The sequence below is a fragment of the Argiope bruennichi genome, chromosome 3 (assembly GCF_947563725.1).
Source record: "Argiope bruennichi chromosome 3, qqArgBrue1.1, whole genome shotgun sequence".
Classification (NCBI taxonomy): domain Eukaryota; kingdom Metazoa; phylum Arthropoda; class Arachnida; order Araneae; family Araneidae; genus Argiope; species Argiope bruennichi.
The window spans coordinates 112,072,194-112,194,089 of NC_079153.1; the positions used below are offsets into that span (position 1 = coordinate 112,072,194).

The 121,896-nt window shown below is 27.2% G+C and overlaps 3 protein-coding genes across 13 annotated transcripts; 1 reads left to right on the plus strand and 2 right to left on the minus strand.

The window, feature by feature from the left end:
• Positions 1–50,712: 50,712 nt before the first annotated feature.
• On the minus strand, positions 50,713–87,660 carry LOC129962577 (C-Jun-amino-terminal kinase-interacting protein 4-like). 9 transcript variants are annotated; one of them, XM_056076364.1, is made up of 31 exons: positions 86,986–87,660; positions 86,786–86,906; positions 85,218–85,288; positions 85,018–85,103; positions 84,849–84,935; positions 84,578–84,731; positions 84,390–84,441; positions 83,460–83,583; positions 82,465–82,553; positions 81,944–81,961; positions 81,614–81,671; positions 80,448–80,504; positions 79,407–79,548; positions 76,192–76,382; positions 74,775–74,906; positions 73,658–73,895; positions 71,218–71,370; positions 69,735–69,918; positions 68,398–68,580; positions 66,796–66,840; positions 65,168–65,360; positions 64,857–64,937; positions 63,740–63,807; positions 62,539–62,687; positions 61,654–61,825; positions 60,395–60,508; positions 60,006–60,221; positions 57,334–57,462; positions 57,118–57,144; positions 55,184–55,324; positions 50,713–52,083 (listed from the first exon to the last, which is right to left on the minus strand). In XM_056076364.1, the coding sequence occupies exons 1-31, from the start codon at positions 87,298–87,300 to the stop codon at positions 51,956–51,958; spliced, it is 3,918 nt and encodes a 1,305-aa protein (XP_055932339.1). In that variant the 5' UTR covers positions 87,301–87,660; the 3' UTR covers positions 50,713–51,955. The 9 variants fall into 9 exon arrangements, with proteins under 9 accessions (XP_055932339.1, XP_055932338.1, XP_055932335.1 ...); XM_056076363.1 differs by having other exon boundaries at positions 60,051–60,221; positions 74,730–74,906; XM_056076359.1 differs by having other exon boundaries at positions 50,716–52,083; positions 74,730–74,906.
• A 403-nt stretch (positions 87,661–88,063) lies between these two features.
• On the plus strand, positions 88,064–105,349 carry LOC129962739 (uncharacterized). Its single transcript, XM_056076717.1, has 18 exons — positions 88,064–88,321; positions 88,439–88,539; positions 92,677–92,877; positions 94,305–94,393; positions 95,373–95,472; positions 95,556–95,599; positions 97,832–97,909; positions 98,509–98,705; positions 99,330–99,385; positions 101,498–101,604; positions 101,687–101,789; positions 102,215–102,314; positions 103,052–103,091; positions 103,176–103,227; positions 103,306–103,483; positions 104,100–104,214; positions 104,977–105,067; positions 105,191–105,349. The coding sequence occupies exons 1-18, from the start codon at positions 88,186–88,188 to the stop codon at positions 105,263–105,265; spliced, it is 1,863 nt and encodes a 620-aa protein (XP_055932692.1). The 5' UTR covers positions 88,064–88,185; the 3' UTR covers positions 105,266–105,349.
• Positions 104,634–116,807, minus strand: LOC129962740 (ribose-phosphate pyrophosphokinase 1-like). 3 transcript variants are annotated; one of them, XM_056076720.1, is made up of 8 exons: positions 116,478–116,807; positions 113,468–113,646; positions 113,224–113,238; positions 108,416–108,514; positions 107,835–107,959; positions 107,094–107,267; positions 106,788–106,947; positions 104,634–106,406 (listed from the first exon to the last, which is right to left on the minus strand). In XM_056076720.1, exons 2-8 carry the CDS (start codon positions 113,570–113,572, stop codon positions 106,314–106,316), a joined length of 771 nt encoding a protein of 256 aa, XP_055932695.1. In that variant the 5' UTR covers positions 113,573–113,646; positions 116,478–116,807; the 3' UTR covers positions 104,634–106,313. The 3 variants fall into 3 exon arrangements, with proteins under 3 accessions (XP_055932695.1, XP_055932693.1, XP_055932694.1); XM_056076718.1 differs by having other exon boundaries at positions 113,468–113,651; XM_056076719.1 differs by lacking the exon at positions 113,224–113,238 and having other exon boundaries at positions 113,468–113,651.
• Between the last annotated feature and the right edge of the window lie 5,089 nt (positions 116,808–121,896).

Here is a 121,896-nt window from a genome sequence, read left to right on the forward strand (position 1 = left end):
ATATTCCTATAATTATGATACGTTTTAGTCTATGAAATAAATTGACTGTATATTCTCCACATCATATATGATTTCGTAATAAAAAATCAAACAACTGATTGGTAGCTTCTGAATTTCAGAAGTTACCAATGACAAAAATTATAAACTTCAAAATTAATTGTTATATCTTCCCCATCAAAAAACTCGCTGTCACATTCAATAATTTCAGAAAACTGTTCGATTTTATTTTTCTGACAAAATGACATTTATTGGATTGAGCAACTTACTCGATGTTCAACTTTGACAAGATGAGATGTGGAGAGAAAATAAATAGGTAAAAATAAAAAAAAAACACCATTTCTTTTTGGAAAAGAAAAGAGACTTCTCTAGTATTGCAACATCTAATCTAATAAAAATAATCTAAGATTATAGTCTAATAAGCTCTGCAGGAAAAAAAATCAATGACATTTGATAGATTCAATATTTTAGTCAACTGAACATTCATGACAAAATTATTTAAATATTGTAAAATAAACTGTTATCTTTTTACATTGTACTAGTACTTGATATCTTAAACAAATAATATCAAAGATTCTCTGTTAAACAAATATTGAGGCTTCAAAACGGTGTTTCCAAAATTGGACTCTCGCTTGGAAGATTTCGTAGAAAAATTGAAATTGCGTCTTTTATCATTTCAAAATGCATGAAATTTCATTCCTTCTCTTGAATAGTTTTGCCTGTTTTTATGCCTCAATATTTTTTCCATGCTGTTCCATTGTACTGCCAATGTGTTTCAATAGTGCCACTCTGTTCCATCCAGTATTGTGGTACGATTTAACCTTACCACTATATTGGGTAAACCTTTTTTTCTAAGCTTTTTTTTTTAATTTTTAAACGAAATTTTGAATTATACGTTAGTGCTACAGTTTAGTTTGGGAAGCAATGGATGTTAAACAAAATTGTGATGTTTCATTTCCAAATTTTATGTTTGCACCACTAAACGTCATAAAGAAAAGCACTGTTTCTTTCCATACGACGATATGCAGAATAATAATAATAATAAAAACGTCTTCTTTTATCATTAAATGTAAAATATTCTTTCCTTTTTTCCTGTTAAATAATTTTTTTCATATTGAAAAAAAAAATGTAATATTTTACAGTTAAGTACAGTATTTAAGAATAAATAATTTTGGTAATAAGTTTCTGTTTTGGGAAGTTTAAATTCTGTCTTGTTTATTTTCCTCAAGATTAGCAGTAAATTTTTAGCAAAATTTTATAAGAGACCATGCCTCCATTTATTTATTATTATTATGAGATGTTAATTATCCTTTAATCGTGCCATTACTTGAAACATATCATGCTATTTTGTTATTGATGCATTCAAGAAGTGTCTCGCTGACATCTCAGTTCGAAAGCCTGTTTCAGTTCCTTATGCAGTTAGATTTAATTTGTCTAGTGTTAGAATAAAGCAACTAATTATTCCGAAATGTAGCAACTGTTTTTCAAAAACTATCTAAATATTTATTCAGAATACTTATGAAAGCCACAAAAATAGATATTGTAGCATATTTTATTAAAGAAAAATATATAATTGAGGTTTTATTCACATTTTTTCCTTTGGTATGGCCTCTTTAATTCATTCTTCTCTTGAGACCTTCACATATTAAAATAATACCTTCCCAAAAATTTATTCTGTTTAGTTATTCTGCATGTTAGTGAATTATGTAATTAAACATCGCTAACACTCATAATAAATAAACAGGAAAATTGCCAAAAATAGGTTGTATTTAACAAATTTTAAATAAGGCACTTTTAAATGAAAATGAATACTTTTAAATAAAAAAAAGAATGTATAATTCCTGCGCAAATCTTTCCTTATTCATAAATTCGCCAAAATAATAATAAAAAAGATACACTTTCTTGTCAAGCCGAAATCATGCCCAAACCAAAACTCTCAACTATTTGTGTTAACGAATGCAGTTAAACAATGTATCCTACCATTCGCTTATGACCTCTAAATTCTAATTCACGTAACTGGGCGGAAATACTCTCTCCCTTCAACTCTCCAAGGCTCGCCCTTGACATCCCGAATGATTAGCATTCTGGACTTGGAAAATATTTTGCATAAATTAAGTCACTCTCTTTGCTCAAGAGATGACTCTTCTAAAACAAAAGATCCGCGCACACCTGAAACCAGTACCGCCAGTAAGTTCTCCAAACGCAAACGATAGCGTGATCCTAGCTGTAGGTCAACCCCAGCCTCTGCCCGGGGCCAGCACGGGTCAAATGAAGTAAAATCGCTTATGTCGAGGTGAGACAATTCTAGAAGTCAAAGCGAAAGGGGGGGGAGCGCCATGAACCACAACCCAAATTGTGACCTCTATTTATTGAAGTGTCGTCATATCTGCAAATTAAGTGAGGTAAGGTCAGCCAGCGGGTGTTGGATCAAATTACATTTCGACTCCAAGAATGCACACGATTTGTTGATTAAAATTCTAATCTGCAGTGTTAATTGATTATCTTTTGTTCCATTTAAAAACAGGCCAGAATTTTTTTAAATTCTTTGAATGCCTTGATATTTGTTGTTTATTTAGAATGTTTTAACAGTTTAATAGAAATAGAATGAAATTCGTAAATAATTTTAAATGAAACTAGAAGTTCTTCGATTTTTTTTAACCGCCAAATGTCAAATTTACTATATATTTCAATTTCATTTTTATTCAGCAATTTAATTAAAATATACATCGAGTACTAATCAATACAGAAGAATTTAGCTAAGTGGAACGGTTGCAATTTGAATTTTTCTTTCTCTCGTTCCTTTAATTTCTTTTTAAGGTGGTGTTAAAAAAGTATTTACAATTCGAATTTATTTTATTTATAAGAGTTTAAAAAAATTGTTTTCATTAGCTAAATTATTCGCATTTTGTGTCCTTGATGATCTAAGTGAATAATTTTATAAAGCTTTTAATTCCTTTGGAATAAATTTAATCAAAAGAGCAATTAAAAAAATTCGAATTTATGAAGCATTTGGAACCAATTAGATGTGGATTATAGATTAAAATTTAAAATAAATATTATAATTGGATTCGAAATCAGAATAATACTGGTACTGAAATACAGAATACTAAGTAAATTAATACAACTTATTTAACTTACTTTTTGTTGGTGAATAATTTTTTATTATAATAATCATTATATTATTTATTAGAATTATTTAATAGTTATTAATTATATTTATCCATTAAAATTTAGAAAAATTAACAATGCTTTTTTTCTGTTATTTTCAGTTTAAAAATTATCGATTGTTCTTGCTGTGTACATTTTATATTGTAAGGTTTTTTTCCCCCTTTTGAATTTTTATTTTAATTCCATCAGTTTCGATTTAATCAATGTTTTACTCTATCATTATACAGTTCCTTTTTAAAGGTTGGGAAGGGGTATTTTCTTGCTGTAAACAGTAAACTTCGCTGCATCTCAAAACGTTGTATATAAGAAGCTACATTATATCTAGCATAAAAATTTTTAATATAATTGCTATAACCACAAGTGATGTGGTACAATTTGTAACACATGCACTAATTCGACAGCAAATATAACTAATCTATACAAATAGATACGACATTTTAAAATAAGAAATAACTGTGACAAAATGGCAAACTTTGAAAATATTGTTCAATAATTACTTCAATAAACCCTCAGTTTATCTGTTGTCCTTAAATGCTTACATTTCCTTATTTACTTCCTTACTGTGGAGTTTAATTTAGTTATATTAACGTCTCGTTTTTTAAGCAACACTAGGGCTGTTTTGGGACGGATCTCGTAATTTCGAACCGAGGTCAGATGATGAGGACGACACCTGAGTTAACACTCCCCCCCCCAACCTTTCGCACCACACCAGCGAGAGAATGCTTGGCCCCGACTGATCTAACCCGCACCAGGCCCTCTTATACGATGGTTCTTCGGTGGAATTGGGTCTCGAACTCGATACTTTGCCACCAGGCCACCGCGGCCTTTCTTATTGTGGAGTAATGAAACAAAAGAAGTGCCCCCCCCCCTAAAAAAATTCTCGAATAGTTTCCAAAAATGGTCTTATCTCCTCCTCTCGATGAAATTGTGGCCTCTGAGTATGCGCAAAGTCTTGCATAGCATTGGCGGAAAAACAGTTACGAAATGTAGATATTTTCTTAAGTGAATTTACTTAATCTTTCGCATAAATATATATTTTGGACACCTTTTTTCAATCCTTTTTTTGACGATAACAATACTTTCTCTATACTTCTTATGCAAGAAAGTAAAATAATAATAATAATCCTTTTCAGTATTACAGATTTTACATTTACAAGACGTTATGGATTGGATTCAGTGATTATACGGTGAGAATCATATATGAAAGATCCACTAAAGTTCCATAAAATCTTTTATTCTTGATGTGCAAGTTTTCAGTACTGAAAAACTTTAATTTGCATTATTAAAAAGCAAAATTTAAAATAATATTATTTTAGGACATCGTAAAAAACATATACTGGCACAAGTATGATGCTTATATCTTCAGATTAAAAAAAAATAATTATTATTTCTCCACTATTTCTTTTTTACAAAGCGTAGTTCCAACGGCAAAATATTAACAGCTGAAATTTAAATTTATAATCGAAACAAATATGAATAACAATAAGAAGAAGAAAAGCAATTTTCGAATGAAAGGAAATCCATTCATGCTAGTTCATTCTCCCCTGTGTACTTTTGTCCCATTTCCAACAGTAGTATCATACCATTTTGCGTAGATAGTAAAAAAATAAACGGCAAAGTTCGTTTACATAGAAATGAAAAAAAAAAAAAGCAAAACAAATTCTTTTGAGAAACTTTTACTCAATTAAATTTCATTGAGCAAGAAAAATTGTCAAATGCCTTCTTCTTACCAATAGATTCATTTCCATATGTCAAAGGTCTCCTATTACATATTTCGTACCTGCCATAATCATAAGGCGTATGGATGGAACTTTATTGTTTGGCGTGAAATCTCGATTCAATGCAGAATCCACTGGGTCGCCCTGATTTTCTGATAACATTTTAGAAAGATTTGATTTATGAATCGCTTTGTAGCATTTTTGATTTGAAATTCATTAATCATGTTCACAAAACAAAAACTAAATCTAGAATTGTGTTCTGGATTGAGCTATTCGGCTGCGAATAGATATATAGAATGATAAAATGAAGATTTCCCGAAGATTCGTCCCTCCACCATTAAGAAAGCTGAAAAACTAGAACATGAAATATAATAAATTATGTGCAGAGTGAAATTATTTCCCTTTTCTACTTCTGTTTGCTTGAAAAACTTATTTGTCTTTCAGACGATAAAGAAACAGTTTCTGTTCAAATGATGAGTGATAGTCAAAGGAAATATGTGATGAGTATATTTATATCTCCTTGGTACTTAACATCTATACTTATATAAAGCTCAATGTGTGTGTGTGTATGTTGGCGCTCTACAGGCCAAACCGTTTGATCTGCAGTTACCAAATTTGGTACATGTATACCTTGGAGGTCGGGAATGTGCACCTGGGGTCCCATTTTTGAATTTTTACTTAGAATTTTAATTATTAATTAAAAACTAACTTTCCCGCCAAAAAGATCTTTTCATTTTCCCCACCGATAAAATGAGTAAGGTTTCAGTTTTTTCCCCAAGCTAATGAGGCTAGGCTTAACATTTTTCGACCGATTATTTCAAACGATTCTGCTTATTTTCTTAATGTTTGATGTATTTAAGATTAAATATTGTTAATTATTCGACCTTCAGATTCATTCTGAAGTACTTTTGAATTAAAATAAAACAGAATAAAGGAAATAAAAAAATTTCTAATCTGCGTAGCGTTACCCCAACTGGCGTATAAAAATTCACGTATTTGCGTTACCAACTGACGTTGAAACTATGCGCATTGTGTTCTGATTGTTGACAACTATTATCAACGGATGCGGACTTATTTAAATTATTTTTAGGTTAGTTGTATTCTTTTGTAATTAAATTGTATTTAAGTTAGTTATATATTTTTGTATATGCTTATAGTTTTAAGTACATCGTTTTTTAAGTAGTTTTTTAACCTGTTTTCGACCGATTATTTAAAACGATTCTGTTTATTTTCTTAGTGTTTGATGCATTTAAAATGAAACATTGTTAATGAATCGATCTATTCATGATGAATCTGAGAAAATTTAGTTGACAAATTCTTGAGATATTACATAAATTAAGAAAGATATTCTTTAGTGCCCATAAAGTTTAAACTCTCAGTGACTCTGTTATCAGTAATCATATTATAAAAAAAATGCTTTGTTTCAGTAAAAAATATTATTATATTAATTGTAGATAAATCCTTTCCACTTTAATTTAAAGCATAAATTCTACGGGAGCTAATAGAAAATAAGAGAGATGCATATTACGTTATGACTGAAGGCCTTTATAATGAGTGAATTATATGTCTATCAAAATTTGAAGTTTTAAAATATTTTGATGAAGAAGCTATTAAAGTAGGAATATTATAAAGTATTTAATTATTAAAATTTTAACGAACATTAAGATTGGCGAACCGGCTGGTCGCCAAAGGCGGCTAGTATATAATAAAACTAGCGGAAAAAAGAGAAAATGTTTTATTTTGCAAGAAGCATCAACGATCTCTGTTCCATCAGAATGTTATAGCGCAAGAAGCGCGTTGTCACGAATAAAGCTATTTACGGATGTTACCATTTCGTTCTGAGAAAGTTCGACGAATTATTTCTCTCCACCTTGATTTATTTCTAGGGAAATGACCAATAGAATTGGGGAAACAATTATTTTCCCATCGCATCTTAATTGGCGAATCTTTCTATACCATCGCAACCAGAAATCAGCTTTACAATGGAGGTTCGTTTCACATCTATCGAGGGTGGGTTTTTTTCTTGAAGTAGGATCGCGTCACCTTTTCGTATTTCAGATTGCTTATTCGTACCTCATGGTAATTTCTTAAATCAAGTAGATATTCTTTTGACCATTGACACCGAACAAAATCCAGAAGTGATTTTTTAAAAATCTCTTCAATGGGATGGTTTTTTTTTTCCCCCACTAATTCTTGGATTCGTATGAAAATACGTATGAGGAAATAAGCTGGATTTAAGACTAATCATCCATGTCACTAATCCTTCCATAATTTTGCTGTTGTGACTTGTTGCACTTTACAAGCCGGTTATCTGTCAGCGATTTAAGTCGAGTAAGCGTCTCTTGTTTTTCAGTAGCGCCAACTAGGGTCAAGAGTACGACTTAGCTACTTCATGCGTCACATTTGTTTGCACAATCCCTTTTTACAGGGGGGCACATTCACACACCTCACAGATAGAACACAGAGGAAGAACAACCATGCCCTAACCTTGGACTCGAACCCGAGATGCCCAGATCACGGGAAAGACGCGCTATCCTTATGTTAGGATGCCGGCCCATAATTTTGTACAATTGGACAGCCAATTTTCTCCACAATAAGAGAAGAAAATGCACAATAAGTTTAAAATTTTTGATCAGGGAAACAAAATTGTTTAATCGATTTTGATCAGGGAAACAAAAATATTTCGATAATAATCGAAATAATCGATATTGCTTTGTACCCAAACATTAATATTTTGATTCTTTGAGTGCCTTGATTCTTTAAGTTTGAAAGTAACTAAAAATCTGGCGTTTTGAGATCAAGCAAATGAATGGAATTTTTATACGATAATGTTTGTAGTCTGGCTTACCATCATTAAATTACATGATGTGCATAATAAATGTTCATAAGACTCTCTATAGGGCAGATGATTGAACCTAAAGCTACCAAATTTGGTATGTAGTTCTTTCTTGGTTTAAAAAAAGAAGCTCTGTAAAAAAATATCTTTCGTAACTTTTTTTTTGATTTTTAAATGAAAATTAAATATTCTTCTACCCAATTACATTATAATATTAATAATATTATTGCAAAAAAAAATCTTTTAAACAAATTTCGCTTTTTGATGAGTCCAAATTTCTGTCCGTAATATTTTTTCCTCTGGTTTTATTGCCAAATTGTTAGAAATAATTTTATATATATTTTACAATGACACTTTTTTCTATTTTCGTTTTTTATGTTTATTTGCATATGTGCTGTGATGATATTAAATATATTTTTTGAATTCACATTAACGTTGCTATAATCAAAAACCAATTTCAAAAGTAAAATTTAAATAGACTAAAGTATATTTTGCATCTCCTAAGCGAATTCTATAATAAATAATATATTTCTATATCAAAATTACGATATATTTATATCTAGAGTCTTGCTCTGCTTAACTCATGAACTCATCAGTCAGGGTCTTGTCAAGAGGTGTTGTTGAGGTCAGTTCAACCAGTGGGCCGTGCCTTTTCTAACAGAAAATACTTATATTTTTGTAGGTGGAGGACATTGAGAAAGTTACTAGGTATAATTTGAACAGGTGGGGCTGAAATAGCTCTCAGTGCATGAGTTTAGCCAGCAAACAAGTAATCTTATAATTTGGATGCATTTAAAAATTTTTTTGCTTTGAACAACGGTTTTTATTATTGTTATTATAATATTCAAAATGTAAAAATTAAACAAATGTGTAAGCTCGACGCAAACTTCTCCGATATTGCACGTATTTAGCTTTGTAGTATTACAGAAAAAAAGGAAATGAAACAGAATTTGCAATGAAGCCTATTTTTATAATTTTTATTTTAAAAATTGTCATTTGTATTTTTGAGAACAAAATCACCATGCGAAGGATCCTGTTAATTTAATACATCAATAATTATTTTTGTTTCAAAATTATATTGCACTGTCTTCTTGCATCGAAATAAATGAATTTTGAAAACAAACATTTTAAGTCATATGATAAGACCTGTCATCTAAAGAAAGAAGATTAACAGAATACTGTTTCACGTTGCTCTGTTAAAAGTGCAATAGACTCCAAAATTAAATTTACGTAGCAAATTTAGTGTGTTTCATATTTGTTACTCAGCATATTCATTTGATGCATCAGTTGTTTAGTTTTAGATACATTTCTTCTTGGTTACATATCAAATCTGAAGCATTTTACTAATAAGAAGTGTTAATTACTGTAGAAGGAAATATGTTATTTTTGCTTATTCTTCAACAACTATTCGATTTCTTCAATAATTTTTGATCACGTATATATTTTTCAACAAAGAGAAAAATAACCTCTCTACATGCCTGATGTGCATAGAGAGCAAGCAGCCGGCACTCTCGAAGCTCTACCTTGTTCTCGCACCTCGCCATTACCTAGGTATTTTAGAATATGCTTTTGATGCCACGTTGCTCAAAACATGTGAAGACCTAAAATATTGTCTTAAACCTACATAATAAACAAAATGCATTGTGACTAGATAGCTTTTCTTGCAAAATGGCAAAATTAATTGGTGATATCGGTCCTGTTGTTAAAATTGGGACCAAGATTTTATTTTGCAATATCTCTCTCTAAACCGGAAAATTATTGGAGGCAGTTGACCACTGATGGCATAAGGTTTCATATAAAATAAAAATTAGTAAAATTCATTTAATGACCGGGGCTGAGACAGTGTTTCCTTTTTCGCAATTATTTTGAATATTCAGATAGTTGATTTTTTACAGTTCTTTAAAATAACACCCCATGGTTTAAGATTTTTTTTTTTTTTTTTGAGATAGAGATAAAATATAATTTTTCCCCTTAACTTTCTATATTTAGCTTTTTTCATTCTTATGTCGAATCTGACTCACAATTCTGTAGGATATATCATTTCCACATTCTTGTGAAAATATAATACCAAATAATATAATTAATTTTTAGGAATTGTAGCAAACTTATAAAAGTTTTTGAACTTTCTAAGCACTAAAAGGAATCTTTACATTCGCATATGCATAATTATGAATCTTATAAATCTTTAAAAAACAATCCAGTCATATTAGATAATTAATAAACTGATTTTAATTTGATTGAGTTGATTGTTAATTTAAATCAATTAATAAATTAATTTTAATTAACTCTGATAATGCTAACACTCACTGGTGATACTAATCGTAAATCGAAAACGATGTTAAACAAATTTGAGAGCTAATAAAAAAAAGTCGAAAAATGGTTTTAAAAAAATTCTTTTGTAAAAACCAAGAATTAATTTACGAAAGAAAGCATAAAGAAAAATAATTATTTAAAATAACGAAAAAAAAATTTATTAATGCAAAGCAAATATGAAAGAGCAACAAATTCCAAAATTATTTACACATTGCGCCATGTACATAACATACATCACAGGAACTCCATCAGAATGTTAAGAATTCATTTGTTCAAAGAGATAAAGCGATTCAATATATACAATCTCAAATAAAGCAATCAAATTAAAATCAATTTATTCTGACATAGTATTGCAGAGTAACCAATTTCTTCAGTTTAAACGATTTAAATCTGATATGCTCTGAAGAAAAAAGATCTTTAACCGAAAAAAATATAATGCATCTATTATTAAAATTAAATTAATGAGATAAGAATTATAACCGTTTCTCCTTTTATCTAATTGCTATTAAATATGTCATTTTTTTGTCATATTCCGGCATTTCATGATAAATGATCGTAGAATTCTGCGTAACTCTGAACGAATCATTTGCGTAAAGCTGACACCCTTTGCGATGGCAATTATCGATGAACATAATCTTACAGTTCCAGATTGTTTTGCTTTTTGCTTCTTTCTTTTTCTAGAAGATACGGGACATAAACGCTCCCATTCATAAGCAACTGAATTCTCTTGCATACTGGTGATAATTAGTGAATATTATCACGTTTTACAAATGCTGTAGAGAATTATTTAAGAATTTTTTCTATATATTAAAATGGGTTTGGGATTGTCGAAAGACTAGTAAATAAAAAGCATTTATAAATTGTGTGGCATTTTAGCTAATTCGAAGGTGAAAGTAATATAATAAAAATTCGATTTGTCGCAGAATACGAATCAAGTTAATGGTTTAAAACTAGTAACAAAGAGAGAGTGACATTTTTTATCCAAAAAAATAGCAATATAAATTTATTTTAAAAAAATATTAGGAAGCCAATAAATAAAGTAAATTTGAACCCCAAACTGAAAATAATTAGAATTTTTTTTTTAATTTCGTGGTTTGAAATAATAAAAGATTAATAAATAAATTGTATACATAATTTAGAACAATTCAAAGTTTTTTAAAAAAGTTCTTTTTTTTATTTACTACATTGATATACAAAAAAAAAAGATTTAGGTACATGTATATGCTTTTATTTAAAGAAAACAATTCTTAAATAAAGAAAATCATCACAATTCTGTTGCTTAGAGTTTGAAATGATGAAAAAGTATTCTAATTACAGACGATATTTTAACATACTATTGAGAACAAATCAAGGAATCAGAGAAAAAACTCGAATTACCGAAGAATCCATATTAAAAAATATTTTTATTAACCCAAACTCTACTATATATGAATAACAAGATGGCAGTCATATTATAAATAAAAATACACAAGAAATTGTTTTCTTTTCTTTTTATTGTAGGACAAGATATATCACCTGATCCCATCAAAAAAATAATGTTCATTTTAAGCTTTAGCTTAATGTTTTTAATATTGAAATTTTTTAACCACTGTTGTTGTTTCTATTTCTGTCTATAAATTATTTAATTTGACATTCGAATGTATCTAACAAATATGCAAATTTTCAGTACGACTTCATCTTTGACTACTTTATTTTTTCTTTATTGGCATCTTTGTGGCCTTCTATTTTTAATCCTGTTTTCATTGTTCACATCCAATTCAGTACCGGTAGATTTATAATAACTGAATGTATCTAGCATGTTAAGATAACGTTATATTCATATAAAAGCAGTGGAAGTAGTCTCCCTATAACTCTCCTACATTCTTTCTAATAACAATGCTACCTCTCTCGCCTAAAATTGTGGACCTTTGTTAAGACTGACATGACATTGGCGAACAAAAGCTGCAAAATGTTAATATTTGGCTTGAATTTAGTATATTTGTTGAATCTGCCGTATGGTCTTTGGCGATTTTTTTTGACTATTTATTTAGCAACAGATAGCCTGATATTTAGCCCTGATATTTAGCAACAGATATCCGAAAATCAAATTTGTATTTCAGATGTGATATTTTAAACGAATTGAAACAAAAATTACAATTGCATTCACAAAATCACCTATCAAATTTTATATATTCAAGTCACTGCATTTTTAAGTTGTCGCATTTACATGCTTGTGAAAGTGCAACCAATAGAGGAACTTGACGACTTTAATTTCAAATTTAATGAGCATCTCTACTTCAGATGTTAAGTCTGTGTTACAAATTTTATCCGTCCAGCTCTCTTCGTCTTATTCTTATCATATTAATTTATATTAGGCTATCCCGGAGAGATAGATTTCCTCTGAATAGATTTCTCTCAAAATTTGATAGAAATCTACACATTTGGTGTAAAGACCATATACCAAATTTCATTTGTCTAGCTCAAAGTTTTTGAACTATATTTGTCAGAGACAGATAGACTGAAAAACAGACATAATGCCAAAATTGTATTTTTCGAATTCGGGGTGTTCGAAAATGTCTTCTATTTATCGTCAACATCTCCAGTTCAAATGTTTTTGACGATTACAATGCTTTCTCTAGACTTCGTGTACTAGAAAGTGAAATTTTGTCAGTCTTCTTCTACCAACTTATAATCAATGACAGTCAAATATATTTTTTAATTTATGAGTACAGTATATAGATAGAATGAGTCTAAACTTAGCAAAATTTAATGGTGTTCAAGGGATGTGCAATATTGAACTACTATTATTTTCTAAAACAGAGAAATCGTATGCATCATATAAGTTTATGTATGAGATTGTTTTGAAGCAAATTTTTTCTAATGAATCTATCGTATCTTTTATTTGAAATGTTTATTTATAAGTAAATCTATGTAGATATTCTCCATCGAATGCCTCGTACTTTAACTAGCAACGGACATTTTCTCTTTAGTTTCATGGCATAGTAAAAGAAATTTATTTACTTACATACCAAGTTTCAAAAGATTATTTTGAAATAAACCTAATAATTTTTTGCTGTGGACAGATGGCAAGAACGATATCTGTGCCGATACTTCTCTCTCCAAATTTCTGTAATACACCAGTAGAAGGGCAATAAAGTTCGAAGAATTTTGCCTACCTCAGTCTCGTTCATACGGTGGTCCTTCAAAAGAGTTGGATTTCGAATCAAGAACCCTCTGGTCTCCAACCTAGGACCTTACAATTCAAACGCTGCTTAGTAGTAGACTAAGACTTAGTAGTAAACGCTCTTAGTAGAGTAAAAAAAATTAAAATATGTACTTTTGGACCTCTTCATGAAATTTAAAATTTGAAGGATTTGTTATTTTGATATGAAATTCACGTACTAAATCTTATTCATTTAGCTGTTCGCGTTTTTGTGTTATAGTGGGCTGCAAGTTTTCTGAACAAAAAGGTTTTGTGAAGATGGATTTCATCTTAAATTTAGCAGGATCCTACAATTCTGATATAATTACCGCATACCAGATTTCAATTCTGATATAATTACCGCATACCAGATTTCAATTTTGATATAATTACCGCATACCAGATTTCAATTCTGATATAACCGCATACCAGATTTCAATTCTGATATAATTACCGCATACCAGATTTCAATTCCGATATAATTACCGCATACCAGATTTCAATTCTGATATAATTACCGCATAAAAGATTTTTCTCCGTCCGAATTGCTGCGTTTTTTTAGTTATCAGGTTCACAGCAAGACAAAAAATCACCAAATTTTTCAGATCGAATTTTTTTTAACGATTGCAATATTTTCAAATTTGCATATTTCATATATAAGAAAGTAATAAAGAAAATATTTTTGCTAGAACAAGAGTAGGAAACCGAAGTTGTCTCATTATTTCGTAAAATAATAGCTGTTTTCCGTTTTGCTAGTGGTCCCATTTTCTAAATACGATGTCATTTATTTTCTTTGCAGTATCTATTACGGCTTTCTCTGCCTATGTGTTGCCCTGAGAAAATATTTACTTCTTGTTTATACTGATGCATTAGTAACTAAACAGGTTTTTCCCATTTAAATCATCACTGAATGATGTAGTCAACACTAAGTCGTTAACCTCCTCTGTCTTTTCAAAAAAGTCACTCGCTCTTTTTTTTTCAGAGGTTAATTGCGAATCCTAGGCGCCGAAAATTCACATTATTAATTACAGAATTTTTAAAGTCTGAATAGGAAAGCTATTTTTTCAGCTATGTTTTAAACTATTTAGCTTATTTTCAGCTATTTTACTTCAAGCTAAACATAGACTTAGAATGGATCATTTTTTTCCGCAAAGGAATACTTCAGGAAATATTTCATAAAGTAAATTTATTTCCAAGAATATGTTTGCTATTTTTAACAAAATATTACTTCCACACTGAAGTAGACAGAGAAAATCTAAATTATTGGGTCATCACTCTATGCCACAGAAAAATTGTGAACTCGTAAAAAGTGAAATAAGGGAGGGGGGTAATAAAAATATATTTATATCTCCAATATTCCTTAAAAATCCTAAAAATTGCAAATATTCATTAATTTTTAAAACTTTAAAATTTTTTCCAACATATTTCTTAAAGCATTAATTATTAAGAAATAGAAAACATTTAAGAATAATAAAGAATATTAGGAATAAAGAATAGATTAATAATAAAAATAAGAATAATATAAATAAAGAAAATAAACATTTAGGAATAATAAATATTTTAAGAATAATAGAATTTATTTATCAAAACGGGTATATAATTTCCGGTCGCTCATTCCCTCTAAGGTAGACAAAAAAAAATTATTAATATGTGAGATTATTTCATTTACTTGCTTCATTTTGTGGGTTAATTCATAAATTCAATGTATATGCATAGGAAAAATAAATAAATATCAACTTCATTTATTTTCTTTGTTTGTGAGAGCATACTGTCAAACTGAAGTCCAAAAATTGAATATCATTTTTTAGCAAAGATCGGACCAAAAGAATTCATTCATACAGAAATGCCTCTGTCGAAAATTCTCTCACGTAATACCTTCCTACAGCGTTGACGAATTAATTCTCTTTTAAATAAGACAAATTTCTAGATTATTCGCAATCGGATTTAAAAAAGCGAAGCCAATTAGACAATTTCCTTCCGCTAAGTAAGAAAACAAATAAAAGCTTTTCCCATCAATCTGTCACAGCGATTTCCTGCCCAAGATTTATAAGATCGCTCTTCCACAGCAACCAGTTGCCATTCATTTTCTTACTGGCTTGATTTTTAGAACGCGCCCATCCATAAACATGAGCCACTTGAGTAAATGATGATCCATTCCGCCTATATTAAAGCCTCCGTTTACGCAGCTGAAGGAAAAATATGGTGAAGACATCGTAAATTTTGATGGCGGCGTTGCAACAGCCCCGGCGACACATTTTAAAAGATAAACCCGCTGAAATATGCGTATATAAATGTGCAATTTCAGTATACTATTAGTGAGATGTCATCGGTTGATTGTCCAGATCACCAGGAAGTGAAGATCGTTAATCAGGTTAGAGTTCAGTTTGGAGCGGAAAACGAGTAAGAAGAAAATATGCCGAGATTAACCTAGTTTTTAAACTATTGCTTCACTTTTTTTTTTTTTTTTTTTTTTTTTTTTGCGAATTTTTCCAGAAAGAACGATCGAAGCGCCGTAAAATGCAAGAAACGTGACTCAAGTAATAAAACGTTTAATTTGATTCAGAAACCGAAGCTAACTAACTTTGCCGAAAAGTAAAAAAAGTAGTCTGTCGATACAAGAGAAAGTTTCGTCATGTTTTGATGGAAAATGAATTGCAACGATGACAGAGATGTCTGGAAATGTGTTATCTCCTATCTCATTTATTAATTCATTAATGTTAGTAATTTTGTAATCTACATTTAGTAGGCTCGATTGTCCATTCTTCATACTTATCGGCGTAGGCAAAAATACTTTTTTAATCATAAAATAAGGAATAATTTACTTTACCACGACATTGGACTTTCATAAAAATTTAAAAAATTCAGGGTTTTTTTTTTCTGCTATTGTTTTACACCTATCTTTTCCGGTTTAGCAGTGAACAGTAGAAAAGTTTTCAAAGTATTAAACCTACGTTTTACATTAATACTTTGATTATTTTAAAGGTATATATTTTATATGGTACAATGCACAGTAGGAGATTCCCAAACTTTTAAACGTTACAAGCCACTTTTGAGAACACATATTTATAGAAATCCACTTCATTCTCGGTTCAATGACTTTTCTAAGAGAGACCAACTCTTTACCAGAGATTTAATGGTCCAAAAAAGAATTTTTGATAAGTAAATTGATTATTATTAAATGCAATGAACGTTAAAAGAAATAACAATGAACAGTGTTGACATTTATGCATTGAATTTAATGTTCAGTACAAAGACGAATTCCTGATGGGGGGAGGGGGGTGCAGAGTCGGAATTGTCACGAGTCGCTTATTTGTGTGTTGCATTTTTTTTTTTTTTTTTTTTTTTTTTGCCGTGGTTATACCATGTGATTTAATGAAGATTTAAAAGTCCACATTATATGTTTGCAAATTTACATTTTGAAGATATGTATGCATTCATTATCTTGCATCAGCCCATCAAAAATTGATACGCCTATTTGTTGTGAGTCGTAACTCACAATTTAAGCATACAAAATTGCTATAGAATCCCTGGTGTGCAAGATTTAATGTGTAATTAAATTAGATGCAAAATTTATTTTAATATATGTGCAGCATTTTCTTCTTTTTTTTACGAAACAAAATGTTAAAATGCAAGATATAGTCCAACAATAAGTACTGAACGGTAATATAGGCTCAGGAAAGATAAAATAGAGTTGGCTTTAGTATAAAATGAGTATTTTTAGTGCTGTGAGGCAACAAGTGAAGTCCTCACTTAATGCTGTAAATGAGTGATAACGAACCGAAAACTGCCAGATAACGGACCAATTTGTTAACTACCAGTTAACGGACCAAGGAAAAAGGAACATTGCTCCGTTATCTAGCCGTTAACAAATTGTTCCGTTGTCTAGCAGTTTTTCTACCATTAATAATTAGATTTTGGACAATGTAGGTAAAACTTTAAAAAAAGCTGAAAGTAATCAATTATAATTTGTAGATAAAAATTAAACTTGAAAGTGTTCCAAATATTCTTCTTGCATTCTTCATTCTTATTTATAAAGTTTTATTCAACTGAGGCTGAGAAGCAATGATTATGAAATTTTAAAGTCAGAATAAATATACATGTACTAGCCATGTTATTTTCTGATTTATTTACAAAAATATTTAATAGTACAGTTATTTTTAAGTTTTTTTTCATTTATCAATAACAATATTTCATTTTTTACCTAACCCTTAAGACTTTATTCGTATCCAAAATCTAATTAGATGCATATAATGCTTTGCTGGTGAAATCCGTCAGTTAAATTCTTTAAGAGCAATTATTTAATCACTTGCAATGCAATATTTTGATTAACAACCAAAATTAGTAATTGTGATCTAAATAAAATTCTGTCTATACGTTTTAAATTTAAAAAAAAAATGAATTGTATGCGCTTTAAGTCTAAAGTAAGTATGTAACCTAATGTCTCTATAGCGAAACTAATAGAGTGAAGATAAGGGTTAATTATTTTCATTAAATTATTTTTAATTCAAATTACAGATTTACAAAAAAAATTTGTAGCATGGGAAATATTTAACTATTTTTATCTTCTCTGGAAGAGAAGGTACTGTATTTTAGATTTCATTATCTTCATTAACTTCTTTTTTTCTGTTCTTAATGTTATAATTTTTTTCCTTTCCTTCTATTATGTTTGTTTCTTTTTCTCTCTCTTTCTTTCTCTCCCTCCCACTTTCCATAATTTTTCTTTCTTAAATTTTTTATTTTTATTTATTCCTTTACTTTATTTTTATTTATTTATTTATTTTATATACATATAACTTTTATGGGGTTTTTTTTCTTCTCTTTTTTCTTTTTGTTCCCTTTTTGCACCTAGTATATATTGCTCAGTCTCTTGGTGTTTTTTTTATTATTATTTTGCAAGGCTTATTTGGCAAAATTCTAATTTTTATCTAGATTAAATATTAATGAGCTATTTACTGGTGTATCGACGTTGTTGGCACACACCCTATATTCATCAATCTTACCTTCATTAACTGTAGAGAGCAATAAATGAGCTTTGTTACTACGCGTGAATTAAGGCAATAATACTATGTGCCTACTATTTTACAGTTTAGTTTTTCTCCGTGTTTCCTCTGAAGGATGAACGCCGTGGAAAAGAATGTTATTAGATTGTTGATGGATTTAGATATTGCTCAAACAAATTAAATTAAATTAGTGATTATATTTATATGCTTTAACAAATGTTCAGGATGATGTAGTTAGTTCCACAGTGCATATGCATAAAAACGCCCCCCCCCCGCTCTCTTTTTCCAGTGTTTAAGCTATAACTAAAATTGAAAAAGATCTGCTCTGCACTTATTATATTCCTTTTAAGAGAAGTTAAAACCAGGAACCCGGCTTAGTCATAGCTAATAATGTTGATTCTTTATATTACCATTTGAGTAAAAAACAACAGTGTGAAATTTTGAATGGCATCGGTGACAATTTTATTTAAGATTAAATTTAATTCAGAGAATTATTGGACAATTGATATGGCCATTGGATCTGAAGACTGAAATTGATAAGAATTGTCGAGTTATAATATTGGTTCAAGATCTATCGAGGGAAATGTCTGTTCGTTTTTCTATCTTGTTTGTGAGGAAACAAGGTAGCACAAAAAAATAGGTCGGATAAGACAAGTATAATTTGATAAGTGGACTTCAAATCAAAGTAGTGTATTTAATGGAGTAATAAACCAAAGCAATGATTATGTATTCAATTTTTACAGCATCCAACAATGGGAATGTTTACTATATACCAGAGGCGGTTTTCTTACTAGGCAACTGTCTAGGGCCGCGACCGATCAATTAAGAGATGTTATTAACATAGTTACCAAGTAAAATTATATAAGTTATAGAATGATGGGACTTTGATGTTCACTTGCTTTGAATTATTAAAATCGTTATTAAATAAATGTAAAATTAATTAATAATTTATGTATATTATATTGGAGCATTATTTATTTATTTAACTTGACGAGGTCTGTTAAATAATAATTTTGTATGTTATATTTATGCAAATTTTGTTTATTTCCTTTTTAATCTATTATAGTAAATCTTTTATTTTAGTTAGGAAACCATTAACCAATATTTTTAGTTAATTTTCAAAGAATTTTATAACTTTAATTTTTTTTCACTATGAAACGCATAGTAAAGGAAATATTAATATCAATAATTAATATTATAATAAAGAGAATATTAATATATTTACATTTACATTAACTTGCTAAAATAAAAAAAATTAACTGAAATTGTTAATTAAGTTAAAATGATGAAATGTGTAAATAAATTAATCAATTAAAAGATGAAAATCACAATATGCATTAAATTATATCTAAATTTGCCCGTTTTTCATTAATGTACTCGCCTTTTTTTCGAAAACGGAAAATTTGACGTCAGAATATTATCACTGATTTTTCTACTGTATTTTAAGTAGAGGCATATTTAATTATTTAATATACGTCCTAATATTTATTACAATAATATATTATCGGAAAAGCATTTAATATTTCTCACGCATTAGTAGCCAGCCAGCTGACCCACCAATAAAACAAATTTTGTGTTGAAATATTGCTTGTGGTATGCAAATCGACAAGCTGTGCAATTAAAAAGCCGTTCTGATGTAACTGCAACCAGTCATTTCTCATACCTCCTTCCAGACATAAAAACGCTTAATTATGAAGATTATAGACCTGAAAGTGCGATATCCAATCTGAATATTAAACGTTACTATAACATTAAAGTGGCGCTAAGATTGATTAAATGCCGCTACATGCAGTTAGCCTTATAAGGAATACATCTTCACTTTGATTTCGAATAAACAAATGAATGAAAATATGTTCTCCTAGAGTGTTGATTATGTATGCAGATTTATTCTCTATTGTTTAATGCATAGAGTTCAGATAGTTGGAAGTTTCTCACTGCGGAGCAATTTTTACAAAAGAAACCCTTTTTTTAAGGCGTCTGCATCCGCACGTACAAAGGTGGAGCTATCCTTACCCCGAAACACAGTTCTTCGGTTGCAACAACGGTGTCACTTTATGCAAAACAAACACTCCTCAGGTCAGTTGTAAACGTAATTAACTTAATCGCCACACGAAAAACCTATAACATAGAATTACCTTGCTCCATTAAAGTTTGGGTTTTATCTTAAATAGGGTCTTTTAGAGAGACTTGATTGTTTATTTCCGATTATACGGTAGATCTTAGTTCGGGCTCCTAATTGACAGTTCCAGAGTGCTTGATCCATGCCATTAGGAGAAACAATTATTTATCATGAATTTTTTGGCAATTACGATTAACGCACAAGCTTAGTTTTAAGTTCTACTTTGCAGGAATATTGCTCTATATAGATGAATATGCATTTCTTAATGCATTTTCTTTGACCGATTTATTTAATGCTGCACCTTTTGCTGATCATCTGAATAATTTCTTGAGTACAGACGCCATAGTTTATGAAGTATAGTCCTTGTTTATAGGACTCTTTACTCTAGCTTGAAAAAATACAGTACACTCCCTAATATCCTGTTCGCGACTACCCGGCTTCCTTACTTCTGGCATAGTTTTATCATAATCAAATAAGGAAGGAAAGGCGTTGCATTGGCAACATTGTTTATATTTCCAGCCTTTTTAAGTTAGGCATTATAGAATTTATGTTAAAATATAAACAGTTTATATCCTTTAATTTACTTCTTCTCTAATAAATTCTTGAAACCTGCAATGCAGTATAAAAATATATAAATTACCAGTACAGAACCTTTTATTTTAACTTGACACTTTATCGGCAACTGCTTCTATGATTCACCGGACCGCGGCCGCTTTCACATTCTACTTGGTTGAGATAAATGGGATGCTTAGTACTCAATAAGAAATGAGAAAATACGTATTATATCGGTGAGTTTTGGTATAAAAACTTTGTCTTCTGGTATTGGTGAGCAAAGAAATGAGTTCATAGAACTCCGACCTATCCGGCTTTTTTGTTAACCGGCCTGCCCTTCCGCCACATTAGGCCGGATACTTGGGAGTGTACTGTATACTAATTTTGCATATCATAAATTAATTTGTGTTATATATATATATATATATATATATATATATATATATATATATATATATATATATATATATATATATATATATAATATGTGTATATATATATAATTGTATATACTACACCCAAGAGTAAAGAAAATCTTTAATCAACCAAAGGAATTGTGTATCTAATGCGAATTCAACAGCCTTCGAAGGACTCAATAAATTCATTTTTGTTTAGAAAATAGAACTTTAATAAAAGTAAGAAAAGGTAACTTTAATAAACACAACAAAAGTTAAAGAAATAGAGTTAACTCAAAGAACATAGGGCTGGAAAATGGCTATCGAAGATACAGAAAAAAAAGATATATCTTTTTTTCACGAGAAGATATATCTTCTCGTTATTTTCCAGTCATGTATAGTGCAGGCGCAAAGCAACAGTTGCCACAAATTCAGCTATATTATAAGATAATTAATTTAATCAATCTGGTGTAACAAGATAAATTACGTTGTATAGTATAATAGAAAAGAGATTTTGTGGTTACAATCTTTTTTTTTATTTTATTTTTTCAAGGAAAAAGAAACTCGCATTTAAAATGAAATATATTAGCCTTACAATAAAAATTACGAAATACAGATTTTTAAATAATTGATGGAATTAAGGGTAATTAATTGAGTTTTTGACGATGCCGCTTTTCAGGAATTTCGGAAGTTGAGCATTGCCTTTTAAATATGTATTATCAGCAGTGTCGGATTTCAGATAATTTGCGGTGAATTTTGCAATTTAGTTTTGCATTTCTACAAATTTTTAACTTATTCAACATGCTATTGATTTATTCTATTTTAATTTTTCTTTATTTTAGTAACTTAGTGAAAAAATAAATGTTTTTATTTATTTATTTTTATATGCATATCATGAAAAAAATGACTAAAATGGAAGATTAGCAGCAGTTATCAGCTAATTAATTCCTTACTTATGAATTTTAAGAAAAATGATAAATTCAAATAATTATGTGAATTAAAAATTATTATTTCATGCCCCAATCAAATGGAATATAATGTAACCAGTTAAATGAGGATTTAATATTCCAAAATATAATAGGTAAGTAATTATATATTACTTTATCTGATAATGATTTTAAAAAATCATTGTAAGCACATTTTATAGTTCTACTATTTTTTTTTCGAAGAAATTGCATTTTTTAAAATTTGTTTATTTAAAAATTAGACTAATAACCTTTTTTAATCGACTTTCCTGTAAGACCACCACAGCCCAACTCCCTAATCTATCTGAATGAAAATACGTCACTGAATCTCAGATGCGATGCGCCGCTTCGAAAATCATTTGAGAGTTAATTTTTCTATAGAAATGTAGCAGAAATGATTAGTAAAACTCGAAATATGTAAAAATAAGTATTTCTAACACATAAAAAGTCTTAGGGCTATCATGATTAGTATCCCACCAACCAGTGTGGTGCAGAAGTTTGGAGTAGGGTTGCCAGCCCAGGCGTAGTCCTTGTCATCTTACTACAGCTCAAAGTTACGAGGTCCCCCCGAAAATAGCTCGAACGTTGCTTAAAACAAAGTGTAAATAAAATTGAAAACTCAAAACTGAGAAAAAACTATTATTGCTAAAATGAATCTTTCTTTTTTTAACAAAAAATCTATGAGAAAGAAATTCATTAAAAAGATGTTCAGCTCGTCGTTGGAATTTTCATATATTCATCAGCTGAACTACGCTTTTAATGGCAGTAGAAATTATACAAAAAATATAATAAATATTGTAAATGTTGATAGTTTATATAATGCATTATGATCTGTCATGAAAATATTTTTTAAATTTTAATTTGAGTTATTGAATAAGAAAATTCATTTAAGTTAAGAACGTCGAATTAAAAAATGTAAAATTTTCTTCTAGGTCAAACAAAAGAACTCTGAATTAATTTTGAATTGAAGATTAAATATGATTAATTTTTTTTCAACAGTCTTGTTTATCAAGGTTACTCTTTGATTGAACAACTGCTTTTCCACTTTCTCAGAGAGTAACACTTAACATTATTTAATTATTATTTTTAAATTTCCATCAAGCTTAACTACGACGGTTTCAAACATTTAATCTAAATCTTCTTTCAATGCTTGTCTTAAATGTTTTCTATTTAGAGGAAAGTGAATTAAAATGTATTGACATCCAATCACAATCTCATTATATTTCAGCGCGCATTCATTCAAAGAGCTCGGTAAATTATGAAACATAAAAATGAAAGACAAGAAAACACGCAAACAGATAACAAATTAACTCCTGTTTCCGAAGAAAACTTTTTAACCTGTGGAACTTCCCCTTTCTCCTCTTTGACACTTTAATGATTCTCACTAACCCCTTCCTAATGGATTTACCAGTACTTCTATTGAAAGTATAACATTATTTCAGAATTGCTCCAACAGGTAGTTTGACAGCAGTTTCCCTATAATCTTGATTTAGACATTTCAATACTGGTGGATGCGGGGGCCAAAGTAGGTCGACATTTCTTTATTCGGAGATGATGTTTGAAGAACATCCAAACCGGTTCCTTGATGGAAAGTAAATCGCTGATAGCTCATGTTGTTTCGCGATGGCCTGTCTAGGTTAGAAACGTGAGTCAAAGATGCGATCACACCTGTGCTCCGGGCTGAGGTTCGGTCAATGGGAATTGCGTAATTTCGCTTCCGCGCAACTGAGTTAATTGTTCCCTCCTTCCTTTCGAGTTCTGGAATGTTAACCACGTTTTCATTTCCTATCTGACTGAAAAGAATTTTTTTTTTTTTTTTCGTATACCAAATACTGTAAGAAAGAGGTGAGATAGTTTCAGGTGGGGTGAGAATGCCCAACAGTTCGTAATGATGACGCTAATTGTTGTTATCCTTTTAAACTGCCGGCTTCCACAGTTAAGAAACGGCATGCTCCTCGGGGCAAAACACTGTGTTAATGAATTTTACTTCACTTGATACAATCTCAGTTCAATAGAAGGAACATTGCGAGAAAGTACTGTAATGATCAAAAAAATCCTTCCATGATATTTTGATGAATCTTCACGTTTTAGGCCTCCTTGAATTTTATCAAGGAGGCACTTTTTATCTGAATTATATCAGTTTATCTGTAAACCCCAAAATTCAAAACAAACATGTAATTCTAACCATTACTCCACAGGAAAATACATAAATGCAATTTGGAATATTAAAGATATACTAAAATTCTAGACTGTATCAAATTTTGGATGAAATCCGTAAAAGGAAAGACTTTCTGACAACCCATCCCTGAATTTTAACTCTACAGTGTATCATGTAGCCATTTGGTTACCAATTTAATTTCAATGATAAGCTTCATATGACTGTTCCAAAAAACAACAATGAATATTGTAAAATCCTTTTCTTAATGTTTTTTTTATTAACATTCGTAGAAAAGTCCGGTATATGTCAATAGCGGTACTAGAATTAAATTGAAAACTTGAGAAAATGCCAAGATGACTGTTGATGAATAATTTCTACCATTAAAAATACTCTCAAAATATATTTTTTCCATTGTAAAAAATGTATTGGCAAAAGGGGACTTTTATTGCAGAATTGTTACGTGATTGGTGTCACTGGGATATTGTTTAATTCCTAATATAACCATCTGGCATATTTTAGTTTTTTTTTTTTAAAAATTCACAAAAAAAATAGTTAAAATTTTTAAAAAATATTTTTTCCAGTTTATATGTATTTATTCAAAATACATACACATATATATATTTGTAAAAAATAAACAAGTCATGCATTCTAGAGTTAACACAACTCGGATGCACACAATGACCTATAAGCTTGAAATATAAAAAGTTATGGTGAAAATCAAACAATTGTTTTGGCAACTTCCTGAACTCGACTCGATATTTTCCACTTTAACTATAGCAGTAAAACGAAAAGAAGATAATTTTTAGAAAGTTTTTTTCGGCATGTATGTGATATTGTGAAATATCATGTGTAACCTTTGCTCTTCATGTTTGTGTGGGTGGGGTTTCATGTAGTTTACTTTCCCCCCAAGGTGGGCGTAGTATGACGTTATTTAAAATTTTTCTTCCCGTCGAGTCATGTTAAGTTTTACACCCTAAAATAGGCAGGGTCGATGTGGAAAATAATAATAAAAATCCATGTATGTCGCCATTTATATGAAAGAATATTATTATGTACATTTTTGACTATTACGTTTATCCGCATGCGTATTGCATCTCCACCCTATGAAAGTATTAAATGCATTTATTTAAACAGTAAACTAGTATAAAAAACGAATAAAAATAAATTTGCAAATTAATATGGAAATTGGAACAGATAATTAAATTGTTCTGCATAAATAAATAATTACTTTTTTATTTGATTTTAATGCAATATTTAAAAAAATTCTTTTGCGTAAGTTGAAGGATGAAAGAAGATTCCTTTTGTCCAGTGGTACAAGATATGGAAAAATTTCCTCCCTCCTCCGCCAATTTCTCTTCGAAATTCATAAAGTTGGAGCTATGGGGAGGAAATAGGATGCAATTTATGAGAAAATTCCAACAATGTAGCACATGCATTGGTCTAAAAGCAGTTGAAGTCCCTAACTTCTAAGCAATTGCAGTTATCGAAGAATTCTTTCTTTACAAAAATTCTTTGTTGTAATGAATTTTAATCGCAAAGGCGTTAAGAATAACTACACAAGGCTACTCCGTCCAGCCCATTCGAATTAAATCTGATTGACCGGACCACTGCGACAGCAACACTGGAGGGAACTATGGTTGAGTCCTAAGGGCCATCACCGGCCACGGTACAACTCTTCCCGTGGAAAGCACGTCCAATCATAGATAGGAGGTAGCCGACCTCCACCATTTCGTTACCCACTAGGGTGGCAAGAACCAACCACCATACCGAACCTTCTCATCTTTATTTCTGAGGTGCCCCTAGATAGGATAGACGCTATAAATAAAATAAATTGACTATGAATAAATAAATTAAAAATCGATATCAGTTTATCAACACTTTTGTCTGTTTTAAACTAGAAGAACTATTTTCGAACTCGGACAAGATGCTCATTCTCTTTGCAAATATCCGGCAACGGTTCAAAGTCAGTCAAATTTACAAAATCACTCTAGATATAGGGTTTGCAAAACATAAGTAAAATAGTGCGTATGAGTGACAAGGCTAAAATAATAAAAGTCGGTTAGTATGAATAATTACTAGATATTATTTATAATAACTAATTGCAATGGACATTACATATAGTTAAGATCTCCAGAAAATGTCCCTTATTAGTGTCACGAGAAATACGAAGTTGCCATTGAGAAATATCAAATACTAAGAGGTACAAAATGCGATTGAGAAAGATAATTTTTATGTTCAAAACAATTCCTATTGGTTGCATAAGGCATCGGTGCAGTCATTTTTGGTCACGCTTTGTAATCTATATCTAACGTTAAACTATCAGCAGTGGATTTCTGATTAGGTAGCTACCTAGAACTGTTGTGCTGCAGGGAGGGGGAGAATGTTGATTAAAAATGTTACTAAGTTAGTAATCAATATAAATAAACTTGTAAAAAATATAAATTTTTCTGATTACACAATATCAGGATAATATTTCATATTATAATTTTATAATCATAAAATATTATCAGATATTTATTTATCAGATAATATATTGATATTATATCAATATATTATCAGATTTTATATTTTAACTATAAAATATTATCAAATATTTATATATATAACAATTCCTAACGCTATATTTGTTTAAAGTTAATTACATCCTCATAATAATTAAATTCTTTTATTTGTAAGTAAAAATTTGAAGATTTTTATTATCTTAGTCCTTTTTTCAAAGCTATATATATTAATAAATAAATAAAAAATACTTTCACTAAATTAAAATAAAAAATTTATTAATTAAACCAATAACATGTTTATAAAGTAAAAGTGCGCTGAAATATAAATTAAGTTAACAAGCTATCAAAATGAAAGCCTTATAATGCAGACTGCCTAAGGCTTTAACTTTAATGCATTAAACCGCCACTGAAACAATCCATGCGTGTGCGTGTGCGTGTGTCCATCACTGAAAAAGAATTTCTTTTGTAAGAAAATCATTATTTACGCAACCTTCAATTCGAAAAAAATAAAAGCAAGAGTAGGAAAGGTGCAATTAATCAAATCCTGCAATGATAATGAAATGTGTTATAAATTTGTGATTGCAAAATCATTTGACAGAAAATAAGTATTTGGGTCATGATGATGCAACTTAACAGATTAATTGCCTTTACAGATACGAACTTGCATATCTCTTTCCTCAGTGCATTCCCCCCCCCCCCATTATCATTTCGATGACTTTTACACTTTCACTTTATCTTAACTTCAACAAGAATTAAAAATCTAACTAAGAACTGGTATCTAATGTCAGTTCGTTCACTCGATCATTTTACCTTCGATTTTCATGCCTTTTTACAATTCCTTTTTAAAATTGGATGGGCGTGGGTGTCTATAATAATTTCTAATTAATCTGCACTCTAAAAATAACTTTCTAATCACTCGAACTCCGGCTTCATTTTAACTTCCAAATTGCGTGGGCTATTATTTTCTCACAGTCAAAACGCGATATAAGCAAATTTCTTTCTAAAGATAGTATATAAATTCAAAATGCTTTCTCACTGTCTCTTTTAGTTTTGCTTTCTGTCTTCCCAGTTGATTCGCTGCGCCTGCCATGAATTTGACAAAAAAAAAATGTGGAAATAGATAAAAATTGGATTATTTCCTTAAAATTATGAAGATTAAAAAATTATTACTGGAGAAGTGAAATTTTGCCATTTAAGAACTTTTAAAGTTATTAACATACAAATTTAACGAGTGAAATATTTTTGAAAAATAATATGAACGAAAGATATGAATAAGACAATATTATTTTTAAATAAATTATTCAGTTAGATTTTGATCGTCCAACAGATGGTGAAATAAAAGTTTTATTTTTCATTCTGTTCCTTATTTATTATTTATTTTTTACTGCTTCAATTTAATCCTAATTAGCAATTTACTTAAAAGTTTTTGTCAAATATTCAGTAATTATTATTTTCTATGTATGAAAATTAATTAAAAAATTGAATAATAAAACCCCAAAATTTTTTTTTCTTCTATGGTTTATCAATATTTTTTATATTAAAAAAGGCAAAAAAAAATTTCATTATCTAACTTACTGCCAATAAGAACTAAGTGAATCTGAAAACAGAAGTTTTAGATATTTAAAATGATCATATTTATTCATAAATAATAATTTTTTTTATTGCGAGAGTTATTTGATTGACAAGACATTCATTCACTGAAATGAATAAATGGTTGTTTAAAGTAATTAAAATATTTTGTCCTGAAAGTTAAATCAACAAATTCGTTCTCATAGTTGAAATTCGATGGCATTCGATTAAGAGAAAGAATAATTAATGCCGAATAAAGCAAACAATCTTCTCGGAACAGTTAAAGAAGACAGATCAAATGTTCACTTCGGAAGTGAACGAAGAATATCAATGTTTATCTATCTCCGAACATTTATTTTACTGCAGGCTCCATTGAGAAAAAAATACGGATTGTTTAGTCTGACACGGTTACAGAACTATTATGAGAAAAGAAGTACGTGCTCCTGGTTTGTTTAATACAATTAGAGATCAATTTCCGCTGATAATCTTATCAATTAATCATTCTTATCAAGATATCATTCATGAATACAAACAATACTTTTTTGCGAATACAATCCAACAGCTTGTATAAATTGCCAACTAAGAATATTTTTCTAAATTGAAGAACAAAGACAATGTAAGAAAGCCAAACGATAAGGAAGACATTTTATAAATATCGTGTTACAAGTTTTTGTGAAATTGACTTCAAATTTTAAAATTGTTAAATCAAATAAAGTTGTTAAATCAAAATCAAATATTTATGTTTTGCATTTAATTTGAGTAGCTTATTGATTCGAATAATCATTCATTGGTTTATTGCTTTTATTCTATACTAGCCGCCTTTGGTGACCAGTCGGTTCGCCAATCTGAATGCTCGTTAAAATTTTAATAATTAACTATTTTATGTAATTCTTACTTTAATAGCTTTTTCATTAAAATATTTTAAAACTTCAAATTTCAATTCACTCAGAATATTATAAAGGTCTTCAGTTATAACGTAATCTGTATCTCTCCAATTTACTGTTAGCTCCCGTAGAATTTATGCTTTAAATTAAAGCGGAAATGATTAATCTGCAATTAATATAATAATATTTTTTAATGAAACAAAGCATTCTTTTTGTAATATGATTACTGAAAACAGAGTCACTGAGCATTTAAACCTTATGGGCACTAAAGAATATCTTTCTTAATTTATGTAATATCTGAAGAATTTGTCAACAAATTTTTTTCAAATTCATCTTGAGCAGGTATATTAATTAACAATGTTTAATTTTAAATGCATCAAACACTAAGAAAATAAACAGAATCGTTTAAAATAATCGGTCGAAAACAGGTTAAAAAAAAATTACTTAAAAAACGATGAACTTAAACTAACATAAATACTATTTAATTACAAAAGTATACAACTAACCTAAAAATAATTGAAATCGAGTCCGCTTCCGTTGAAATGTAAACAATCAGAATACAGTGCGCATGCGTGAATTTTCAACGCCAGTTACGGTAACGCAAAAGCGTGAGTTTTTCTACGTCAGTTGGTTTAACGCTATGTAGATTAGAAATTTTTAATTTCCTTTAATCTGTTTTATTTTAATTCAAAAGTACTTCTGAATGAATCTGAAAGATCGATTCATTAACAATGTTTAATTTTAAATGCATAAAATACTAAGAAAATAAACAGAATCGTTTGAAATAATCGGCCGAAAAATGTTAGCCCTAGCTTCATTGCTGTTAGAAAAAAAAAAACTAAAGCCTTACTCATTTGGCGGTGGGGAAAATGAAAGGATTTTTTTTTGGCGGGAAAGTTGGTTTTTAGTTAATAATTAAAATTTCAAAAAAAGGGACCCCTGGTGCACATTCCCGACGTCCAAGGTATACACGTACCAAATTTGGTAGCTGTAGGTCAAATGGACTTTTCTGCAGAGCGCCAACACACACACACACACACACACACACACACATTGAGCTTTATATATAAGTATAGACTACATTTTCTTTATAAAAGATGAAAGCATAGCGTGGCTCTGACGAGTTAGTGGTTGACTTTCGACGACGGACGAATGCATTTGCTGTAAGGGAGATAAATATGAAGTGGAGAGTAAGTAGCGAAGAAATAATAAGTGATTAATACAATAGCATTGAACCCAATGTATTTTTTCCATTTTTTCATTATTGATATTTCTTCTTCCGCGTGTTATGATTCAGTAGAACGCAGCCACTCCTATCTCCTAACTTATTAAAACCGACATATAAAGCATGATTCTTACGTCACAATGTGCCGGACCAGGTCGTATTAAGGAGTCTAAAATTATTACATGTTCATTCATTATCTTTTAAACAATCAAACCTTGTTTATCCATTTCATTATTTCTCAAAATATCATACACTCCTTGTGACAACTACAGTGATTCAAAAATTCAAATTATCGTTCATAACTAAATATATAAATCTAAAATGTTATAGTAATCCAACTTTGGCATCTGATGGATCTTTACGGTGATGTATCTGGAATCCCCTCTTTAAAAAATTAGAGAAGAACCAACAGTATCATTAATATTTAATCAATAAAGAGAATTTCTTAACTGTCAAAAAGTACAATAATATCAAACGATTTAAAATTTCATATCAAAAGAATACTAATTAATCCGTTCTCAAAAACTGATAATATTAGTATTATGTAAATTAGAATATTTATGAATGTTTATCAAGATGTTTCCGCTATATTAATTTAGTTTTTGACTTGCTTTCCAAGAGAATATGTCGCCAAAAGTTGAAAATTATCTAAATTCATCCATTCAGTTTTTTGCAACAAATTTGATATATTTTAGAGGAGTATAAAGAAAATATATCCTCAACTACTCCAGATTATGGTGAAGACGATGAAATTCTTTCAGATGTATGCTCGCTTTTTGAATACCTAACTTCCAAACCAAATGCTGGATTCTGTATTTTTAGACTTACCATTAGGTCAGATAAAAAAAAAAAAGAATTCTAAATTACACGCTTAGTAGTGTTTAAAATCTGCAGTTTCGAAAAAGGCAGTGAAAAAAAAATGTTCTACATTATTTTATAGAACTGCATTGTTATTTTTTTTATTTCTGTTCTATATTCTAAATTTATTTATTTCTTAAGTCAGTTTAAAAAAAAAAAGGACATTTTGAATTATGTAGCATGAAATGTTTCAATAAAAAGTATTAGAAAATAAAAAAATTCAAATGTCAGAGAAAGAATAATATTAAACAACTTTTTAGAATTATTACTATTTTTATCCTACTCTCCAATTTTATCCTCCATTTATTACGAAAGCTAAAATCTTATAAAAGATTTATTGAATTAACAAAAAATATTGTACATAAAACTGTGACAGATATAACATGAGAATTCGAGTATTGTGTTTAAAAATTAATATTGCTAATTTTATTTTTATAGTGAATATTTTTAGAGTGCTAATCGATAACAATGCTATTCAGTAATCAATTATTTCGCGTTGCTGTAATGAAATGGAAATAACTGAACACAGAAAATTTATTACATGAAGAAATAATATTTCGACACAGATTTGTGTCACGGTAACCTTGATTCAGAAGGTTATGACAGATTGCAAAACCACAGATGATAATTTAAAAAATATACAATAATAATTCTGAAAAAATTTAAAATTTTTTAATAATTCAGTAAGTATGTAATTGGCAATTATATTGTAAAGTATACGGCATTAATTTAATACAAGGCAATGAAAAATTAATTAACAGAAATAACGATCAAGATAAGTATTCAAAGGTCATCTCAACAAAAAGAGAAAAGAAATACTATCCTGTCAAGGTTTCGTAAGCAGCATGATTGTGATATGTTTTAGATTACCTATTTTTTCTAGATATTCAATTTTTTAGCGAAAATAACTTTAAAAGAATGCATTTTGGTTTAAAAATTGTTATAGGCTTTAATTTTAATTGAATTTGTTTTATACGTCTTAGTTATTTTCATTTTGGATAAATTTTTGCAATCGCCATAAAATATTTAAAAATAAATTGGAATAACTAACCGAAAAAATGTGAGCTCTAATATGAATAATAAGAAGACATTATTTTAAGTAATGAAACTATTGCACAAAAGAAACAATAACGGCATAACGATATTTCAGAGTCTATAATAACATCATCGTGGGCAAATGCTTTCTTTGAAATCATTTACATTTTCAATGACTTTGCTTGTAATTTTCAAAAAAAAATTATTGAAGTGATTACAGTGTAATCAGAATCTGACTTGACTGTATAATTCATTTCTTTATTTAGTGAAAAAACTTTTTTCTAACTATGCATAGAAAAATTTACCCTATGTTGAGCAGTGATGACAATTTTTGCTTTCTTTAAATTACTTTTGAATGATTTAATAAAAATTATTAAGTAATGTGCTTAATATATTTCTTGACTGAAGTAAAAAAATGTATTAATAAAAAGATTTTTATTAATTTATGACAATTTTTATTCCAACCATGTTAAAATTCGAACTATGTTTTGAATATCTTTTCCAATATCTTTTACATTTACTTATGTGCACTTTGCCTAGCTGCTGTTTAAAAAAGGAAGTCATTTCATGCTAGCATGATACATAATAAATGTATAATCCAATTTCATTTCGGAATTCCTTATTCATCATTTTTAATTAAATTTAGTTGATTATTAATAAATAGTTCAATTTGAAAACATCAAATAAATTCACTCTTTAAAAAAACCTCTCTGTTGAAAAAATCTAAATATGTACTTTATTTTTGCTGAAATCATTATTTTCTTCTTTATTACTTAAAATTATTTGCTTTGTTATTTTACCTTTTTATGCTTTTATTTAAAAATCTTAAAAATCGGTCATTTTATTGCTTTTGAATACCTTATTATTATTATTTTTTAAATTTTGTTCATTACATCCCTCTTCTCTCCTTGCCCTCTCGTTGATGTAATGAGGAAGTTTAGAAGGAGAGTGCCAAATTAAGTGTTATTCTCGTCATTTGATCTCCTTCCAAAGTTCCGAAGTCCATCTCGAAGTAACGATAATTTTTTTCTAAATGTAATATTAATACGAAATAAGTAAAAAAAAAAAAAAAAAAAAAGGATCTTTTTTTACGTTATTACTTACAATGGCGTTGCACAAGTTTTCAATTCTTTTTGCAAAAAAAAAAATAAAAATCATTCCAATTTATTCACAAGAATAACTATTTCAAAATTTGTCACAGTTGATGGTCTTTCCTCAGCGTCGTCAATATCGGTACGTCTATTTTCAAATACATTGCACCACTTCGAGTAACTTCACATAACATTATATTTTCACCAAACATTTGGTGCAGCTTCCAATAAATTTCAGCGCATTTACGCCTTTTCGTCAGCAAAAAGTCAAATAATTCACGTATTTTCAATTCGAGCACAATTTGCAGTTCTACCGAGATATGTTTACGACTCATCAGATAAACTGAAATTGAGTTATGATAAATGTGTGAAGTGTTGCCACAAGTTTCACCAAAATAGCTTCTCGCTGAAAAATTTTGATAAAGGATTGCAATGGGCTTTCTGTTTTTGCTTGTTTTTTTTTTCATACGCAAATCACCTGCTCTTCATCTCGGATATAAATTTAGAAAATGTGATCACTCCCTTGCGCAGCATAGGGTTAATATTTCATAACGAATTCGATTAAAATTCTCATTATAGCAATAATATTGGCACGCCTCTTTCTACTTTAAAATAAAACTTCGTTATACGTTCTTTTCTTTTCCTGTCAAATAGAAAACAGATAACACGTTCTTTAATTAATCAAATTACTTAACACGCTTGAATAAGGAGTAAAACGTGCAATAACTATAACCATAATCAAAACTATCTCGTTTGTGAAGAAAATTGACCACTCTTTTTTCAACTATCATTTCCTACCTTGTGTGAATCTGCTTCCGGTAGTGCATTATCATTTTTCCAAAACAGAGAAACCGCAGTTCTCCCCACACCACCCTTCACACAATCACAAGTGGGGCAGGAAGAAAACAAAGTCAGCTGGCGATCTCACTTGCCCTTTTTCTGCTTTCTCGTTCCTTTCTTTATTTCCACATCTTCCCATATAATTACTCGTAAAATAAGGAGTCCAGTTAGAGAGAAAATATGGAACGATAACACTCGTCTGATCGGCCAGACATCGCATCGACCCTTCTATCTGTGTCGGCAAGAAGGCTTCATTCGTTATCATTTTGAGATTTCGGTTTTATTTATATGAGCCGTTTTCTTGTAACAGCTTTCATGACAAAGAGGAATTGGCGTGGGATGGTTTGGGACTTCTTTCAATGTTTCATTGAAACGCTTTCGGAACACCCAAGCTGAAACAAAGATGTGCCTGTGGTTTATCTGTCTGAGCAATCGATGATGGGGATTTCAAAAGGCACGCTCGGTATCTATTTAAGTGTCAGTAATCACTTTTTCCAACTTAACTTCTTTTTTCTTTTTCCAATCAATATGACCCATAAAATCATTTTTTATTATAGTTATCTCTGCAGTTTGAATTTAGAAGTTATCTCCAATTTAGGTATCTACAACTATGAATTTCTATAATCAGAGCCATGTTGAAAACTATTAAGACGGATTTTTAATTGGTATTCTGCTCATTGCTACATATTTTACAAAAAAGCAAGATGAACAAAGAAAGCTGGAAAATTAAGTACAGAGAAGAAAGAATTTGTTTGATATATTAAACATATGCGAAATTTCTTGCTAATTAGAAATTCAGTTTCATGTAATATTGAACTGAACTGACTGTAACTGACACTTCATTTGGACAAGGGCATTTTCAAAGGAGACGTTTGGTAAATCTGAATATCTGAGATGATTTAGGATATATCTCTATTTATAGTAATTATAAAGCAAAAAGCGTGCGCGCGTATTTGTGAAGCGCTGTGATGTGATGGAACTTAACTCTATTAGGATGGTTCATATACGTAGTGAAAACAACAGGTATAAAGCTATTAAAATAACATAATTTTGAAGTTTTATAAAATTTGATGCTTAAAATTTTTCTCTTTGGAGCTTTAATTGAAAGTGAACGCAACCAATATTCAGGGGGGCCCAATTGGTCACCGATGACCACTAAAAAAAATGAGAAATTTAAAGTTGCAATTAAATGTAAATCGAATGTTTCTAATAGGGGAGGAATGATGAATGAATGTAATGTCATTTCTCGAATCATAAAAACTTTTGAAATTCATAATTCATAAAAAGACTCTTCCTCTAGCATGTGGCCGTTTGTTGCATCTGAAAGTATGATCGCCGCAAAGAAATGTGCCCTCAAAGAAAGTGAAAACCCATACATTTATTTAATGACTTTTCATCCACGTATCCGTGGTACTTTAAGAAGAGAGATTAAAAACTGAGAAATTACTATCTGATTTCAACATCGCTTGGTAACATGGTAAATTAATGTGGGAACTGATTTCCATGAGAGGGTATTCCCTAACCGTTTAGCAGCCAGAGTGAACAACACGTTCAGCCCTTCTTGTTTTGTTACATCAGCCGAGAAGGATTGGACCGTAACTGAAAGTTGATCCGCTAAACTCCCGCAACAGGAATTTTTGTATAGAAAAAATTTCACCACAAATTTCCAATGTTATCACGCGTAAGTAGAAAAGTTCATTCTGCACAATCACGCATGCTCTTCTTCATATAACATATATCCCTTCTTCATCATCGAACTTCCATATTAAAATTCTTCATAGTCATCTTAGTTAATCACGAATAAAAAGAACAAGCTATAATAATGGGCATTAAAACCCATCACACCCATATTAATTAAAGAAAAAAATGTATTGGCAAACAATTAAGAAGCATGAAAATTCTTGCCCGCAAACCGCAAGGGCCCATCAAGCAAGTGCCTGAAACAATACTCGTCCAACGTAAGAGCAGAACAAAGATAACTGGTAATCCTGTCTACCTTTTATCTTCTTTTTCGCTGCAATGATGAAGAGTTCAGATTGGAAGAAAATAGTAGAACGATAATGCACGCAGCAGCCTGTTCTGACAGATCTTTTATCTGTGTCAACAAGAGAAAGCTTCATTCATTATTATTTTAATATTTCGATTTTATTTATATGCATCGTTTCCTTATAAAGGTTTTCATTGAGAAGAGGATTGGCGTGGGATGATTTAGGGCTTCTTTCAATACTGAATTGAAGCTCATGTGGAACACCCTAATTGAAAGAAAAGCGTTTCTGCTGTTATCTTCCTTGGCAATCGATGACTGTGATTTCAAAAGATGGGATCTGTCCTATGCATTTTTAAACATGGCCTTGTTAAACTTTTAACATTTTGTAACACCATTTCTGCTATAAAAATATTCCAAAATTGTTTTTACACTTTACGTGAACTGAAACCTTTCAGGCTGTCTGAACTGAAATAAAATGTGCTAATGAATCAACACTTCATCTTTACTAATAATAAAGATGAATGTGTCTGTGTATGGATCAGCGGGTGCATATGTTTGCTCTTTACATGCTGAGCTGGTTGGCCTAGAGTTACCAAACTGGACGCATATATACTTTGGAAAGTGGAAATGTGCATCTCGGAGCAATAATTCTCGAGCTTACTAATCATCTGTATCTAAACTGACTATGGTAAAGTAATTCAGGATGATGCGACGAAAGCTACCAGCTAAAGTTTTTTGTAGTTAAGGGTTGAGAAAGCATTTTTTGAAACAGCGATTTCTATGTTAAGTATTAAAATGTAGACCACATAATATCGGTTATTAGTGTTTGAATATGTAAATATCCCAATTTCATATTCCCTTTAATATATTGAAATTTTATTCTGGACTATTTTACTAGCAATAATTCTTTCTAATGGCTACTATTCCCTGTATTTTCCCAACTCGAACTCTTACTGACCAAACCAGAATAATGAGCCTGTTTTTAAGTAATCAATGGGCTATTCGCTACCAAATTTAGAGTAAATTCACATAGTTTCTATACGTTCTAACCCTTCAGAATAAGCTAATTTATATAGATCACAGTTGTTGAAAGGATATTCGCTATCAATTTTAATGGATCATAATCATTTTTTTTTATAATTTTCTTTTGATTCTTCAATTAATTTCGCACACGATAATTCTTTACATCTGTAAAATAATGGATAGAAAGGAAGAACAAAGTATGACAAAAATGATTCGCTCATGTGTGATGGTGTCTTTCAAATCAGATATCGACTCAAATTGGATGCCCATCCATTAATATGCTTCACTGCTGCTCACCATCCCTCATATGCAAAGTAAAATCATGATGGAAAAGTTATTAAATGAGAACACAATTTTTGTTGTTCTCATTTTCTAACTCATTCATAAATCAAATTTCATTTACACCTCTTCAGAGCTAAAAACGCATTTCATACAGATAATTTTATTTTATTTCTGTCCTTGTTATTTACAGAGAAAAAATTTGGAATCTCTTTTTAGTTTGGAATTCTCTCTTTTTTTATTTTTTATTTTTTTTTACTTAACTAATAATTATTAAAAAAAAGCAACATCTCAGTTTACTGATAAGTAAAATTTTGGTGTTTACTAATATTAGTAGTAGTTATATCTTACAAACTCTATTTTAATATTCTTCAATTCATAATTTGCAAATCTCATATAATATTTCTTTCTCACATTCAAGTTCTCAGATGATAATACGCTTAAAAATGAAAGAATAAAACAAATAAAAAAAGATTTTAATCTTTATTTAATTTTAAGAATTAAAGAAAGAACGAGAAAGAATCTGAAATATTTCCTTAATTTGTTTATCGCTGAGTAGTCGCAAATATTTTCCAATTAATGAGAAAATATTAAAAAGCAAGTCCTCAGATTTCTGTTGATTCTCTGAGGCGAAATTATTCTATCATGACGCACTTTAAGGCATTCTGTCATTATTCCCCCCCGCCCCCACAAATGACAAATCTGAAACCATGAGTAAGTACATAACAATGGATACCGTGACAAAAAAGAAAAAAAAAAAAAAATCCTATTTTTTGAGATTTAAGTGATTCATATCTTACTCAGATCTGTGAAAAATGACATCATCTTTAAACTCAAAACTAATACGCATTCTGGATCATTTAATGAATGCCGACTATTGATTAGCAAATTTAACTTTAATTCGTATAATTTTACTTTTTGAGTTTTAATATTTTGCTTATTTTTTAGCTCTGAATATCTTATCAATATATGTAGAATGTATATTTCACAAATATATTATTTTATTTTTTAGCTCTGAATATCTTATCAATATATGTAGAATGTATATTTCACAAATATATTATTTTATTTTTTAGCTCTGAATATCTCATCAATATATGTAGAATGTATATTTCACAAATAACAACTGGCAACAGTCTAAAAATACTTTTTAATTACAGCACCCTTTCATTAAGCCTCGTCAGATACCCACCACAGGATATCGAGGATAGTTGAGCCTGTATATTCTTTCCGAAACTCCGAAACTACATCAAAATAAGGATATTTGAAATTCGATGACAATTTTATTTCACACCATGTCCACATACACAGTAAATAGCGGGAGGAATCAGGTTTGATGCAGGACTCCTCTGACCCCGAGATTACCACCAGGCAAATACGGCTTATAAGACAATAAAATAACGAGTTAAAACGATTGGAGAGGGGTAAAGTGAATTTTACCAAGAGTTTTTCTTAATAATCTAATCTAAGACTAGCTAGCTCTCTTAACATGATAATGGGCTAGTATGTTATATGTGAATTGCGACATGTATAAAAACCATTCCCAGCAATCTTAAAGATGTCACATTTGGAGCATGATAATCAGTATGAAAAATAGTTGGTACTTTTATATAGTATCAATGTAAAAAGTAGTTGATATATCCGAAAACTTTCACGAACAATTTCTAATAAATGTACTTGTGTTTTATTAACTTCATTCCATCAATGAACAATAATTACGAACGAGTCTATCAATGTGCGATCTTTGGCGCTTCATCACTGAAATGCAATTAATGCACAATACCAGAAAACGTAATATATTTTGGATGCCTTTTTCCCGACCGATTGAAATTAAATTTTGAAATTGAGTGCGTTATCATTGAGTGCTGAATTTTGTATCATATATAAAATTTCATATATTTATGTAGTCATTGCGTTTTGGAGTACATGCTTATAAAAGGATAAACCGACAGACAATCATCTCCTGGACCGATATGGTTCCAAATTTGATGTATATTTGCACCTTAGATGCTAAATCAGTGTATGAAATTTTATCCGTCTGGCTCTTTCCATTAAGTAGTTATTGTGTTAATTTATATTTGAACAGTTGGCCAGTTTGACTTCCTCTAAATGGAAGCATATTGAAATTTTGATGGAAACATTGAAATTTTGATAGAAATAAAAAAAAATTGTTTTAAAGACCAATACTAAATTTCATCCTTCAAAATGAACGCGTTTTTTAATTATCTTGTTCACAGAGAAACGAACATAACTTTAAGAATGTGTTTTTAAGACTCAAGAAGATCTGAAACGTGGAGATTCGTCAAAATCTCGAGTTCGCATTTTTTCATAATTATAATACTTTTCTTTATAATACTTTGCGTAGAAGAAAGTAAAAGAAATTTTTTCAAAATCTCAAAATTTTAAATATAATCCGCAATAATATGTTTCATTGCGATATTGATGCATACATTTTGTGTTTGCATGTTATCGTTACTATAATCAAGGGTAAATATTGTAAGACTCATACCAAGACAGACGGCTCAAGTCTTGAGCATTCTCATACTGCGAAGTTTCGAATTAGAGGTTCGAATCCATTTTATAAACTCTCTTTTTGCAGTTCTGTCGTAGAAAACAAAGCGCTTAATTTTTTTTTCTGACGATTAGGGGGGTTTTTTCCCCCTACATTGCTGTCAACAAGGACATTTTAATACTAATCTCACTTTAGGAAAGTAATAAAAAGTTTTTGTCAATAAACAAAGCAACAGTATTTATCTGGTGTCTCAAAAATGACTGATGGATTTTGAAACAATAAAAAAAAGCAGAAGACGTTTGAATTGTATAATTTGCGGCCTTAAGCTTCGGATATCCTGCCAAATCGCAAATTTAGTTAACACTGCCACCAAAAGGTGGTGCTGCAGGCAATTTGAAACAGGTGAAGTTAAAGCGAAGTACTGGAAATTTGGAATTTTTTTCCTCAGACTGAGCCATGTTGTTGCTGCAAATGGTATTTATATGGAAAAATCCGTTGTCCAGTTTTTTTCCTAAAGTCCTTGCAACATTTTCAAACAGTTTTCAATTTTCCTATTTTGCAGCACCACCTTTCGGTGGCAATTTTAACTAAATTTGCGATTTGGTGGGATAAAATTTCCCGATTTCCCAAATGTAAGATCTCAAAGGATATATTTCTATTCCATTCCGCTTTTTTCTACAATCATTTTTGGGACATCCGGTAGTTAATGGAATTGAACTAATAGATAATTTTAATAGTGATAACTTTTCACAAATATACCAATTACAGAATTACTCCAAAATTCAAGGTACCCTTTTCGAACATAATAGACTTCAATTATCCTATTTAAATTTCATCATTAACTGCACTTTCATTACAAAATATTTATTTCATTATAAAAATTACTTATTCCAATTTTTTTTTATATAATTTAGAAGAAAAGTCAATAAAATATAAACGTTGTAAATGTTACTGAGTAAAAAATGCTTTAAGAAACAAATGCATCCTATCTATTTCCTGCTCAGCCGCTTTGAACATAGAGGACGAAATGGAGAATAAATCATTTTGTGTCAAAAAGTAAAAACAACCTGCCTCGAACACAAGACAGGTTGATCTATTCCATGAGACAGAAGCTATTTCATTTTTGCGCGAGGGATAAATGAAATGATTCTGTCATGAACCTTGACCGTTTCAAAAAAATCAGTTTGGTTTCATGGCTTCAGAATAAAATATGCTTTCAAAATATCGAGCACAAATCATTCTGAACAAAGAATTTTTTTCTCGATGTTTTTTAAGTTTTCGATATACAAATTGTGACTCGGATTCATTTAGATATTTCATATGCCAATCATACAAGCAGGAAGTATTGAAATTGCCAAAAACAATTTTGATGAATTTTCACGTTTTGCACCTGCCTCTGTCTGAAAGAAAACTTATTTTTATAACAAAGTCCATCTGTCTCTGAACACGATAATTCATGATTAAAACAAGATAGACCAGAGATGCACAGCAGTTTAAGAGTGCACCCCCCCCCCTAAAAAAAACTATTTAACTGATTAATAATAATTAATAATAATCTTTTTAATTCAGAGTTTTATTACTCAGAATTAAAAAGATTATTATTAATTAAATTATTTATAGTTTTTAAACAAATATCGAAGATAAAGAAAACCTCCAATTCATAGCGGGTATCCTAATCAGGAAAAAATGATTCGCCGTTGACTATAATGACCATAAAACTTGCTTTTCCGTCACAGACTTCGAAGCCTGATTGCTTGAGGTAGCATCGGCTTTTCTGATTCAATTATATTGACGTCTGGTTTTGAAAAAATGCGAGAGCCCCTTTGAGGTAGATTTCTTAATTTTGAACAGTAGTCACATAATACAAACAACTTCTGAGATAGCACCTATGTCTCTAGAATTCCACACTATGCCAATGCAAGAGCATTTGCTCCCGATGTCATAATTTAAGCGCACCAGGTTAACATGCATGGCGGATCTTTGATGGAATCAAGTTTCAATCTTAAATCCACCGATTTCGAAACCAAGGTCTTACCACCACCCCAAGGAATGATATATTTAATAACATCTTTAACAGATAGCTTACATACTTTTCTTTTATATTGGCAATATCTTTTTTTTTCTTTAAATATGATAATGTTTTTAGGCCTAGATACTATTTGCAAATGTGCTTAAGGAAAAAATGGTCCAAACATTCAACAGTGTGTACAGTTATACCTAGAATTACTAAAGTATGCAAATAATTTCTCCTCAGATAATAAATACTCCCTAATAAAGCGTTTTTAAATTTTAATTAGATTTTCAATTTAAAATTAGTCAAAATATTAGCATATTTTCTTAGCAACTTTGGATGATTACATAAAAACCATTTTGATTCCGCTTTAAAGATTGAAAAATTAGCTTCTCAATTTTATTTACATGCAATATTTTCTTTACTTTTAATAATTTTTAAAAATATTTTAAATATGTTTCACAATAATACATTTTTTAGCTATTAAAGTTACACACGCGCTTATTTAGACGATATTGAATACATTTTTTTGTGTGTGCATTTTTTTACCATTATTAATAGGGGTAGAGTTTTATAAATAATATTAAAAAAAAAAAAAAAAAAAAAAAAAAAAAAAAAAAACAAGCCTGAAACATTATATTACGATGTTTCGAAGTTCAAATTGTGTTTATCTCTTTTAAACGCTGATGTTTACATTATCAAAATACTCTTACTTGTTTGCTAAACACTAATTTTCTACCTATTCACAAAATGAATCAAACTTATTTCCTAAATTGATTTAAATACAAGACCGTAGTGTATCAATACGAATGACCCTCGAATTTCTTTTATCCCAATGACAGAAGTGACTCAAACCCCAATTTCAATTAAGTGTTTCTTTCTAACACTTATATAATCATAACTTATTAACGATAAATTAGCCTTTAATAATGCGGTTGCTTAATGAGCTGTTTATTCTGTGAGCCGCAATAAGTAATTCCATATATTACTTGAACGAACCTCAGGTGAAACAGCCGCCGGATGTCGCTCTCCATCGCGTGAACTGAATCTCGTTCTACTTTCCATCATAGCCTGGAGGGTCATCAATACAATCTTCAAAAAAAAATTTTAAAAAAATATCCCACATCATTCTGTCATTCAGCTTCTCTCCTCTGCTTTTGCCACCAAGGTAGCAACATGCTTGGATACTTTAGTTTTGATGCAATGGCAGCTCTTGCTTCAGTTTTGACCTATTTCTGATAACCTAAAAGGTATGTTAGGAAATCTTTTCCAATATTCTCATTGATTTTTATAAGCCTCTGATTGGTTTACACTTGAGATATTATCTAAAACAAAAATTCTCAAGATGGATTTTAAAAAGTAGAATTTTCATGCAAATGAAATTATGACAGTGGAAGCTATAACAGGAAATAGAATTCCACACTCAATGACAATGTATTACCTTATTAAAATAATTGCTCGTAATATCTTCAAAAATGTACAGCTTTATCCTGCAATGACCTATTTAACAATAAATTGCTCCTTTAAATGTTAATATACAAGTAGGAAACTCCTTTATGAAATTCCACTTGTTGAATCACTAGATGATCTAATTTCTCCTTCCCTCCCCCCATCTTTTCAACTTCAGGATTAATTTCTACTTTTAAAGTTAACATTTTTTATGAGTTAACACTAATATTTTGAAATAGCTCACCGCAAAATATTTCAACTGGAAAATTAATTATAGTCTCATAATTTTCTGACGTTATTGTAGTAATTAGTCGCTTTCGGTGACCAGCTTGTTTATTGGGAATTCTGCTACCGTCTGATTTCAGCCAAATAATTAATGCATAATTTGATATTTATGGTTCTTTTGACAAATTATTTTAAACTATTCAAATTATAATAGACTTTAATCCGTGGTTTTAGAAGACTAGCACTTTCTTTGTTTTTTGACTACATGAACACTCCTGAGGAAGAGGAAGATATAGTATCATTACCGTAAATAGATACATTTTACGTACAACAGCCTATTAAATGATCTAAAACATGCTAATATAAAGAATTAAAGATCGAAATTCATACATCTTGGGTTAAGTGGATATATTTCTTAATATATTTACTAGTTGAGAGATCCTTGTTAATAGATCTCATGGAAAGGCTGGTAAAATAAGAATAGAAAATCGTATCCATCAGAAAAAGGAAATTAACTTTCATCAATGAGAGAGAAACATACAGTTAAGTATTTGTATAAGCAATAAAAATGTTTTCAATTTCATTATAAAAATAAAATTTATGCATCAAAATAATTTAAAAAAATCAATTAAAATTAGGCAGCAACTAAATTGGCATCATTGGCAAAAGCATTGGTATCGCTGGTATCATCTACTTTCAATTATGTACAAAAGTCCGTTTTATTCAATTTTCATCGAAAGTTGCCGACAAAAAGCGCTAAAATCTTATTTCATTTTACTTTATTAAATATCTAAGAAAAATTCCAAAAATTACTTCAAAGTGCACATTTTTACAGTACATGTGTGCGTGCTTCATTTGATAGTTCTAAGTCTAACAATCCTAGAGCGTCCTGTAGAAGACCAACAAGCACATTCACATTCGCTTTTATTATTAGTGAGAAAATTTTAGATATGGAGATTTAGAAAGTTCAAATAATCTTACCAGAATCCCACACGACTCTTCCCATATATAGAATGATCTGAAAGGGTTCGTACACACTCTAAGGATAGGTTAATTTACTAAACTATTGGTCTCATGCCAAGGATTCATTGCCAAATATCTCGCCAAGGATGACACGATAAAGAGCAAAAATGCTAAATCCATGCCAAAGATTAATATTTCGTTACTGTACGCCAGTGCCATACACCACACACCAAACATTGGGATAAGACCTTTATCAGAGAGCCTGCGAGAAAGTTTTAAGGAGCTCCCTCCCGCTGGTTCCACATACAATGCGCACAATGAATTCCAAATCTGAAATACAACTGCGCATTTGCTGTGCGTTGTCGAATGACTTCACTAAATTATATTACTGCTAAAACAGAAAAATTTCGCTTCGAGAACTTTCCTTTTTTACTCTTATCAAAATAAAAATAAAAAATAATAAGTCCTTTGAGTAAATATTAATTTTCACGACAACGACAGCAGTATACCGAATTTCTTTAAATTCCAGTCTTACAAAGAATAAATATAAGAGAACAATTAAACATCAAAGATTGGCATTTCGCCATAAAAATGTTTCTATTCATTGCCTTTTTTTTTTTTTTTTTTTTTTTTTTCATTTCTTTCTATTTGCAAGCAAGAATTCCAACGAAATGAACCACAATCACCACCGTCGGAAAGGTATTTTGCCCTGTGGAAAAAATGAACCATGAATAATAGTTGTCTGAAGTAGGTCAAAAGATGTTTCCTCCAGCAAAAATCAAAATGATTTGCTAGCTGACATTTTTTATTAGATTCTTGATGAATGGGATGTGATGAGATGAGAATGGTTTTCCCCTCTCTTTTAACCGCAGATAAAATAATAATTTGATTAATATCTATTGTTGCAGTAATAGTAATGCATCTATAGAATGTTTTTTTAACAAAATAAGGGAATTTTTGTTTAAAATTCTTTTTATCTTAATTTTAATCTGTTGATTCTATTTAATTTTGCTTTATACTTAATAAAGTCGAACATAAAAGGCAAATTTAATAGTCGCTTGCTTATGGAAAATAATTATTAACATTGACATATTGCAATATCTGATATCCGACACATTTAAACTTTTTTTTCTAGTTTTCATTCTATGCATCAAAGCACACATACGCACACACACATATATAATATCGAACTTGAGATTTTGATGAATCTACGTTTCAGACCTCCCTTCCCCGTTATTACATGTCTATCCATGAAGACGATAACTCATACATTCTTTGAGCTAGACAAATAAAATTTGGTATTGGTATGTGGTCATTACACAACATTCTAGGTTTTTAACAAAATCGTGAATGAAATTCATTCGCAAGAAGTGTGACTATCTCAGTAATGAGAAAACATAACTAGAAAATGTAAAGAGTTAAATGAAAAGTATTTCCATAGAGGAGGAATACATTTCATGGAAGGAGCATTGATTTAAACATTCCATTTTTGCTTTCAAAATTCGCATTATCAAACAAAATTGTTCTTACAGGATAACTTGAAATTTTCTATAGCAGATATCAATTATTTTTTTATCGGTTCATTCTATTGTTCAATTTATCTGATTGATATCAGTTTTTAAATTGTTCTTAATAAGATCTTGGAAAGATGACAAAGATTAAATGAAGCTCGAGAATTTGTACAAAGTGTTTGTGATCACTTTTGTACTAGATGTATTTATTCGAGCACTTTAGTTTCGCTGGCCGATTGTATGTTGCAAATGATTGTGTTTGCAAGATCCATTTAGTTCGGCGAGTAATGTATTTACAACAGCGACTGATGTATGCATTGCGGTTTGGATGTTCTCACACTGGTCTGTTGCGGAAGTCCAGTGTTCGAAAAGAAATCCTTCAGGCGTTACTCTCATTTTTTTGCTTGTTCGAATTTACGAGTGTTAGAAGGAAACCGAATGTGTATTGATTCTTATCTAATTCTCGATAGTAGATGATCTGAAATGTGTGAGAGAGTAATTTATGAAAGATATGTTTTTTTCCACAAATGATAAAGAATAAATTTAAGTTTAAGGAGGGAGTGCATTGTTGATATTTAATATTCAGATCTTCTTACGAATAAATTACAAAATACAATAATAGAATGTAGCCGTAGCGATCTGATAAGAATTTCGGATCGTCGAATTTGCTGATTTGATTTGTTAAACCAATGTCTTTATTGTTCTATAGGTGTTAAAATGTATTAATATTTTTATTTATTTATTTTCAGAATGGTAACGTTATTTAAGAAATGTTGTTAGTTCTCATTTTGCTGATGGCAACTTGTAGTTCAATTCTAAGATGGAATAAATAAGGTAGAATGTATTTCCGGTGGGATATTGTTTTTCTTTCTTAATTGAGAAAGCGAAAGGAAACGGGGATTTTCCTTAGGCAGACTTAATAATAGGTACGGTAGGGTTGCTGAATTGATTTAGCGAGTTTAGAGGTTAATTCTCTGATTGGAAACCCAATAATGGTGTCTTAGTTGTCTCGACTCATTCCGAAAAGATACTGAAAAAAATTTAGTATAATGTAATTTATTATTTAAAATACATGTTTTTTTTTGTTTTTTTTTTACAAAACAATTATCTAAAGACATTTGCCCTTGGTTACGCTTCGAAATTTGACGAAAATGTGCTGCAGCATTATTATTAAAAAAAATTTGCAGCGGTATTGTTACTCTTTATTAAGGTCACACTTTTCAACGTGCAATACATTCTTTCAGTAACTCCCTTATTTCACTGGAAGGTTTTGTTATGTTGAGTCATATTTTCTTCTGATGATATTTCATCTGTAGATTTTTGCTATGACACAGAATGCAGCTCCATAAATTCTTCGTCTAACTCTGACTATGTTCTTTCATTAGCTGGTACATAGCGTTGATATTTACATCTAGCCCCATAATTTTAGCCATAGATTAAATCCTGTTGATCCATCAATAAGCACCTGTTTAAATCCTCGGAGTCGCATTTCACAACGTTATCCAGTCAAAATTTCTTCAATGTACATAGATATAAGTATTCACTTCTAACAAGCACTCAAAACAGACTGTTACCGGCCAATGCAGCACGTGACGACATGATGTCTCTCCATTCGCTTGTTAAGCATTTTTTTTTTTCTTTTTTTTTTTCCTGTTTGTACCGCGAATCGCTCGTTTTGAGAAGTACCCATGAAGCGAGGCTTGACTGCAGATATTAAATAGCATTTTTTAGACATAATATTAAAATAGACGAATCAAGTTAAAAATATTATCATGTTAAAATGTTTGGGGTTAGAGATTCGGGTTAGAATTTCCGTAACTGAATATTAATAGTATTTGGCTGAACCAGGAGATCTGGTAACATTTTTAGACAAGATTATCTTTATTTTGAATCCAAGAGCTGCATAAATGATTTTTTTAAAAGGTATTTTTTTGCTCTGTATCAAGTAAATAAAGGTTAGGATCGGCATTAAAAAAAAGGAAAGAAAAAATATAAGGAATTTGACTGTTTCTGAATCATTTAGAATTATTGTAAATTTTGTCCCTGAAATAATAACCAGGATTTGTTGCCTTTCAACCGGAAATAGATTCGCTTTGGTGGGGGAAAAAAAAAAAAAAAAAAAAACGATTGGACTGGAATTTTGCAGCTTCTAGATACAGAAACGTCTTAGCGTTTCTTCTGACTGTGTATTTTTGTTTTCTTATTCCATAGGACCCTTTCAACAAAAATCAAACCAACAGTGTGATCTTCCCAAAATTTTCTGGCATATTCTCTATCAAAGATGTTATTTTCCTCCGCTCTAACGCATAGAATTACAGATTTAGGACAAGACTATGAATGCCACGAGTACTTATATTTTTATTTTCAGATTCTCACACATGAGAATCATGTGCTTCATAGCATAGTTAAGAAAGCCGAGACTTGCATATTAATTGCATGGCATTCGTAAGCAATGATTTCATCAATTTTTAGCGCTTAATTATTGCATGTCGTAATTATTTCATTAATCATTGTTAATAAACGAATAACAGAAAACTGAATATGTATTTTGAATACCTTTTTCCAGTCAACTGAAACCAAAACTGAACACAGAGCTACAATTTTCATAACAAGGTAGGAAACCAAATTTCATTTGTCTGTTGCGTTTACATGCATGAGAACGTACAAACCGACAGACAGACAATCGTTTTAGTTCAAAATTTGTGTTTTATATATTTATTTTTTTGCATTTTGTAGTTATGTTCTCTTGTAGTTGGACAATTATAGACATCCTCAGAATGGATTTTGCTGAAAATTTGATAGAAATCTATAAATTGGTATTAAGTTCATAAAGCACATTTCATCCGTGTAACTTGGAGCATTTTTAAATACTGCATATGCAAACATAAAACCAAACAAAAAAAATTGTTTTTTTTTAATTCAAAAAGATTTGGGGAAAAAAATTGATTAAAGTAATATTTTGGTAAAACTAAGAAAAAATTTCCCAAAAAAATTAATTTTAAATGTTTATTTTCTAAATTCAAATATTTAATTCTGCATTTGCCCTACATCATTTATCGTAAAGCAAATATGTTTCTGGTTTTGAAAAGAACAAAAATAACCATAAAAATGAAACGTTAGAATTACCAAATAATTTTCATCTTCTATAAGATTAACAGTAAAAACTGTGATAAAACATTTCTTAAAATTAACAAATTACCAGTTAGTATGTATAGATATATCATTTCTAAAAATGTCAACATTGATAACAAAAGAATAGCATGACCAAAAATTTTGTACTTAAATTTTATATATGCAATGATAAATAAGATTCAACATGGTTGGGATGGAAAGTATTATTTCTTCCTGTGCTCACCATATTTCTGAAGTTTAGTAAAGTACTTATTCGAACCTTCTATGTTTTGAAAAGTTAATAAAAACTTGCTTTTCAACTTACAATGTAAAAATAAATAAAATCTTACTTTAATTTTAATTTTAAAAATTACAAAAGAACAAGATTAAAAATTTTGTGAAGAAATAAAAATGATTTAACAATTCCTAGTTTTCATAAATAATGGAAAGAATTCATGAAATTAAAAAGATACCAGCTCTGTAGTATCTATATTCACACGCCAAAGATAATTTGATACTGATAACAAAGACAGACAGAACAGATGGGTAATATGCAAGTCTTGTAAAATGAAATGATAAAGTTTCCAACTATGTTTTGTATGGATATGCAGTAAAATCAACTTGCATAATGTCAGTCACATGGCATTATTTATGGTATGCTGATAAGTCACTTCTGTTTCCCTTTTGTATGACTCATAATGGATGGGAAATTTAAACTGGAGCATTTGGCATGTATCAGGTAAATATGAATTGATTCCATGTCAAAAAATGTATGCAAAAGAAAACATTTCAATAGATTTATGAATGATGCAATAATTAACGTATTTCTTAATTACAAAAATTAACTTTTATTTACAGCTGTAATTCTAATAATTCATATATCTATAAAAATAATGCACACTTAAAAATATTAATTTGCATTATTCTATAAAATATTTTTCAAATTGGAACAATACAATGTACCCTTATTTCCTACTAGATTCATCAACCAAAAATGATAACATTTATTTATCAACTTTAAATGTACTATTAAAACAATTAGAGATGCTTGTAAAAAAATTAATGAAAAAAAGTCAAGGAACCAAACATAAGAAAACAATATATTTATTAGGTACAGTCATCCATTTACATGTTCTTTAAGAAATAAAGATCATATCTTCTATCACAGTCAAAAAGCATATTTTGTTTTTGAGACAGAGAGAACAAATAAATAGAAATAAAAAGAACACCAATAATTGAAAGACACATAAAGAAATAACAAAGGCAGTTGAATTGAATATCATTTTTCTGACTTTCATGAATAACTAAATAAAATAATTAATGAATGGAAAAATAAACTCCAAAATGTGAAAGACTGAAAAATGAAAATCTAACAAAAATAGTAATAAAAGATGACTCAAAAAATTTTGTTTCATAGAATTATTTCTGAATTTTTATATTTTTCTAGATTTAACAAATAGATAAGATATTTTAAAACACAAATAGTGTAAAGTTATTTAAGTAGGAGTAGTAAGATATAAAAATACATAAGCAATAGTTACTAGAGCATAAAATTTTGAATAATCAAAACAATAAAAAAAATACCTACAAAGCATAACTGAACAATCAAAGGAGACAAATTTTAACTATAGAATTCATTACTCAAAAAGCGAAACTCCTTGTGTTAAAATAACAAAATGTTAATTTTTTAAAAAATGCAAAATTGGCTTATCAATAATAGATTTTTTTTTTTATTAGTTATGTAATTCAGTTTTCAAAAATAAACCTGTTTATGTCAAAGCAAAATCTGTTCACATTAAATAATATCTAAGCATTTTGATTTTGATACTGATATGAGCATAGATCATAATTTTCATTTTTAGATGAGTATTTGCTTTGCCCATCTGGCTAGAGTAGCTTTAAAATGTGCTTCTTAAAACAAAATAGAAAAGAAAATTGAGTTAAACATTCAAGACATAAAGCTAAAGCAACAAAAAAGTTCAACATAATCAATAATTTAACAAAATCCCTTTCATCATCTTCAGGGCTTAGATGTTATATATCATCTATAAGAACAATAAAAGGGAGGAAAAAAAAAAAACTTTGAAACCTTGACTTAGCATGGCAAAAAAATATCTGTCCTTTTTTTGCTCACAAAATATAGCAGCCTTCTATTCTTTGCTGAATAGCTATAATATAAATGGTGTTATGAAATTTCAATAAATAGCTAGAATTGCATTAATCTAAAATATGTAAAAAGTCACAAACCACATAAAAGTTAATATACATTTTAAAAGTTAAAAGCACCAAATTGCACTAAAACAAAACCTGTTTCCTCTTCAAATATATATAATTTCTTGAGTCAGGAGTTTTAAAAATATTAAACAAAAAAAACCTATCCATATTATACATTGCAAATGTTAAATATAAGTCTTTTTTTTTAATGTATAAGTCTTTTGCATATATTGGCTTGTCATATAGCATATTGTTTTTATTATTATTATTGCGTGTGACCTGGAGTAGTACTAGGCAAAGGAATCTGCCACACAATTAGATGACTCTGTTCAGATCTCAAAGAACCACGGTAAGAGCGGTCATTTATATCATCGCTGTCATCTTCTTCATCCCCTGGTTAATGAAAGGATATAAAAGACACAAATATGTAATAAACATAAATAATTTAATTTTCTATATAAATGAAAAGGATTTTATTACTATGCATTGAATTTAGCAATAATTTAATAAAAGTGGTTTAAACATATGCTTTTATTAACTACAGTACTAAATCATAATTTTTTAATAATATTTATTTCCTATTTTTTTAGTTTCTAATTTATAATAATCTAATTTATAAACCATATTATAAAATCTTCACAAAGTTTTTCTTAAGTTCAAAATCATGAGGCATAACACATTATGCAATCAAAATTTACTTGAGTGCTGAACTAATAATTAAATTTTGAAATAATTTCAATGTATTATTACCACTGAAAAAAACGATGGACAAAATCTCAGAATACAAGAAAGGAAGTGCAGAAAAATCGGTCTCAAAATTCTATTTTTGCAAAAAAAACATGAAACCTCCCCCCCCCCAAAAAAAAGAGCATTAAAAGAATTCAAACTTAAAATAATGCATTATTTCTGAGGATATTTGGACACACTAAATCAGAACTTTACAATTTTTAGGACAGAGCTCCAAATGGAATTATGCAGAGCAATCTTGGTAATTATTCAAATAAATTCAATATTCATATCAAAAAATCATAGAAAATTTATTTCATTAAAATTTACTATACATACAAAATAGCTTCATTAAATGACTTTTATCATTTAATATACATTCCACAAATGTCATTCCTTTTTTTAAATGTAAATGCTTTTTTCATCACAAAAAAGCATTTTCACTAAAAAAAAAAGAGATGATGTCAATAAAGTGTTATAAATCCTATTATATATTTGGTTTGATTGGTTTTTTTATGGCAAAAAGGCCAATACTGGCCAAGCTGTGCCGAACTCATGTTAACTTAAAATACAAAAAATTTACTCATTACAGTAAACATATATAATAAAAAATGTTTACAATGAGGTCTCCTAGTCCAAGTCTTTAAAAAATTAATTTTGATATATGCAATGATCCAATACAATCTAACCACCAAACTGCATCAACTTCATTCCTTCACACACACACATACATAAATCTACAAATTTTAAGTCAACAAAAACAAACCCCCTTATGATAATTAGAAATATAGTTAGCCAAATATACCCCATCTATAATGGCAAGACTAAATAATTGATCAGAGCAAATTTTAAACTTTACATATTTGTGTTAACAATTTCTGTCAAGAATAATATTTAATACTCCTATTCTTCACTTCTACTTCAGTAGTGCCTCTCCTCCTCAATACTGCTTAAAGATACAAATCAAATGTAATCTTAAATAATGTCTCTCTGAATCAAATTGCAAATTTGGTTTTTTTTTTTTATTGCAAAATACATTTTATAGGTGTTATTGTAATATACATTATTTGGCTTTTTATGGCAAAATATTTTTTATACATCCTCCCCTCTTTTTTTTTTTTTTTTTTTTTTTTTTGTAATAACATGAATTTTTGGTGCAATTAGAGCTTTTAAATAATAACAGAGTTGAAACTTGAAAAATTCTAATTGTCAGTCCATTTTTCAAGCTTGACATGAAAGAAATTTTCAAATCATATATAAGTAAACACCTTTAAAGCCCAAATTATGTCTTTCAACCCAGGACCTCTAAAGTTAGCAGTAACATATTTATACTGAACACTTTATTTGGAAAAATAAAATGCACAGCAATTCTATGTTAAATATCAATGCAAAATTTGTAAGATTTAAATACATATGACAGGTGACTATTTTTAAAATTCAATAACAAAACTGCAAAATTATTCAAAGAAACTGCTTGATATAATGCAACATTACATGATTATTTTAAAATGTTCATGCCATATTACATATTTGAAAAAGTAAATCATGCTAAACTTCTGTAAATGCATGCCATAATAATAAACTGTTTCACAAACAAATTTATTGCAAATGCAACTACTTCCTATTTCAAGCAAAAATAAAATTTAAAAAAATAATAAATAAATAGATTTTTGTAGCAATTAAAGGTTAATATACATGCAAGTTTTTCCATTTTTTCCTGCAACAAAGGAACTAGAACCAAACAGGGTTTTTGTCTTTTGCAAAACATTATACAGATGAGATTAAAAATGAGCCTATTATAAATGACCAATGAAAAAAATCAAAATTGAGTTTAATTTTCAAAAGGTCAATCAAGTTTAAAAGAAAAATTTGTGACATAGAAACTATTCCGGCATAATTTTTGAAACTCCTCAGTTTTAAAGTATAACAATTTAAAAACTGTAAGAGAAATAAAAACAACTTTTAAAAATTGAATCTAAAATTTTTATTTAAAACATTCACAATTCTAGATTTTATTAAAAAGATGGTAACAGGTTGTTTGCAAATCTCTCTCTCCTTCAATATTTCCTTGAAAATATCACTCACAGTATTGAACTGATGAGATCTCCAGTACTTTCTACTAAATTTTTTTTAACAATTTGTGGGAGGGGATGGGGAACTGACATCCTAGAAATAAGCTAATAATGTGTTTTGAACATAAACACATTATTAGCTTATTTGGATAAAAACTGCTCTCCCTCTCTCTATTTGGAAAAGAAACTTTTAAAAAATCCAATAGGTAGATTATTCGAACAATAGTTCAGCAACATGTTTAATTTTATACTATGAATTTCAACAATTATTTTATAGGAAGCTAATCTAGCTTAGAAAAGCAAAAGTATATTCTCTTATTTGTAACATAAAATTTACAAATAAGAAGATTTTTTTTTTTTTCCAATTCTGTTCATCAGCTATATATTATGGCATTCTCTTGTTACATATTTTTCATAAAAGGCAGAAATACCAATTCATTTTAGGAATACTCATAAGATCCTACATATATATTTTCTGTATCTTTAAATGTTCAAACATGCACAACACTAAATATCATGAATATGAATTGCAAAGCAAATTTTATATTTCTACACAGGAAATTAAAAGTGTGAGGAGGGGGAAGTTAAGTTTTTAAAACTATATTAAACAAACCATTTCCAGATTATATGGGCAGTAACATTAAAACCATCATAACCCATTTGGGACACAATCAGCAATCCATAATGTGCCATACTTTCCGTTACTGTACAGTCTCTCTTCATTTGAAGAAGTTCAGAAAATGTGTTACTCTTCTGATTCCCCCCAGCACCTTTTACAAATAGAACTTTTCCTAAATCTGTTGCATTCCAAACTATGGCATCTTCAACAGCATTCTCTGTCACAAAAAATTTTTATATAAGAATGGATTTTATTTTAATATATAGGGACATCAGTCGTAGCTCATCCATTGCAGCTACAAAAGCATTGCAGCATCAATGCCCACAAAATCTTTAAAACTTTTTTTTTTTGTAACATAGACCAATTTTTCCTTGCCAAGACTTCAATGACCTTATGCAAGCAAATATGAAGTCTTATATGTAATAACCAGAAAAATTATATGTAATAACCAGAATTTTGTTGTAAACAAGATATTAGCATTCTAAAAATCTCAATACAAGTTGAAAAAGTGCTTAAAGCTCTTACTTAAGCATGAATGAGAATGTCATCACTTAACTATTTTGTTACTATACTGTAAGTACCTTACTTTAGGTATTTGCTTCATTTACTACACAAAAAATAAGCAAAAAAGTAAGTGTCTTTTATTACTGTTTTACCTACATTTTCTACCTCAATTAATTTATTATATTTTCACAAAATTGGTATAAAAAATCAGATTATATTCCTTATTTTCTATAATCAAAACAATATCATTACAATCTTTAGTCCTTTACTTGCTTATTTTATTTATGCAAGTGTGACATGTGGATAACATGTATGATTATAACTTGGCCATTTAGAATACCAATAAGCAGACATATTATGATTAATAAGGTGGTTATAACATTTTGCAACATTCAATTCTTTGAATCTACAGAGTAAAAGAATACTGTCAGCCATCTTAGGTTATTGCAACTATGAAGCAGTTTCTGTGTGGAAGGAGCTTTCAGTAAAAATGTTTTAATATCACATCATAAAAATTGTTCTAATACTTAAATTTCATTATTGCAGACTTTCAAATTAATGTCTTCTGAAACTAAACAATACAAATTATTGTAATTTTAAAAAATGGCATTTTTTAATGCCTTTGTTAATTGAAAGAAAAAAAAAAGAAAGTTAAGTAGTAGAATTAACATAGTGAAAATAATGAAACCACATATTAGGGGAAATGGCATTTGTATACCCATATTGGAAGTGAAAATAGTAAAATCAGAATATATATATATATATATATATATATATATATATATATATATATATATATATATATATATATAATCTTGTCACTCTCATTATCCTAATCAACTTTTTAATATACATAATCATTAAATGTTATGTTTCACATAAAATTTACAATACTCTTTTTAAATTTTTTCTGTTATTTGCAATATGAATTTCAGATAAGAATTTTTTTTTTTCTTTATTACAGAGGAAATTAAACATATTTTAGTATTTTTTTTTCTGGCTACTTCCTAAAGTAATGAAAAAAACCTAAAATTTTGCTCATTAATCACTGTTAAAATATATTTTTTTAAATGACATTAAATACAACAGTTTTTATTTAATAGTGATAAAAAAAGTCTCCCATACTTCTTACTTTTTGCATTATTGTTTATTTCTGAATTGACAAGCCATCATTGATGGGTATAATGAAATTAACTAGGCAATTTACATAACTGAGTAAAATGATGTATTAAAAAAAATACATTAAAGAATTAGGTTACAAAAAAAATGAACAAAAAGGATATTAATTAAATGATCAATTTTTTTATAATATTGGAGGTGATATGAAAGATATTCAATAAATAAAGGTAGAATGCAAGAACTAATTGGCTATAAATTATAATACATTTTATAAAATAATTCATTCCTAATAGAGAAACTTAAATTTTTTGATATTAAGGAATAATAATTGTTAAAAACATTGACTGAAAACCTACAAAAACTGAAAATGAAAATTATCATACTTACTGACTGGCTGCTTTTCAAAAAATCGTTCTACAAAAAAATTAGGCTATGTTATGAAGTTCTAATTTTTGCTCTAAATATTTTCACAAACTTTTTATTATTCTGTAGAAAAGGTATTTGCAGAAAAAAGCTATTAAAAAGACTTAAAGGGAGGGAAAAGATGGAAGTGAGAAAAAAACACAGAATAAACCTTTTTAAAAAATGAATACTCAAACCTACCTATTCGGAAATCAATGTAACCTTCGGCACCCGACATTATGTACATATATTTGGGCTTAGCTGGTTTTTCAGAGGTATCATCCTCTTTATCATCAGCAAGAGAAGTTATTGAACTCATGTCACCCTGACCTGTAAAATATTCAGGAAGTTCTTACCTCTAAGTAAACGCAATAAGTGTTAGATATTTTTAAAAACAATAAGAATCAGTGCAAAGGTCATTATGATCATTCTACAAGTTGAATGCCATTCAAATTCAGAAAAAATTTAATGTGCCATTTTTTTTTTAATTTAAAGAAAATACTTGACAAATAAAGCAAATTAATGGGAACTAAAATATATCTCACTATATTACATATATATATATATTGATTTTCTTATTATAACATCAGCAATGCTCGTGTATGGATCTAATCCCTTTTTCTGTCTTAAGATAAATTACTTCAAGATTTCAATTCATTGCATGGGTCCTCTGTTTTAGGCAAGAATACTGAGTTCACTGAAACTAAAAGTGTGAATATGTTCTTGCCACAGAAATTAAGAATTATATTCTAAAATTATATCTTCAAGAACTGGTTTGAACTTTTTTAAAAAGGCTCTTTCTCTGCCTGAATGTATATATGTATGTAATGATATTTTAAAATCTAATTTAAGTCTTAATTAATTTCCAAATTATTATCTTAATTTAGTCCATATTAATTTCATTCTAAAATGTTCTCTTATTTTCTGATTTAATTCCCTCTTTTTATTTAATTAATTAAACATCCACTCTATAAAACTGCTCACTTCAGCATTTTCTTACGCCCCGAGTGGAAGGATAAAAATCCTTAATGTGTGCAACATTCTTTTAAAAATACTTGAATTTCCCTTCCCTAAATCGACATGTGCAAAAAAAAAAAAAAAAAAAAATTCCTATATCTAATAGTAAAACCACCAATAAGATAAATTTTAGTCTCTTATGCTCTTCTGCACTTGTATTGTGATGTAAACTGACATCAAATTATATTCAACTTATTGTCGCTTTTTTCTTGTTCAAAATATGCCTACCATGGTGAAATAAATCAAAGTTTTAAAATTTCAAAAGTTTTTTTCTATTCAACCATGCAACAACTGAAATATGTTTACACATATATATCTGTATATTAGAAGCTTCTGTATGTAAAACAGACATTTTAACAGAGCAGGCAGTCATTGAAATACAAAATTCAATTTATTTTTGTCTCGACATTTTATTAGAAAAAGATGAAAGATTAAGTTAAGATTTTTATAGATTTTTAAATGAGCTGAAGCAATGGCCACTGTTTGGATATAGAACACAAAATGGCTGGATCTATGAAATATGTCTTCAGTGAAAAAGAACATGGAAAATATCATAGCTTTTAAACTTCGAAAATGAGAATTCTCTTCACTTTTGTTGAATCAAAAACTTTATGGGGCTTTGGATACTAAAGAACCAACCAGTCTTATTTCTACACAATGAAAGTATCAAACATTAAATTTTGAGAGGCGTGGAGAAAAAATTAAAACTTTATATTAGTTATAAATTAATGTAGAAGTACTTTAGTTGAAATAGAAGTAGAATTTACATCAAAATTATGCAGAATTGGAAAAAAAAATATTTTAAAGGCATAGATACATTAAATTAATTCATACACATTTAAAGTAACGAAGAAAAAAGTTCACAAAGTTACATTTTTGAAATACTATCTGTAATTGGTTTTCAGTCATATTGATTATTCCATTCTTTTTCTACAGAAAAATATCTAAATGGGCAGCCATTTAATTAAAGCAACAATATAGTAATTAAAAGTAGGAAATCTTCAATCTTGGATAATTAACATAATATGCTAATACATTGCTTTTAAAAAGACTTGCAATCACATCTGGAGTAGTGGAACACTTCAAATAAAATCAGTTAAGGGAAGAAGAGTGTATTATATTAAAATTTAAAATAGGTCTATAAGAAGATAGGTTTATCATAAATAATATCGTATTAATAAGGGCTTTAAAATGCATTACCATTTAATTGTCTATCTTTAACAAAGTGTAAGAAATGTTAAGTAGTATTTAAAAAATACTTGAATTTTGTCTACACAAAAACAAGCATGCAAACCCCTGCTATAGAGATTACATACAAATTAATTACTTATAAAGATGATTTTGTTCAATCATCAAAGGAGTTGTTCGTTACTGAATGCATGATGAAAAAAATGATAGAATCTGGTTTTGAATAATTAATTTTTGAATTATCATCCTTAAAAAGCAAAATTTATTTCCTCACTAATAGATCTATAAATCAGAAAAGGCAAGATAAATTTAAAGATCATTCAGGGTTTTTTTATATTGGCATATTTAAATTAATTGCTCATTTTTCAAAAATACTAATGTTATTGATTAATTACAGTGTTAATCCAAAAGTGGTGCAGCATTTGAAAACTGGTGACATAAAATGAAGGAAATAATAATAATTAAAATAATAATAAAACTAAGAAATAAGCTTGAAATGCACTACTTCAGAAAGAAAAGAAAAAGAATTAAAACATTATTTTTTTTAAATATTACATCAAAGTGCATGAAAAAATAATAGCAGTTTTAAAGGATTAAAATAAATTAATTTTAGCAGAAAAAAAAAGAATAAATTATAAACAGAAAATAATGAGAGCATTACACCACACCTTTGGAGAAATAGGTACTTTGTAAGGCTTTGCTTTCCATCATACCTGGAACGGCAACAAAAAACTTGACAGCATCTTTATGGCCATGGAATGAAAGTTGAGCTTCAGACATATTACAATAAGGAACAAAACTACCAGGAGTTACATTATCCTTGCCATCAGTATATACCCGTATTGAATCAAGTGAATCATCATTTGGTTTACGCTTCTTGCCAGCTAGAAAAAAAAGGAAGGAAAAAAAGTTGTTTTATTAAATGCCGCTATAAATAAGTGCAATCCATTTTGAAATAAGACATATAATATATATAAACATTTAAAATGTGATACTAAAATGTTAAAATATTTAATACAAATGAAAACAATGAAATATTTCTTAAATCTTAACTTACATTCATGGAGGGGAACAGATAGTATTACTCCATTTCCAGTCCCTATCCAAAGTCGTGAGCAAGAAACAGCAAGTGCAGTAATTCGAACAAATGAAAATCCTAGCTTACCAGTTCCTTTATTTAAAAAAATAAGAAATTTAATTATTAATTCTTACACAGTATGCGAAAATTATACACAATTAAACAATTTATAGCTCATTAATTAACAATGATTAGCTAAAGATAATAAAATGACTAGTTCTTATGCTAAGAAATGATACTATGACATAGAAAAAATTGCAGCACATTGGAACACTCTTTCTTTTTAAACTAAATACTAATAATAGAAAAAGTGTAAACAAAATAATTAGTGAAGATTGCTTTCAAGGGATCCAAAATATGCTATGACCAAACCATAACAATCTCCCCATTTAACAATTATACTCATTTAAAAAATTTAATTTTCGACCTTAAATTAAAATATTTTAAAATAAAGATACCCCCCCCCCTTTTTGCAAAGTGAAAACTGGAACAACCTATAAGGTAGTTCTTTATTTTATTTCATTTATCTTACTGATCTTATAGAAAGATAAATAAAACAGAATAAAGCAATAAAAAGTGGATCTAAAAGAAATAAAGAGCACAAAAATGAATAAAACAGTATGAAATAACTAAACTTAACATTGAAATTCACAGACTATCTTGTGTGAAAGATCTTTTGAACATACTAGAGCTCAGATAGTTTTACTGTTCCTTTCAAGATGCTTTTACTACAACACAAGATATTCTGAAACTAAACAGTTTTAACACTAAAACTCCCCCTAAAACTGTTAGTTTTAGGGGGAGTAACAGTATGAAATTGTATCTGACTAAACAATATATTGTGTTAATAAAATGTAACTAGCCTGAATTAAATAATTTTTACAATAAGAAAGGCTTTATTAATTCTTTTGATATTACAAAAGTTTACATGTGTACATTCAGCCATTAATGTCTAACAGTTAGACCAAAATATCAGATTAATATTACGAAAAGTTTTGAGCACAGTTTTATTCAAAAGGGAACAGGATTATACTTTGCTATCATTACAAATCAATAATAATATATAAAATTATTGTAAGTAAGTACAATATTCTAAAAGATGTATGGACTACCAAATTTATTTATTTTTAAAATAAAAAGTAATCAAAACAAAAATGATAAGCATTTTATAAATAATAAATTTAATCAAATTACTGACTATGGGAATTAATTAATTAAGTATAGCTCTTCACTCATACCTAATATTTTGGATATATAAGGCTCAATATCCACATCTTGAAGGTGTTGGTAAGTATGAGCATGGTAAAGCCTTAATGTACTATCAAGCCTTATGGATATCCACACTCCCTCACCAACCCATGCTAATTGCCTCACTTGGCTTTCCTTCCTAGGATGGGCATCGAATGACTTCTGATAAAAATAAATGAAGAAAATATCTTTAAAAAAGATAAGAAATAAATAAACAAAATAAATCTGAAGAAGAAAGAATTAACAGAAAAATTCTTTAACAAACTGTAAATATTAGAACACACAATTGAATACAGATAAATTATATACATGCAGAACATGTATTAATAACTTAATTGACCAGAAAATATTATTCTAGTAAATATTAGTAAAGCAGATGAATAAAAGTTAATTGAAAAAATCAAATATGCTTTTAAAAAAGCCAGCATGATGTAGTTTATAAATATATTTCAAAAGAGAAGCAAAAACAGAATTGAGTTGCCTTTACTGAAAACATGCAAAAGAAGTTCTCAAAGCATTTCTTCAAAAATGTTTATAAATGAATCTACTGAAATCCTGAGTTATTATCCAAATATAAAACATTATACAAATTATTTTATCTCCATTTAATTCTTAAAACCAATAATTACAAAAAAAATTATTGGCAATATTATATCTAATTCAGTGATAACCTTCTATCTACATAAAATATGAAAAAAAAGAAGAAAAAAAAAAGGAAATATTAAGAAAATATCTTTACCACAAATCAAAGTATAAAATTTCATAAAAGAACAAAAGAGTATCAAGCAAAAGTTTAATTATTGAATTTGAATAGTATAAAGTTATGTATTAAAGCTGCTTTTAAAGGGAGAAAAATGAAGCATACTAAAAATTACCTCAATGGATAATGCTTTGGGACACAAAACATGTACAGTATTACGGTAACCACACCACACTTTATTATGAACCACAGCCATGCATCTTATTGAATAATGGGGATAACCCAAATCCAATAAATGGTAGTTATTTAGCTCCCACTGATTGTCTAGAAGATACAAGATCATCAATAAACAGATTTTTTTTTTTTTTTTTATAAAGCCTAAAAGCAAATATACAGAGGGTGATCAGTTTACAAATATAATTCATTTACAGATGGCGTTTATTATCGAAATTGCTTGCAAAATCAAATTCAGCACAGATTTTTATGGGAAAATAATTCATTCATTATAAAAATCTCTGTAGAAGAAATTTCTTATTACATTTCCTTATATGTAATGATGTATTTACTTATATGTTAAATGCAAAGTGAACACCCAGTTACAAAAATTTTAAGCAAAATATTGTTTTTACTTTTGTGAAATATTCATTACCTAGACTTAAAAATCTTTCTCAAATATGTTAATTGTTCCATCTATTCAAATACAAAAAAAAAAAAAAAATTATTTAAAAACCAATCATCCAAAGTATATTATGTATAAATTGTATTGATGTTATGCAAGTTCATGACAATATGAGCATCATTAATAAATAAGCAGAATTTTTTAACATACTGTATATGTTCAATTACCTTTTTTTGGTTTCAATAGCTTTCCTAGCTTTATTAATTATTCATCAGCCCCTGACTTAAAGGGTTTTGTTTTATTTATTTATCTTTCGCTAATCTATAAATTTTGAAGAAAGTGTCTTCTTTTTCCTCATAACAAAAGGTAAAGTATAAACTTAGAACTGTGATACAGATATGGCTAAATTCATAAAATATATTAAAACTGTTAAAAATATAATCAAATTAAATCCATGATGGTTATTTTTATAAATAAGCAAGAATTGGGGAATTATCTATAATGATTTGAATAGTCTGTTAAACAGTAATATAAAATATTAAAAATAATTAATTGTAATTAACATTATAATAAGGATGACTAATAAATATATTAAAAATAATATATTGCAAAAGAAGTATATTTCTTACAGTCCATTTAGAAGCATGCAATTGCTGGAGATAAGAAATTGAACACAAAATTTATATTGTTGTAATATTGTCATCACTACAATCACAACATTCTTGATTACAAATATTTACAATCTAAAAAAACTCACCTTCACCACGATGAAATATAGCAACTGTACCATTTGCCATTGCTGCAAGAACTCGTCCTTTTATATGTCTGAAATAGCAAATGTCTACATTAAATAGACATATAAACGGAAAAAAATATGTTAAGAGAATAAATAATTTTTACATCATAAATTTATGTTCTTCAGCATGCTAACATGTAATATATATTTTCCAGCATTGAATATATTAGTATGTTTGCTGCGAGGTATTAATATTATATATGTGTATATGTAAAAATTTCTGATATATGATCTAAAAATTTTCTAATACTTGAACTCTTTCTCACCTGTAATTTAATATTATTAATGTGTACATGTAAAAATTTCTAATTGATATATGATCTAAAAATAATTTTCTAATACTTGAACTCTTTCTCCCTTGTAACTTTAACTTTTTAATTGTACTAGCTATTATTTTCCGCACAGAATTAGAACACTGAGTCAGTAAATTCCTTTCTAAAATTATATAAGCTGAAAATATATTATCAGTCTCTGTTTTCCAATCTGGTTCATAACAGAGTTCACACCCAGGCTTGAGCAAAATTTATATGACAAAAAAAAAATTTGAAATATTTCCTTGAATTTATAAAGAATAAAAATCATTAACGAACTTTATGCTTGCTAAAACAATAATGAATAATGTTCATATATATCAAAAAAAACAAAAAAAAACAATTGGGACAAATGTGTGCATATATATTTTTAACTTAAATTTTGTTTTGTTTATTGTTGTTATGGATATCTACATCACATTGCTTCTCAATAAATAAATGGAAATGTTTCAATAACTATGTTTAACTTTAAAAAAACATTTTTTCTTTGTCATAATCATATTATTCAGAAACAAAGTGAAATATTTCAAAGCCATTAAATTATTGTTTTAAAAAATAAGTTGGATATAAATTTATATCGAAAACTTTTAAACTTATACAACACCAGTCAAATTTACAGCTTACTTAAAATGAAACACTTAAAATCTAATAAACAAATTCTTCACCAATGAATCAAATCTAATTTGAAAACATTTTTATCCTTTTAATATGATGGCAAACAAAACAAAGCAAAATGGCAAGCATAACAAATAATAATAATAACTTACACAATATTTAATACAGCATCTTTCAATTTTACAGTATGAATACATCTCCACCATTGAGCAACAGATGAATGAACATATATACTGCAAGAAAAGTTTTCACACTTAAAAGATATAAAACGAAGAAAATGTTGATATATAGTATATAGTTCTAAGATTATTACATATATACCAATTTGTTAAACTTGATATTACCGTATGCATTGAAGAAAAAGGTAAATAAAATTTTTAAAAGGATATATAGATTTAATATATAGTATATTATAACAAAAACTGCATAATATATAAAGCACATACATTAAACTCATGCATACCTGCCGTTCTGTGCACCCATCCACATAGTTGGCAAGACACTAGACATTTTTTCTATATGATCATATGCCAAAGGATTGTCCTTTGACAATTCAGATATACCATCTTTGATTATTTCAGGAGGATCTTTCATCACAATCCACTGTTGCTGTCTATTTGGCTCTGGAGCACTTTCTGAATTTTCAGATACTTTATCTATAAACAAAATCAATTTTGAATAATTGGTAAGGAAAAACTTCTCAATAGTCAGTCACTGCAACTAAAACATGTTTATCAATCATTGAACATTACATATTAATATAGAAATCATACAGAAAAAAAATATTCAAATTTTTCTTTAAAAATGATATAAAGAGTCAAAATATATAGATTGAAAATAAATCAAAAATAACACTAAGTATTTCTAGCCGCATTTTTAAATTACTCAAAAAAAAAAAAGAAGAAGAAGAAGCTATAAGCAGGAATTAGGGTAGAAGCAAAAGGATAAAAGCAAAGAAAGCATCATAATAAACATCTGCAATAAATCTCTTTGTAAATTATAGCAATACATTATTAGCTACTCTGGTTTCATTACAGTTTTTCCTGTAAAATTTGTTTCGTAAGCTACATTCTGAAAATCTATTAATTCCATAAATAAATTGCAGTGATTTTTTTTTTTTTTTTTTTTTTTTTTTTTAGATTTTCTTACAAATTAAAGTTGCAGCTTGTTCCTTTTTCAACTTAAGAATTAGTAAAAACCAAGAAGTATGTTTTAATAGTATTTTTAAAATGGTCACTACAGATCTGAAGTGCATTGTTTGATGTTTAAATAAAAATTTAGAGAATTTCTGATTAAGGAAATAAGTGAAATGGTAACAAGAGTTTTAAACTTTAGCTACCTAAAAAAAAATCATTACCTAATAAACATGCATAATGTTCTTCAAATATATAAAAATTATGATAAATAAGAAGAATTTTCAGCAGAATACTATCTTTTATTATTATTCTAAGCAGTTATACAGAAAAGTTCATCTTAATAGTGATTTTTTAAAATATAATGTCAATACAAGATCATTAACCAAAGTGATATTTTATCTATCAAAAGAACAAAAACAAAAAGAAACGAATGCAATGACATAGCAAGGTTTTATTTATTAAAGACAGGAATTTCTCAGGAAAAGTCTCGACTCGGAATGTCTTTAGATTTGTAAAGGTAATAGAATATGACAGATCAATGTCAAATAGTTAATTACAGTAATTAGATACTGAAAAGTTTGAAAAAATGAAAAAGCTATGCAATTATGAAACTAACATACAAGTTTTATCTTTCAACTTGTGATGAAAGAATTTTAAAAGAGACAAAAAAAAATGTATTTATTATATAACATCCATAGAAATAAAATAAAAAATTGAATGTTACTTTCTATAATAGGCATGACAATACCTCACATGTAAATTAATTAATAACAAAATTACTAAATTATTAATTAATAACAAAATTACTAAATTATTAATTAATAAAAAAATTACTAAAAATTAAGAACTGGCTTCTTAAAGAAATTTTTCAGTGTCAAAAGATGTGATGAGGTTGATTAAAAGTTAAGAATAATTTCTAAATAGAATATTAGTTTCTACAAAAGAAAAAAAATACCTTCACATGCAGTGGTCGACTGTCGAAACAAGACCGGCTCACTTTCTGAAATAATGAAATTGCTAAGCTAGTAGGCAACTCAAGGCACATGCATAAAAAAAAAAAAAAAAAAAAAAAGGAAAAAAATAGCTATTTCCTGATATATAAATTTGAAATTAATAATCAACTTCACTAAGAGAACTAAATAAATAAAACTAAAAGCCAAAAATAAAAGGGCATACTAAAAGATATATATATATACAGTTACACAGTTTGGATACAGCAAGATGTTCAAAAGTGTTTTTAATGTATGTGTAAGTTAAAAATCATATCATAAAATCATAATCTAGACAGTTTTAAAAAATTTATACCAATCAGTAGAATATACATAAATTTGTATTATTCAAAAGTTATATTAAGACAAAAAAATATTACAAACCTCTGTACTAAATGATATGCATACACTTAAAATATAAGGAAATTAAGCTTAATGTTTTAGCTAATGTGTTACAGGAATTAGTAATCAAATCATAATGCAATAATTAATTAAAAATGCAGTTCAAAAAACAAAGTTGTTAAATCATTTTCATAAAACTGAAATGATTTGTCATTTTAAAAGCTATTTTCCTTTCTTTTAATATTGCACAATAAAAAAATTATACAGTCGTAGTAAAAAAATATATATTTACAATATAAAAACAGTACTACACAAAAAAATTACAAACTCAATTAAAACTACATAGCTGCAAATACCATAAATAAATTCTGATAGTGTAGAAATAAGGGAATTTAATATTATCCATATCATACAATATATTCATTTCCATTTCTTAATTTTTTTAATCATTTACTTTAACCCATAATTGGCAACTGTCTTCATTTGTAGAAAAATTTACAAATCATTGTGGCAAAATTAATTTTCCATTACCAGTGTATGTGTTGTGGTTGTTTATTATATCAATATGCTTCCCCAATCTATTAACTGATAACCTAATAAAATTCATTGGGCATTTATCAATTATTAACCAGATATTAAAGTCAAAGCTTATTATAATTTTTTTTAATCTTCAAGGCAACGCAAAGAAATTGAATATATGCATTTTTTGATAGTCCATTACACTTTAAAAATATTTACATGTTCTTAAAAAGTTCTTTTTATAATTTCCTACAGATTTTCTTTTAATTTTTTTAATATTAAAATTTTACTTCATAATTAAATTTAGTATTTTTACTAAAATTCCACTATTAAGGAAACAAAAAAATAAAAGGATTTCACTAAAATTTGAACTTTAAATTAATTTGGATGTTAACAAGTTTAAACAAAAACTTTTAAATACTACTTAGAGCTGAGTTTTTTGTTTAAAAAATCAGAACATTTGCCATTTTATAGTTTTGAAATCATCAACATAAATATACAAAAAACTTCATACACAAAAAAACTTTATTAGCAAAAATATTTAAATAAATCTTTTGATGCAGAAATTGCTATGGCTTCGATGCAGAAATAACTTATAATTTTTGTAAGTTATTCATCTAAAAAGTGCTATAATTAGTGCACTAATTAGTATGTTAGTTATTAATTATGAGAAAAGCAGAGATTTTTCATGGCAATATTTTTAGTACCTTTATCGTCATTAGTTGGGGAAGGACTAGATGATGGGCCAGTAGAACAACTGACAAAAGTAATATTGCCAATACTGCTCACACTGTCACTAGATTTGGTATCATCTGGAATATCAGTTTTGTCTGCTTCAACTCCCAGTTTCAGAAATTCTTCATCCACTGGATAATCTGATTCACAGGCACCTGTATTAAAAAGAAGTGAATATCATGAGATTAAGTACAAAACAATAACTAATATAAGTAATGATATCTTTTAATTTACTTTAAATCTTAATTTTCTAATTTTTATCTTAAATTAACACGTTACTTCATTCTAAAATCTTCACTTATTTCCTAATCAGAATCCCTTTTTTAATTTAATTAGTACATGTTAATTTTTAATTCTAACATGCATTCCAAAAAATTGCAGATTCTGGACTTCCTATACTCTGGCTCAAGAGATGAAAATCCCTAATACCTAAGCATTCTTTCAAAGATACCCAAGATTCTCTTTCCAAAATCAACATGTGTCAAAGAAATCAATATCAGAACTTCTTAGTACAAACATCCAGAGAAAAAAATTTTCTCGCTTATTCTTCCTACATTGGGATGTAATCAGATGTGTATCATTGTTTCTACCCAAGTACAAACTATGCCCACCCATGGTGAAAAATTTATAGTTTATTCCAAAAGTGTCACATTTTTAGGTATGCATCTGCTAAAATTATATTACAAATATATATATACACAAATTACTAAAAACAAATTTAATATTTAGTATCTTCACATAACACCCATTATTTTAATAGAAATATATCTAAATAAAACATAAATTTATTAAAAAAAGTATAATAAACAATAAATTTCCAAATATTGAAGAAAAAAGAATAACAGATATTCTAATTAGTTAACATTAGCGAATGAAAAATTAATTTATATGTCAAACATAGAAACACACCTCTTTAAATCAACTTTTCTTAAATTATATTAAATACCAAAGCCTTTTTGGTGAAAATACTTTTGTGTCCCCATAACTGAAATATTAACAAAGACTGGAGATCAAATTAATAATAACTAAATCAAAAAATATTTAGAAATTTCAATAAAATCCTTCAAAACAAAACTTTTTATTTTCAAATGTAGAATAGACTGGAAGAAAATGGGTACAGCCAGAAATCTCATGGCTATGATACTTTTCTGCATGATTAATTTAGAGTTGCAAATCATGATTTAAAAAACTTTACACTTATAAAAATAATAAATGAAGTATTTTCTTATTTTATCAAAAATATAGATAATAATAAACAGCAGTATGATAATGAACAATTTATTAAATATTTAAAGAAAATTAAACTTACCAGGAACACTAGCAATGCATAAAAGATGTGAAGAACAAACAAAAAAGCTACTCAAAACATCAGCAGGATTTCTAGCATCAATTACATTCACTTTACTATTTGTATGGGTGCTTGTTCCAATCCAAATTAAGGAAGATAATCTCTGTTCCATCTTCTCATTTTCTATTCTTGTTTTTTCCCCTTCCTGCAAAATACATATTTCTCTTCAAAATATACAACCAAAATATATTTAAACTATGTATAAAAATTTGAATCAATCATTTTCAACAAAGTAAAATAGATTCAGTAATAGTTTTTGTATTCAAATTTGCTTATTTTAAATAAACAAGCAGCTTGTTATGAGAGAATCTCCCCACCAAAAAAAAAACATTGTAAATCTATCCATCCTGAATGCAATACAACTTTTTTTTTTTTTGAAACTTAAAACCAATGCTAATTATTAAAATCCTTCATTTATCACTTCAATTATTTATCCTTCAATGCAGGACTAATTCTTGGCTATTTTTTTAAATATAAAATTAGGAAAATTGATATAAGATTGCTTAAATAATATTCTAATAATGCTTCCAACTCTCTCTCTATCTCTATCTCACACACACGAAGATAAAAAATATTTTCAACATGTTTAAAACTAATGTTCATTTTATTATTGAATATTTATTTTTATATCCCTAACTCTGAATTACTAACTCTGAATTACTCTGAATTACTTGTTCTATTCTATTCTTCTCCCGGAATCAAAGCTGTGTATATAAAATTAATTAATACAAATATAGAATCTTTCAGCTAACAAAAGTTTTATTATTCTAATTGATTACAATAACTTTATAAATTCATTATTGTAGTTTTTTTTTATTTTAAAGTGATATTTTCTCATAAATAATGATATTATCAGTCAACATAATTACTCTTCAAATAATAATCCTTCTTTGACAATGATGCCAACAAATGCTTACAATAAAAAATTACCATACCATGATGGATCTTTTTATGGTGATATCCGAAATTTATATTCTTATAACTTAAAGATCACTACATTTAATAATTTGAAAATATCCCTTAAAGACAAACACATCAACACGGTTAGTATCATTTGTAGCTAAAAAAGTGCCAGATCACCTTTTCAAATTGAATTAATATAAAAATATGAGATTTCTGTAAACTGCCCACACAGTTATTAATTTTTTGCTCTTTTTTATTCACAATAAAACTAGGTAACACACTTAAAAAGTAGCAACAGAATAAAATAATGGAGAGTGAAAGGATCTTAATAGTTTACTGGCATATCTGGAAAACCTATGCACAGATAAAATAAATTTTATAGTGCATAGTAGCACAAGACATGTACCACTTTTTAAAAAAATATTAAAACTGATATTTCGTAATTCAGTTTACTATGCCCTGCAAAAATTTCTTTCTTATATGGCATATTTTTTATTTATATTATTATTAATAATAATACCAAAAAAAAAACTATACTAACAGCAAGTTCATGATCAAGTTTGTCAACTTCAGACAAATCTTCTGATGGAGAACCATCTTCAGGTGGAGATGAATAAAAAACACTGGCTCCAACAATGGATCCACCATCTCTTGTTCTGCCCCCATTCAAATTTACTCCTGCTGCACACCAGATCTGTGAAATATAAAAACATCATTTATCAGAATAGAAAATTGCATATAAATATGGCATTCCGTTTGAAATCAGTTTACATTTTTAAAAATATTCTTTTACAAATCTTTCTTACACCTTAAGTATCTTCTTTCATAAAAATCAACACTACATATGCAATTGATGTATTACACCAGAATTGTTTTACTGCACTATTCAATAGATACTAATTATATATTATAAACTAGTCGCCTTAGGTGGTTCACCAGGAAAATTGGTTATATTTCATTTCAGATAAATTGCTTAGATATAACTTCATATCCATGATAATACCAATTTGTCTGATGTTAAAGCTGTGTTATTTTGTTTTATTTAAGTTATGTTTATTGTGTACATGAACTAAAGTAAATATCTAGTTCATCTACTTTATAAACTCTGCAGAATTGTAACTTTTTTATTTGTCTTGTAAACCATACAGATATTAAATTATCATAGAAAACCCCCAAAATTCAGCTTAATTTTTAAACAATTAAAATTCTAAAAAAAATTATCAATTCTTCTTTTAAAAATATAACCCTGAAGTGCATATTCCCATTTTCAAGTTATACATGAATTAAATTTGATAGCTGCAGGTCAAGTGTTCTAGCTTATTGCGTGTCAATATATACATTCCTCTTTATTATTAATAAAGAATTAATAAGATATTATAAATGTCTTTTAAATGAAGAAACTTGTATTCTAAATGTGTTGTTTGATTATATAGAATATTTTGTTTAAAAATAAATTCAATATATATGTAAAAAAAATTTAACAAAATTCTGAAAATTATTTTCTACCAACTTAAATTCATACTTAAAAATACTTTAACTGTCTTAAACTGTCGCCCAACCAATTCTTTAGTTTGGATTTCAGTATCATGCCTGAAAATAGGAAATCCTCTTTCTAAACTGTTAAAATGTTAGAAATTGCTTTTTCATTCTTTTTCTGCTTCATATTCTTAAACATAAAGCAGGGCTGCATTTCTCCCCAATAGTCATTGCTCGGACTCACTGATAATAATATCGAAAACTGCTTTTGAGTTTCTTCTTTAAACATTCAAGCTAAAAATAAATGGCAGTTTCTTCCTTGACAAAAATGCAAATTGTTTCAAGACACAACAGCATCATGGTAGATATCTTTGCTATCAATAAAATCTTTTGTTAAATACATGTCCACAGAAAAGAAGTGCTGTCTTGCAAGCATCAACTACCCCAAAAGAAGGAGCAGCTTTTCTCACTACAATTAATATGTATTAAATTTCAGTTAAATATAAATAATGTAAAAAATATACCCTTTACAAAGAAATGAATTAATTTTTAAATGAATGATAAAAGATGACATATTTTCAATCATAGTAAGAAATCCGAATTAAAATATTTGGCTAATGCTACCAAATTAAATACCTAAATTAATGCTAGATTGTTGATGTAAATCCTTGCTAGAATATCTTTCATAAAATCCTACTCCAACAAGAAGGCAATTTATAAACAACTAGTTGAAAATGAGTGACTGTTTCCTGATTACATTGACAAAAATCCAATGATTCAGACATTTTAAGAACTCCAATGTTTCAAAGAAATATGGATTAGTAATGCCATTTGGAAGTAAACATTTCATTCCAAAGACTCAATGCTTCTGTGCCTCAATCATACTTTATACAAAAATTTACTTTGTTGTAGGGTTGCAGCGTTTGGCCCTAAAAGAAATTGAGCACAAATGCATCACTCATCTTGAAAAGGTTCTTTTAATCTCTTTAAACCAAAGCATTAATTCTCTTTAAATCAAAATATTACTCTTCTTTTTTATAATTAGTAAAAATTTTTCATTTTCAATACATATTAAAAGTTCTTTTTTAAAACTAAGTCCAGAAATCAGAGTCACAGACTTGCCAAAATAGGCCTGAAAAAAGGATAAAAGAGAATGCAAATGAGAAGCATTGTAGGGCCCCACTCAATTTGGAAGTGAAGAAATCAAATGATTAAAAAAATAATCAATTTTAAGAATATGGATGGAATATTACAATTTTAAAATGACTTAAGATTATATTGAGAATTTTTCAGTATATATAATTACAATAAATAGCCTTACAATACTTTCAAATTGAGTTACTACATACTATAAACACTTCTAAAAATATTTATAACAGAAGTTTTTTAAAGAGTATGATAAAAAAAACTTTTATTAAAAGATTTTATAAAAATTAATGATCAATAATCTGTACTCTTTGCCAAGTAAATGTTAAGTAATCATGTTCTATTTAAAAGAAACGTACTTTCATTCCAGGTTCTTTATCCATTAAAGGCCGGCAGTAAACAGGAATAGGCACTGGAAAATTAGGATCAAATGATAATGAAGATTTTGTTTCTTCCCCTTCAGAATTACTATCATGAATAGGAAGGCTCCAACCATAAGCCTGCATTCTTCCATCTTCCTTTTTTACATGAGCACGCACCTGTTTATATTGTTCTTTTCTTTCTCTGGCTCTTTGCTGCTGAAGTCGTTCAGATGCTCTACATTTGTTGTAAAACAAAATGTTAAGGTGTCAAAAAATACTAGTAAAGTTTAAAGATAAATTTTTATTTAAAACAATTTTATTGTTTATTTATAAATTTATACAATGAGACAAAAGAGTTTTTTAACTAATATAAAAGCAATGAGATAGCCTTATTTTGAAATAGATGTTAATAATGGGGTATGATTGCTTATTTTGAAGAAAAAATTAAAACATAGCAACATTTTTATACACAGCTACATTTTCAAAGCTTATATTAAAAACTACATTTTAAAAGATTTATAATTAAAACATTAAATGCACATTTTTAAAGCATATTAACACTGCATTTTAACATTGTATAATAAAGAAAAAATATAGCATTCCAAATAGAAAAAATGCAACATTTTACAAAGAAATTATATATAGGAAAATTATTTTGCACTTATTACACAAAAGCAACAGAAAAAAAATTAAGACAAACTTCAAAACAGGAGTTTTAAGGAAAAATTTATTTATAAAGAAAGACTTATAGAGAGTCAAAGTTATTCTATGTTTAATAAATCAGGCCTCAGTCGAAAATTATAATCATTTATTTTCAGAATTCAAACAAAAACATTAATAAGGAGAAAGAATAAGAACAAACAAATGTATACGATTTATAAGTCAGATAAAACACATCACACAAACACAAGGTAGAAACAATCACAGCCACACATGCAGAAGTATTATACAGGGAGATTGAATATGAGCTCGAATCAAATGAAATATCATGCAAACATTCAGGAGTTCTTGCTGATTCACATTTAATAAGTATGGGTGGGATTTTTGGGATTTCTTCAATAAAACTCACAAATCACTATCAAGGAAATCAACATTCTTTCCTTTCTCGCCCAACCTAGTCTTTCGTAATGATTCCAAAGTAGGACTGACATGTACAGATGGTGAACTATACAACATTCCAGAAGAAGTAGGAGATTTTCTGACAGTTTTTTCAGAAGAGCTACTTGAGCTGAACAAACTGCTAAAACTGAAAAAAAAATAATTAAGGTACAATTTAAGATATCAGATATACATAACTTGATAGTAAAAAAAAATCAGAAACATATCAATTTGTGTTAATTTTATTAAAAAAATTTTAAGATCAGAAATGCATTAACAAATATATCTTCTCTAAGCTTAGAAATCAGAAATATTCTTTATTATTATCATCATGTTTCAACAGTGTTAAACTTTGTTACATTGTCAGTAACATCTACATAAATGTGTGGGCAACATATAAAAATCTGCAACAAGGATATAAAACTTGTGATTCAAAATACAATAAACAACAGTATGTAGCATTATATTTAATAATTAATATTAAAAATTATGTTTTGATTTTTAAAATTCCACATAATAAATGACTATTAATGAACCACAACTTACATTTTAATTATTTTATTTATTACATAAAAAAATTATAAAATGTTATTTTCATAATTCTTTAAATGATGATTTTAATAATTATTAAAATGACCATCATATCAAAAATGCATTTAAAAATAATCTAAAATATCACATCTGAATTTGAAACAAGATTTATAGATGTTAAATCTTTAGAGAAAAAGTGTTGGTCCATTTTCTCGAATGGAAAGTAATTGAGATCCAGTACTATTAAAATTTGAAGACAAAATACAGTGAAGCCTGAATTTCAAGAACATCTGCTAACCAAGTATGAAAGCACTTAAAAATGGCACATGAAATTATTTCCATGTTTGGAAAAACTTAACAGTGTGAGAAAATACTTTCATTTATGAAAGAAAAGAAGTTTCCAACATGGATTAATCACAAGAAAAATTCCTTAAAATAAGAAAAATGGTAACAGAAAAAAGATGTCAGGCATCAAGAAGAAAAGAAAATTTTCGATACATGGACATTAAAAAAAAGATGTAGCAATAAAAGTAGTTCAAAATAGTATATCAAAAAAAAATGCAATGTGAAAGTTGTTTTTTAAGCAAAATCCTTTTTAACCAACCACATATATTTACATTAAAATATATTTCTCCAACAGGAAATATAGCAAACTTCTTACAATTTTGGAGAAAAATTTAAATTGTATGGCTTCATTTTATTAATTTCTTTTTTGGATGTAGGCAACCAAGTAAACAACCCCATAAAAAGACATCACTAAACTGAAATTTGCTATTATCAATATCAATTTTATTGTTATAACATTTTCATATGCTTCTAATACTTCATCTGATTACTTTTTATAAATTATGTATCATAATTTAACATGTTTACTAAAAACCATTCTCCAATATTGCACTTACAATTTCCTAATGGAAGATTGATTTTTCTTCTGGTCAGAAGATGGGTCATTTCTGGAAGCTCTGATCATCTCAGTCCAACGAACAGCTTCCTGTAACTCCATTAATTTCTCTTTGTACTGATTACGTTCCATCAAAACCCTGGCCATCTCAACTCTTGTGAACCGTTTTCTCTGAGCGAGAGGAATATCTTCCTATAATAGAATGAATTTTTCTCTTTAATATAGATATGCATAAAAAAAACTAAATATCAACATTTTTTTATGAAAAATTTACACATTTTGAAAAGATTACAAAAAAATTATAAGCAAGCAAACTCAATATAAAATGTAGAAAAACAGATCATTTTAATCTTATGGCATCATTATTATTAACTTTAAAAATATTTTTAGTCGAAGAATCAGAACAGGTCCAGCCTTTAATTATAATAGCTGATAATATTAATATCTGAAATTATAGAAAGTAAAATAATTCAAAGGCATAAATGAATAAAAAATTATATCAGATATCACAAGAAAAAACTTTTTACTTATCAGCCCATAATGATGAGAAATGAGCTTTCCATTAAAAAAATTTATATACAGCGAAAATTAAAGATTCTCTGAAAAAAGAACTGATTGATGATAATTAAAAAGAACAAACATTTAAAAAATTTCAATCAAACCTTTTGACCAGGATAATCTTAAAAAATATACTTTTGTTTACAATTGTGAAAAAATGAAATTCCTTGAGATGACACTTTTTTTAACATAACAGTTTAGGAAACCTTAATATTAAAGAATAAATAATGCAGTGTTTAGATAAATAATAATTCCTGAGCATTTTTGAAATTCTAATCATTTCACGAAGTTGGTTCAACAACTATTCAATTTTCTTGGCCTTCTAAGAGAGAAAATTAATAGTTGGAGCATTTAAAAGGTCAATTCCTTCTCTATAAATAGAATAAATCTTATAAGCAATTTCAGCTGTTTTAACCTTTAGCTTACGGCTGGTACAACCGTTGTACCAGATTTTTTTTTACCTTTGCTTACGGCTCGGTACAACAGTTGTACCAGTAACGAGTTTGAATTTCGTCCCCCACTTGAACTTTCCAGCTGAACCCTAATTGCCTCGTAAAATCGCTTCCCTTTTGTGTCGCACCCCTTAGGGTCAGGAGATTTCATCCAGCAGTTGTTATTATCATTTGTTGGCGCTAATGAGTCTTGTAAACCCTGCTTTGGCAGCATTTTTTTAAAGTGGAATGAGTTTGCATAATTTCATTTGTGGGAAATACTCGTTGAAAACTTTCGTCATTCCCCCTGTTTCTTAATTTAACTTTATAAATTCCTTAATATTTTAACTTAATGTAATTTTGTAACTTTATAATAATTCTAAGTAAACCATATCTAATCTTACTTTTTAAAAATTGTCTTAAATCTGGTGATTACCTACGTATTAGTAAATTTTTCTACAGAAAAATAATTTTTCGTTATAATTTAGGTATTTATTGTCTGCACAATTGAACATAGTTTTCAAAAAAACTACACTGCAATGAGTAATTGAAATTCTCGGCAAAAAAAAAAACACTATAAATTGTAAGAATTGTCAATAGAATAAGAAAACGTTACTAGTAATTATACTAAAAACCGTTCAAACTATGTTAGGAATAAAAATTATATCCGATTTCTATGGGAGCAATATAATATTATAAATTCATTTAAAGATGTTTTTAATTTACAAAACAGCAAATAATTGTTATCTGTGTGATGTACGAAGAGATGTGAATACTTTTAAAAAGAAGATATAAATAATTAGGATCTTTAATACATTATATATAAATCGTAAAATTGATGGTTTAAAATTATAAAAATAAAATAAAATTCGCAATGCTGTGTTCAAGCGTTGCCAGATAAATTCACAACTTCAGTAATGCTTGAGAAATTGATTTAATTTTAAATATAATTGAAAAATTGTAAAATAATTGTTTAATGTACTAAACTATTCAGCAGATATCGTATTTGCAATTTCTCCTACAGAAGTGCTGGAATAATTTTCAGGGGAAAAAAAATAAAACTGAGATTAAAAGCCTTCTCTAGGGTTCGGACGAGCCGAAACCACAAAAAAAGCAACCCGCTTACTACGGAGGGAACAGATGACCCATTAACTCTACGGGTGGTTGAAATCGAAGAGGTTATTTTCAACAAACGCCTTTAAAAGAAGGGGAAAGCATCTTCTAGTTTCTCTCACTGAATGCCCGCATTCAAAGTAACTTTTTCGAGTTTGGGTTGCCGAAGCTTAAAGGTTAATAACTTGATTAAATTCAAAAACTGAATGGCATAAAAAATGCTTAGTTTTGTACACTTGGCAATTTATTTTAATGAGGAGAATATACATGAAAATGAATAAATTTTCATTTTTAAAAAATTGAAGCACGTTATCTTATAGAATAGCCTGAGTTTCAAAACAGAGAGCACATAATCTTATGCAGCAGTTTCATTTCTGAATGCCTTTTTTAAAAATAAAAAATAACACTCCTAAATTGCTACTCAACATAATGGATAAATAATTAGATAAGACATTAAAAATAAAAAAATAGATAAAATAAAGAAAAAAGTTCTATTAAATAATTGATTTCCTGTATATATATATATAAATATATGTATATATATGTATTATTTTATGTGAAGTAGAATGCAGGTGCGACAAGCAGTGAAGAGACTCTGCATTTTTAAATTCGCTTTAATCCATCCCGGGAAGGCATAATTTATTTACAAGAAGGCGTGGACAAGGCATGTCCACCACAGTGTGACACAAAAGAAGAAGTGGCGAAGAAACAAGAAATAAATTATCCTATGTCTTATATACCATGAGATATTGATAGGGAAAACATTTTTTTTTCACAGTGCTAATATATTAAGATTCTGATAAGGATCTCCAACCCATGCACAAACCAGGCAAGGAAAACACAGGGATCTTTAAAAAAAATATTTGTTTAGATCAGCAATTTTTATCTTTTCACATGCAGCATGGGAACTGCTGATGAAAGCATTTTTATAAAGCTTCTCTTGAATTAATTAGATAGAAAAAGTGGAATGGGATCAGGACATAAGAGAACATTTTAGAATGACTTTTATATGGGCTAAATTAAGATAAAACTTTAGAAATTAATTCCGGTTTAAATTAGATTTTAAAATATCATTACACACACACACATATATATATAACTATTCAGAATATACCTCTTCTTCAAATTTGGCCTTTGCTTTCTCAGCTTCTTCTTTAGTTTTCCTGAGTTCTTCTTCTAAATCAATAACACGCTGCTTTAATCGCTCTTTTACAGCTTGTAATGACTTGATTTCTCCTTGCAATATTTCCATTTCGCTTAAAAAGAAATTAATTATTAAATTAGTCAGCAGCAAAACATTTAAAAAAACAAGACAAAAAATTGCCAATAAAAAAATACAATTTCCATTGTTTTCTTTCCCATTAAAAAATAATAAAAACTCTAAAATGGAAGATTCTTTAGTGGCAGTATAAATTTAAATAAATTTATACAGAAAATTTCTTTAAAAAAAAAGAATATTTACCAGAAATTTATTTCAATTCTTTAAAGATTCTCTCACCAAAAACATCAAATTAATAACACATACACATAAGCAAGAAAGCTTTAGCATGGACATTTTTAAAAATTGAATTGTTCATATAACATGATAGGAAAATTATACTACATTTCACATCACAATATTATATAATGTCACTTTAATAATACTACCAAATTATGGTGAATTGAAAAGAAATCTTTAAAAATAAATTAAGTTTTTAATAGATTTATTTCAATCAGATTTTGCACCAAATGCTTGCTTCAGAAATTTGCAGGTCTTGACACTTGACATAGCTTGGTAATTGAGATACAGAAATATTTCCAGAAAGTTTAATCCTTCACCCCATCATTACATAAAGGGCAAGAAATTGCTTTTGAGTTTAAATTTAAAATTAGTAAAGTTACTTAACATGCAATAAATGTGTTCTTTTTTCATTATATAGTTTATGCTCTACTATAATTAAGTTGTATAAGATTGGTTCTTTACACATTTAAAAATTATGATTTTTCATTGTGAAATAATCTGTACATAAAATCATTTTTAATCAGTGCAACCCCATTCATCATTTGTGTTTCTTTTTAATAATTAAAAGATGATATACAGTACAAAAATATCAAATATATACACATATCATAAATACTTATTCATAAATATACTATCAGTAAAATTTATAATTACCTGGTTAGTTCATCAACTTTAGCAATCAGATCATCCTTCACTATATTTAATGCATTTCTAAAAAAAATTAAATAAAATAAATAAATTCTAATAAATAACAGATAAGTGTAAAATATAAAAATTGCTGGAATTTTTTTTTTCTTTGTTCAAGCCACAATGTCAAAAAACATTCAGCAAAATTAAATTTGACAAAACCCTACACAATTCCACAAAGGCATTTTAATAAATATCCTAAAGTTATCACTTCTTACTAAGTAAATATATTACATTCTTATTTGTTTTTCAAATTAAAATTCAGATCTTCCAAAATTACCAAAGAATACTATTCTTTTCTAAAACTTTAATTATAACATAGTAGGTAAATTTAATTAAACTACAATTTTCAAACAATATATGTCAAATTTATTTTTCAACATTATTACATATTACAAAATTTTAATAAATTCAGCCACTAAAGTTTTTATACAGAAAAAGAAGCAAATTTACAATAAAATATTGAAAAGAAAGTTCAAAATAAAGTATGGTTTATTTTAGAACATAGATTAAAAATATAAATAGTAAAATAGCCTCACTACAAATGGTACATGGTAAAAGGTTGATACATATGGTAATGATTTTTAAATGAATTTTATGTATAACTGAGAATTGGGACATCTCACTTTTATCAGAGTCTATAATCATCTTCATATTAAAAAAATAACAAGAAACTCATTTAGATAGGTTTTTAATTTAAATTTTCCTGTTAATTGTGCATTCATTTGTCAATTAAATATTTAATATTAATAATTAAATGCTAAATCTCATTATTTTACCTAAAGAAACGTTGTCTGCAAAAAACTAAAGAATATGCAAATGGACCAGTTAACATCATAAATATTTCCAAAAAAATGCTATTTTATTCTTTATTATAAAATAAAAATAAATATAAATTAGAAAATATTATTCAACTAAAAAATTTTCAGTAAACTTAAGGCCTTTTTTAAGGTTCTTAAAGAAATAACAGCATTTCATCAAACGAACAACAATAATCATAATAAAGCAAATTTGTATTGCTTATCTTAAATTTTAAGACACTGTGCATTATTAATTCCTTAAATTACCATAATTTTAAAATCAATAAAAATTAATTATATTATTTAGATTATATTTATAGTTTAGTAACATACTTGGTGGCCAAAAGTTCATTATTTTCTAAAATCAGATTTTCTACTTCTTTGCCCATTCCTAAAAAGAAAAAGAAAAGAATAAATGACCTTTAAAATGTTTACTACATATTTTTTCTGAAAAATGAAAAAATATATAGCTTTTTTTAAAGACTTTCATCTTTGAATATAAATTCAGGAAAATTATTTTATTAATATAATTCTTAACAATACAAAATCATAAATGACAAAAATGGAAAATTAATGGCATAAAAATAGCAATTTGATTATAAATGTTAAATTATCACTATTCCATGCAAAATAAAGAAAAGTTTAAAAACAAATATTTCTTACCGAAGAAACTGTCTGGTGCTGCAGGTATTGACAATTTTCATTAAAAATAGAAGAAAAAAATTAGTTAGTATATTGTTAAAAAGCTGGAGAGTACTTTATGGCAGATTAGTCATTAATTATACATGTGCACTATTATTTCAGACACCACCCAAGCTAATTATGGAAAATTACAAGAAAACAAGAAGTATAAAAATTAGTAACATCTTACACATTAAAAATTAACAAATATATCTTACTTTTAACTGTAAAAATTTCCTAGAATCATATTTCCAATACACCAAGAAAATATATGTTAAGAAACAAAATAGAAAAAATAGTGCACTTTGTTATTAATAGATTAAGAAATAATTCATTCATAATAAATTTAAAGGGGATAAATTTTTCATCACAAACTAAACCACACCAAACAAATTCAGTGTTAGAAATTTTAGTAACATAACAAGACCTATTTACTACAACAAATATTAATAAATTATATATATATTTTTAAATAAATATGCAAAGAAAACAAAAATTAATACCGGCTATATCATTTCCATCATCTTCTTGTATATTTTCACCTTCTTGGAAGCTTAATTCTTGATACAAAGTATTTGGTCTTCGTTTTTCACTGAAGTATTGAAAAAATATGTTTTATATTTAAATAATAATAACTACTGCTTTAAAATACTTAATATTCTGACAAGAAAATTAAAAATACATAAACAATTTTAAGTCATCAAATAATAAGTCAAATCATGAGCAAGGTACAAGATATATTAAAAATTTATAAAGGTTCATTTTATGCATCCGTCCTTATATTAAAACTCTGATTTTAGAACTTAATTATACTAAAATAGCTTAACATAAAGAAAAATCATTGTATTTAAAAAAATATTACTTATATCTTCTATACCAGAAGTAGTTAATTTAGATTTTTTAAATTATTATTATTTTTTTTTTTTAAATTTTTCCAAAAACATTTTCAGTAAAAAATTTCTATTAAAATTTTCAAAAATTCTTATGAAGCATTTAAATGAACAATGAAATAGCATATGAAAGATTTCGAGAGATAACTCCATAAATCATATGAAAATACTGCTTTATTTTTTTTCTTAGAAAATTCAAAAATTAATATCTTTAAATACAAAATGTTAAAAATATGAAAATTGTAACCAAATGCTGGTAAAATACTTTATAAAACCTACCTTACAAAACTATATTTTACAAAACCTACTAAATTAAGAAAATAAACATTCAAACTAAATTTAATGAAATAATGATATAATTAGCAAGTCAATTTCGGGGAATTTTCTTAGACAGGATAAATTAAAATAAATATCTTTTGTCTCAATAAAGATGATTTTAAAAAACAATTATAAACAATTTCCCATTTCAAAGATTTTAAATATTTTATGGGTTAAAAAAACTCAAACAAAAGTTTTATTTCATACGATTTACTTCTCAGTTAGCAAATGAAAAGTTGCATAAAACAAATACATATAAAATTGCAATATACTAAAAAAGAAAAATTTACTTATTGACAGTAGCTAATGGTGGCATATCCATAGATGACAAATCATTCATATCATCAACATCAGGATTAGAAGAAATTGACAAGTCTGTGAGATCTGATCCAAAACCATCTGTCCAACCACTTTCTAAAAGAAGTAAATGAAAACAATCATAATTATTTTTTAATATAAAACTTAAGTATTTTCCACAGTCTGAAAAATAAAAATGTATAATTTTCCATGGACTTTAGCTTGTTTTTAATATAAAGAAATAAATATTTTAGTTTAAACTTGTTAGAAGTTTAGAAATTACTGTTCAGATATATCCAAATATAAAGAAATCTATGAATACAACTATTTTTTTAAATTATTTTTTATAAATATGATATTAAAATTAAATTTAAAAATATTATATATATCATGAAAATTTTGAAAGAACAGTTTGAACAGCTAACTAATAACTGCAGAATAATATGCAATACAGATTTTAAATGTTTATGTATTTTACTTGGATCAAAACAACGTTATTTTCAAGAAACATCACAAATTCTTTTAAATATCATCAAAATATTTAAAAAATAATCATACAGTTCAAATAAGCAATTTTAAGTATTATTATCATATAGTGCAGTGTTCAAATTTAAGCATTATTTATAATGACTTCTGATAAAAAAATTTTTTAGATTATAGATGATTTGATTAGATGAATAAATGAATCAGGAAATATATACTAGTATAACCTCTAGCAAGGATTCAAAAAATTAATCTTATGTGCCAATAATTAACACATAAGTGCACACAAGCACATACTCTATGAAATTTAATTTGATGCAAAAATCATAAATGTGTATAGCAAATGTGATTGTGATTATGAAAATGTAAAAAGAAGTATAAATGCAATGATAAATATATTCTGGTAATAAAAATATAAATTCACAATCATATTAACATACTTTGAGAAGGTTTCATGTCAGAATTTGGTGACTTCACAGATGAATGAACATCCTGCAACAAACAAACATTTATAATTTAAAGCAATAATATAATAACAACTATTACATATAAGGCTAATTATAAATTTTTACAATACATAAAATATTGAGTTTCAAATTATTATGAATAAAAATATATTGACTCTTACATGAAGTTCATTTTGTAAACATCTTACAGGTTCGGTAACATGATTTGGAGGAGTTAATCCACTAAAATCTGGAGGGCTTGAAAGAGATTTTATTGAAGATTCCTCAGAGCTTACACTATATAGAGATCCTGATTTAAGTTGGGGAATACTATGTCTGAGAAGAAAATAAAATAGATATTACCAATAAAGTATATATATTCTAAAAAAGTTTCATGAAACATTTTATACAATTAATTAAAAATAAAGAAGATCAAATACTGCCTTTTATTACCCAAGAAACATACAATACTGGTGTTCTGAACAGAGATCAGAAGAGCAATAACAATTCAAATCAAATGGCAAAGAAATTTCATGCATTCTAAAATAATCAATAATAATGTCAAAATCATAATGAATAATTCAATAATCAGTTTTAAGAATAAAATTGTACAATAAATTACCGAGCTTTTGAAGAAATCATTTCGGCCTTTTCATTTCCAAACAAAATTTTTGTTCTTTCAACATAATCCACATGTGTTCGAAATACCTAAGAGAGTTTAAAATTTTATTTTCATTATTTACTGTGAAAAAGTATAAATAGTATTTCAATTTAAAAATTATAGGAATATAAATACAATATGTAACAGGTATAAAAGATTACCTCTGTATATCGTTCATGAAGTTTTGCATATTCTTTTTTCATTTCTGCTTCTTTTTCTTCTAATCTAGCAGCTAGGAATAAAATTCAATTATAGAATTTTATTTATGATAAGAATTTTTTTTCATTAAATAAAAAAAAGTTGCATGCTTATTTTAAAAGAATTATTCATATTATAAATATCAATACCAAAAAAAAGCTTTAAAATTTTATCATGGCAATATGCAATCTCTATTCAAAAGATACAAATCTTATTTTAATAAAAAAAAATAACAAATTAGTACAATGTACTAAATCCGTGAAAAATTGCTAATCCTAAAATCAATATGATTAAAATCAGTTAGGTTTCAAATTTATTACATATAAAGCATCTTTTTAAATTAAAACATATTAATGATCTTATTATTCACAATTCATATTCTATCATGGTTGAAATTAGCAACAATAATTTAGAAATTTGAAAGACAATGGTTCACAGACAAAAAATTACTTTTCCAATCAGGAAGTGATAAATGGCATCTTCCTGGCAGGAAGAATAAATAACACAACATACAGTGCTTCAAATCTAAATATCAAGACAGGAAGAACTTTTTTAAAAATCTTTAAATGGCAATTTAAAAAGAATAATAAAAAATGCTATATGAAATATTCTCTATTAATAAAAGATATTATCAGAAAAAGGGGAGAAAAATCTCATTTATCAGTTTTTCTGTGATATTTGAGAATGCAATTCAAAAATTCAGAAAATAATTATGTATTAAAATTCTAATATAATTTCATAATATTCATGTGATGCAAATATTAGCACACATATTTTCAAATAAATAAAAAGAAATCTTTTTTTAGTTTTATTAAAAAAACAATTCATGTTTCAAGAAGCTAAACTTACTAATAATTTTGATTTCTTACTTTAAAAATAATAATTAGCTTTGTTTAAAAATCATGAAGCTTAGTTATAAAAATCATGTACTATATTTTTCTTTGTTAAAAATCAAAATTCAGAATGATCAATGAAATTATTTGTTACAGTCAGTGGCTTTTTATGAAGCCCTTTAAATAAGAAATTAAAATTTGAAACAAGCAATTCAACAATTATTAGAATTGATGAATAATAGAAAGAAAAGCATGGTTAATGACAAGTACCAAGATTTTTAAATTATATATTTTATGAATTATCATTAAAATTTATAATAACATAATATTGAGAAAAATGTCTTACCTTAAAACTTAATATGTATTTTTATTTAGAATGGGAAAGGGGGGATCTTATTTCACAACCTATATTGCCAATAGATATTAATTTCTATGGGTTTGTCTACATTCTGTCATAGATGTATACAAGTAAATTATAAAAAGAATCTACAAATTCACAATTCTGGATATGAGAAAGTTGAAGAATTCTAAATTCTGACATGTCTTACATAAGAATCACAATCAAATCTTTTATATCTTAAATTTATTCAATAATTGGAAAATAACAATATCTATATATATAATAAAATAATTTGGCATAAAAATTTTGCATGCAATTTTCAAATCTAAAATGTAAATAAATAAATAATAATCAATACCATGATCTGCTGAATTTTTCGCTTTTATTTCAAGAATTCTAACTAGGGATTCTAAACTTTCCACTTTACTCTGCAACTCTCTTCTGTCTTCATCAACAGAATATTCTAATTCTAAAAGTTTCTGAAAGAAGAAAAAAAATGAGACTGTCCTACTGAAAATTAAATAAAAATAAATTAATGTTTTGCAATAAATTATGTACCTGTTCAGCTGATTTCCTCAACTGCTTTTCACGTTCAAATTGAGTAACTAATTGTTCATTATCTTCTCTTAATAATTCTAATTCGACTTCATGTTCTTGATTTTCAACAAATGAGAGATCGAGATGTTCTAGCACACTTATTACTAATGGCATCAATTGCTTAACAACATCTTCATCATACTTAGAAATCATCCTGGCGAATTCTTCATAAATATTATTTGCTAATGTTTGTACTTTATCGGACATCACATGGCATTCTTCGCCAGGTGAAACACCATAAACTGTTTCATGCATTAATGATGGATCTATCTCCATGGTCCACAACAGAATATTCTACCAAACACAGGTATAAAACACTTATTTGCAAAGATTACTTTTACGTACACAAAGGATACTGAGTAAATGTTTACATTTTGATCATTGCATGTGAAATCGTAGACTCGGAAGTCCTTTTACATGATTCATAATTTTCTTGACTATAGTAAACAGATGTCAGCAATCGTAATTTAAAACTTGAATTAATGTCCAAAATAAAAACATTTTTGAGGGTAAAAGAACCTCCAGCACTGCTGATGGAAACTACGAATAAAAAAAACTAAAACGTAGTGAATTGAAATATTTATACCCTCCTCAATGTATTTTTAATCATAACACACCACACCATTGAAAAAGAAATCACACCTGACACTGTGACGTCATTTGACATAATAAAATTACATCCACGTTATAAAAATATTTTTTTCGAAATTTATTTTTAAATATTATTAAAGAGATTTTTAAATTTTACAGATGTATTTCATAGAGTATTCATTGATGTGTATGTAAATAACCTTTTTAAATACATCCGTTTCCGAAACATTTCCAACCAGGAAAAAACTAAGAATATTAGTTTTGCTTGGAATGCACAAAAGCTATCTGACCCCAAAATTCTGTTTTTAAAATCTCAGGTACGGTATACATCATCGCTCAACTTGAATATCTAATATCTATATCCATATTTGTCCTTACTTAAATATTGTTGCCATGTGAGAAATTTACTACTTTATTCTCAACGATTGAAACTACTGATACTCTTACTTTCACTGACTTGTTTTGATTTGTATGATAACGTGAATTTAGTTTTGTTTTTTCAGCTGTGCACTATGTGTTGATTTAATTTTTGGATTATTTTTGGAAGCTTATATATTGTATTCTTAAAAAATGAAATATTTACCGAAGAAACAATTTACTAATTTCTTAAAATGCAGGATTTTTGGACATTCCTCTCAATTCCGAATGTCATCAAATATTCGCATTGGTTGTGCCAGTGGATTTTGGGGAGATACTGCTATGTCTGGTGAGAATGTTTCTGAATATTCTCAATATTAAGTCATTTAAAACCAAATATATGTAAATAAAAATTGAATACTATCTCTTGGAATTGAAGTATTTCTTTTTTTTTTTTATTTCATAGTTCCTGCTCTTGTCCATGGAGGTAAATTGGACTTCTTGGTATTTGATTATTTATCCGAAATTACGATGTCACTTTTAGCGAAGGCAAAAGAAAAGAATCCAGTAAGTAAATTATAGATTCCGAAATTATTCCAAGAAAATTCTTTCATCTCTTTAAAATGTTGCATTAATAAGAAAGAGTTTAATAAACTAAACGAATTGACTAAGTAACAAATAATAATCTACCATTCTCAACAATAACCTGTCAAGAAACCAGATTATAAAACAATATTTATTTAATTGTTGCTAATTCATTAAACCTTATGATTGAGTCCATTATTGACTATGAAAAGTTTTTCTTGTTTTCTTTTTAAATCCAATATTAAAAATTACTTGCATAATATGAAGAACAAATCAAATCTCATAATCATATGCCTTAAGTCATTTAAAACCAAAGATATGTTAAAGGCATATAACAATCTCATGATCTTCCTAGAGGTAATGCGTTATGAATTGTAATATGAGTTATTAAAGAAAATATAATACAAATTTTTATTATAGGTACATAGAACTAGAAAAGTGAACTAGATTACTCACTCAAAATGTTAATTTTGTGTGTATATGTGTCTGGGGGGGGGATATTATGCTTTAGTATTAAATGTACTGTGAAAAAAATAAAAACTCAAGTTTTATAACTACTAATTTTATTTTAGATGTCACCATTGTCTTTCTTTTGGATTCTTTACTTCTAATGTTGATGTGCAGAGTGAAATTTGTATTCTAAAAATTAGAAGTAATATATATATATATATATATATATATATATATATATATATATATATATTTCTTTTCTAAATGTTATTAGTTGATGTTCCATGTCTTTTCAATTCAGTTTTTTGTTTCTCCTATGGAAGCGTAGAATAGGACATTGAATAAAAATAGGATCAAAAATTAGTTAAAGGTAATAATTCCTTGGCCTATAATTAGTAAGTTTTGCTTTCCTGATCAACCTTGATTGCCTTAGAACTAAAGTTTTTGTAGTGACTGTATGTTCCTGTAGTTAAATGCATCTCAAACTTCAAAATTGGTAATTCTATTTTTGATTTCATCATTCATTAGAGTACTGCAACTTTACTGTTGATGTGTCTATTGAGTCTTTTTATTTTGGCATATTTTCATAATTGATGTATGCATAAAATTCAAGCAGTGATTGATCATGGGAAATATTTTAACTGAAAAATACTACAATAAAAATATTCTTCTAAAATGTTTTTAAATTCATTTTCTAATGTACATATTTAAATCTTCAATTGATGTTTCAGATATATCCTTTTTTAAGCACAGTTATACAAATTAAATTACATTATCATATTAGTTTTCTTTACTGTATTTTAGATGGTCTGAGGGTTTCTGAATATGCTTACTTCTTGATACTTATAGAAATTTGCAAAGTAAGCTAATTAGTGCATTTCATCTAAGCTGCCCATTTTACAGACACAATTTTTTTCTTTCTTTCCTTTTCCTTTCTTGTTAATAACTAGAAATACACTTTTATATACTCCATCTGTGATGTTTATGGCTGAATCTTAAGTCATGAATAATAAATTTTGTACTTGTTAAAGATATATTTCTCTTTTATAGCTAAACTAAATGCCTTTTGTTGTTTTTTTAGTGTATTGTCTAATAAGTCAATATATATACCTAAACTCCTGTACAGATTTCAAATAGCTTATATTATCCATTAACTGTTATTGATGGTCAGCTGGTACGCTAGAATTATTGGTTGCATAACATTTCAGTTGAATATTTTGTAGGCAATTTAGTCTTGATGGCTTCCTCAGTAAGATATTTTTAATTTTCAAATATTAATAGTTATCTAACTTGTATAATTTTAGAAGCTTTATTCATTGTGCTATATGTCTCTCTAATTTTTTGTTCATTTCACTTAAAATTTGAATTTTCGGTTTTAAAGGGAAGTGATTAAATTTCAACTGATCCAATAACATATTTGCTGAATTGAAGAACATTTCTAATATATCTATACTTATAATAAAGCTCAATGTGTGTGTGTGTGTGTGTTGGCGCTCTACAGGCCAGACCGTTTGACAAACAGCTACCAAATTTGGTACATGTATACCTTGGAGGTTGGGAATGTGCACCTGGGGTTTCTTTTTTCGAATTTTTAATTAGAATTTTAATTATTAATTAAAATCTAGCTTTCCCGCCAAAAAAATCTTCCATTTTCCCCAGCGCCAACTTTTCCGCCAAAAAAATCTTCCATTATCCCCAGCGCCAAACGAGAAAGGCTTCAGTTTTTTTTTCTCCCAACAGTAATGAGGCTAGGGTTAAAATGTTTCGGCGGATTATTTCAATCGGTTCTGTCTATTTTCTTAATGTTTGATGCATTTAAAATTAAACATTGTTAATGAATCAATCTTTCAGATTCATTCTGAAGTACTTTTGAATTAAAATAAAACAGAATAAAGGAAATTAAAAATTTCTAATCCGCATAGCGTTACCCCAACTGGCGTAGAAAAAATCACGTATTTGCGTTACGTAACCGGCGAAGAAAATTCACGCATGCGCATTCTGTTCTGATTGTTGCCATGACAACGCTATCAATGGATGATTTAAATTATTTTTGGGTTAGTTGCATGCTTTTGTAAGTAAATTGTATTTATGTTAGTTATATATTTTTTGTATATGCTTATAGTTTTAAGTACTTCGTTTTTTTAAAACCTGTTTTCAACCGTTTATTTTAAACGATTCGTTTTATTTTCTTAGTGTTTGATGCATTTAAATTGAAACATTGTTAATTAATCGATCTGCTCATAATGAATCTAAGAAAATTTTGTTGACCAACTCTTGAGATATTACATAAATTTAAAAAGATATTCTTTAGTGCCCATAAAGTTTCAACGCTGAGTGACTCTATTTTCAGTAATCAGATTATAAAAAAATGCTTTGTTTCAGTAAAAAATATTATTATATTAATTGAAGATAAATTCTTTCCACTTTAATTTAAAGCATAAATTCTACGGGTGCTAACAGAAAATGAGAGAGATACATATTACGTTATGACTGAAGGCCTTTATAATATTATGAATGAATTATATGATAATCAAAATTTGAAGTTTTAAAATATTTTGATGAAGAAGCTATTAAAGTAGAAATTGCATAAAATATTTAAATATTAAAATTTTAACGAACATGAAAATTGGCGAACCGGCTGGTCGCCAAAGGCGGCTAGTATATATATATAAGGATAGAGAGAAAAGTCATTCAACATTGATGTTTTATAGAATATATTTTATAATTTATGTAATATATATGAGAATTATTGAATAAATTCATAAAAAAGTATAGTTAATATACTTGAGCAAAAAAGCAAAGCATCAGGTAAGAAGAGAGATAATATAAAAGTGTTTAAAAATGAATGAATTTTTTGAAAAACTCATCATTGCTTTTGAAGTTAAACATTAACTGTATTTGCCTTATAATTCAAATTTTACCTTAGAATTAAAAATATATTTTAAAATGAAACATATTTAATATGGAAATTTAAACCAAATCTTCCTAACTGGATTGAAATTAAAGTATCATGATTTTGACAAATTTGTTTCCAAAATAATATACAAATTTCAAAAATATATATATATTTCTTTATATAATTTGCAATATTTTGAAAATACTTTTATATCTATTATAGTATTTTTGGACTGATTTTTTTCATGATATGTGTTTAAAGAATTTTAGAATTTAATTTTACTTCACATATATTTTAATTGTGTTTTTAATACATTTTAAAAGAAATTTTTTGCCCTTTAAATAAAATTAAACATTAATTAGTTATTAAGAGTATGTTTCAATTAAAGTTGTGAAGGTAGTAAGAGTGTCTTTCTTTTAATGAGAAATGGATTTAAATAATTTCAAATTCTTAAACTTTTTGTGCCAAGATATTTTCTTTTTCATGCAAGTTATTGATAGATTTTTTAAAAATGTTTATAAGTTCCTAATGTTTTTTAAATATTAGTTCATTTGTCATAATATTTATTAACACAGTTTGTAGTTAATCAAAGTCTAGAACGGAAATATTTTTTTTTAAACCAACATATGGAATTATAAAATTGATACATTACATACTAAATTGTATGTTCTTTATTTCAATTAATCTTTATGTAATAGACTTCCTTCCTTGTTATGCCTGTTTTGGCAGCTTTGAAAATATTTTTATTCATTGCTTTTTACTTTCTTCCATAGGATCTGGGTTACACACCAGACTTTATCCATTCTGCTATGGCTCCAAATTTGCAAGCTATTAAGGAAAAAAACATCCGAGTTGTAGCTAATGCTGGTGGTATTAATCCTCATTCTTGTGCTGATGCTTTAAAAGCTGTTGCAAAAAAATTAAACATAGATTTGAAGATTGCTGTTATCACTGGTGATGATTTATTATCTCAGGTAAATTTCAAATCTGTATTTTTGTGTAAACTTCTAAAAGAGGATTGTGCATTCAATAACTTAAAAAATTATAATTCTGTAAAATTTTTCAAATAGTTTTACTGTATCAGTAATTTGTATATACATACATCTGGCTCATATTAAATCTATTGAGTTACACACCTTATCGAAACTTATATACATTATATAGAAGTTCAATGAGAGCACTTTAGGTCACATTTCAGTCCTTTATAGTTACAAAATAGATTAAATTGTACAAAAAATTAATATAATTTTTATTTTATTTCATTTATTTACTTTTTTATATACTTTTTCAAGATTTAATCTGTTTATTGGAAACTGACATCACAATAAAAATTACTTCAAAATAATTGAATAATTAGATATAAGGAAACATTTATGCATGGTCAATTTTTACTACATGATTAAATTTAATTTGATGATGTGAAATTAAATAGTAAACTAAGCAATGTATTGAAAAATCATTGTGGGATTTGTTTTCTAAAATTTTCGCATCTAACATTTTTTTAGTATTATGTTATTGCATATAGAAAGTCATGAAAATATTGTATACGTTGTATTTTAATTAACTGTTTTTGCACGTGATATTTATTTGCTGAAGAGGGTATTTTTTTATTAGATTAAAAAAAGTTATAAACCTTTTTTGATGGTAAAATGTTTGCCATTCTAAACAAAAAAGCTTTTAAGAAAGAAATTTTAATTAATTAATTTACCTATATTTTCAATATTATGAACTTAATTGAAACTTATATAGCAAAGCAAATAGTTTATTGCAACCTGAGTCTTTTTAAACAAAATCATAGTAAAATATTCTGCAGAATTTTATTTTCTAAATTCAGTTGAGATTTTATTATTAAAATATTTATTATTTTTGTATTTTTTATGTATATAATGTATTTTTTATGTATATAATGTATTTTTTATGTATATAATGTATTTTATATGTGTGTTTTGCATTTTATATGTATCTACTCTTGGGCAATTGGCAGGAAATGATTTCTTAAATTTACTGAAATTAAACAATGGGAAACCTGGAAAAGCTAGATATCCATGTAAAACAGAAATGAATTTCTGTGGGTAGAAAATATTTAATTTTAATGTATAATAAACCTTTTATATTGAAAACTTTCCAATTTTTAATGCAATCCACTGTACTTTTCTCAAATTGTGAAAAGTAAAACTGTAGCACTCCATTGGATTACACTTTATTATGATTCTTCCTAAAAATCCTAAATTAACTAATTATATTACAATTTTTAAACTTCTATATGTGTTGTTTCATACAAATATCTGATGTTTTAAGCATTTCTATTTGCAGAAAAAGGATATTACTTGTTAAAATGTTTTCAAGATGAAACTTCTTAATATTTATCTTCATATTTTTTTTCTATGTATATATATGTTAGCTGGAAAATATGAAGAATCTGAATATAAAAGATATGGATAAAGGTACAAGCTTACCTGCTAATGTGCACAGCATGAATGCTTATTTAGGGTAAGAGAGCATCTTTATTGTATTTTACATTCTCATATTCTAATATTGATTGTAGCATTTTATTCTGTGTTTAAGAAAGAAAAAAATGTGTGTTTAAATGTGTTCCATAATTTATAATTTTCTAAATGAAATAGCTTTTAATCAAATATTGTTGAGACAATTAATTACTTTATCATTTATATATTAATATAAAAAATAATAATGTCTATATGTAACTCCAAAACTTTTAATATTTATTTTACTTTCTGCCAGGTTAAATTGTTTGTTACTGTAATTATGTTTTGGAATAATTTTTCTATCAATACAGTACTAATGTTATAACTGAAGAATAACAAAATGTTGAGAATTAACGATCTTAAAGGGCTTCCATACAAAGTCTTGTGTTATGTAAACTTGATACTTCTAACCTTATATAACTGAAAAATAAATATTTTAATAAATTCAATACTGTATTGAAAAACATAAAACTAAATTGTGGCCCTCTACTAGCCAATTTGTTAATGCAGACTAAATAAAATTAGTGCTATTGATAATTTAATTTATAAGGCATTCATCCTATCTTTTATGCCATTAAATTCTGAGCATTTAAGTTTTATAAAATTTGCTGTGTATGAATATGTATGCAAGTAAACACAATAGAACAAAATCACTAAAACATGCATATGTTCACATATACTATGCAATATCTATTTATTGAATTTTTTTAAATGTATAAAAATTGTTAATTTATATTGAAAAATATCATTTGAAAATATTTTTAGTTTGAAATATTTATATTACCCTAAATCATTTTAAATAGTACTTTATTTGAATAATATATTTAAATTGATTCATCATTTTGATAAGTAATTAACTGCATGTTTTTTTTTTTCCTTTTGCTAAATTTTATTATGTGCAATCATATGTTTTTATTTAATAGATTGATTATAATTTTACTTGTTTTTATTCTTTTATTCTAAATCTGTGTTCATTATTTAAGAGCGGGTCCAATTGCTAAAGCAATAGACTATGGAGCAGATGTTGTTATTACTGGTAGATGTGTTGATAGTGCTGTTGTACTTGGACCTTTAGTTAGCAAGGTATACACATATATTAAATGATTTCATGCCTTTATTAGCCTTTTTATATTTAGCTGAAAAAAAACATTCATCTTTTCTTTCAGTTCAAATGGAGTTTTCAAGATTTAGACAAGATAGCAATGGGAAGGTTAGAAAAATTTGAACAATCTTATTTTTTTATGTGAATTCTGTTCTCAGTTTATTTATTCCGTATTACATGAAAAATTAAATTATAATGTATTAATCATTTATCTAATTGTAAACATCTCCTATTTTTCTACAAATAATCACAGTTATTTGTTAAAAAATTGAAATTTGTTTTTACAAATCAAATGTATATGTAAGAATTAGTTAATTTGTATATATAGAGGCACAAAATTTATTTAATTAAATGAAACATGTTGAAAAATTAAGAGCATGTTTTAAGTAGTTGTCTCTTCTACTAAACATGAAAGAGAATTCTTGTCACTCTCTATTAGCACTCTTCAAGTTAGACATTTTCACCTAGATCCATGACATTTGACAGAAATAAACTTTGGAAAATATTAATATCATCTTGGAGCAATTTTTATGAAAAATTTAATCAGAATTTTAATTAAAAATTCAGCAAGATTTTATCATTTTTTCCCAAAAAAATATTATTTTTCAAAAATAATTTTTGACATTTTTTTTTAGCAGTGGCTTTTTTTACATAGTTTATATCAATACTTAGCATTGTTTGAGAAAAATTTTAATCATTTTTCATTAAACATTTAATTACCTAATTTTCTTCCATTATTGTTTTTGTTTATTACAGTTATATATGGGATCAGATAATGAAATTAAAGTAACATGAAATACCATGTGCAATTAAAAGACAAATTTCTTGAAAAGTTGTATATTTAATGGCATTATAATGTCATAAGGTCCATTTTTATTAGGAATGTTCATACATAAAATAGGTATAATATGCAGTAGGTATAAGTATATATTAAAATAGCACACTTTTAATGTTTATCACAATTTGATGTTCTAAATATTTTAATTATGCATAAGCAATTTAATTCAAATTAAGTGTAATCAATATTCCTTATGAATCAGCTGGTTGCCAAGTACCTAAATTGTATTGAAAAATAAAAACTTAATATTTAATAACTATCATTAGAAAAATTAATTTTACAACAAAAATAACTTTTTTAGGTAATAGCACAAAAACATATTTTCTAATAAATCTAACTAACTAATAAATCTAGTCTATATGCCACAAAAATTAAAATAAAGTTTTAAACTAAGCACCATGTTTATTTTTATGGGGAAAAAAACTACTGAGGCATTTTCTAAAATTTTTTATTCTGTTGATATCTATAGAAATATAAACTAAATTTCATATAATCATTATGAAAAAAAGCAAGTATTTATATATTTCAAAAATCCATTGCATATAAAAATGTACTGGGCATTCTATACTAAAAAAATTTTGCATTAAAATTTGAACTTTAAGATATCGATCCTGTTCAAACTATCAAAACTATTGTTCAAAAATTTGGTTAGTTTTAATATACTGTTATTGTTAGCCTGTATTGTAAAATTCAAGTTGTTGACCTTTGCCTTCAATTATACATCACCTGGTGTCAAAAAAACGTTTTTATCTCTTTTATGTTACTTCAGTGTATCTTGTATGTGGTAGGTTTTACAGAGTGGAAAATGTTTATTTAATCTAGAGTAAATTTGCTACAGCTCGAGTTTATAACTTGCTCTGTAACTGAAAAAGTTTGGCTACATCTATATATCAATGAGAAAACTTTTTTATTGCAAAAATAAAATGTAATCTGTAAGTTTTTTTTATTTTAAATATTTTAAAATTTATATTGCTAAGCAGATAATAAATTTTTACATAATTTAAGACACTAAAATAGTCTTTTATTTTCAAAAATAAAAGCACTTAATTTTCAAAATAAAGCACTTTATTTTCAAAAATAAATCTATTTGTCAACTTTCAAAATTAATTTATTTGTTGCTAATAACTTGCAGAATTATAAATATGTGGAAACTTGCAGTATTAAATAGGGCTGTAATAGCCTATTGATAGAGTCCAGACTTTTAGATCTGCCAATGATTGGCTCAAAATGTATTCTATTAAAGATTCGCCATGTATGTAATCCTATTGTATATGCATGCTGAAATGATATCAAATTTCCTCAATAGATATTTTTGTAAGCATCTCAAATGTCCTCATTTGAAATGGAGAATTAGAGAGTATGTGATCAGGTGTCATCTTCAGTAGTTAATGTGTTTAAAATTCTTTGGTCTACTCATATATGTCTCATTTGTCTGAAAACTTTAGATGTTTAGCTAACTAAATTGAATTTTTACCATGAAATATATATATTTGTATTTATAGTCTAGCTGGTCATTTGCTTGAATGTGGAGCCCAGTCAGCTGGTGGAATTCATACTGATTGGCATCTAATAAAAGATTGGTAAGTGTTTAGAACAAACAGTTGGTATGTTTTCAATATGCATATAAAAATTAGTCGTAAAATATGTTAATTCATTTCATCAATTTGCATATTATATTTTCATTAAAAATAAGCAAAAAATTTATTTCAAATATTAATAATTACATTATTTATTCATTGAAATAAAGAGCCAAAAATAGCATACAGACCTATTTCTGATTATATTTGAAATGTGAATTTAATCTCCTTTAAATGTACTTTTATTAATACTTTCTGTGAACTCTGTTTTGTTGATCATGGAATTTTGGAAATATTAAATTTGTGTATTTAATTCTTTATTACTATTTTCCCCTCCTCCAACTTTACCAAAAAATTGAATTTATAAAGACTGCCCTATGAATCTAAATGAAAGTTGCCGATAAGAATAGAATGATTTCAAATGAATAAAATTACATTCTTTATGAAATACAATTCTTGGTATTTTGGATATTTTATCTTCATATTCTGTTCAAGTTTTTTTTTCCCCCATTCAATGAATGCTTTTTATTTCAATTTTTTTTTAAAAATATAATACATGTTTCATTTATCACATAATATTTATAATATGAAAATCTTTATAGGCATAATATGGGTTTTCCAATAGCTGAATGTAAAGAAAATGGAGAATTCACTATTTCCAAACCACCTAATACTGGAGGTATTGTGACAGTGGGCACTGTTTCAGAACAATTGGTTTATGAAATTGGAGATCCAGCCAATTATGCTTTGCCTGATGTGCTGTGTGATTTTACTAATGTCAAATTAACCCAAGTTGCTGGTAAGTTGAATATGAGAGTTATTATTTATTCTATCCATTTTATATAAGTTTCTCATTAAATAATAATTGATTAGAAAATACTTAAAATTAGACAAATTTTAGAAATATAATTGATGTTATAATCATTCTTGTAATTGTCTTTTGTAGAATTATAAATTATTATAAAAACTCTATAAAAAAGTTATTCTTTTAAAATTTGATTTTATATTAATTATTTCATTATAAATGAATGTGAAAATGCATAATACTTTTTTCAGCTTATAAAATTGAAAGCATTTAAAATCTTGCTTGCTAATGAATACACTTGCAATTGGGAATTTCACCTGCACTATATCTGTAATGTATTTTAAATTTGAATCTTATAGATTAAATTTATGACTAAAAAAATATATTTTTTTAAAATTTTTACTGAGTAAGATAAAATTGTTTTTTTCAGTAATTATAAAACGAAGATTCTTGTAGACTTATTTCATCAGTTGGTTAAAGAAAGATGCACATTATGTTAAAATGGGTTAAATATTTAAATTAAAGCCTTTTAACATATAAAATTTAGAAATTTTAATTTATAAGTGTATCCATTTGTTTATCTTTGTAGTTATTATTATTATTATTATCATTCCCTAGAAAATGTTGTCTCAGTTCAAGGTGCCAAAGGAAAACGTCCTTCTGATTACTATAAGGTAAAAATATAAGGGAAAAAACTTTTATTATGAACATTTTTATAAAATCTTATTATTCTTATATTTTTCAAAAAATTGTAATAACTGAATATAAATTAAATGCATAAACTGTAGACTGATGATAAAGTTTACCAAAATACCTTTAAACTTTTGAGATGTGTGGAGTACAGTCAATAATATATATATATATATATATATATATATATTATTATTATTATTTATGTAAGATTATTATTTACATATATATATTATTATTTACATTATGTTATTGATCAAGTGTGCCCTTATCAGTAACTCATAATTACTTTGGATTTATTAAGAGGAAAAAAATCAATTTCTTTACTCTTTATCATAATCTATAAGAATTCATGCACTTCAGTGGGCTAAAATTTGTGGCAATTATGATTATTCTTTAGAAATTGAATTGTGTTTTTTAAAAATATATCAGGTTTAATATTAAGCTTTATTTTGTAACATCCAAAATTTTCAAAAAGTGCCATCTACAAATGATCTGTTGAATATAATTTAGAAAAATTATATGTGTCATTAATTGTGATCTGAAGTACATTGTAACAATTATGATTATGATCAAGGCTGAACAATAACTGAATTTCATCATATATTGTCCTAGTTAAATCGATATTTTTAGATATATCACGATTTTATTATTTGCTTACTGTAATAATAAATTATAAATAACTCTTTTAGCATACTGACTTATTAGAATCTCTCCAAAAAAGAGGAATTCTCAATGAGCTTACTAATTTTCATTAGTCTGATAATATATATATATATATATAATATATGTTTTCAATGCGATTTTAAAATCATTTGCATAGAAAATGTTGTAATAACATTTCATTGTAGCTATGTCTCTATTTCTCAATATATCACAATATTTACTTCCTCAAATAAAATAATAATTTTTAAAATGTTATTTTAAAACAATGTTAGTTTTGTTTATTTAATGTTATTTTTAAAATGTTACTTTCTTGAATTTTTATTTAGAAAATTTCACTCCTTTTTATTTTTTACACATATACACACACAAAACTTTATGACTTTTACATGCTAAATTAAGTAGTTTTGATAAATGGTAAATTTTAAATCTAAAATGTCGTGAAAAATTAATTCAATATATGAATAACATAATTTTAAAAAAAGAATTAGTGGCAAATTTAATTCAAATATGCAGTTGCAATTTGAACTGAATTAATAGATAAAATGATTACAACTAAAGAAGCTTGAACATAAAATTTCAGAAATTAGAAACAGTAATTCTGAAATATAAATTAAATATCATGGAGTGTAAATACATTTATGGCAGAATATTTCAATATGTTAAAAGTTTTAGAAAAAGCTTTCAATTCTAAAAATCAATTCTTCAATCCATGGACAAATAAAGGAAAAATGCTCCTACATACATCATCATCAATATAAATTCATTGAAAACATAGCCAACATCCAAACAAAATACTTATATTTCTGAATATTAATAATACTTACAGTTACTTTTTAACATTTAAGTATATTGTAGAAATGTAATTATAAAACTAAAAATTTGAATATTAAAAAATATTTTATAAAAGACAATTATAGATTGAAAATCTACCATTAAAAATAATCTGTATCATAAAAATAACAAAATAATTTAAATGGGGGGCATTTTTAAATTGTGAAGGAGTATAAAAGAATTGGAATATATTATTTAATCTGTGTCCGGGTTAAAAGCATTTATCATGCCATTATATGTTTCCATTAACACTGCCCATTTTATAAGTGTAGAACCAGTTTTATTGCCATGCTAATTGAACAAAAAAAAAAAAAAAATTGGCAGGACTGATTTTGTATGTTCTTGAAATATGTTTTTAAGTTCACTCTCAATTTTATAATAATTATCTTAATTTGCAACTTTTTTTCTCCCTATTTGCCTACAAGAAAGAGTCAACCAGTCACAAAAATAATTTTGTTATTAAAAAAAATATTTTAACAAAATAGTGCCGAATAGATTTTTGATTAAAATTGTTTCAATCAAATATTTTTTTATCTAATTTCTTTCACTATAAATATCAAATTATTATTTTATGGTTGAAATATTGAAAACTCTTTTAGGTTAGTGCAACTTATGGAGATGGTTTTAGAGCTACAGCTGTTTCTCCAGTTGTTGGACCTAGAGCTGCAGATAAAGCTCTCATAACTGCCAAATCTATCATTCAAAGGTGTAAATAATTTTATTAAATTTATTATAAGAAAAACAATAAATCATGTTGAATTTACATTGACCTAATGAACTATTTGCAGATCTGAAAATGTTTTTAAACGCTATGGCCTGGATGGATTCCGAAGGACCCATTTAGAAGTTCTAGGTGCTGAACAGAATTATGGGAAAAATGCAAGAAAAAAGGTATATAAATTAAAGTTTTTATTTACTATGGTTTCCTTTTAACATTCTTTATGCTTCTTGAACTACAAAAACTCTGGTCCATTTTATGAATTGAAGCCTTTTTTTTTTTTTTTCCCCTCACATTATCAAGAGTTTATAAGACATAAAAAAAAATGTTGAATAATTATTTTACTTCAAAAAAACAATAAAAAATAACTTGCAACTATTTACAAAAATAAATTTTATGTTATATCAATTACTAAATTTTAATAGAAATGGAATGTTTCTGGCAAAAATTCTGAACAATTTTTATTGATAAATATTAAAGGATCAAATAGAAAGGAAATGCTTGCTCTGTCATGAATTTAAGTTAGATTCATAGTTTAAGAAATTCTAATATAATAAAAATGAGATAAATTTTATAGGACTTTTTTCTCTGTCTTTAGGATACTCGAGAAGTAGTAATGTGGATAGCAGTTCATCATGATAAAAAAGAAGCCATATCTTTATTCTCTAGGGAAATTGCTGCTGCGTCTACTGGTGGAGGTATAAATTAAATTTCCCTTATCTTATTGGAGTTTTTTTTTTTTTTTTTAATTTTCATAATTAAAATTTGCAAGTAATAAAAAAAACTCTGCAAGAAAATAAAAATAAAAACTCTGCAAATTAAATAGTTTTTAAGCATCTTATTATCTAAATTGAATATGCTTATATTTTTAGTTGCAAATTTTAGATGTGCATTTGTTTAAAGTGGAGCTTGGGAGCTTTTGAAATGTATGCTTAGCAGAAAGAGAAACACAAAAAAATATACAGCAGCGCAAGAAAAATTAACAGTTTTGCAAGCTTTACAGTTATAGTTAATATAGGAGATAACAAATGAAAAAGATAGCTAAAGCATCCATGAAGAGTATTGTACAATTTACTGTTATTAATTATTCAGAAGCTGTTCATGCAATTTCATTGCTTACAGTTGACTTGAACCTTCAAAGATGTAAGTTTGTTTGTTAAAAATACATTAGAATATCTAGGTACTTCAACGAACACAATTTTAGATTAAAATTTGATAAATAGACTTAGTATGTCAATCCTGTAGGCTGTTTCATTCACCTTTTATTAGGACTCCCCCTTCCCAATGCCTCCTGTGGGAAAAAAATATTAGCAATTAAAGCAATTAGGAATATTTACTTCAATTTCATGGTGCAATGTTTGAATGATTTCAAGGTCTTTATTTTTAATTAATTGCAAAAATATGTGAAGCAATTTATATGTTATGTCTCCTTTAGCTCCTGGTTTTACGACGTTAATTGGTGGACGTCCAAAAGCGTAAGTAAAATTTATTTCTAAATATATATTTTTTCTAATTAAAAAAAATGATGAATAATTGCCATTTTAAATATTCAAAAACAGGTCTCCAATTCTCAAGCTATTTTCATTTTTGTACCCAAAGGACAAGATTCAGGTAAGTTACAATATGATTTGATTACAATTTTTAATTCAATATAGATTTTGTTTTAATTATTTTTCAATCTCTTTTAAGATACAAATAACATATGACGGTAAAACAGAAACTTTTAAACCTGAAGTTGTAAAAGAAACTAGTACTATCCCAACACCAGAACCTAAAAAGTCACCTCTTATTAAGGGTACTAATACATATCGTTTAGGAGATCTTGCTTATACTAGAAGTGGTGACAAAGGTGATACTTGTAATGTAGGTAAGTGTGTTGAAATTGCTTTAGTTTAGCTTAATTGATTTAGAACAAAATTAGCAATAATTCTGAAAATAGTTAATATGAAAAACCTTGGCATTTCTCAAACAGCTCTTAATGCTGTTTATTAATGGTGACTGCCTTATTTGTAGAGTTAGACTCAATTTTGAGTTCCCATTTCAATTTAATGAAAATTTCCTTAATAATATTTGATATATTTGGAATGTTTTCTTGTTTGTTTGTTTTTTAAATTATTCAAAATTAACAAAGTAATGGTTTAAGTGTCTAAAAAAGTGGTGTTAGTCTAATTGTCACTTTGACAATTAGACTAACAAAGTAATGGTTAAGTGAGTTAATTAAATTGATAATTACAAGTAGATCTTGTACTTATTAGGTTGTACAAGAAATTGTTTAATATTTTTATATTTATATTTAATACTTTATATAATAAGTTAGTCATAGAAATACTATTTATAAAAATTTCTCATATAGGATGAAAAAAATTTTGATTTTAAATAATCAGAAAGATATGAGCATTATAAATTAAACTTTCGTTTTTGTTGCATTGAATAGTGCTTGATTTTTAATACATTTAATTTTATTAAATATTTTTCTTTCATAGGTGTTATAGCAAGACATCCAGCATTTCTGCCATATATTGAAGATCAGTTGACTGAATCAGCTGTTGCTAATTATTTTGATCATCTCTTCAGCTCTGATAAACGAGTTGTTGAAAGGTTTGCAAAAATATTAATTTCTCATGTTTTTATTACAGCTTTAAAAAGATTTTAAATCAAAACTAATTATTAGTTATATATACATGACAGAATAACTTGTCAATGCATCCGCATCAAAGCTTGAGATTTGTTTAAAATGCTGAGCATTATAAATTTTATATTGAATTCAATATATTTTATCTAAAGAAAATATCTTGGAATATTATCAATATACCAACTACAAATAAAAACGTAACTGGATTTAATAACGAGTTAATTTATATTGCTCATAAATGTTTGATGCATGTAAACAAATTCACAGAATGATTATAACATTCATAAAAAGTTTTTTCAATAGAATTTCGAACCTTAATCAGATGAAATAATGTTAACTTTATGAAGTCATCTTCAAATAATTGAGTCTTGTGATACCTTGGAAATGTTAGAAATTGGAATTTATTGCAACAACAATTTCTGACTTTTCAGTAATTATCTGTATTTTTACAGAGAACAAAGAGAAAAAGAAAATACAAGGATGATTTCAGATTTTGAGTAAAAATATAACATTTGTCTATGTAGCATGACATCCAAAAATCATAGATTTCTTGTTCTGGAATTCACTGGAGGATAATGAATTAATAAAGTGATTTTTATGATTCAGCTAATATTTTTATTTCTTAGTTAGATGTGGTCATGTTATTGATTGACTGTGATTTCTTTGAACATTTAAAGACATATTTCACCTTATAGTGGTAAAAAAATACTAATTAAAATCTTTTACAGATATTCACTGCCTGGAATACATGCTCTGAATTTTGTAATGAAAGAAGCCCTGGGAGGTGGAGGTGTTGCCTCTTTAAGAAGTGATCCTCAGGTAGTTTTACTCTTTAATGAAATATATTTCCATAAATAATTACATACACCTGTGTTATTTAAATTTAGTAAAATAAGAGTTTATTGGCACAATAATAAAATGTCTTCATTTTTATTTTATTAGGGCAAAGCATGTGGACAAATGTTGACTGATTTTGAGCTTCACAATATGCCAAATATTGATACACTGAAAAAATAAAACCAAAAAGTGCCAAGTTCGATCAAATATTAGCTATATACAATTGTTATTGCAATGTAAGAATAAATATATTTTTATATGTTGTTTAGAATGGTACATGTTTTTTTTTAAATCTGTTCAACATATTATATGAAAATACTTTATATCATGCCTTCCCTGAGGAAAATGAGTTTTTATTAAGAAATCATTCTTGATACAATGAAATGCAGGTTTATGAATTTACTTACACAAACCAATTTCTGCCATTTAATGTGAACAAATAGACAGATGTCACTATGAAAATATTTGGAATTAAGTTATAAAAAGAACATAACATTTCTATCAAACAAATTATTTTTTCATTAACTTCAGTTTAAAAATATATTCATAGAATGTGTATTTCAAGAAACAACATATCTGTAATATGCATCTAACATTTAATACAGATAAATGCTTTGTTTTTAGAGATTCTGTTAAGGTAATTAAAGTGTTATGTTATTAATTAGTGGATTAAAAAACATCTCCAAAAACTTCATTTATATCAGAATGCTTTTGTTTTAATAATGGTGAAACTTTTAAAAGAAGACCATTTTTATGAATGATTTGTTATAAAACATGAATTACAAAAAATCTGTTTTAAAATATTGCTTTTGTTATACATAGACTAGAATTAAAATATTACCCTTTTGGCAGAGTATTGTACATAATTGGCAAGATCTTGATAAGATGTATAAAAAGAATATTTACAACTGTCAATTATATTTAAACATTTTTGTTGAATAGCCTTGTAAACTTTCTGACAGACAAAGAAAATGCCATTTAACTATAGCACATTATTACATACCGAGAAAATTTAAACATTTTTATGAAACTTTCAAAGTTGAATATGAATAAGACTTTGATCAAAGACAGTAATGGTTTGTTAAATTTTGAAGGCTGTCAGGTTATTTAAAAGACAATTCAATTTTAATTCCATTCAATATAAAACATTTGATATTTTTGTAAACTTTTTTTATGTATCACAGAATTATCTGGCCAAATCTATCTGGAACTTTTAGTGTCACAAAGCCTACATAGGAACATGACTAAACAAATAAGATATAGATTCTCCATTATGAGTACGACGAATGGCTTCAGCAAGGATCATTGATATGTCAATACACTGAAAGTAAAAAATGAATTCTTTAAACAAAAACATTCTGTTAAATAATGTAATTAAATAATTTTAAAACAGAAATGAATTTAAACCTAATAATTAATCTTTCTTATTAGAGAACAAAAATTTCAGACTTCAATTAAACATCCTGAAATTTTTTTATAATGAGTGCATACTTTTTTGGCAATATTAATCTTTGCTTCTAACTTCCGTTATTTAAATATTCCTGGAGACTGCAGGGTTATTTGTTTCCCCTTCTATTAATTTTAACATGCCATTTTAAAAGTATTTTTTGTTGCTATTATTATTAATTGCTTGTAATACATTTATTTTGTATCATAATTGTCATTCGCCTTTATAATTCACAACAATATAAAAATGAAGTACCTGGATTTTACTACATTCTGCCATATGCTTGTCTTGAGGTATGCTATTAGTAACGACTACTGCCTCGAAGACAGCATTATTTATTCGAGATATAGCAGATCCTGAGAATATGCCATGAGTCAATATAGCATAAACTTTCTGAGCGCCAGCTTCTAGTAATCTAAAAAAAAATTCACTTGATTAATAACTTTATATTAAAATTTAAATCTCAAACTAAATATAAGGGGAAATGTATTTTGATATAAACAATGTTTTTGAAATTTCTCTAATATACAGGCTTGAAAGTAAGTAACACTGCAACATTACCTGTCGGCTGCATGGCATATTGTTCCACAGGTATCAGCCATGTCATCTACAAGTATTGCAATACGATCTTTAACATCTCCCACTAAAACCATTGAAGAAACTTCATTTGCTTTTTTTCTCTCTTTATGGATCAAAGCAAATTCAACATTCAAATGATCTGCTAAAGCTGTTACTCTAAATAAATAAATAAAAAACATACATTCACATGTTTGATTAATATAAGAAGAGAATTCTTGAGCAATATGAAGAAAATGCTACTTTGCATTATTATATAAGAATGGATATGAAAGTAGTAGTTAAATACAACTAATATTTTTAGATTATCAGAAAAATTTAAACTATATATTTTTTTAATTATAAGAATTAATAATTTTTTCATAAGGACCCATAATTTTTAACAAGTCGTTCTAAAGATATACATCTGTTTAAAATGATACACATGAAAATGGTAATAATAAGTTGATCTGAAAAATTTATGTATGGATTTCAGAGTTAGTGATATTTCGATAATTTTTTTATTATTTTTAGTTTTTTTACAACTTAAACTAAAAACTTTAAAATGATAAGGAAGTGTTCTGTATTCATTATAGAATCTTGAAATGACTAATGGCAATATTCATTTAGTGACTCAAACTCTGATGTGTACATTTTTTCTACAATATTTTGAAATAATAAATGAAGAATGAAGGAAAATTCATAAGTAATTTCCTTAAAGCATATTTAATTAAAAGTACCATATACCTTTTGGCACCACCAGCATCAGGAGATACAATAATACAGTTTCTCCATTCAGGTATATTTTCTTTTATCCATTTTAAAACAGCAGGTTCTGCATACAAGTTATCAACAGGAATATCAAAAAATCCCTTTAAATTAAAAAAGAATATATAAACAAAGTATAATTTTTCTTTCTGATTTCAGTTAGTTATTTTTAAATATAGCAAACCGAATATTAAAATATAAAAATTCATTATTATACAATTACATAAAAACTACAAAAATTTTAAGAGGAGGCAGTCACTGAAATCGTCTAGAAGCATCCAAATAAATAATTCAGAACTTCATAATCAATATATTAAATTATTTATAATAATTTATGTATAATAATAATTTTTATTTATAATAAATTATTTAAATATTTCTTATAAATATATTAGAAAAATTAGTTTCTAAAATGAAAACAGTTGCAAAATGTGTTTATTTTGCAATGCTAAACACATTTAATATCAAGTTATCTTCTTTTACTATACAGTCATAGTCAAAAAAAATTAATGCAAATAGCTTTAAAAAATATTTTTTTCTATTTAAATTTTAACACCTACCTGAATTTGAGAAGCATGCAGATCCATTGTAATTATGTGATCTGCTCCAGATACAGATAACATATTGGCAACAAGTTTTGCAGAAATTGGAGCTCGGCTCTATAGAATATGGGGAAAGAAACCTAACATGTAATTTAGGAAGACAGAAACAACTGTGTCATCATTATCTTAAAAATTTGAATTGCTCAGTAGCTAAGACATGTTTTAAATATATAATATTAATGCAAAGGGCATTTTTAATCTGAAAAGAAATATAATTGCATTTTTTATTTAATGATGATAAAAAATGCAATTCAAATGCATATTTCTTCATTACTCTGATAGAAACTGTTTACAACTAAATAAGCTATTGTATAGTGCTTTTCACACATTTTGATAATTGTAATGCAAACAAAGAAATGACAAGTTCAGTAAACATTTATGCTTTGCAACAGTTTTTCTTTTTCAGGGAAAATTTTTTTAAGTTATAATACAAAAAGAATGATATAATTGTTCATAAAATAGCATCAGGCAAAAAATATGAACACTTATAAAATTTCTAATTTGACAAATCAGACTTTATTAAATGCAAAATTTAAATATAAATTTCACAAGAATAGTACCCTAAAAGGATATTTTTAAAAAAATAAAATGCTTCTGCTTACTTAAAGCATTTAAAAACCTTCACCTATTAATTAACATTAGAATTACGTAAAAATCCAAATAATTCAATTGATAAAACAATATTTAAAATGGAATGGATTCTTATAGCTTAATATTTTTTAACAAGCTTATTTTTTATTCCCAAACAAAGGAAGAAAAACAAGAAAAAATTTGTATTAATTATATTTGCATATATCAGCTACATTGTTACATTAATTAATCAAAAATAATATTTATTACTAGTAGATAATAATAACAAGTAAGTATGACAACTCTATTTTAATTTTCAAAAATCCTTCCTGCAGACATAAACTTTTGAATAGTAACATATTTTTTAAAAAATTATTTTAAGTATTACTTGAAATTCTATAATATTTTTGGCTTCTCTTTCCTTTTTTCCCCCATATTTTAATGATCAAGACAAATTAGCTAAAAAGAACAAGTTTTAAATATTTTTATTTAAAATAAAATTTTACAAAAATGTTAAAATACATTTTTAAAAAAATACATAAAAAGACATAGTTTTAAAAAGCTTGTTCTCATATCACATGAAGTACTATATTGAATATACTATGAAGAAATTCTTTCCTTATTTCTTATTTATCAATGCCCAAATTAATTTAAAGCATAAATTTTAACAAACTTCTTTCAAATTATGTTTAAAATCTCAAGATAACTGTGAAGTAACATTAAATCCCCCACCCCCCAAAAAAAACTTTTTTTTGAAGAAAAATAATTTTAAAAAGATAGAAAATTATTTTTATAAAACTTTTTCCTAAATTAAGACATCTAAAATATACTGAAATATCAAGAATTAGTGATTAATTTCAATTTCCTTGCTTCACCATGAAAATATATCAAAATGGGGGGAAAATCAAAATTTTGAGATGTCACTTCATTTTTAAAACCTGATTAATAGGCAATTAATAGGTATTCCAATCGAAACTTGTTTTGGAACACATCTTGACTTGTTAGACAAAGTAAAAAATAATAATAGAATATGAATGATTTAAACATAGAAGTGAAAATATAACTGGTCTCATATGAGGATGCAGATTTTCAATAAATTTATAATGAAACACATGATGCAAATGAATTACACTCAGTTATATGGTAATGTATGATTATGATATGTAAATCCTGAGAATTTCAAATCCATTAAAAAAAAGATCAGCTTAAGAAATGATAGCCATTCTATTATAAGTATCTTAGATATTTCTTGTATCAGTTATTTCAATTAAATGTAAATTTATTTAAAACTCTGACATAAGAAATCAAATTCAATTCACTTTTCAAATAAACAAAGTCTAATTTTAAATGAGTTACAAATAAAACAGAAATTCAATTTTTATAGAATTACAGGATTATTTTAAAATGCAGAATAAAAATGAACAAGAAAAACAGTGAAATTAATGTTTTCATTGTAAAAATTAGCATATCTTCTCAGCTACAATCTTTTTAAATTTTATAAATCTCAAATCCCCAATGATTACTTTAAAAATAGGCTCAAGATGAATATCAGTAATACTGGATGTCTTTTCGAATTGATTGTCTTATTTCTTTTTGAAACCGAACATAACTGCTTTTACCAATCAATACTTCCAAATAAAGAAGTAATTTCATAAGCAAATTTTAGGTGCTTTTAAATAAATGGCAAATATATAAAGTGCAAGCATTGTAATTTCATTGAATTTTGTCTTCAAATCTTTATAACATTGGAACTTGATAATATTGATCAATGTAATATAGTTAGTAACTAGTCATTGTCAAATATTGTTCATTTTTAGTAGTTATAATAATAATGGTTTTAAATTATAATATGAAATTTGTATTAAAAAATTTTGTCTTACACTGTCATATTTGTTGAGTAATAAAAATACCTGTTATGAGTTTGACACCGTAGCTCTAACAATTGTAAGAATCAGTCTTCATGCAATGAAAATTTTCAAAAATAAAATAGTATTTCACACAGTAAATTAAATTACAAAAAAAGAAGTGCAGATCTTTTACTAACTTCGTATCAGATAAATATTATCCATCAGATAATATTAACCTCAATAACAAAATAAAGTTTAAATAAATAAAAATACTGAATCATTAATGTATTAATTTTGTAAACTATAATGGAACTTATGGTTACAAATAAATTTCCAAAATAAAACATTTCTTCAAATGAAAAAAAGAAATTCAGTTTCAAAATCGTACTTATACTTCAAATAACGTTTGCAAATCAAATTAAGGAGTAGTACACAAATTTTAACAAGTCATGAACAGATTATGTCAAACAAGAAAAATCAATTACAACATAGCAAATATTAATATGAAACACAAAAATAGTTATACTTCATATTAATAATCTATTTGTCATTCAATCAAATTTATAAAGATATGAATATTTTCAGAATAAATTTAATAAATAATTAATTTTTTAAGGTATTTTATAACAGAAATCAGCAAAAGATGAAGAAAGAATTTTATTTATTAAAGAGCAAGCAATGAAGTATTAATAAGCTTGGTTAAATAAACAAATATTTATTTGATTAATTAACTTTCAGCAAAGTAACGCAAAGCACAGAAAACCATTTAAAAGTTTCAAAAACTTAATAAAAATAAACATATATCATTTCTGCAAAATTATATTTATCTGTAATAATAAAAAAAAAAAAACATAATGCTTGATTCCCTTAGCAAATGACTGGTATGATTAAGAAAATGAAGTTATTTTAACCTCTATTATTTATATTTTGGGAAGTTTCACTACATATCACCAAATAGGAACATAACAATGAAATATAATATTTTACATTTATTATTAATTTAAGTTCATATTTTTATTTAAAGAATATTTATGAATTCCACTGTTTCTAAATACTGAAAGTATATATATTTGATTGATGAAACTTATTTTCCAGACCTATAGAAATTTTATGTCAACAGCAGCTCTCCATTCTGCAGAGAAGGGAAATACAATCCTTTTAGTTAATTTGTAGTCTTGTACTTATCTTTTCTGTATTGCAGTACTATAGTAAACTCTCTTTTATATCATTGAATGAAATTTAGATCTGTAATAGTTTTTATGTCAACAGATCATCACCCTTTATGTTTTAGGTTGATGATTTTATGCAAAGACTTTTGGCATGTGTGTCATAATGTTCCATGGATGAAGATGAAATAAACTTTCTCCATACCAATGGATAAAGTTTACTTTTTTATTTGCAGTAATTTTTATATTGACTTTTTTGTATTCTGCATGGAAGGGAAATGTAATTCACTAAGTTTAGATTCACACATTAAATGGGATCTAAGATTCTCTGTTTCAATCATTTCTTATGTGTGTCTCAGAGCTGTATGGTTGAGTTCAATGGATGATAACGGTAAAATACTAGATGGGCCCACCTCTTGGCGACTTATTTCAAATCTCGCCAAGTTGACTACTAATTGAATATTTGTTATCATTATTATTTTTCATAAACTATACTTGAAGGCCAGAAATAATAAATATAATAAAAATATAAATATAATTAATAAATAAAATAAATAAATGATAATAAAATAAAAATAAATAATAATAAAATAAAAAATAAATAAAAATACAAAAATAAATAAATAAAAATACAAATATAAATAAAATAAAAATATAAAATAAATAAATTAAAAATAAATAAAAAAATCTGTCTAGGTTGCCACATTGGCGATGTTTTCGCCACTCGTTTGGCGAGAATTCAAAAAGACGCCAAGAAGTGGGTTGTGCTAGGATCTACTCGATGAGAACCTATCAGGAATTATTTAATAATCTTAGTCCATTTTATTTCAATGTAATTATGTGGAGACTGTGCTTTATTATTGTGTATGAATTATTGATTGTACAATATTTATAATCAAACAAAAAATATAGAAATTTAATAAATTAAATGAAAGATTTTTAATGTATTACTATATTTAAAATTACAATAAACTGAAATGTTTATAAAATTTTGTCAAAGATAATAAAATCTATCATTCCATGCAAAAAAGGGTTGAAATCAACTGAAAAACCATGCCTCTAAAACTAACCTACAAAAATAATTTTAGCAAATTTATAAAAAGCTAATAGAAAATGATAAAAAAAAAAAAAAAAAAAAAAAAAAGGAAAGTTCAGCAAACAAGAATTCAATCATGCTCCATACCATATCTTTTCGGTCCTGTCAAAAGAAAGAGGCAAATGAAAATAGGAACGAAATGAAAAAGAAATATAAAATTCTTTCATGAATAGCCAACCAGAAAACATAAAAATTCTGTAACATGCCTTAGAAATTACAAATATTTCACATTCAATACAAACAAAAAGTTTTGATGCACAGAAAAGGAGAAGCATAGATATTAGACACAGTAAAGATAAAAAAAAAAATTTTTTTTAATAACAATCTTTACCTTATCTTTCTTATCTTGACGGGCATAAGGGAAAAGTGGGATCACTGCAGTTACTCTTGATGCAGATGCTATTTTACAGGCATTAATCATAATCAGTAATTCCATTAAATTGTCATTGACCTCACCACAGCCACTTTGGATAATATAAACATCTTCACCACGAACAGATTCTTTAATTTCTACACTGAGTAAGAAACTTATTAGTCTAATAACGATGCTTATAAAAATTTGGAAATTATATTATAATAAAAATTGTTGTCATGTATATTAGAAAAAATTCTTTATATATTTTTTAAATAAAATGCATCCAGAAGGTCTACCAGCCTGTCAGTTTTCTCACTTGTAAAAACTGATAGGCTGAATACCATGTGTCATAACATCAAGATTAGCAGAAACTGAAAAGAACATCTCTATTATAGAATGACCTATGCAATGAACCCATCCAACACTAGACATTGCAAAATCGCAGCATAAAAAAGAGATTATTAATCAATAAGCCGTATGGAACAGTAACTCTGATCACTTTTGTGCCCTATTTTCATGATCATTGCCCCTTTCGCAAGTGGGAGTATTTATAAGTATTTTATATAATAATTTATAGTCTTTTTTTTATGAAAAAAGTCTGATTTCAGGAATATTATTTCAACTAAAAAATTATCTAAAGCAGAATAAAATATATTGGAAATGTAAAAATAAATTTATATGTAAGAGAATGTAAAAAGCTTTATTAATATTTAATATCCAAACACAATATGGTTGTCCTTAACACTTGAGTATCAATATCAATGCATTTTTCACCCTTAGAGAAATAAGTATTAGCATTTGCATTTGCAGCTTTCAAGAGAAATCTTGTGAAAACTAAGTTACAAAACATTTTTCAGTTTGGCTACAGAAAACACTTAAAAATTGGGTTTAAAAATTAATTGTTAGGTTAAGATTAAGTTGTTAAAGGGTTTAAATTAAATTTGAGGTTGCAGTAAAGTAGATCAAGCTATCTCAAATCAGAATGGTTTGATATAGAAGGACCATTGCATTTAGATATGTATATTTATCTTCATTGTAAGTGAAAAATGTTTGCCAATTGAAGACTGAGTTAGGATGGCATTTAAGTTTAAAAAGACGTGGTGACTGGGCTAGAATAAAATTAGTTTTAAAAAAAAGCTTATAAACAATTTTTGGATGTGATATGAAAATTATTAAAATTGAAGACACATCCAAAAGTTGTTTTCATTTATCACATCCAAAACATTTCTCATGCACCATAACACATTCATTTTGATGAAAAATCATTAAAAAAAATTGTTAAAATCATATTTAATTGCTTAGTGTCAAAACCATGTTTAATTTTTTAATGTTAAAATCATATAAAGAAAAAATATTGTAATCTTGAAAAAAATCCATTATCAAGTTTTTGAGATGATTTTGACGATATGATTACAATCTACCAGCGAAAATATTTTTGGAATTATATTTTCTTATAGCTAGATCTATCTGTAAATAAGATAATTCACAAATATATTGAGTTGGAAAAGTAAAACTTGTTATGTAATTTTAAAATCTGCATTTTTTTCCTCACTAAGGCAAATGTGCCTAAAGGAAGCCTGTTTACCTCTCCCAGGAAAATAAAATAACTAAAAAATACAAAGAACTAAATGAATAATATTCTATACATAGTTTTATCATTAGAACTGTAGGTGCAAATAAATAAAAAAAAATTTAATCAAAGGAGTAACCCTCTATCAATCAATATATTCACATGCAAGTAATTTAGATAAATAAAAAATTTTGTGGTCTGCAGATTATATAACTGTGTCTAATTTTGCATTTAACTACTAAAAAAAAGGTGCCCAAATGCATATTGAGTTATTTTTAATCATATTATAATGCACAAAACATGCTATAGTGTGTTACTATATGTAAAAGCTGGGGGGTAGGGATTTCCACCTACAAGTTTTAATGCCTTCCATGGTCATTTTGGAGATGCAGGATTTCTGAGAAATGAAAACATAGTATTATATAATGTTAGTATACAAGCGAAGATGATCAATAATAAAGCACATTTAACAGAAATAAATGTGCAGAAATCTTAAAAGCTCCCATTCTGTCTTTAATAACTATTTTATCTTATAGTTAAAATCTTAAATTAATGAATTTCAATCTAAATTTATCATTTCTGTATAAAGTTTTTTTATTTAATTCAAACTTGCATATATAACTTGTATAATGCTTCAGCCATGTAGATTATTTTCTTAAATTAAGTAGAATATAAATTTGGAAACTTTGTAGAAAAAAAATTATTATTATTTAATAAATTTGACATATCCTTTGCACAAATGAAACCTGTTTCCATATTAGAATATTAAAGAATCAAATACAACCTAACTAATAAATGTTAAGAAACATTTGCCATTCATATAGTTCATAGTTTTTTCACGATTTACTCTCATTTTTTTTTTCTTCCAAAATTTTTTCCTTCCAATTTTATAACAAAAGATATTGAGATTTTCAAGAAGCATATCTTTCAATTCTTAAGTAAGATTTTCTGACATCTGTGTGGGGGGAAAAATATACTTTCAGATTAGGTGTATTTTTTAAGCACAGAAAATGAAACTGAAATATTTGGCATATAATATTTTAGAGAAAAACTTAGCCTTCTGTAATACAATGTTGCATCTGTTTAAACAAATTACTTTTGATCATTCTAATTTGATATGTAAAATTTAGTGATACAATTATTAATTTTCAGTGGAAAAAATATCAAATTTTGAAAATACGACATGTACATTTATGAACTAAATGCCTACATTATATATCTCCAATAATGATGATACTCAAATGAAATTCCATATTTTCAACAAATTCAAACTTTACATCAAGTTGGCGCAATTTTTAATACTAACATAAACTTCAAAAAATTAATGAAGACAGCTAAAATTTATAATTATATATTTTATTTTACTCGATAATCCTCTTAATTTGCTTGGGTTATTGGCCAAGAATGTAAACTTACCACGTTTCTTTATTGCTAAATTTTTTCAACTCTGCTTTACCAAGACTAATACCCAAACAATCAACGACCTTCTTGGCCAATTCTGGATGAGAAGTGCCACTGAAAACTTTAATATTTGGCATAATGATATCTTGTAACTCAAATAAATTCAATTGCTATAAGGGATTTAATAAATATCTTTTGAGATAATTTATTGAATTATGATCTTATTCTCTTAAATTATTCACACGAGTATTTATTTGCATTGACACATCAAAAATATGTTACTTAAATTGCGATAGTGTGTCCTCAGATAACATACAAGACGCGCTGAACAAAATTTTAACAAAAATAAACAAACGCCGCTTCTTGTAGTCAAAATTACAGCTACAATTTTTTTCAATCATGTGACCATAAATTACATAACAAACTAAAACTTTAACATTTGCAACAACAGTTTCATTAGAGATACATTATTTATGATTTTTCGAAAAATAAATATAAAATTTTGAAATATCTTTTTCAAATAATTGCTATTTTAATTCATGAATAAGTTTCCTACTTTGTTAACAGCAGTGTCACACAGTAACCAATTCATTCCAACAATCACTATGCCGATTTGGCTTCTATTTCAATCATCAAATGCAAAAATCATTTTTGTCTTCTTCATATTTTTATTATTCCTTTTCCTAATCTATTTTTTTTTTCATCTGTTAATTCTTTAATAAGATTAGTTTCAAAAAGTGATACCGCACTTCACTGAAATGAAAAGCTATAAGGTCAAAAGCGGTGCTTTCTTCCCTTAAATAAATAACAGATTATGCTGTATTTTGTCAAGACCCCCGTTAGACATCAATTAGTTCTATCGGGGGTTGTGATTTTGTCCAGCTATGTTTTTGCGCTCTATCAGTAAATGCTCTTTTCTCTTCTCCACTCCCCTCCGTCCATTCAAGGCTAGCCTTGACTCCCTGTCTTATATTTTTTCTCGCTTTTTCTCATTCGCTATTTTATTAATGCGCTTTCTTTTCTGTCTGTCAATTCAGTGCAAATTTTGCATTCTATTTTCAACTAACCTCCCAATGAGCTAAAAACTAGAAACATAGCTCTGAAATGAATGACAATATAATATTAGCAAGCTTTCTTTCTTTTTTTTTTTTTTTTTTTCATCTGTTTAGAATAAATTTTGCAACTAATTAAACTTTCATTACTGACAGATGGTGTCGTACCAAGTCGTTAGCTTATCAGCAAGTTAATCGGTCGTAAAATTTCTTACGCATAAGACATAGCAGAAAATAATTAATTAAACAAAAGAATTAATATTTCATATTTTTAAAATTCGAGATTCATAACCCCATATAGACTATCTTGAAAATTTGATTGCGATTTTTTTAAAATTCAAAAGCTATTTCTAGGAACATGATTAATTCCTGGAGAAATTTTCTTTCATAGGGGTAATATTAAATATGTTCTATTTCTTTTTTTTTTCTTTTTTTTTAATCGCTAAATAAAGAAATGTTCAATCCTCCTTCAGGGGCTTTATTCGGAAAAGGCAGTTTTCACATCTCATGATGGCCGTAAATTAGTTTTCATAGGTGGACGTTTTCACTCGGCTTTCTTGCTGTACGTTTCCCGTCTTGCTATATTTCGAATAAGTTACGTTCGAATTTCGTCAAGGAACAGTTTTCTTACCAATAGCAAGATTGGTGGATAATTTTTTCGACGTTTACAAAAGGAGAGGTTCAAATTTATCATTTCTCTTTACTATCTTCCAACCCTACGTATTTGGATGCCTTTGAGATAATTTTCGTAGCCCCGTATTTAATGCGACAAGGGTAACCTTTGTACAGAGGCGGCACCAGAGAATTGCCAATAAAGGGCACAAGACAAATCCGACAAAAGAATAAGCACGATCTCTTTAATTTCACTTCAAAATAATTCAGAATAATGAATTAATTTTGCATTTAATTAAAGTTAATTATGTATTCATTAGCTCAGTAAAATTCTTCATGTTCTTAATTTTTCTTTCAGATATTGACATATTTTTTCTCGCATTATTAAAAATGTGCTAGAATATTTGTAAAAAAAATAATTGTTCTCAGTTTTTTTAATAATCACCAAAAGTTATCAACATTTAAATCTAATTTTTTTTTTTTTTTTTTTTTTGTGAGACTATTGAGATTTAATTTCAACGAGATATCTTGAAAAAAATTGTGGTTATATTTCAGTTTAGATTTTTGTGTATAAGTCGAGACAGAGGTTGTTTCAATGAATCTCCTAAATTTGTTGTAGCATGATCAGGGAAATATTTAATTGGACTTTAACGAAAAATACGTTTAAAACTACTTTAAATCTGGTTCGAATTTAATAAATTTCTTAATCTTCTGGATCTCTTTTAATACTTATAAAATCAGTTACAATAAAAATGAATTAATCTAACAGGAATACAGTAATTTAAAATGCATAATATTGGATAATGATAACATATGCAAAATAATACTTAATAAAATAAAACAAATCTAAAAATTCATAAAAAAAATTTCTTGGTTAGTTAATTTTCTTAAAAGTGAAGCAATATATAATGCTACGAAAATAATTAATGCATGACACTATCGACGGGAGAGAAAGCAGAAAAAAATAATCGCACGTTTATTCTTATAAACCTTTTCAATTCAAAAGCTATATATATATATATATATATATATATATATATTATTGTGGCGTCCTGAAAAATATTAAAGCTTCCACTGTCTTCAAGCAAGAAACTTTTGATGAAATAATTTCCCATGGATTCTTCCTTTTCTTGACTCTCATTTCTTAAACCGAATCTATCTGATGTCTTTCAGCATAATCAGTGTCAAAGGATTCTTGATGAACGAATTCAGTTCTTTTATCGATTGCACTTAGATGATATGCTATGTTAAATGAAAGAATGTATGCTTTTATAACAGAAGAATGACATATAAAACGAAGGCAGAAATTAAACGATTTTATATTAATTTTTTTTTCAGAAACAAAGAATAATAAATAAAGCAATATCCTATATTTTCGTTAAAACTCGATTCTGTTAGCGTAATTATCTAACCGAATTTTTAAATAAGGATTGCAACAATGAGCAGCAATTCAGCAGTGTTTCCAGTCCGAGGCGAATCAGCTTGCGTACAAGAACAAAAATTTACTCTTTTTTTGTACACCAGCAACATACAAAGTGGAAAAAATACTATGTCGTTTCTTAAGAAGGCTGAAGAAAATATTTAGTAAATATAAGTACAACTTATTTTTTTATGTAATCACACACAAAAAAAAAATGTAATTTTAGGTAAAATATATAAAAAAAAAATGTCCATTTGAAACATGAATTACTTAAACATTAGATTCCCCATGTACTTATTTATATGTGTGTATTAAGACTTAAAAACAAATGCAATTTATTCAAAAAAAATAATTATATATTGAATTTGAGCCCCCATCTTCAATTTTAGACTCATTTTCTTATCATTAATTCCTTTTTTTTTAATCCCTCAATTGAATGAATTATTTTTTCTCAATGAATTATATAAGAATATCCAATGAATAACCATTTCAATCATCGTTTTATTAAGACTTCTTTATCAGAGCCTATTAAAAATATAGAAGCATTTGGTATTACAAAGTTTTGCCGTTAAAATTAATTGAAAGTAAAATCGAGGAAAAAATTACATTCCACTTTTATGTAATTATAATACTGAATGTAGAATCGAAAAATTTTAGGGTCTAATTTATTAAACTAGTGCATACTGGGATAAATTCTTTTATAGTAGATAAAAATCAACCATAGCACATATATTTATTTTTTGTCAACTGCAATCGGTGGTTTTCAAATAATTATGGCCTAATAAATTAGATTACAAAAGACAGATATTTTATTGTTAAATAAAACTATTTATAATTGCACAGTTTACTTACTCCAGAGCTTTATTATGAATTCACATAATTTGACTACGGCAAAGCCACTCTTCTTAGCATGAATATTGCAAAAGGAGTGATACAAAGGATTTTAACTATACAAATTTTTGCTGAATTTTTGGCGGTTTCTGAAAAATATTTTTTGTTCTGAAATTCTAACCATTTTCGTTGCTTCATCAAATATTTAATCGCATCATTTTATTCCATTGTTGAAAGCTAAAGAAGAAGGTTTGTACTCAATATCTATGCAGTTTATAAGACAAACCAGCAGGAGCGGTCTCCGCAAAACTTGCTAGCATTTTCTCTAATAAGGTGTTGTTCCAGAGAACGCTTCGCATAATATTGATGTACAATATTTATAAAATATTATGCTTTTTCGTGAATCTTACTGAATATGTCGTGTGATCCTTGGTGAATTTTTCGGCAATTAATTCTTGGCATGTGGTTAACAATAGCCGCAAATCCAATTTGTATTTTAGACGCGTTTGTTCCAACCGAGTTGAACAAAAATAAGCTTGTCGTGACAAAAGTCCATACCAAAATCCATATTTCTAAGTCATTGCATGTTTGAGTTATGTGCTTAAATGTTTCTGAAATTACAGACCGACAGATGGTCAACCCCTCCTTGGATTTGGCTCAAAATTTGATAAGGCCAACACTATAGGTGTTAAATCTGTGTATTGAATTGTATCTATCTAGTTATCTTCATTTTTTTTTAATTATCGTATTAAATATTTTTACAACCTGTTAGACAGATTTCATCTAAAAGGATTTTGCTTAAAATTTAACAGAAATCTAAAAATTTGGTAAAGACCATATATCAAATTTCATCCGTCCAGCTCAAGGCATCTTTGAGTTATCTTTGTACAGAGATACATTTAAATGCAAAAATGTGTTTTTCGAAGTCAGGGACGTCTAAAACGAGAATATTCGTCAAAATGTTGAGTTTGAATTCTTTTTTTTGACGATTACAATACTTACTCCATACATCGTAGACGAGAAAGTAATAAAAAAAAAAATGAAGTTATAGTATCGCGAAATTTAGAAAATAGATCAACTATAAATTTATGTTTTTAATAACCCTATGATGTTATGAGATTATCTTCACCAGAAAAGTTCATGTACACGATAAACAGAACTCAATTGAGACAAATAAAATGATTTTAATGTCATACAATTTGGGGGAATCATGAACATAAAAACGATTCATTTGAACAAAATTATAACCAATGGTTTCAGAGAACTAGCTAGTCTCCTGGGGCGACTAGTTTATAATATGAATGCAATTTTTCTAATAGTTCCAATAATTTGATATCCACAGATAGATTATCAAAATATTGGATGGAAATAAAAACTTAATTTTCGAAATCAAGATGATATATTAACCGCAAAACAAAGAATGGTTTGGAAAAATGCAAAAATCTTATTTACTCTCCATTATACCGGTTTTTCCGCCCAAATGTAGCGCAAATTATTAGCTAAATGAACAATTGAATCA

Excerpts from the sequence above, each read along its gene's own strand:
- LOC129962577 (XM_056076359.1), bottom strand. The coding sequence starts at position 87,300 with ATGGAGATAGATCCATCATTAATGCATGAAACAGTTTATGGTGTTTCA. Across the intron at positions 86,907-86,985 it reads TGAGGAAATCAGCTGAACAG|AAACTTTTAGAATTAGAATA; the intron begins GTACATAATTTA and ends TTCTTCTTTCAG. Across the intron at positions 52,084-55,183 it reads AGACTGTACAGTAACGGAAA|GGGATGAAGAAGATGACAGC; the intron begins GTATGGCACATT and ends TTCATTAACCAG.
- LOC129962739 (XM_056076717.1), top strand. The coding sequence starts at position 88,186 with ATGAAATATTTACCGAAGAAACAATTTACTAATTTCTTAAAATGCAGG. Across the intron at positions 88,322-88,438 it reads GGGAGATACTGCTATGTCTG|TTCCTGCTCTTGTCCATGGA; the intron begins GTGAGAATGTTT and ends TTTATTTCATAG. Across the intron at positions 104,215-104,976 it reads GATAAACGAGTTGTTGAAAG|ATATTCACTGCCTGGAATAC; the intron begins GTTTGCAAAAAT and ends AATCTTTTACAG.
- LOC129962740 (XM_056076718.1), bottom strand. The coding sequence starts at position 116,599 with ATGCCAAATATTAAAGTTTTCAGTGGCACTTCTCATCCAGAATTGGCC. Across the intron at positions 107,268-107,834 it reads GATGCTGGTGGTGCCAAAAG|AGTAACAGCTTTAGCAGATC; the intron begins GTATATGGTACT and ends TTATTTATTTAG. Across the intron at positions 106,407-106,787 it reads CAGAATGTAGTAAAATCCAG|TGTATTGACATATCAATGAT; the intron begins GTACTTCATTTT and ends TTTTACTTTCAG.